Source organism: Furipterus horrens, unplaced genomic scaffold, assembly GCF_987537825.1.
Source record: "Furipterus horrens unplaced genomic scaffold, mFurHor1.1.pri manual_scaffold_4, whole genome shotgun sequence".
In the NCBI taxonomy this organism is placed as follows: Eukaryota; Metazoa; Chordata; class Mammalia; order Chiroptera; family Furipteridae; genus Furipterus; species Furipterus horrens.
In genome coordinates this window covers 186,029,603-186,173,781 of record NW_028327174.1, presented here as the reverse complement: position 1 = coordinate 186,173,781, position 144,179 = coordinate 186,029,603, and the positions used below count along the sequence as shown (strand labels likewise).

Genomic DNA, 144,179 nt, shown 5'->3' with positions numbered 1-144,179 from the left:
TTATAGGTATGGGGAACATTTGAGGGGGAGGTCAGAGGGGAGGGGGAGGCGGGAAAGGGAGGGAGATGGTACAGGAATTAAGAAGCGTAGTAGGAGGGAGTGGAGTAGATAGGAAGATGTTGAGAAGAACTATATGCACAAACAATGGGCATGGACTAAGAGGGGGGCAACTGGAGGGAGGGGTCACTGGGTGGAGGGTAACAAAGGAAAAAGAAATTGGGACAACTGTAATAGCATAAACAATAAAGCATATTTTAAAAAAATAGTAATTCCTCAAAACCAGAGTGTAATGGGGCATCAGAGAGCTCAGGGAGCTGAGAATTCAAAATAACATGATACTTAGGCATCCTAGGACAAGGATGACTAGGCCTATGCCATGAACCTAGGCAAATACCAGCATTGACTTCCGGCCAAGATGGAGGCATAGGTTGACATGCTGTCTCCCTCCAAAACTAAGATAGAATACAACTACCTCAAAACTGGAGACAGCCAGAAGTTACAGAAAATCAAGCTGCATGGAGGACCAACAAACAAAGATATAAAGAAGAAATACACATCTAGACAGGTAACAGGGGTGGAGCTGCGGTGAAGAGGAAGCAGTGTGGTACCGGTGGCAGTGGCCCTAGCTGTAGCCAGCTGGTAAAAGCATAGTAACACATTAAAGAAGCAGGGAGGGAGCACTCCTAGCACCAGACCAGATCATGCGGCTCACAGTTCCACAGCCAGGGAAAATAAAGCCTCATTGCTTCTAACTGTGCAGACCAGTGGGGTTTGGGGCAGAGGAAGAAACTGCCAGTCTCTCAGCAGAATCCGCTTCTTTAGAGGCCCCTATCATTCTAGAACATCCGCAGACCCACCCACTCTGGGAACAACAGCCAGGGCAACAGCTAGAGAGGTGCCGGTACCATATGGGAAGTGGGAAAAGTGCCTGGAAAGGGGGTGAGTGCTGAGCAAGCGGTATTGTTCCCTCTCAGACCCTTCTCCCACACAAGCTCCACAATTGGTGAAATGGGTCACCCTGTACTGATGAATACCTAAGGTTCTGCCCCTTACAACACGAGCATTGGTGACGGCTCTACCTAAGACACAGAGACAAACAAACACAGGAGCCTGTCAAGATGAGGAGGCAGAGAAGTATGGCCTAAAAGAGGGAATGGATCAAGGTTCAAGTGGGAGAACTAAGTGACAGGAGATATCCAACCTAACAGACAAGGAGATAGCCAATCTAACATATGCAGAGTTCAAAACACTGGTGATAAAGATGCTCACAGACTTGACAGATATGCTTAAGTATGGCAAATGCATAAGGTAAGAAGTGAAGGCTAAGCTAAGTGAAATGAAGGAAAACCCACACAAAACCAACGGTGAAGGGAAGGAAATGGGTTCAAATCAATGATTTGAAACATGAGGAAGAAATAAACAGTCAACCAGTAGAGAATAAGGAAATAGGAACTGGGAGAGAGAAAAAAAAAACAATGAGTATAGGCTTAGGAACTTGTGGGACAACATTAAACATGCCAACACCCAAATCACAGGGGTGCCAGAAGGAGAAAAGGAAGAGCAAGAAATAGAAAACTTATGTGAAAACATAATGAAAGGAACTGTCCCAAATTTGTCAAAGGAAATAGACATTCAAGTCCAGGAAGCACAGAGAGTCCCAAATAAGCTAGACCCAAAGAGGACCACACCAAGACACATGGTAATTAAAATGCCAAAAGTTCAGGATAAAGAGAGAATCTTAAAAGCATCAAGAGAAGACAAAGGAATTCCCATAGGACTGTCAGCTGATTTCTCAAAAGAAACTTTGCAGGCAAGAAGGGACTGGCAAGAAGTATTCAAAGTGATGAGAAGCAAGGACCTACAACCTAGATTACTCTATCCAGCAAAGCTATCATTTAGAATGGAAGGGCAGATAAAGTGCTTCCCAGACGAGGTAAAGCTAAAAGAGTTCATAATCACCAAGCCCTTATTATATGAAATGTTAAAAGGACTTATTTAAGAAAAAGAAGATCAAAACTATGAACATTAAAATGACAACTATCAACAACAGAACCTAAAAAAAAAAAAAAAAGAAAAGAAAAAAAAGAAAACAAACTAAGCAAACAACCAGAATAGAAACAGAATCATAGGTATGGGGATCATTTGGAGGGTTATCAGCTGGGAGGGAGAAGGAGGAGAAATGGTGCAGGGATTAAGAGGAATAATTGGTAGGTACAAAATAGACAGGGGGATGTTAAAAATAATATTGGAAAGGGTGAAACCAAAGAACTTATATGCACAGCCCATGGACATGAACTTAGAGGGGTCAGATTGCTCAAGGGAATGGGGGTACTGAGTGGAGGGGAACAAAAGGAAAACAAATTAGGACAACTGTAACAGCATAATCAATAAAATATACTTTAAAAAAATCAGCATTGAGATCTGGTACTGCTGACTGACTCTGACATGCTCTCTATGGTCTAGCTAAACTGAAAGGGCCTGAAACAGGGTAACACACATAATATGTAGGGGAACTACCTTATATCCTAAAGTGTCCCTGTTATCTTTGTGTACAGCATCTTAGCCTACAAGTTCCCCTGAAGGGACTCAGTTGGACCATGTCAATGTAAGAAATGTCCAAACCTGTATGAATTTTTTTATAAGTTTACTTAAACCAAACTGATGATAATTGCTGGGAAGCAAAATCTCAAGGAACTGAGAAAATGCTCTGGAAAATGGCAGTTTGGCACTTTATTTTATACATTACAATCAAAAGAGAAGATGTAAGTAGGGTGCATGAAATCCATTGGTGATAGATTAGGGTGGCAAAGGGACAGGGAGAACCTCTGGGATTGGATAAAAAGTAAAATGAATGACATATGACTCCTTTCCAAAGGAGGGTACAGGATAGTTAGCAGTCGACCATTACCACGATAACAATAACAAGGGGATTTGTGGTCTCCACTCTGGTGAGGTGCCTGTGCTTTGAGGGGTCTGAAAAAGGGAAATTACTTAGTTACTGCAAAGACATGTTATCAGGTATGTTATCCTAGATGCAAAAAGACAACAGACAGGCTCAGTTAAGGTAAAAATTGACCTTTCTTGGGAAAACACACTGCCCTAGGACATGACTACCAGCCAGGAGCTGCTCTTAGTTAGGAAGTTTTCATTTCAGATAATTTAATGTGATTACTTTCGGTTTCTGAGTTTGTAAGACCACCATGCAGGCCTCCCCTGAGCTTGTCAGGTTTAGTATGTGGCCCTTTTTCATCAACAACCATGTACTTATCCTTTTATTATCTGTAAGTACATATGGCAGAAAAGTCATTACTTAGGAAGACATTTTCTAAATAGGTTGTGTGTGCACATGTGTGCATGTGAAAGAAATAAGAGATAGATTCAATTAAAACTTTTTGCCTGTTTATTATAGATACTAAAGAACAATGACAAAGTCCGCCCTGAATCCCACAAGCACAACTATGGAAAAGAACCATAAAATTGTTGTAAGTGTGGGTGAGGAAAAAATCTTTCTTCTTCCCTCAAGCTTCTCCCAGCTGTGCTAATAATCAAATAGACATGAGACAGAGAGCAAGGACAATGACCAAATTTAATGACATGCATATGTATGAGAACCCCATACTCATAAGAAAGTCAGAGACCCACATACATGAGAGGTTGGAAGACAGAATGGGAAAATGAGGTGTACTGTACATGACATTCTGAGCAAAGGATCACCTTGGGGCTTCAGAGGGGAGGAAGGTCATTGTAAGGCTATAAGAAGAACAGATGTTTAATAATTACAAGTCTGCCCTGCCCTATAGATAGGTTGATAATCTCTTAGTATGGGCAAGGCCCTTGATTCAAATTCTTCTAGGTAGTTAAGCATGTGTGTAAGTGGCGTGGGGGGGGGGGGAGAAGTTTCTCTTAAACATGCAGGGTCTTAGTTGCCTTTAGCTCAAAAAGGATCCCCAACTGGAGGGCAACCAAGTCCACATCTCAGGTCTCGTGTTGCCTGTCATCGCTCAGCCAAAAAGCAGACAGGAATTGGATTATAATTGCACTTTTGTTAATATCAGAGGCTACTAGTCTGAGAAGGTGGCAGGTTAAAACCATGACACCCATCTTCCCTTGAGCTTTCAGAAGCAAGTTTATAGAGGAGAAATGTAGATATTTGGGAGAGGGAAATTTCTAGGGGGAGCACAGACATGCTGGACCTGAGAAGGAAGTCCAGCAGCTTCTTCCCAAATTCTCTCTCTTTGTTCTGGTGTTCTCTCTACATTCACATTAGCATTCCTCTCTTCCCTGGGAGCCTGTGGATTATGACCAGGAGGTTATGTGTTCTCTGATTAGTGAGCAGAAGTATAAGCCATTAAACTCCAGTGTCCTTGATTAGGGGAGATAAGGTCTTACCATTCACCAGCTGGCTGCAAATTGCTCTAACTGTTTGACCTTGTTTAATTTTCTTGTCTCAGTTTTCCCATTCCACTTGCCCCCTAGGAATTTCCTAGCTTCTTACTATCCTGTCTCAGTACCACAGAGGCACATATTGGCGTGACTCGTTCTGAACCCCTACAAAGGTTAACAAAGATTGAACAGGCATTGTGATTTGAGACTCAGGGTTCATTGATTTTCAGTCTTTATCCTTGCCCATGACTAGCTGTGGCTTGGGCTCCTTCTGTGCTCCTGTTCCTTCCTTCACCTGCAAAATGTGGTTAATTATAAGGAATAGCCTCACTCCCAAAGTGGTTGTGGTTGTTGACTATTGTAATCAACAAGTCTTTAATACTGAGAATCATGAACACCAACCATCTACACTCTTCACTAATAACTGTATGGGTGGAAAAGCAAATATCGGAATTTTTTGACAAAAGGAAACCACATAAGAGTCACTCTCTCTTAACAAGTGCCAGTTCCCCAAAAATAAATGTTTCTAGTGTAGTGCAGATGTTTAGATACCTCTCCAGAAATGCAATCTGAATACAATCTTAAATCTCAGGACCCCGAAAGGAAATGAAAATTAACTTCATCATCTTCATTCTAGATATTTAGTCTTTACCATTCTTGTAATGTCTCCTTTGGCTTGGGTGAATCCTACCAGACTCTTTGCCTCCAAACTTCTCCATGTCTGTAGAAAACAGGCCATAGAAACAGGAACTGTTTTTCCCGAGCAGAAAGAGACACACTATCTTCTTAAAATTCATGGGCATTCATGTGAATATCCCATATCATGTGATACCAGAACAGCTAACTACTCACTGGCCTCCAGATAATGTTTATGTAACAACAATGTGTAATATCTGAAGGGTTACAGGGTATCCAACACAGAGGAAAAACACCCTTCTGGGCTGGCACCCCACTGGTGTTTGTGCATACCTGCTCTCATCTGCTTCTGCAATAGCCTCAAGAGTATTTTACATTTGAAGAAAAGTAAGTTAATATTGGAGCTTAAGAACCTTCTTCTTGTGACCTCATAGCTCTAAAGTGATGGGACTAGGATACACACTCAGACCTGTATGACTCCAGGCCCATGTTTCTTCCTGAGCTAATACAGGAAAAGTATTTAGAACAATCCCTGATTCACCGTAAGTCCCATGTTGGATCATCTTTAAGTCATTAGTATTAACTGCAGTGTTTCTCAAGAGCGCCCCTCTTTCTTCTGACGATTCCCATGTGCCTGTAACAAATATGGAGACACTACCAGAAGATGGCTTTGTTCCCAGATCTCATTCATACCAAGAACTTAAGACCATGTATTTGTCCAATTTATGAGGAAAGACACACTGTTTCCCCTTTAAAAGCCAGTGTTCAGAAGTTGTTTGAGAGTACATCTTACTTCCATATTTTGCCCTCCCTCTGACCTGTCTGTCTGATGTGAAATTGCTGACATTTTCTTGAAGTCCCAAGAGGGCACTGAACTGACCACCACAGGTTTATTTCTTTCTTTAAACTTATGAAGACATGATTCTGTCTTGTGACAGACGTGGTTTATACATCTGAATCATTCAGCACAGATACACACATTTATGAATAAGGACGACTTGTTCTCTCTTTGCTTGGGGAAGATATGAAAAGCCATGTGATTGCCACATAGGATAGACTCAAGAACATTTTCACCACTGCTGGGAAAAATTCCCAGGGCTGAGGAGAGATTGACAACTCTGTGATTATATTAAGAGTTCATCAGGGGAACTTACATAGGAGGCGTGTTCTGGGCAGCGGTGAGACGCCATAGGTATCCTCCACACAGCATGACAGATGCTGAGTGGTTACATAGGACAGGGCAGGATGGACAGGGGTTCTGGGGCATGACGTGCCCCAAGTACGGAGACAAACTAGTGCACTGTGGGGCATAGGGGAGGGATAGATCAGATAGTCTCTGAAGGCATGTAAGGAAAGCAATCTCTGTTCGGCCCTTGATCTAGCAGGCAGTGGTCGCTTCATGGAATAGTATTTCCTCCACAACCACAAGAAAAGAAATGATAATTATGTGACATGACAGAGGCGTTAGCTAACACCACAGTGACAATCATACTGCAGTATACAAATATATTAAATCAACATGTGTACACCTTAAACATACACAATGTTCTACACCAATTATATCTTAGTGTAAAAAAAGAATCAAGTATGTACTGTATTGATCTACAAGCTGCTCTGCATAAAACTTAATTCAATTTCTAATTAACACTTTAACACTGCGAATTTTTTACACAATAGGAAGGAGGCATAAAGTTCCTTCTCTAAAGGAAAATAGGAAATACAGACTTAGCTTTTACATAAATGCTCTTCTGTTCCTCTCAGCAGCCATACTGGTCGCCACTTTGGAGCTCCCCCCGAACTACGCTTGTTTTGCTGCTAAGTTTAGATGGCCACTGAAATTCAACTGTGTCAAACTACTTTTATTTATTTTTAAAATATGTTACTTATTTATTTTTAGAGAGAGGGAGAAGAAGGGCAAAAGAGAGGGAGAGAAACATCGACATGTAAGAGAAAACACTCGTTGGTTGCCTCTCACACGCCCCCAACTGGGGACCTGGCCTGCGACCCAGGCATGTGCCCTGACTGGGAATGGAACCAGCGACGTTTCAGTTTGCAAGCTGGTGCTCAATCTACTGAGCCACAGCAGTCAGCGCAAACTACTTTTAATGTTTTCTTTTTGTGTTGAATTTAGCTCAGATTCTAGTGTACAAGGATGAGAAAAAGCTGCTCGGGATATTAGAGGAGACATTAGGAAACCCTATGGAAACGTGAAAGGAAAGTGAGAAGGTAAATGCAGAGAGAGAAACTCTCCAGAGCTCCTTCTTCCTTGTGAAATCCTGAGTATGTTTACACAAAGTGTGGTGTTTATAAGCAGGGTGACTATACCCTCTGGTTTGCCTGGGGCAGCCTCAGTTTGTTTCTGTTGCCCTACAAAGATGATTAATTTGCTTCTTTCATTCTCAAAAGTTTCAGATTTGGACAATAAATTATTTGGTTACTTTATTTGTAATCTAATCTCCAAAGTTCCAAAGTTCTAGATACATATCAATGTAGTATTTTTTACCTATAAAAGATTATATTTCAGCAAGTCAAAAATGTTATTTATGTATAATCTTCCTCTCAAAAAGATATACACACCCCACGTTCACTACAGCATTATTTACAATAGCCAACACATGAAAACACCCTAAGTGAATGAATGGATAAAGAAAATGTAGTATACATACATAATATAGTATTACTCAGCCATATAAAAGAAGGAAATCTTGCCATTTACAACATGGGTGGACCTGGAGGGCATTATGCAAAGTGAAATAAAAAAGACAAATATGTGTGATTTCACTCATATGTGGAATCTAAAAATCAAAACAAATGAAACAAAAAAGTTATAGATACAGAGAACAGATTGGTGGTTGCCAGAGGCAGGGGTTGCATGGGGGTGGGGGTGGGGTGAAGGGGTGAAATAGTTGAAGGTGATCAAGGTACAAACTTCCAATTGTAAAATAAATAAGTCAAGGGGTGTAATGTACAGCATGGTAACTATAGTTAATAATACTGTATTGTATCCTGGAAAGTTGGTAGAAGAGTAGATATTAAAAGTTCTCATCACAAAAAAATATGTAACCATGTATGGTAATGGATATTAACTAGACTTACTGAGGTGATTATTCACAATATATACAAATATCGAATCCCTATGTTATACAACTAAAATTAATATCATGTTATATGTCGATTATATCTTAATTTAAAAAGTATACATCTATAGGTGATTCGGAACGGCGCCTTCCGGCTCTACAGCCTTTTAAAAATTCCGACTTCCGGCCAAGATGGAGGCTTAGACGGACACGCTAGGTCTCCCTCTACAACTAGAGAGGAATACAACTACTTCAAAACAAAGGATAACTAGAAATTCCAGAAAATAAAACTACACGGAAGTCCAACATATGAAGTTATAAACCAGCGGTGCCATTTGGGCAGGTAAGAGTTAAAGAGGGCAGTGCTGTTTGCGGTCGCACCCGGAGCGGCGGGCGGCGAGGAATCCCGGCTGCACAAGCCCCTGGCGGTGCGCGACTCCGGCGCTGGGGAGAGCGGCCGCCGCATCGCCTTGAACAGTGAGGCCCAGGGGGGCGGGAGGACGGATCCCGGTCGCCTAGCTGAATAACTGTGTGAATCCATCTTGGACCCCCGCCCCCAAAGAAAGCACCACAGGGCTGCGAAATAGGTCGCGGACAGGCAGGCGCCGGTCGCTGAATTGTGACGCCAAACGGCGCCCGCCGGTCGCTGGGTCATTACGAGTACACAGGCACTGCCCCCGACAGCCGGCCCAAGAAAACAAAACGCATCTGTCAAAATGAGGCAGGCAACTATAGAAATACCGGTGACACAACTCACCAGACAGCAGATAGAGAACCTGACAGATGAACAGATAAGAAACCTGTCAGAGGCTCAGTTCTGGGCCATTGTTATCAGGTGGCTTACAGAATTCACAAAAGAGCAGGAAAAAGATAAGAAAGAAGGGAAAAAATTTCATAACGAAAGGAACAAAACCGCATACGAGATAGAAGGTGAGAAAAAATCCAGAGTTCATTTCAACAAACTGGAATATGGAGAAGGAACAAGCAGTCAACCAATGCAGCGAGAGGAAATGGGAAGCAACAATGAGAGGATCAGAAACCTCTGGGACAGCTATAAAAGGCCCAACATAAGAATCATTGGTTTGCCAGAGAATGAGGAAGATGAACTAGAACTTGAAAAATTGAGTGAAAATATAATAAAGGAGAACTTCCCAGACTTGGGGAAGGGAATAGACTTGCAGGTCCAGGAAGCAAGGAGAGTTCCCAAGAGACTGGACCCAGGGAGAACCACTCCAAGACACATTATAATCAAAATGTCAAAAATTAAAGATAAAGAGAGAATCTTAAAAGCAGCAAGAGAGAAGAAAAGAATTATGTACAAAGGGGGTCCCAATTAGACTATCAGCTGACTTCTCAAGGGAGACCCTACAGGCAAGAAGGGACTGGCAAGAAATATTCAAAGTAATGAAAATCCAAAACCTACAACCACGAATACTCTATCCAGCGAAATTGTCATTCAGAATAGAAGGACAGAGAAAGTGTTTCCAGGACAAAATAAAACTGAAAGAGTTCATTAGATCCAAACCACTGTTATATGAGATGTTAAAGGGACTGGTTTAAAAAAACAGAAGCTAGGGAGATGAAACAAAGGCAAACTAAATAGGCAACAAGAGTGGAAAAGGAACTGTGGGTACGGGAAGCATATTGGGGGGAGGTCAACAGGGAGGGGGAATGGGGAAAGGGAGGGAGATGATATAGGAATTGGGGATCAAGGTAGGAGGGAATGGAATAGACGGAGAGAGGTTGGGAGGAACTGTATGCACAACTAATGGACATAATCTAAAAGGGGGGGACAACTGGAGGGAGGGGGGCCACCGGGTGGAGGGGAGCAGAGGGAAGGGAAATTGGCACAAATGTAATATTTTAATCAATAAAACACATTAAATCTGAAAAAAAAAAAAAAAGTATACATCTATAAACCATAAGACCTAGCCATTCACTCTTACATAAACATTCATAGCAGCTTTATTTGGAATAGCCCAAAACTGGAAATAACTTAAATGTCCATCAACAGGTGAGAACAAATTATGATATACTTTTAATTGGGATATAACATTATATATGTTTAAGGTGTATAATGTGTTGATTTGATACAATTATATGCTGCAACTATGATTACCAACATAGAGGTGTTTCAGCTAACACCTTTATCACATTGTTACAAAATAGCAATTGGGGTCCTGCTGCCTGCTGCCACCCTTGATGCAAAAATCCAGAGGCAAAGGTGTGGTGATAAAGGAAAAGTCTTTATTAAAAAGCTTCCCAATTTTGGAATAACAGCTTTGCTCAAGAATTAGTCACTTAGGCCTACCAATTAAGGCTATACTCTAACACCTGGGTTCTCCTAGCATTCCCCCCCCCCCCGTTAAGTTTTTAGTTATCTTATTTCTGTAGGGTTAATTTACAAAAAATATAAAAGTTATACAATTTTAGAAGAATGGCAGGCTTCTGCCTCAGAGCCCGTCCCCTCTAGAACACCCAAAGAATAAACATGCCAGCCTCTGCCAGGCCAGCCCAATCCTAGGCTGTGCCCGGAGTTCCTTCCCACCCAAAACACTGTTGGGAAATGCAGGCAGCTGTAGAGCAATCATCCAGGAATCTTTGAGGAAGAAGATCCTGAGAGCCAGAGCCAGAGCCTGAGAGAGAGCCAGCTCAGGAGCCAGAAAAGTTCGTGAGCCAAAGAGCCAGCCCTCTTTTTATTTCCTTTGGCTCTGGAGGCGTTCAGCTTCTCAGCCAATCCCGTCCTAGACTGCCTTCCATTGTCTTTGCAGACGTCTATGGTCCCTCCTACTTCTCCCCAGTGATCTTAATCAGATCACTCTGTGTCAGCATCACAAAATTATCATTTCTTTTCTATGGTGAGACTATCTAGCAATTTTGAATATATAATACGGTACTGTTTACTATAATCCTTATGTTATGCATTAGATCCCTAGAATTTATTTATCTAGTAGTTGTATCAGTAATAGAGAAAAAAGCTACTATAGCAAATGCTAAGTGAATGTACTCATAGTTCAAGAACATCCTCATTCTCTTCCTTTTGCAGGTCCTCTCCTTGTCTGCCAGTATTAGCAGAGCATGTTATTAGGCTGAATAGACCCAGGGAAAATGAAGATGACAATTCCTTCATATTCAGTCTCATGAGGCTACACAAAGAACAGTTTACCTTGTTAAGAGTGCCTTGAAAGCAATCTTCAGTACACTAACTTAAAAAAAGTACAGAGAACATAACAGAATGAAAATAAATTTGTGAGAAAATTTTATGGTTTTGGTTATTAGTGTATTTTACCTTATTTATTCCAAAAGAAATTTGAGGATGCACAAAAATAAAATTATACATTAAAGAAGAAAGACCTCCTAATTAAATTAGAACACTTATGCTAAATATACTTGCTCGATTAAAATGCCTCTCCGAAATGTTAGACTGCTAAGTTCTAAAGGAAAATATAAGTTAGTAGCCATTACTGGGGGATGGGGTACCCCCTACATGTTTCCATGCAGAACTTCAGCTAGAATAATATTCTTGGCTTTTCTCTTCACCCTTTACTTACCTATGGGGGAGGGGGTGACTTAATTGTTACTACCTCTGGGAGAAGAAATGGGACAGCATCTTCTAGGCTGTCTACAAAAAAGATTAATGCTGGCCTGTTCTCTGCCATGTGGTAAGAAGCTGTATCTCTCAGGAAAGCCTGAGGTTGCCCAATTTGCCTATAACATGATAGGGAAGTTTAATTTTAAGATGACATATGAGGAAGTCCCGTTTAAATATACATCAAAGCCATGTCCTCCGATACAGCTGTTATAGTGTGTAATTAGCTAACATTTTTACCTCAGCTTAGTTCTGTGTCTATTTCTCAATTGAGTCTGCCAGACTTTATATGCCAGGCTTCCAGAAAACAAATAAATTGACTATATCTCAAGAGCACACAAGTTGGTAGGGAGACAAACAAGTTAACTAGTAATTACTAGAAGTATGATAAGTGTTGTGATTAAGGTAAATACAGGGTATTGTGGATGTACACAAGAATAGCAGCTTCTTAGCCTCAGGTAGAGAGGGATCAGAGAAAGAGACCCAGAAGTAATATGAGTTGCATCTTTAAAGAAAAGTAGAAGTTTTCTAGGTGGAGAAGAAAAGTAAGAAAATGTTCTAGGCAAGGATGATTAACAGAGTAGCAAAGTAGGATACTACTTAGAGAAAAATAACAAAATATTTGAAGATTTACTCATTGTTTAGCTATAAATCATAAGAGGTTCATGTCTTAATACACTGAATTATCTTTGCATTCCTAGAATACAATGTATTTGGTCATAGTACATTTAACTATTATAATCCTATTATATTCAGTTTGCTAATGTTATTTAGGATTTTTGCACTTATATTTCGTTATAAGATTGGCCTTCAGGTATTTTTTTTTCTTTCTTTTCTTCTATTATTCCTCACTATATTTGGTTTTATAGTTATGTAGTTGTAGAATAAGTTATAAAGTTTTCCATCTTTTTCAATGTTCTGTAAGTTATATTATCCCTAAAAGTTATGATAGAACCCCTGTTTAAAAACATCTCGATGGGGTGTCTTTCTCAGAGGCAGAGCTTTGGTGGCATTACCCATTTCTTCTGCTGCTATCGAGCAGTTCAAGTTTTCTGCCCTTCTTGTAATAATTTCCACAATTTCTATTTCTTAGATAACACCTTATTCTGTCAAAATTTTCACTTCCTTGACAAGTCAAACTTTGACTATTCTTATAATTTTTAAACATCTTGGATATTTAAATTCTTCTATTAATTTTTCTTGCATTTTCAGCTGCTTTCTCTTTCATCAGCTTTTTTCAATATTTTAAACGGTTGTGCTATTACAGTTGTCCCCGCCACCCCATTGTTCTCCCCTGTCCCCCCCACTTCCCCTTCTCCCAGCAGTCATCCCCACCCTGTTGTCTATGGCCATGTGTCATTTACACTAGTTCCTTGATCTTTCATCAGTTTTGAAAGAGGATTTTTTGTTCTGTTAGTATTTTCAGTGGACCAGCTGTTGACTTTATTTATCTTACTTGACCTTTCAAAAGCATTTTGAATACAGGAAAGAATAAACAAAGGGGACTACATCAAATTTAAAAACTTCTGCCTGGCTAAAGAAAACATCATCAAAATGATAAGGGAATCAACCACATGGGAAAAAATATTTACCAATGATACCTTGGAAAAGGGGTTGCTCTCCAAAATACATAAAGAACTCATGTGACTCAACACCAGGAAGACAAACAATCCAATTAAAAAATGGGCAAAGGACCTGAACAGATACTTCTCTAGGGAAGACATACAGAGGGCCCACAGGCATATGAAAGGATGCTCAACATCATTAGACATCATGGAGATGCAAATTAAAACCACAATGAGATACCACCTCACACCTGTCAGAATGGCCATCATTAACAAATCAACAAACAAGTGTTGGCCAGGATGTGGAGAAACGGGAACCTAGTGCACTGTTGGTGGGAATGCAGACTGGTGCAGCCGCTGTGGAAAACAGTAGGAATTTCCTCAAAAAACTAAAAATGAAACTGCCTTCTGATCCAGTGATTCCACAGCCAGGATTATACCTGAAGAATCCTGGAACACCAATTCAAAAGAACCTATGCACTCCTATGTTCATAGCAGCACTGTTTACAATAGCCAAGTGCCCATCAGTAAATGAGTAGATAAAAAAGAACTGTGGTACATTTACACAATGGAATATTATGCAACAGAAAGAAAGAAAGAACTCTCACCCTTCACAACAGCATACATGGAACTGGAGAGTATTATGCTTAGTGAAATAAGCCAGGCAGTGAAAGACAAATACCGTATGATCTCACCTATAAGAGAAACCTAATGAACAAAACAAACAAACGAACGAAATAGAAGCAGAGACGTGGAAACAAGGAACAGACTGACAGCTGCCAGAAGGGAGGGGGAATGGGGGTAAGTGGGAAAAGAAGGAGAAGGGTCTAGTCAAGGAACAGGTATAAATGACCCACGTGCTTAGACAACAAGGTGGGGATTGACTGCGGGAGCAGGAGGGGCGACACGGGAGAGCAACAGGGGAAAATTGAGAAAACTGTAACAGAACAACAAAATAAATAAAAATAAAAATGCGGTGGTAGACATTTAAAAAATGCATTTTGAAATCAGACATACAGTTTCTATTTCATCACTTGGCTCTAAGTGACACAAAATTCTTTAAAAAGAGACTATGGGAAGTGACAGCAATTCACAAGAAAGGAGAGCCCTCTGGAGGCTGAAATTTCAAAGTTTAGCATTTATTAGATTATACTCTGTAATAATAAAAAAAAATACAGAAAAATCCCATTTGTAATAATAGTATATAAAGCACAATAAATTTAATAAGAAACATCAATTGCATATGGTATATGCACACATATTGTAATAGGTAGACCCTGGCTGGTTTGGCTCAGTGGATTGAGCATCGGCCTGCGAGCTAAGTGTCGCTGGTTCGATCTTCCACTCAGGGCACATCAGAGAAGGAAAACTCTGACTCCAAAAAACCTCCGCTGCCTTGCGGCATACCTCTTCAGGGGAAAGGCTAAGGGAGTAAACCCTGACAGAAAATCCGGAGCCGGAGTCCCTAAGGCGGTTTGACGTTGTAGTCAACACCGGCAACTCCTGCGGCGCACCTGAAGCCAAGCTGTATTGACTCCGTCTTTCCCTTGGACCCTTCAGCTGCGAAGAGAGGGGGGGGTCTGCTGCATGGGCAACAGCTGGCCCTCCATATCACCCTGCCCAGGCTTTGTAGCTTCACTGGAGAGGACACTCCAGCGTCATCGCAAGATGTCGACTCAACACGGGAGGAGACAGATACCGGTTATAAGCTCATCCGATTGGCGAAGGAAACAAGCGCCAGGGGTCTCCTCTGACGGTGGGAGAGGTCATCGCACCTCACTGGACAGCTACTGCCCGCCTCAAGCTGGGCAGCCCCCAGCCAATTAGGTGCCGTCTCGCCATGGCTCGCCTGCCCCACTGGGTGCGTGGGGATCAGAGAGGCGTCTCTCGAAAAGTGGGCCACAAAACACTCGCACCAGGCAATTCCAAGCAAACAACAAGAAAGAAGCCTCCAGCTCTTCGCCTCGCTAGCTGGAACATCAGGACCATGTGTCCCGGACTTACTGCAGACCTTCCGTGGATCAATGATGCCAGGAAAACCGCCGTCATCGACAGGGAACTGGCACGACTAAACATCGACATTGCGGCTCTACAGGAGACCCGGTTGGCCGACAACGGAACTATCAGAGAAACCAACTACACCTTCTATTGGCAAGGGAAGTCTCCGGACCAACCAAGACAGCACGGTGTTGGGTTCGCTGTGAAGAACACGCTTGTTAACTCCATAGAGCCACCCACAGGAGGCACAGAGAGATTACTTACCCTCCGATTGTCAACAACTTTCGGCCCAGTCAGCATTCTTAGCACGTACGCCCCAACCCTCTGCGCCACCACCGAAGAGAAAGAACAGTTCTACCATGCACTGGACGAAGCGTTATCCAAGATCCCCAGAAGTAACGCTCTTTATCTCCTTGGAGACTTCAACGCAAGAGTAGGAGCCGACCACATGGCCTGGCCCACCTGCCTCGGAAACTTTGGGAGAGGAAAGATCAATGAGAATGGTCAGCGACTGCTTGAGCTTTCGTGTCACCACGGCCTGTGCGTGACAAACACATTCTTCAAGTGCAAAGAGATCCACCAGGTGTCATGAAGGCACCCCCGCTCCCGCCACTGGCACCAGCTTGACCTCGTCATCACCAGAAGAACAGATATTGGCAGCACCCTCCTCACCCGCAGCTACCACAGTGCAGACTGCAACACGGACCATGCCCTCGTGGTAAGCAAGGTGCGCATAACGTCGAAGAGGTTGCACCACGCCAAGATGAAGGGTCGCCCACGCATCAACACCAGTTGTGCCAGCAACCCAGTTAAGACCCAGCAATTCATCAACAGGATGGAAGATGCACTCGGCGAGGGAATGGCGGCAGATGACATTATCGAATCCAATTGGCCACGTCTCCGCGATGCCATATACAACTCCGCCATTATTGCTTACGGGAAGAAAGAGCGGGAGAATGCTGACTGGTACGAGGCTCACTGGGAAGAAATGGAACCCATGATCGAGGCTAAGAGGAAGGCCCTACTGGCTTACCAGGTCACGCCCACTCCCAGTACACTTCAAGCTCTACGGGCTGCCAGGAACAAAGTCCAGAAGACCGCCCGCCACTGTGCCAACACCTATTGGCTAAACCTGTGCAGAAGCATCCAGGAAGCCGCCGATATAGGCAACGCACGAGGAATGTATGAGGGTATCAAGAAGGCAACAGGCCCAATCCCCTCCAAGATTGCCCCCCTTAAGTCCAAGACAGGTGAGGTCATCACTGACCAGGAACAGCAAATGAGGCGGTGGACCGAGCACTACCTCGAGCTGTACACAACGAGGAACACCATAACAGACACTGCTCTTAACGCCATCCCAGACCTACCAGTCATGGAGGAGCTAGACACCCCACCTACTGCGGCAGAGCTCGGCAAAGCCATCGACCGCCTCGCTTGCGGGAAAGCACCAGGAAGCGACGGAATCCCTCCAGAAATCCTAAAAAGTGGGAAACCAGTCCTGCTACAGCCACTCCACCATCTACTCTGTCTCTGCTGGAAGGAGGGTTACATCCCCCAGGATATGAGAGACGCCAACATTATCACCATGCACAAGAACAAAGGAGACCGCAGCGACTGCAACAACTACCGGGGCATCTCTCTCCTCAGCGTCATTGGCAAAGTATTCGCCCGGGTCGCTCTTGCCCGCCTGCAGACCCTTGCTTCCCGCGTCTACCCAGAGTCCCAGTGTGGCTTCAGAGCTGGCCGATCAACAGTGGACATGATCTTCTCCCTACGCCAGCTGCAGGAGAAGTGTCACGAGCAGCATAAACCAATCTACCTCGCCTTTATCGACCTCACGAAGGCGTTTGATCTGGTCAGTCGAAGCGGACTCTTCAGCTTGCTACGGAAGATTGGCTGTCCACCACATCTGCTTGCTGTGGTCATGTCCTTTCACGACAACATGCACAGCACGGTGTCCTACAACGGCGCAACCTCTGAGGCCTTCCCAGTCAGCAGCGGAGTAAAGCAGGGCTGTGTCCTCGCGCCTATGCTGTTCGGAATCTTCTTCTCCATGCCCTCCAATACGCCTTTAAGGATTGCAGCGAGGGTGTCTTCATTCACACCAGATCCGATGGCAAGCTCTACAACCTGGCCCGTCTACGAGCCAAGACCAAAGTCAAAGAGGTGCTCATCCGTGAGATGCTCTTCGCCGACGACGCAGCCTTGACATCACACTCCGAAGAGGGACTCCAGCAGTTAGTCACTTGCCTTTCCCACGCATGCAAGGAGTTCGGACTAGCCATCAGCCTGACGAAGACGAACGTTATGGCTCAAGGCACGGGGACTCCCCCATGCATCACCATCGACGGATACACCCTGGAGGTTGTCAACGATTTCACTTACCTCGGGTCCACCATCTCGAGCTCTCTGTCAGTCGACTTGGAGGTCAATTGGAGAATCACCAGGGCAGCCACAGTTATGGCCAAACTGAACCGGCGAGCGTGGAACAATTCCAGCCTCACTGAGAAAACCAGACTGCGCATCTACCAAGCCTGCGTACTCAGCACTCTCCTCTATGGCAGTGAGACGTGGACCACCTACGCAAGGCACGAAAGGAAACTCAACAGCTTCCACATGAGGTGCCTGCGACGCGTCCTGCATGTCGCCTGGCAGGATAAGGTCCCCAACACCGAGGTGCTGAAGCGAGCTAACATGAGCAGTTCGCATGCAGTTCTTAGTGAGAGACGCCTCAGGTGGCTCGGCCATGTCAAAAGAATGGATGCAGGCCGTATCCCCAAAGACCTCCTCTACGGCGAGCTAGCAGAAGGCCAGAGGATGACAGGGCGCCCAAAACTGCGGTTCAAAGACATCTGCAAAAAGGACATGACACAATGCTCCATCAATCTCAACACATGGGAAGTTCAAGCAGACGACCGCCTAGCCTGGAGGCTCGCGGTCAGACAAGGTACGTCACATGCAGAGGCTGCGCGCAACGAGGAGGCGGTCCAGAAAAGATCGAGGCGGAAGCAGCATCAACAGCAGCAACAACAGCCATCTGCCTTCACCTGTAACAAGTGCGGCAGGGATTGTCACTCCCGAGTCGGACTGCACAGCCATTCTCGGTGGTGCAGATACTCTCAAGAAGCTACGCCATCGTCTCTCGAGACGGATGGCTGCCGACGACGACGACGATTGTAATAGGTAGTACTTACATTCTACTGCATACCAGATACTGTTTTAAGCACTTTAATATATAACCCACTTAACCTTCACAATAACTCTAGGAGGCACTATTATTATCATCCCCCATGTCATAAGAGGGGAAAATGAAGTGCACAAAGGTGAAGGAACTGGTGACACGGGTAGTAAGTGGCAGAGCAGAGTTTAAAGCACTATGCTTTATTAAAGTGGGCATGTGTATTCACACGAAGACACAGAAAATCTAAAATCATGAAAACTACTGGGAGAAACTTGAGTAAACAAAAAAACCACATCAGGTTCACTGATTTTGAAGATCTTATTTTAAAATATGGCAAATCTCTAAATAATAACTTTTATTCCATCTTAGTTGGAATCCCAGTAAAAAAAAGTGGGACCTTGTGAAAAGATAATATTTCTAACGTTTATTTCTAAGAATAAACCTTAGAGGGTAGCCAGAAATTGTTGTTTTTTTAAGAGGAGTAGTGAGTGAATCTGCTACCCAGAAATTAAAACTTTAATAATTAAAATAATGTAAGTAATAAATAAAGATAGCTCAGGAATAAACTATTAATAGAACAAATTATAAATCTAGAAAGTTTATATATTTATATCTACATAAGAATTTAGCATAACTGGCACACTAAACTATATAAGAAAAATATTAAATTACAAACCTATTTCACATCTTACATATATCCATACAAACATGCATACAATATACACTCATAACCCCAGAGACTCTAAATGTGAAGGATGAAGTGATAAAAATCGGTAGAAGAAAATATATTTAAATATCTGCACAATCTTTAGGATTGAGGTGGCCTTTCCAAACATGACCCTAAAAGTTGGAACACTAAAGAAGAGAATGATAAATTTGGCAACATAATAATTTTTCAAAAAATTTGAAAATTTTTTCTCTCAATTTTCTTCCTTCCTACAGACTTTATTTTTATTTTATTTTTACAGAAACTGACCTTTATTTATTGTCCTAAAGTCTATTGAACTCTTGATACAAAGTCAGGTTTCAATACAGGAAATCCCAGTCCATCAGAAGTTCCCGTGCACACCACACCATCACAGGCCCACTCTGCCTGCAACTCAGAGGAGTAGCCCAGAATGCATGTGAGTAAGACCTCGGGACAGCCTACAGTATGTCGTATTTGTCTGAGCTACAAAACTTGTACCTGTAAAACAAAGGGCAGCATCGAGGCCTGAAATGTATCTCTTTTTGAACAACTGTGCAAGAAAACATATCACTTTTTAGGGGGTATACTTATTTAATATTAGATCCCTAGTAACAAAATACCATTGTGAGTCATAAAAGTGCTTATTATAATTTGTTTAAAATGCATTAATTATAACTTTTAAAATGTATTAAGTGATTTCCCTTTTTCTTTTTCTTTTAAGTAGTTTAAGATGTTTCTTTTCTTGTATTTCACTAGAACTTTTCCTAAGGGATTACAAAGAATTTTGCAACATCTGGAGGCAAATATAATCATGTCTAATCTTCAGTAGGCAGGTAAATTAGTTACTTTTCCAAATGTATTCGGAATGGAAACTTAGAAAGAGTAAGATTTTTTTCACTCTACATTTTCTTTTAAAACCTCACCCAAGGATATATTTATTGATTTTGAGAGAAAGAGAGAGAGAGAAACATCAATGTGAGAGAAAAACAGATGGGTTATCTCCCATATATGCCCTGACCAGGGATCAAACTGGCAACCTTTTGGTGTACTGGACAACATTTCAACCAACTGAGCCACCAGGCCAGGGCTCATTTCACATTTTAAGTGTCTGGATGGACTGATTTATTTCCCCCCAAAATATTTCTACTATTATAATGATTCAGTATTATTTTTCCAAATAAAAATAATAAAAACAAAACCAAAAAAGAAAACATATCCCTTTTTAAAAAGTATCAGTATGGCTAAACTACAATCTAGTGTCTGGAATTACAAAGAAGAAAATGAAATCAAAGATTTGTTTTGGCTAGTAAATGAATTGTTAGGAACAGTATTAAAATATAGGTCCTACCATGGTATCACATACACGGAGCCCAGTACAATACCTATTATTAACAGTATATACAGTTTAGGACCCTGGCTGGTTTGGCTCAGTGGATTGAGCGTCGGCCTGCGAGCTAAGTGTCGCTGCTTCGATCTTCCAGTCAGGGCACATCAGAGAAGGAAAACTCTGACTCCAAAAAACCTCCGCTGCCTTCCGGCATACCTCTTCAGGGGAAAGGCTAAGGGAGTAAACCCCGACAGAAAATCCGGAGCCGGAGTCCCTAAGGCGGTTTGACGTTGTAGTCAACACCGGCAACTCCTGCGGCGCACCTGAAGCCAAGCTGTATTGACTCCGTCTTTCCCTTGGACCCTTCAGCTGCGAAGAGAGGGGGGGTCTGCTGCATGGGCAACAGCAGACCCTCCATATCACCCTGCCCAGGCTCTGTAGCTTCAGCTTCACTGGAGAGGACACTCCAGCGTCATCGCAAGATGTCGATTCAACACGGGAGGAGACAGATACCGTGTCACTCCCGAGTCGGACTGCACAACCATTCTCGGCGGTGCAGATAGACTCTTAAGAAGCTACACCATCGTCTCTCGAGACGAACGGCTGCCGACTGCGACAGTTTAGGGAGGAACTGCATCATATCTTCAGCGAGAGACATCCATCATCCAGCATCAGAAGTGCAAACCAAGCAAACAACCAATCCCAGATGGAGTACTGTTCATGCCATGAATGCTGTAATCAACACCGAAAGATCCCACTCTCTTTTTAGCTATTTGACAGTGACAGCACTAATCATTAGGCTTCCCTGAAGACTCTCAGTTCAAAGTCTGAAACACTTTTCATATCCAAAAGAGCTGATGTGTCTACCCTACTCTATAGAGTTTAAGAAGAACCTTATAAACATCACACTGATAAAGGCTGTCACTATTTACAGAACCTAGAGGATCCGATGGCATCCATCAGCTTAACATCCTGCCCAGAACTAGCTGTCATCGTGAACCCAAGAGACTCTCATGGACCAGACAGAATTCCTTAATGATAAATGCAGATGGAGAAGAAATGAGAGGGCGTGGAAGGCAGGAGGGAAAGTCTGAGAGATGAGTTTGTAAGGACAGTGCTGCCTTCCCTGGTGCGGGAGGAGAAAGCACTCCTGCTGGCCAGCTGGCCCCACAAAGGCTGGTTCTGCCACCATAGATAGGTCTAAGCATCTGCAGTCATGACGTTTTTTCAAGAGAGATGCCACCAAGGAGCAAAAAGTTTTTCAGAGCTCTGGTCCCACCAACAAGAACCTTTCAAAACAAAGCAGCCTCAATGAGGTTCCAGAGTTGTTTCACTGAAAAACAGAAACAAAATCAACACCAACACAATATAGGGAATCAACAGAGGGGCAGGGGCTGGGCACCCACAACATGGGGCCATGGCAGTAAACAAACCACCAAATACTTAGAAAGGCTTGTACACTTGCAATACGAAAGGTTCTCTTTGCAGCACCTTTGATCAGCTGGCTAAAGAAAGGTTGGTGTTGAGCCCCTCTATCAAAGTTTTGTGTGTCTTTTGTTTTGTGTGAAAGCACACATTCGAGAGGAAGACAGTCTGCTGGGCTGGGCCTGCCTACTGACTTGAAGTAACATAAAAACTTGTTTGTTAAAGGTGTGTGGCTCTGATACCCTTAAGTGGATAATACAGACTTCAACCTAATGTTGCCGGAGATATTTTATCAGATGGGAGGGTTTGTTTTCCTTCTGCCTAAATAAGCAATCAAAATTATGTGAGAGGATGAGTCACATCCTACAGTGCTCTTATTCTTGGTGGCCAATAAACCTCTTATGACTCTCAACCCAAAAGAGAATGTTCATAACAGTCATTCACTCATTCATTGAACACCAAGGTATACAGCTAGGATATGGGGGAACAAAACTCTGAAGTCATAGGAAATATAGTAGAAAGAATTCTCAACTGGAGACATAGCTCTTGGTTTAGAGCTTGGGTTATCCTGGAACACTTCTGCCCTTTGGTAGGTCACGTGACCTCTCTGGCCTCAGTTTCTTCATCTGTTAGTAAAGTACGATAATACCTTGGAGAACTGTTATGAAGATTAGAACCACATAAGCACATTTACTGAGCTCTTACTCTTTGCTAGGTGCTTAAAATCTATGAAAGTGTTTGCAAAATCCTATACAAAAATAGCCTGGCTGGCGTGGCTGAGTGGATTGAGCACCAGCCTGTGAACTGAAAGGTCACCAGTTTGATTCCCCGTCAGGGCACATGCCTAGGTTGGGGTCCAGGTCCCCAGCTAGAGGTGTGCGAGGCAGGTGATTGATGTTTCTCTCCCTTTCTCCCTTCCTTCCCCTTTCTCTAAAAATAAATAAATAAAATCTGAAAAAAAATGTTACTAATAATAAAAGTTTGAAAGGCAAGAAAAGCTCCTCCACCTGAAGACAACAAAAGACAACAATGGAAGGATCAGAGATTAGGGAATTCATCTGGGATGTCTGAATTGGGCTTGAGAGGTGGGTAGGTATTTGGACCTCTAGAGATGTGTGAGAAGGATAACATAGAAGGTATGATATGAGTGGGAGCAAATAGAAGAAGAAAAACAAAAAGAGTAAGCAGAGAACAACAGTACTTTTAACAAAAGTGTGTGATGCCAAACTAAGGAGTTAGGAATTAATCCCTTAGAAAATGTAGAGTTGTATAAAATGTATAGATGTTGGCATAAGACTGACTTAGCTCTAAATCCTGACTCCTCACTTCTTAGCCATGTAGTTTTGAACAAGTCACTTAACCTCTCTTAGCCTCCTTTCTCATCTATATGATGGAGATACTCATACTAATTCACATGTAAGCCAAGTTTTTGTAACTACTTTAAGCTGGATTTGGCATAGGTATTATGTACAGGCATTGGTTGACTGGTATAGGACTTTGATGATCACAGTGGACGTAACCTAAATTCTACAGCACTATGCGGATTAGATTAGAGGCTGGTAGAATAGTTAGAAGAGCATTTCAGTACTTTAGGAGTCCTATGGGTCACAGAAAAGTTATAAAGCAGAAGCATCAAAATAAGAGTTTTAGAGAATATTTTAGGATAGACTATAATTAAGCATTTTTTTTAACACAGAGAGAAAACAATTACATGGGAGAGAATAAAGATGTACATGAGAAAAAGTAACCTAAGAATGAAAGTCTGGAGGTGAGTAGGGGTGAGATAAAGAATCTAAGAGGAATAATACACTGCTTGATTGCTTATTCACTTTTATTCTGTGATACAGAATGCCGTTTTGTAGGTAGCATAGACAATTTGGAGAATAAGACAGGGCATAAATATTCAAAGATAACAGTTTGGGAAAGAAAGAGGAAGAGTTATCCACAGAAAGGAGTAAGAAAATGCCAAGACGCTACACAGGCATTTTGAGATGAAAAAAGGAAAGTGAGGAACACAATTTCCCATTTAAGAAGCATGTGAAGTCATCTGCAGAGAATGAAATAGGTTTTATATCTATGACTAGAAGAGCACAGAATGTGAAAACAGCTTAGTCTTTAGTTACTTTAGATCAGGATTTCTGAACTTAGGCCTCATCAACGTTTTGGGCTGGAGGCCTTTCCTCTTCATTTTAGGATGTTTAGCAGCATCCTGGCCTCTAGTTATTAGATGCCAGTAGCCTTCTTTTCCCAGTTGTGACAACCAAAAATGTCTTCAGACATGTGCAAATGTCCCCAGTGCGGCAAAATCACCTCCAGTTGACAACTACTGGTCTAAATGTTGTTGGAATATGAGTAGAGGCCTAAAGATATCAATATTGTTTTGGTTGAGACTATTTCTCAGGTCTAAAATATTGGTGGCACAAACTGATTGTGTCTTTGTCTCTGTAGATAGATAGATAGATAGATATAAACATATAGACATAGATAAGAAATTAAGGGAAAAGTGATTGACAAGTGGCATTGAAGGCCTAGCTGAAGTTACATAGCATATATCTGTAGTGAAAGTAAAAAGCCTGGTTTTATGGTTTTATTATTTTCTTCCAAAATTATGGAGATTCCAGGTACAGAACAGGTGAGAGAAAGCTGGAAGCTAGAAGCCGAAAGAGGAGAATATTTAAAAGAGAAGGTGGCCACTAGTGTTAAATGTTATTGCTTCTATTTTTTTTTCTATTCTTCTGGTTAGAGGCCATACAAGTTATCTAACTTTCTATTAAACTTGTACATATTGAGCACATAGTAGGTGTCCAAAGATTATTTGTTAAATTAATTTATATTCTGAGATATGAGATTGGGTCTAAGTTTAAAATATAAAGTGGCAAGAGTTTATGTTCACAAAATCTTCTGATTATGGGAAAAGCCTACCCTTAGCTCTTCATAAAATAACTTTTCCTGCATATACAATTATTATTAATGTAAGATCCTTCTTTCCAAATTTAGCTGAATGTCCTGTCTCCTCTATTAAAAAAAATACAAAGGATAAATGCAATCTAGGATGCCTCAAACAACATTAAAGACTTTTCTGAAGATAAAAAGTGAATAGTTTTTCCCATCTTTTGTAAGTGATGTTGTCTACCCTGAATGTTTGTAACATTTGTTATAACTTATAGCTTGAATCTGCAAGTTAAGACCCTAGGAAGTTATATGTTTGCATGTTGGCTCATTTTCCTTTAGAGACATAGTGGTGTTGTTACGGTTTTTGTGTTCTAGCAGCTAGCTTTCCTATAAGTGTGGTTAACCTGAGGAAACACCTAAATGAGTTATCTAATCAATTATTTTCCTGTATCTCTAAAACTCATTTGTTAAAATAATAAAGCTTTACAGTCATGCTCTGGTTAATGACAGGGACACATTGTGAGAAATGCATCATTAGGTAAATTTGTCTTGAACATCATCGATGGTACAGCCTACTACACACCATACGGGACAGCCTGTTGCTCTCAGGCTACAAGCCTGTATAGCATGTTACTATACAAAGCAGCACGGGGTTAAACGAAGCACAAGAGAAAATGATGCAATTGAGACATGGTATGTATGAGGCTGCTGCCAGCCTGTTTTACAGCAAACATTTTTTTATAAGTAGGAAGAATACACTCTTAAAAAATGATAAAATGTATAGTAAATACATAAGCCAGTAACATAGACATATATTATCAGGTATTATGTACCATACATAATTGTATAGCACTGGCAGCGCAGCAGGTTTGTTTACACCAGTATCACCACAAACATGTGAGTCATGTGCTGTACTATGATGCTATGCTGGCTACATCACTAGGAGATAGGAATTTTTCTGCTCTATTATAGTCTTATGGGACTATCATCCTATTTGTGGTCTATCATTGACCAAAATGTTACGTGATGCATGGCTGTTTTTTCTTTTTTCTTTTTTGGCAGCTTTATAACTTTGTTTGACAATCAGCAGTTGGTTCTCATCCACATTAACTGCTTGCAGATATGTGAAAGTGGTGACAGGTATGTAGGTATCCCACGTATAGAGCTTGTTTGGTGAATCTTCATCCCCATCACATTTTCTGGACAGCCACACCCACGTATGGTGTGGGACACTCCTTATTCCTTTGGCCTGGACAGTTTTATTGAGCCTGGTGTCAACATGCACATCTAGAGTTCCCATCTCCTTCACGGCAAGTTTCTTTGAGTGCCAGAGGGGCACATTTCTTGAGACCTACTCCATGGATGCGCTTGTGAATGCTGATGAGGTATTCTCTGGTCACGACCTCATCGATGGCAGAATAGCCCTTCTTCTAAGGCATCCTTTGTGAGAGCCATTTTTCTGGGCCCAAGTTGGAAAGAAAGAGTGTGAGGTATTATGGGAGACAGAGAGCAGAGTTGCAAGCCTGTATTTCTTTTTTATACTCCATAACTCATGACATTAATTTCCTCAGGGAATAACTAGTCATTTATGCAAACATCTTATTTTCCTGCCACACGGACAGAGTAGAATCAGCTCTCCCCAACTAGCATAGTTCCTTGCACATAATATATGCTTAAAAATAACTAATGGATAAGTCAGTGAGTGAACAACTACACCTCACTAGATGGACGTCAGAAGATCTATGTTCTAGATCTACCTGTGTAAATTTAGGCAAATTGCTTAACCTCAATGGACTCTAAAATAAAAGGAATGTTATGGTGTTACCCAGGTAAATATTAAAGAGTAGAGTCAACCCTTTCATTTTTCCCCAAGGAAATAACCACTCAAGTATAACTGTTTATTCTAGCCTTTGGCTTCTTCAGGGATACAGAGTCAAGTCTAAGCATGGATAGTTTTCATCCTGGCCAGAAGCTTAACTCAAGTGAATTTTTCAATGTGTGTGAAAGATCCAATAAATACATAAGGTATGAAATGGCCCATAATCAGAAAAATGTTGAGGGACTGAACACATGGAACAGAAAAAAAGTCATAGTGTTTATAAAAACAAATGTTGCAAAAATAAGCTACAATCACATTTGGCTTCTTTATTTGAAAAGTGGTAAATGAATATGAAATGTTAGGTTTGTCCTCTATACTTGTGAATATTTCCTTACATGGCAATGCTACCACAGCTCTTTTCTAGTTTAATTATATTAAATATGTTTTGCTGAAATGTTTGCTCTCAATCTATTGATGTAAAATAGTCCCTTACTGATCAAAAGATAGTATGCGAGACTACACCCATAAATTAGCAGCCATTGGACAACAAGTTACTTATGCAACACATTTGTGCAATATTACTTCATTCCACATATCCAGATTTTCTGCACGATCTAGTTCAACCTAATCTGCAATTCTACCTCAAGCCAATTATCTGCCACATTCATGCCATGCTCACTTTAGCTGATGTGTATGTAATATTTCATACACTTTAGTGCTTCTGCATGTAATAGAAAATGAAAAAAATGTGGTAACATTATTCCAAAATAACTTAGTGCCATATTTTAAGAAGTAAATTAAATTAAAGATTTATTTCAGAGCTTACTCTAGATAAGGCATTGTGCTAGTTACAAAGTATGTAAAGATAATTAAGACATGGCACATAGTCCACTATCTCAAGAAGATTGCAGTCTGGTGGGGGAGGCAGACATGAACAATTATAATGCAGAGCATGAAAAGTGCCCAAAGTGGAATGCTGACAAAAACTGTAAGAGTGCCAAAATAGTACCAGCTAATTTTAAGAGTATTAGTGGGAGGAGAAAACATCTGAACTGAATCTTAATTAATAAAGTTTCAACCTGTGATCAGAACACAAAATGAAATAGCAGGAACATAAACTTGAAAGTGGGAGGCTCTGGGAGACGTTCAGAGAATGGCCAATTGTTCAGCATTTCAAAGCAAATAGGGTTGAGTGAGTTGCTTCATGCTAAAGATTTCAGATTTTATCCTGTATGTGACAGAAAGATGGAAGAGTTTGAGCAGAAGAGTGATATTCTCAGTTGGTTTATTTTTAAAAAAGATTTTATTTATCTATTTTTAGAGAGGGAAAGGGAGAAAGAGAGGGAGAGACATATCAATGTGAGAGAGAACATCAATTGGTTGACTCTCGCATAAGCCCTGACCAAGGACTGAACCCACAACCCAGGTATCTGCCTTGATCAGAAATCAAACCAGCGACCTTTCATGTTGCAGCATGGCACACAACCAACTGAGCCACACCAGTCAGGGCTCAGTTGTTTTAGAAATATCATCCTGGAAGTAGTGTGTGGAATTGTCTGAAGAGATTGAAAATTAGAGTAACTTCAGACAAGGATCAGTGAGCTTCTTGAAGCCAAACATCTGTTTTCCTTATTTTTGCATCTTTAGTACCTTGGATTGTGCGTGGTACAAGTATGTTCTCAAAAACCATTGAACAGTACTATGGCCTCAACAGCGTAGTATGTGAATACAACAATGAAGCTTAATATCATTACAAGAGATTTCCACAATTGTGTGTAGTTGAGCTGGATAGCAGAGGAGTTTTCCCCTGCTCTTCCTTTATGGCGACTCAGCTTAGTTAATATTGATGTGTGTCTAAACTTGTGTTATTTGCACCTAGATTCAAAATAATAATGGTGAAAATAATGGTGAACTAAAAATACAGGAAAAAAGTAATTGTTCTAATATTCTCACCATATGCATAACTTTAGAAATGATGCAGAAACATTAGCTACTGAGAAAAAAATACAGGTGATTTAGATAGGGTAAAATTTACTACAGATATATAAAAAAAGCTACTTTAAGAAATTTCTAAAAATAAGCAGGAAAAACAATTGCCAAACATATGGCATACTAAAAGCACATACTCCTTTTAAACAGTGTATGGGCTAGCTAAAAGCATGGACGCTGAACCAGACTGCCCAGGTTTGCAATTATACTTCATACTTTCTAGCTGTTTAACCTTGAGCAAGATAGTTATGTTCTCAATGTCCCAGTTTTCTTATCTGTAAACTGGGGTTTGTAATACAGTATCTAGTTTATAAGTAGTTGCAAAATACTAAGAATAGTGCTTGACACAGTAAGTGCTCAATAAAAGTTAGCTATTTTAAAATTATTATTCTTTTAAAAAATTTTAAAGGATTTTATTTATTTTTACAGATTTTTATTTACTTACTTTTAGAGAGAAGGAAAGGGAGGGAGAACGAGGGAGAGAAACATCAGTCGGTTGCCTCTCGCACTCCCCCAACCAGGGACCTGGCCTGCAACCCAGGCATGTGCTCTGATCGGGAATCAAACCTTTTGGTTTGCAGGCTGGCACCCAATCCACTGAGCAACCCAGCCAGGGCTAAAATTATTATTATTATTTTTATTTTTAAATACGTTTTATTGATTATGCTTTAACAGTAGTCCCAATTCCTTTTCCCTCTGCTCCCCTCCACCCGGTGGCCCCCCTCCCTCCAGTTGTCCCCCCCTTTTAGTCCATGTCCATTGGTTGTGCATATAGTTCTTCTCAACCTCTTCCTGTCTACTCCACTCCCTCCTACTATGCTTCTTAATTCCTGTACCATATCCCTCCCTTTCCCCCTTCCCCCTCCTTGCTGACCTCACCCCAATATGTTTCCCATACCTATAGTTCTTTTTCCACTCTCATTGCCTATTTAGTTTGCCTTTGTTTTAATTCCCTAGCTTCTGTTGTTGGTTCTTGTGATACAGTTTCCATTTTAATGTTCATAGTTTTTATCTTCCTTATTCTAAACCAGTCCCTTTAACATCTCATATAATAATGGTTTGGATCTAATGAACTCCTTCAGTTTTACTTTGTCCTGGAAGCATTTTCTCTGTCCTTCTATTCTGAATGACAGTTTCGCTGGATAAAGTACTTGTGGCTGTAGGTTTTTGCTTTTCACCACTTTGAATATTTCTTGTCAGTCCCTTCTTGCCTATAGGGTCTCCTTTGAAAAATCAGCTGATAGTCTAATTGGGACCCCTTTGTACATGATTCTTTTCTTCTCTCTTGCTGCTTTTAAGATTCTCTCTTTATCTTTAATTTTTGACAATTTGATTATAATGTGTCTTGGAGTGGTTCTCCCTGGGTCGTTTTTCTGGAACTCTCTGTGCTTCCTGGACCTGTAAGTCTGTTTCCTTCCCCAAGTTTGGGAAGTTCTGCTTCATTATTTTTTCACATAATTTTTCAATTTCTAGTTTTTCTTCTTTGCCCTCTGGCACTCCTATTATTCAAATGTTCAATTGCTTATAGCTGTCCCAGAGGTTTCTGATCCTCTCCTCACTTTCCTTACTTTTTGTTTCCTCTTTCTGCACTGGTTGACTGTTTGTTCCTTCCCTATGTTCCAATTTGTTGATTTGATCTCTAGATTTTATTTCCTCACCACTTGTCTTGTATGTGTTTTTGTTTGTTTCGGTATGAGTAGCTTTCATTCTTTCCCTGTCTTGTTCCAAACCTTTTGTTAATTCTGTAAGCCACCTTATGACTATAGCTCTGAACTGAGCTTCAGAAAGGTTTCCTATTTGTTCATCAGTCAGGTCCTGCATCTGCTGCCTGGTGAGCTGCGTCACTGGGATTTCAGTCGTTGTCTGCTTCATTCCGACAGACTTATGTTTAGCTTTGCTTCCTGGGCGGGCTACAGGGGGCAGAGCCCCAGGCACTCGTCACTACCCGGTGACCGGCGGCAATCGGTGACCTTTTTTGCTGTGCTGTGGTGCTTTGTGAGGGGGTGGGGGTCCAAGATGGATTCCCACCACCACTCTCCGCTGAGAGACCGGGATCCTTCCCCCCACCCTCTGGGCCTCACCGTCCAAGGCAATTGGGGGGCTGCCTTCCCCAGCATTGGGGTTGTGAGCTGCCAGGAGTTGACTGCAGCCAGGATTGCTCCCCTGGCGTTTCTTGCTGTCCTGCTGCTATGTCCACGGCTACCACAGACAGGACCACCATTTTTCGCCCCTCCTATCCATCTGGACGAGCACCGCTGGTTTATAACTTCATACACTGGGCTTCCATGTAGTTTTACTTTCTGGAATTTCTGGTTATCTTTTGTTTTGAGGTAGTTGTATTCCTTTTTAGTTGTAGAGGGAGACCGAGCATGTCAGTCTAAGTCTCCATCTTGGCCGGAAGTCTAAAATTATTATTATTAATGTATCAGAGACTACTATATATTTCCCAAAGTCTGTTCTCTCTCTCTTATTTTAATAAAAGAATCTGTAAGTTGTAAGTATGCACATGAGTCTCCTGAATAAACACAGCATCTTTTAGACTTTATTACAGCTCAGAGTGACCATGTGACTAGGTTCTGGCCAGTCATATGTAAGCAGAAGTGTTATGTAGAAGCTTATGGGAACCTCTGTTAATAGACAAGTAAAAAGGAAGGGAGGGAGGAAGGGAGATGAGAGAGAGAGAGAGAGAGAGAGAGAGACTCTAAACTCTTCCTCCTCAAAAAACAAAACCAAAAAAGTAAAAAAAAATAGGACAAGTGAATAGTTGTCAGATTCTCAAAATTAAATAGTTTGAAGTAGCTAAGGGTTGGTGAGGATACAAAGCAACAGAAACTCTCAAACATTGCTGGTGGGAGAGAAAATTGGTACAATCACTTTGGAAAAACAGTTTGGTATTATTGAATAAATGTGAAGTTATGCATATTCAATAATCCAGAACTCATTCCTAAATTTATATTTTAGAGAAACACATATGTGTACTAGGATACATGTAAAAGGATACCAGTAGCAGCATTATTTGTAATTGCCAAAACTGTATTAATCCAAAGGTCCATCAACAGCATAACAGATAAATACATTGAAGTATATTTATAGGATGGTATACTAGTCAGTAAGAAATAGAATTAACATCCATTGAATAGCAGCAAGAACAAAACTAACACAAATAGTAAGATTCAAAAATAGGCAAAGCTATATCCTTTAGAAAGGCATACTTGGGTGAACCTTTAAAACAAGGCAAAGGAATGATTACCATAAAGTTAGGATTATAGTAATCTCTAGGGCTAGGGGTAGAATTCCTCTAGGGAGAGTTGTGATTAGAAAGGGAATAAGAGAGCTTCTGAAATTCTAGCAGTGCTTTGTTTCTTTATTTGAGTGGAGGCTGCATGGATGCTCCTTTAAAATATATTTTTAAAACTGTACCCTGTCTATGTACTTTTCTATATATTTCACAATTTTAATTACAATTATATAAAGAAACACTGTGCCCTTGGCTTCTCATCCTTTTCACTCCTTTCTCTATTCTTCTGCCTGAAACATAGATACTGCCACCTGACACCATGAGAACATGGGTCACAACACAGAAATATCAGAGTAATGAGCTCGAAGGTAAGTCCCTGAGGACTTTGTGGGGGAACAGCTGCCATATCAGTTCTGAACCTTTTACTTCTGTACTTCATTTACATGAAAAAGAAATAAATTTTATATTATTTTAGAATTCTGTTATATGTATAGCCAAACCTGATATGAACTAATATAACTATGTACGAGATCTTTCAAAAGGGAACCTACTCAAAAGAAAAATTGCCTGATTGCACACACACACAAACATACATACACACATATATATACATACAAAAACACACACAATTACACAATTAATTCATGGAAAAAGAATCCAAAGACCTCATAAACAACTAAAAAGTGTGTAATATAAGCAGTAATCAGAGAAATTTGAATTAAAACAAGATAGTATTTTTCATGCAACAGATAGCAAACATTTTTAAAGCAATATATTTGTTTCTGTTGAGTATTCAGGATAATGGTCCCTCTTAGGCATTATTAACAAAATTGCTATAAATTTTCAGAAGGTAAGTTGGCAGTATCTTTTAAATTTGAAATGCTCTTACCATTTGAGACAGCAAAGCAACACAAATCTATACCACAAAAATAAAAGTAACAATACTCAAGACTATATGTCCAAGAATTCTTATTATGGCATAATTTGTCAGGGTAAAAAACTGGAAGCAATCTGTTAAATCCATCATTAACAGAAATGTTTGGATAAATTAAGGCATATCCTTACTATGAAGTATTATGCAGCTGTTAAAAATGAGTTCAATCTATGTATCTTGCTCTAGAAGTTTATTATGTATTGTTTAGTGAGGAAAATAAATTATACATTTTTATATAATTGGCCAGTCAACCTATTCTGTGTACAAATGTGTATTAGCAAGCAAGAAGGTATGAAAAAATTCAAGACTAACACTGGTTACTTGGGAGTCCGGGTAGTAGTGGAGATTACTTTTTTCTGTATTCATCTTTGGATGGTTTTACTTGTTACAATGAATATAACAATATTTTGCTTTTGTTTTATGTAATTTAAAATTGGTTTTAATAAAAGGTATACACCACCAATGCAAAATAATTAATGTACCTCAAAGCAAGATGAACATCTTCATAATTGACTACTGTCAAACATTAAATCCATATCACTGAAGCAGACTGCATAAACCTGTACAAAACAAAGTAGGTAACTTAAGAGAATAATGTGGTTTATCTACTGATGTTTCCTAATTAATGTTTTATTAATAATTAACTTGAAAGAGAACCCTGTGTTAGTAAAATAAATAAATGCATGTTACTTCTTGCAATCTTCCAGGAAAGAATTTAATACCAAGCTATGTTATTATGGAAAGGAAGACAGGAGTTAAGAAATACAGAGAAAAGGACAATTCCTTTTTCCTTATCAGATGGGTATAAAGATTTCCAAATGAGTGTGTGTTTGGAGGCGGGGTAGAGAATGGCTATAAATCAAGGTATACAAATCCTACGTCCCAGTTCTAACTCCTCTTCCTGCTTCTTTTCAAATGTTCTTCCGCCATCAGGGCATGGCCAACACCTAGCCAGACACCTGAGTCATGTTTGCCTCCTCCCTTTTGCTTTGCTCTTTCCCCGGAACTGTCTGGTTGCTAGATCCTCTCAATTTTATCTCCGGAATGCCCCTGCCCTTGCCCTCCTCCTGAACCGGCTGTATTTGGCCAGGGTTATTAACATTGGCGCCGCCACTACCAAACAAGCTTAGGCTCCTTTGTCAGGTCTTCCCAACCTTTCCCATCTGTCTCCTTGTGGCTTCCCATCACCTTCTCCACGGTTACCTCCTTCGCTCTGTGATCAAGATTTAGCTCACCCGTGAGGACCTCGTCGCTGAGCAGGCCCTGTCCTCTGACCCACACAAGCCTGGGAACCCCAGAATGTGGGCAACTGCATCCAGGAGAGCCAAGAGCCCGGAGCCTGAGGGGCGGGGCCTGCCCAGGCCTGGCTAGCCAATGGAAACGCTGCGATCAGGGTCAGAGGTCACCCGTCCTGTGAGCGGGAATTTCCGCCATTGAAGACAGTGGTACGAGGCGCTGTTACCTCCGGTGAAAGATCTGAGAGGCTGGAGAGAGGACGGAGGGGACGTATTCTTGAGCTGAGGAGAATAAAATTTCAGGATAGGCTAGAGTAGGGCAGCCCCGAGCTCTCTAGTAAACAGATTTGTGTAGCTCTGTGGGGACAAGACCCCAGAACCAGCGTCCACCTCACCTAATTAAACTAGAATACAGGATGTGAAGGAGGCAGAAAGGCCGTTAGAGGACTCCTATCCACTAACTAGAAGTTGTGTAGTTAAACAAGATGAGAAATTATAGGGGCCTCGCTTCCTCCTCCATTTTACATGGTTAAAGTGTCATTTTTATGTGAGGGAGTGACGAAGGGGAGAAGTCAGATGCTTTAGGCTGGTGGGAGGAGGTGGGAAGCCAGCCCGGAGATTCACACTTGCCAGTGTGTGTGGTCTTCAGTGATCTTGGGAATTTAATGCCATTGTGTGTGTATATATATATATCTTAAATATATGCACCTTTTATCAATATTTATGAATTATACCTCAGTAAAGCCGGGAGGAAAAAATCTCAGGAAACCTTTACTTTTCTACCTTCTACGTAAGCGCCTGACCTAATTATCTGTATTTATTCCCATTTTGGCCCCGTAGATACAGGCCAGCAGGTAGTAGAGGAGAAATAAAATCTTTAAAAACAGGTAAGGAAAAATATTTCAGGAATTGCTGCAATTCAGAAGTTGGCTATTTTAAACACATTTTCTCTAACGATGGTGTTGCTTGTTCCCCCCTTGTCTTGGATTTTAGAAATAAGACCTATTTATCTCTCTTCCTATCTATCCACCACTATAAGATGGATTCAAATATATGGAATGCGGTGAAATTAAGTTGCAGATTAAAGAAATGCTATGAGTTTATATAACATGGTTTGGTACCTGGTCGAAGACGTGCCGAGGTTGCAGGCTCCATGATCCATCCCAGGCCGGTGCTTGTGGAAGGCAGCTGATGGGTGTTTCTCTCTCACATCTATGTTTCGCTCCCTCTTGCTCCCTTCCCCTCTCTCAATAAAATAAAATTTAAAAAATAAATAAAATAAAATAGTTATCCCGAGAAAACCACTCTACCAGTCTTATGAACTCTAGCCTCTCTGGCAACAAAATTATTACATTAAATATATTTCAATCCCTCAACTAGAAGTTGCATGCATTCAACAATATGAAACTTATATGGATAATTTTATATCAACATGTTATTTACATATTAGATATGTCTTTAGTAAGTGTTATGTTCATAGTTTTTTGGGGTTTTTTTTTAATCATTCAGGGCATTTTTAAAATAAATGAACCAAAGTTTTGTGATTAAGAATGATTTTTCTGCTCCTGGCTTTGCTATTTTATCAATATTTAATTTAATTTTTACTTTCCCAGAAAATAAAACTTGTACTGCTTTCAGAGGAAGAAGATATGTTTTCAATATTCAAGTATTGTGCGATAGACTATTTATATGAGGTAGGATGTTACTGGATCACCATCTACTTACTAAGAATTGTGATATAAAAAGTGTTATCTGCAGTCACTATATGATTATAATTTTACAGTTGTCCTTGGATTTATTCTTAATCTAAATGCTTTAAGATTCATTTAAAATTACTTCCTACTTCTAATACAGCTTAAAAATGCCAGTCTGGGAGGGAAATAATTACAATTTAATATGAGGTTAAGGCTCTTAGGAAAAAATGGAAACTCTTGGCAAGTTTCGGCTGCTTTCATGAATAATATTGAGTAATCTTTATTGAAAGGAGTATGGAGGAAAGCATCTTAGTTATCTTTATGATAAACTAACAGTGACAGCATGTATTGACCACTTACTATGGGCCAGGTACTTTGTTTGTTTGATGGATTATGTCATCTGATCATCCTAACTACTCCTTGAGGTAGATAACTGCTATTACAAAAGCTTTACAAGTTTTACAGTTTAGAAAACTAATGTCTAGAGAAGTTAAGTAACTTGTACAAAGCTAAGAGTCAAGCCAGGCACATTGTTAAGAACTAATTGGAGTACTTGTTCTACAATAGTTCACTGTTCTTCTGATCTTAATTGACATATTAAATTTTAGCTTTCTTTATAACCTTGACCCCATCTACCAGGAAAATAAATTATTCCAATGTAACTAAAAGTGTGTTACATTTTACAGAAAATAAATACATAAAGGCATCTTCAGTTTTTATTATTCCCTCATAAATGAGAAAGGCAAATGTGTCATTATATATATGGTAGAGGATCAGAAGTCATTGTTACACAAATATATTTATGCATATATTGGCCACTTGCAAAATTAGCCTATACTCAAACATCCTCAAACTTTTATCTTTGCCATACACAGTACAAGTATGATATTAATCAATGGCAAACCTTGCAAAAAGTACAGGATTTTGTAAAATTCATGAAAACAGTGTTGAAGAACTACTCAAATAACAGGTAAAGCTATTATCAAATGACAATCTGGAAAAATTAGATCAGTTAATAAAGAAGAGGAAGAAAGTGATTTGAATATCAAGTCAGAGATATCTTGGGAAAATTTGATTAAATTGTTAAATATTTTCTAAAAATAACTTCTTTATAGTCAAGATAAAGTAATGACTGATATGCATATTAACATATAATACAGTTTGTGGGGAATTTATGAGAAAAAGCTATTATAATTATAAGCTAATTATAAACAAAATTTTGTTAGGTATAAAATTTAATTTTTTATAACTTATTTTTTTAAATAAAGTACCAATCAAGCTATTCTTTCTTCTTACTGTGAACCTTTTGTTCTCATTTTATATAAATTACTTTGTTATCTTTTTTTTGTACCATTTATTCTTAGATAATGAGGACCTCTTATTTAATATGTTATAACACCTTCAGTACACATAAAACTCTTGGGAAATGATGCAAGAAACTATCGTTTGTCCAAGTTCCTAAAATAATGAACTCTGTGGGAAGTTGAGAGTCACTGAGGGATGACTTCATAAAGGAGCTAGCACTTAAGACAAGCCTTGGAAAATGAATAGGATTTTGATTGTTAGAGAAGAGTAGTGGGGCATTTTTCAGAGGCTCACTGTAGGCCAAGGTGTCAATAAGGAAGTGACAACTAAATGTTAAGGGAATTTGTGAGGAGACAAGTATTTAAAGAGAACTATTAGTATTAGAGAGTAATGGGAGATAAGGCTAGAAAGTAAAGGCAGAATGGAATTAGAAATTTGATTAACTGATTTAACATTCTTTAAAAGAAATAGTTTTATTTATTAGATTTTTAAAAATTAGAATCCTGTTTGATATTGTCACAAGTGAAATAATGCAAAGACATAGAAGGTGAAGGTTAAGACAGTATATTATACTAAGTGAAAAAAAAGCAATTGCTAAATGGTATATAAATGATGTGATCCCATTTTTTGTCACACACACACACACACACACATTTTGGCCTAACTTAGAAAAATAAAGTCTGTAATAATACACTAAACTATTACTGATACTATTCTGGACCTTGATTTTCTCAATATGTGGTTCTGTGTTATTTGATGTCTTATAATGAGCATCTATTAACTTTAAATAAAATAATATAAATTTAAAAGAATAGAGAATTTTAACATTCCAAATATTGATAGATAAATATGTTAAATCTGTTAAATATATTAAAAGATTTTATACTCTTACTTCCTTACATAGAGTGTACTTAGAAAGAAGTCTTGTAGAGATGCTTTTTTGCTCCGAATCCCTTCATGTTTATATCAAGATGGAAATTACCATACACAGCTTATTGATAATAAATATAGGAGGCCATGGACGAGAGGTATGTTTTACTTTTTATTTCTCAAAAATCTATTTTACGAATTATTTTAGAGTTTAGCACAGTAAATTAAGGAAATGTAGTGCTTTTCTCATTGCATTTATTTATTGATGTAACAAAATAAGGAATTGAAAAGCTTATACTAGATATGAATAGAACAAATAAAAGATTTGCAGATGATGAAGTCTTAAAGTATTCTCACATTGTAAACATTTATTATAAAAGAACCTTGCTCAGCTGTTGGAGGGCTACTTTAAATTGCAATGATACACTGAATATAAGACTATCATTAAATGTATATGTACAAAATATCATCTTTTGCTTTAATCATGTCATTGACTTAGGAAAGAGGTAGGCTCCGTGGACAAGTCAAGTCAACAACATTTATTTAGCATGTATTATTTATGTATCAGGCACTGTTATTTATAGGTGCTAAGGACAGTTACTAATAAGACATAGAAACAGTCCCTTCTCTCAGTGGGTGTTCAGACTGGCAAGAGGGATGCAGTAGTAAAGCCACTAAATACATAAGCTGATATTGATAAATGTATAGAGAAGACATAATAGTGTAATATGATAGGAAATTTTAGAAGTGAGGAGTGCTATTTCTGAAGATGATTAGGGAAGGACTTCTATGAAGAGTTGTACATTTGAGTTGAGACCTGAATGATGAGAAGGCAACAAGCATAAAAAGATATGGGGAGAAGCCTTTCAGGTAAATGCAAAGTTCCTGACTTAGGAATAAACTTGGTGTGTGTAAAGGCCAGAAAATTAGGCCATTGTGTCTGGTTCATGAAAAGGTGGAGCTCTGAGAAGTAGGCAGTTTCTGAAACATATAAGGCTTTGAAGGAGGTAAGTCATTGGACAATTGTAGGTCAGGGAGTGACATAATCTGATTTGTACTTTTAAAAAATTATTCTGGTTGTCTAGAGGATGGAAAGGATAGGAGCTGGGGGGCAAGAGTAGAAGATAGGAAAGTCAACCTGGGAGCTATTGTAGTGGTTCAGAATCTAGACTATTGAGTGAATCTACATTCTATAGAAAAGATGATGGGGCTTAGACTAGCCTTATAATCATGGAAATGTGAGAGGTGGTTGACACTGGCATTATTTTAGAGGTGTGGCCAATAGTGAGAGGGTTAAAAAAATAGAAGAATGAAAAATTTCTTCTAGTTTTAGACCTGAGTAACTGGGTGAATGGCAGTGCTATTTCTTAAGATAGGAAAAGGCTCATGGGGAAGTCAATTTTTGGCTGGAATCAGTAGCTCTGCTTTGGCCAAGTTAAAACGCCTATAGGCGTCTAAATGGAGACATCAAGAAGGCAATTCATTATTTTCATCTTGAGCACAGCTGGAGCTTCAAATTGGAGTCATTGATATGTAAATTGCATATAAACTTGTGGAACTGGATGAAGTTACTGAGAGCATGAATATAGACAGAACAGAGAGCCTAGGACAGGCAGAGCCTTGGAACACTCCAATGGTTAAAGGCTGATAAAGAAGGAGGAACCACATAAGAAGACAAGTGAGAAAGGAAACCCAAATGAGTGTGGTGTTGTAGAATTCTAAAGAAGAAAGTTCAAGAAGGGAGAACTAACCCTGGCTGGTCCAGCTCAGTGGATTGGGTGCCAGCCTGCGAAGCAATGGGTCACTGGTTTGATTCCCAGTCAGGGCACAAGCCTGGGTTGCAGGCCAGGTCCCCAGTAGGGGGTGTGTGAGAGGCAACCACACAGTGATGTTTATCTCCCTCCCTTCCCCTCTCTCTAAAAATAAATAAATAAAATTTTTAAAAAGAAGGAGGGAGTAGTCAAAACCATTGTTCCCTATTAAAAGGTCAAGTAAGATGAGGATAGGAGTTCACCATTAGCTTGACTAAATGTAGGGCATTGATGACCTTGGTAAGAGAGATTTCACTAGAGTATTTGCTAAGAAAGTTTAATTAGAGTATATTGAAAAGAGAATGAGAAGTGGAATGTGAAATGGTGAATATAGACAAGACTTTGAGGAATTTTGCTCTGAAGGACAATAGAAAAATGAGGCACTAAAGGGAGAAAGGAGGTAAAGAGAGGTTTTGTTTTCTTTTTGATGTGTGATTTTTTAAGAATTTGTGTGATGAGGAAAGAAACTATAAAATGTTTGCCAGTGGGAATGATCTCGGTAAAGAGAGAAAGTGATGATGCAGGAAAGAAAAAGGATAACAATAGAAAAAGGATAGTATCAGGAGCACGAGTTGGGGAGTTGGTATTAGACAGGAGCTAGGATAGTTCTTCCATTATGAAAGCGAGGAAGACAGGGTTTGAAAGTACTTAAGCCAATGAGATGTTAGAATTGGTGGTGAAAAATCAGGTGGTTTTTTATTTATATCAATGTTCTATGTGGAGGCAAGGCCATAAACTGACAGTGGGTAGGGGGATGAGTATTGAAAATATGAGGGGGGATAGTGTTAAATAGTTGTCTTCAAATATGAAAAGACCAGTTTTATTAGGAAGGTGTTCTATTGTCTGTCAATGTTGGATGCCCTTTTGAAATTTCTTTTTTTTAAAAATTATTTTTATTTATCAAATCCTTTTATAGCATTTTAAGTATATTTTATTGATTATGTTGTTATAGTAGTTCTAATTTTCTTCCCCCTTTGCTCCCCTCTGTCCCGTCCCCCACCCCATCCCTCCAGCAATCCCACCCCCCTTAGTTCATGTCTATGGGTCATGCATATAAGTTCTTTGGCTTCACCCTTTCCTTTACTATTCTTAACACCCTCCTGTCTATTTTGTATCAACCAATTATGCTTCTTAATCCCTGCACCATTTCCCCATTTCTCCTTCTTCCCCCTCCCAGCTGACAACCCTCCAAGTGATCCCCATACCTATGATTCTGTTCCGATTCTGGTTTGCTTAGTTGAATTTTGTTTTTATTTTTTAGATTCAGTTGTTGATAGTTGTGAGTTTGTTGTCATTTTAGTGTTAATAGTTTTGATCTTCTTTATCTTAAGTAAGTCCCTTTGACATTTCATATAAAAATGGCTTGGTAATAATGAGCTCTTTTAGCTTTACCTTGTCTGGGAAGCACTTCATCTGCCCTTCCATTCTAAATGATAGCTTTGCTGGATAGAGTAATCTTAGTTGTAGGTCCTTGCTTTTCATCACATTGAATACTTCTTGCCAGTCCCTTCTTGGCTGCAAAGTTTCTTTTGAGAAATCAACTGATAGTTTTATAGGCACCCCTTTGTAGGCAACTCTCCATTTCTCTCTTGCTGCTTTTAGGATTCTCTCTTTATCTTTCACCTTTGGCATTTTAATCATGATGCGTCCTGGTGTGGTCCCTTCTAGGTCCAGCTCGCCTGGGACGCTCTTTGCTTCTTGGACTTATATGTCTTTTTCCTTCGCAAAATTTGGGAAGTTTTCCTCCATTATTTTTTCACATAAGTTTTCAATTTCTTGCTCTTCCTCTTCTCCTTCTGGCACCCCCATGATTCAGATATTGGCACGTTTAAAGTAGTCCCAGAGGCTCCCAAGCCTCTCCTCATTTTTTTCAATTCTTGTTTCCTCATTCTGTACTGGTTGACTGTTTTTTTATTCCTTATGTTCCAAATCATTGATTTGAACCCCAGTTTCCTTCCCTTCACCATTGGTTTTGTGTGGATTTTCCTTTGTTTCACTTAGCATAGCCTTCACTTCTTTCCTTATGCATTTTCCATACTCAAACATATCTGTCAAGCCTGTGAGCATCTTTATCGCCAGTGTTTTGAACTCTTCATCTGTTATGTTGTCTGTCTCCTCATCTGTTAGGTTGGCTCTCTCCTCATCACTTAGTTCTCCCACTGGAACCTTGATTAATTCCCCCTTTTGGGCCATACTTCTCTGTCTCCTCATCTTGACAGGCTCCTGTGTTTGTTTACCTCTGTGTCTTAGGTAGAGCTGTCGCTCTTGTTATGATGTAAGGGACAGAGCCTTAGGTATTCATCAGTACAGGGAGACCCATTTCACCATGTTGTGGTGCTGTATGTGGGGGAGGGGTCTGAGAGGAAACAATGGCACTTGCTCAGCACTCGCCCCTTTTCCAGGTACTTCTCCCACTTCCGTATAGGACTGGTGCCTCTCTAGCTGTTGCCCTGGCTGTCATTCCCAGAGTGGATGTGTCTGCAGATGTTCTAGGACAGTGGGGTCCCTTTAAACAAGCAGACTCTGCTGAGAGACTGTCAGTTTCTTCCTCCACCCCAACCCCCACTGGTCTGTACAGTCAGAAGCAATGAGGCTTGATTTTCCCCGGTGCTGGGACTGTGAGCTGCATTGTCTGGTGAGGAGCTGGGAATGCTCTCCAGGTGTCCCTCCTAACTTTTTAAAACGTGTGACTGCTTTTTGCCGGCCTGCTGCTGTCCCTGCTGCTGCTGCCGTCACCACACCGTGTCCTCTCCGCCCCAGCTCCGCCCCTCCTACCTGTCTGGATGAGTATTTTTTCTTTATATCTTTGTTTGTTGGACTTCCATGCAGTTTGATTTCCTGAAACTTATGGTTTTTTTTAGTTTTGAGGTAGTTGTATTCTTTCTTAGTTCTGGAGGGAGACACAGCATGTCTATCTATGCCTCCATCTTGGCCAGAAGTCTGCCCTTTTGAAATTTATGGTCATAATCTGAAATGAGCTCATTCAGCATGGCTGGATGACTTTTTTTTTTCCAATAATTTTCAGCTGTTCTCATGTTCTTACACAAGTAGAGTCAGAGTTTTCCTAAATCAGTACAAGGGAAACAGAGGCAACAGAAGAGTCTTTGTAAGAAAGTGGTTATGGGATGGCCATGGAACCTAAACTGTCTGAGAACGAAAGTGAGGGCATGAGGAAGGATGAATATTGTAAAACTGGATTGGCCAATGGATTGAAGGTCTCAGCCAGGTTGTATTCCTATTCGGTTTCATGAAACTGCTTCTCTAAACGTGCAGAAGGAAAAAAATGAGTTTATAATTGCTTCCTATTTAGCTTCCTTTTCATCTTTTTAAAAACAATGATAACAATAACACCCAAAATTTATTAGGCTCTTGCAATATGTCAGGTAGTGTTCTAAGCAATTTACATGTCTTTTCACATTTAATCTTTATAACAACATTATGAAAGGGCCTTTATTATTCCTAATTTGTAGATAAAGAAACTGAGGTACAAAAAGGTTAAGAGATTTACCCAAGATCATCCTAGGTAATAAGTAGCGGTACACATATTAAAATCCAAGCAGGATGATTCTACATAAAAGATGTACACTAAACTTCCATATTTTCTCAGTGAGGCATGTACTCAGATTTTGTTAAAGGTAAGTTCAAGGTAACAAAACTAGTAAGACTGGTGGTAAAATACAATCATTTGACTCTACTCAGTTGCTTCTTCTGACACTAGTATATGACATGGTTCCTCTCCTTAAGGAACCAAGGGTCTAATTTGGGAGATAAGTATAGATACATAAAATTTTAATATATGACTGTATATGATTAAGTACCAGAGGGAGTGATACTGACAATATTACAGCCCTTCAAGGGGAATATGTTAGAGCGAGTTGGAATGGTTAGTAAAGGCCTTGTGAGGAATAATGTGAGCTGTTGAAGAACACTATCTGGGGCCTTAGTGCTGTGTAAGCAAAAGAGAGGCTGTAAAAATGAGGATAGTACATCAGATGATTGTACCAGTTGTATTGTTCTAACTGTAACTGAGGGCCTTTAAAGGGGGAATTGTAATAATGAGAATAATTATTTCAATATTTGAAATATAGTATACCTTTGGGAAAAACTACATTATGAAAAATGAAGGTAGCATCATAATGTAAAAATTGAATGTTTGGCTTCCTTGTAATAAGCGTAGTAGCTAATATTTACCACTCTCCTTTGTAGTCTCAGCTGTTTCAGTTTGGGGAATGACAGATAGCTCAATCTTGGATCAATGGAAAGCAAGTCTCATTTTGGAGGACTTCCTTGAGAGGTAAGTGCCTTTCACCTCAAATTTCCCTTTTACTTCTAGAAGATAAACAGTAAGTTTCTCCAGACAGCTAAAGAGAGAAGATCCTTTCCTTTATATCCTCAGAGATTGTATTTTATCTGAAGAAAAAGCCTTAATCTGACCACAAAGGAGTGGTTAATATAAGTGATTTACATCCTGTTTTTATCTTTCCCTCGTTTATCATATATTAACTGTTCCCTATGTATTGTGTTGCCCTGGCTGGTTTAGCTCAGTGGATTGAGCGTCGGCCTGCGAGCTAAGTGTCGCTGGTTCGATCTTCCAGTCAGGGTACTTCAGAGAAGGAAAACTCTGACTCCAAAAAACCTCCGCTGCCTTGCGGCATACCTCTTCAGGGGAAAGGCTAAGGGAGTAAACCCCGACAGAAAATCCGGAGCCGGAGTCCCTAAGGCGGTTTGACGTTGTAGTCAACACCGGCAACTCCTGCGGCGCACCTGAACCCAAGCTGTATTGACTCCGTCTTTCCCTTGGACCCTTCAGCTGCGAAGAGAGGGGGGGTCTGCTGCATGGGCAACAGCAGACCCTCCATATTACCCTGCCCAGGCTCTGTAGCTTCAGCGTCATCACAAGATGTCGATTCAACACGGGAGGAGACAGATACCATGTCACTCCCGAGTCGGACTGCACAGCCATTCTCGGCGGTGCAGATAGACTCTTAAGAAGCTACACCATCGTCTCTCGAGACGGACGGCTGCCGACGGATGTATTGTGTTACAAAAGACATATAAAAATAAAGCAAATATGTTATTATGCTTTTATTCAATAAGTAAACTTTTTTTTAAAGACTATTTATTCATTTTTAGAGAGAGGGGAGGGGAGGGAGAGAGGGAGAGAAACATCAATGTGTGGTTGCTTCTTGCACACCCCCAGCTGGGGACTCGGCCTGCAACCCAGGCATGTGCCCTGACAAGGAACCAAACCAGTGACCCTCCAGTTCACAGGCTGTTGCTCAATCCACTGAGCCACACCAGCCAGGGCAATAAGTAAACTTTTTGTAGAGAGTGTCTATAGAGAGTCCTTTTTTTAAAATCAGTCTTTTCCACTATAGTATAACTGCATATTTAAGGCTATTTTCTAACATACTTTGTCAAAATGTTATTTATTATTAGTTTATTCATTCCTCAAATATTTACTAGATACTATCCTGAGTGCTGGATACAGGATACAAAAATGAATAAGACAGATTCTACTCAAAAGAACACAAGAAAATATGAAATACAAATTTATAAATAAATAATTACAATACAGTGTGAGAAGTACAATGACAGATATAGGAACAGAGTATAATAGATGAAGAACATCTAACCTGTTCAACGTTGTTAATGTAGATGCAAATGAGAGATTTCAGTGCAAATGTAAAGAATTTACTCTGTTGCTTCAATACATGCAAAGAGTGCTGATCAGACCCAAGAAGGATAGTTATTATTCATATTTTCAAGTTTAGTAATTTAAGTTTTCCTTAGTTGCACTTAAAAGAAAGAACCAATTTAAATGTATCTAGACTCTACACTCAGAGAAGCCTAATACACCATTTCTATCTAAGAATTTAAAAGTTAGGATAAGAAGATAATATATAAAGATAGAAAAATTAATAAGGTAATAATTAAATGGTAACCCATGGCAATCATAAGATCACAAGGCATAACACCAATAGAAAGTATCTACTACATGACTGAACTCCTGAGCAGTGAGTAAGCAGACAGGTATAATGAAAAGACCTTTGCATTATGAATTTACAAATGTGGATTTCAAGTCTTGATTTGAAAAGTCAAGTACTGCTTGACAAGTCATTTTACATAACTCACTTTCTCTGTCAGTATAATGATGATGGATCAGTGCTTCTCCAACTTTAATGTATATATGAATCACTTGAAGATCTTACTAAAAATGACGATTCTGATTCAGTCATCCATATTGGAGATTCTGCACTTCTAATATGCTCCAAGGTGTGCTGATGATGCTGGTCTAACCTACTTTGGTTAACAAGATACAAGATGATCTCTAAGATCTCTTTTCACTCTATGAGTTAAATTGGTGGGGCTGTGCATTTATAAGCAGGAGAGATCAGCTTCACAAAGAAGTAGGAATTGAGCTTGAGCTGGACATTGAAGGAGAAAACTACTTGAAAGAAAATATTTCAGGCAAAGGAAACAGCATGTCTGAAGGCCTAGAGGCAGGAATATGCAATAAATATTGAACAAAAGCTGTGATCGGGCTACCTTGGCTTAAACCAAAGATTCATGTACAAGAGAAATGAGAGGCCATATAGGAATGAACACCCTATCATATCTGACCTTCCATTCATTTTGCAGTATCAATATATGTAAAATCCAAGGCAAAGCAGGTTTAATCTATGGCACCACCTAAAATAAGATTTACATTTTTCAGCCTCTCTGTAGCCAAACATTGCCATGTGATAAGTTCTTCCCAATGGGATAGAAGCAAAAAAGGCTTATGCAATTTTTGGGAAATGTCCTTAAAAGGAAGCAGCATGTTTTTTTCTCCTTCCTGTTGCTGGACTACAGACATAGTGACTGACTGGTTCCAGCAACCACCTTGGACAATACTGACAAGAACTAAATCTAGACATGGCAGAGCAGAACAAAAGGACCCTCAGTCCCTGACAAATTGTGAAACGGCCTTACTAGCCATGAACTTTGAACTTACAGACTTCTTGTGTGTGTTTAAGCCACTATTTCAGTTTTGTCTCAGGCAGTAAAATTTAATTTTTTAAAGACTTTATTTTTTATAGTAGATTTTGGTTCACAGCAAAATTGAGCAGAAGGTACAGCGACTTCCCATATTAAAATTCAATTTTCAATTATTCAGGAGCCACTGAAGTTTTGATACCTAATGGAACTTCAGAACAAACATCCTGATCGTTAGCATTACCTAGAGTTCCTAAATCTTGCTTTTCCTTTCTGTCTCATCTCTCTTTGTGTCTTGTTTCTGTTTTTGTTACTTCTTTTTTTAAAGATTTTATGTATTTATTTTTAGAGAGAGGGTAACTGAGGGAGAAAGAGATGGCGAGAAACACCAATGTGAGAGAGAAACGTTGGTCAGTTGCCTCTGGCATGTGTCTCCAACCAGGGATCTGGGCCGCAACACAGGCATGTGCCCAAACCAGGAGTCAAATTGGCAATCTTTTGGTTTGCTGAACGATGCCCAACCCACTGAGCCACACCAGTCAGGGCTTTGTTACTTCTTTTTTAATATTTATTGCCTGATCAATCATTTTTGTTTTATAGATTTCAGTGTCAGGCACTCTTTTTAAAAAATGGTTTTATTTATTTATTTTTAGAGAGAGGAGAAGGGGTAGGGAAAGAGAGGGAGAGAAACATGATTGTACGTGCCCCAACTGGGGACCAAACCAGCAACTCAAGCTTGTGCCCTGACCGGGGATCAAACTGGCAACCTTTTGATTTGCAGGATGACACCCAGCCCACTGAGTCATATTGGTCAGGGCTCTTACTTCTTAATATTGATTCTAAGGCCTCAATTCTTTTACTATTATTAATTTGTTGGCATCCTATGTTTTAACAATATGGGCATTTTCTGCCATGTGTTCCTAAAAAAACCTTGTGGTCTACAAAATTGCTCACTAAAAATAGCAGGGCATATATGAAAATTAGATTCTGTAGTCAAAGCCATGCGACTTGCAAAAGAGCACTAACAAAAATAATAACTATCCTAAGTTTTTAAAAAATCACCAGCACAGGTAAAAAAGACATTGAATTCCTAACAAATAAATACATATTAGAGTAAATATAGGACTTTGGGGGAAAAAGGAAGATAACTTGATGGGCAGGGTGAAGGAAGGGTTGAGGCTATTGAATTATGGAGACAAGGGCAAAATGCAAAAAGATCAGGGAAACAATGCAGTAAGCTTCCTAGCTTCTAGGACAGAACAAGTGGCCAAATAGAGCAAGAGGAAGGACATAGAGCAATATTAATATTCTCTATTCCTCTGAGACTTGCTGCATTCAGATGAATACAGTTGAACATAGGACATTGCACATATATTTATTTCCTGTATGCCTCATAACAACTTTGTGAACTCATAGCAGTAATTTTATAATGTTATAGAAAAACAATTACAGGAATGATGACTGAAATTAACTGTGAATTTGAAGAAATTGTACCAAGCTCAAACCCAGGCTCCCAAACTGAAGTTGAGGAAGCCAGCTTACACGCTCATAAGGACTACAGTGAAGTCTTCACTCCTATGAGCTGTTTAGAAAAATGGCCAGCATCTCAAGCAGAGAACCAAGGTAAAACATCTATTCCATTGTTATAAAACTGTTTTTACTAATATACAGATTTACTAATATAAAGCGAGTTTTTTATTGGATTTAATTTTTATTTTATTAAAGATATCCACCTACAAAGTTATAATTCTAAGCTTTGCCATATTGGAGAAATATTTTCTCTTTCATGTTAATCCCCTTATTGTAAGTTAGGTTTTTGGGAGTCTGTGTTGGACATCAAAATAACCTCAGAGATTTGATCATAGTTGCTCACAGCATCTGTGTACAGATCTGAGGACATAGCAATCTGGTGTAACATTAACTTAGTAGAGTATAAGTGATGCTTATGTTTCATGTTCAAAAATGTCCTAAAGATTTTCAAGTTTTTCTCAATTATGTGAAATCATAATTCAAAGTAGAGATGGAATAATTTCAGTATTAGGTCAATAAATTTGCCCAGTTTTTACAAATTTATCATAAGTAATAAGTAAATATTTTATCCAAAATATATGCTAAATCTTTAATACTACTAGAGGGTGCTGAATTTTTATAAGCTTATAAAAAATTGCTGAGAGCTACCTTTCTGGTAAATTGCCTAGTCCCTTTTTAAATAGAAAAAAAACCAAAAAACTTAAGGCTCTGTTATATAATTGCTAAAATGAAAAAAACTTAAGACTCTGTATATAATTGCTATTATCTTTTAAAATATGCTTTAGTGAACATGAAAAATAAATTGGTTCTTTTAATGCTGTTTTATGTAGATAACATATATTGTGTATAAATTTTTAGTGTTGACAAATATGTGTGTGATGATATATAGAGAGTTAAATCCCTATTATAGTTTCACAAGAGAAATAGAACGATTGCATTAAAGACTGAATATCAGAACATGATATAGTAGGAAGAGCCTGAATTTGAAATTAGAAGATTTTCATTGTCCAACTCCACCCTTAAAGAGTGGTACAAGTTTGGAACAGTTTTAAAATTTTTCATGGTTTTCAATTTTTCTTTATGATTTCTTTCTTTTTATTTATTCTTCTAATTTCTTATAAAAAGTTTGTGGTGATCAAATAATATATATATACACATGTAAAGAGATGGTTTGTAAAAAAATAAAAACAGGCTACCCAAACATAGCTATTATTAATAATGTAGCAAACTAGAAGCTACTGTTGGCAAATTTAATAATATCTATTGTCTGTTTCCCCCAGAATCAGAATCTTCTTTACAATTCACTGAATGAAAATATGCTTGAATTTCCCAAAGCAACAGACTCATAGATAAAGAGGACAAACTGAGAGTTGCCAGCTGGGAGGGAGATTAGGGGACTGGGTGGAAAAGGTGAAGGGATTAAGTACAAATGGGCAGTTACAAAAAAGTCACAGGAGTGTCAAGTACAGCATATCCCTATATCCCCATAGAGTCAGTAATATTGACTATGTATGGTGCCCTGTGGGTACTAGACTTATGGTGGAGGAGGATCACTTTGTACGTTATATAAATGTCTAACCACTATGCTATACACATGAAACTAATATAATATTGAATGTCAACTGTAATTGAAAAATAAACAAATACTTTTTAAATGTATATGAATTATTCATATCCTATATGTTCTTCAGATGCTGTTTCCTTCTTTTTAAGGCTGAACAATATTCTTTAGTCATATCTGTCAACAGACACTTAGGTTGTTCCCATACCTTGGCCATTACTAATAATGCTGCAAGAGAACATGGGAGTACAGGTATCTCCTTGAAACAGTGTTTTCATTGGCCATCTGCTTCTTCCTTCACAACATTTATATCTTTTTGTCTCACTGTGCTGACTGGGACCTCCAGTACATTGTTCAATAGAAGCAGTGATAGTTGTCATCCTTGTCTTGTTTCTTACAGTAAAGGAAATACTTTTATGTTTTGCCATTAAAAATTATGTAAATATCATTTCATTGTTCGCATCATTTTCAATGTTTACATCATTATCAATGGTGAAATGTTAGAGAATTTACTTTATTGGGTTGAGGAAGCTTCCTTTTGTTCTGAGTTTGCGAAGAGCTTTTGACCATGAATGAGGATTGAATTTTACTAATGTTTTTCTATAACTATTAAGATATCTACATCATAAATATACAGAATGTTTCTTTACTAAAAACTTATAGTCCTATAATCTAAACATAAATTGTTTTACTATTGTGATCCTGCTGTATATGTATCACATTATTTTTAAATGTTAACATTATCTTGGGAACATTTCACCATATACCTGTTTTTTCAAAAGCATGGTTTTTAATGACTGAATTTTTTTTAGTGGCATTTTTTTCTTTAAAAAAATTATTTTTTAATTTTCAGAGAGAGGGGAAAGGAGGAAGAAAGAGGGAGAGAAACATCAATGTGTGGGAGAAACGTCAATTGGTTGCCTCTTGGACCTGGCCCACAACGCAGGCATGTCCCCTACAGGGAATCAAACTGGCAACCTTTCAGTTCACAGGCTGGTGCTCAATCTACTGAGCCATACCAGCCAGGGCAAAAAAATTTTTATTGTATTTTTTTTCCATTAATGACTGAAGTTTTAATCTTATTTTTGATTCATACTTTTGAGAACACTAATATTGTCTTTAATTTCAAATGTGTCCATAAATGTATGTTTCATTTCTAATTATTTCCGTAAGGTGAATCCCTGGAAATGGAATTATTTAATATAAGTATCTTTTTTTAGCTATATGTTCACTCACATGGTACAAGAATACCCGGTTCACACCAACCTTGTAATCACTGGGTATATTACTATTGATGTTGTAGTAATATATTTATATAATATGATCAGAGAAAAATACAATATTTTTACTTGTACTTTAAAAAGGACAGGTGCTTAGTGGCCATTTGCATATTTTTATTTTGTGAAATGATTCTCTCTTTTTGTCTGTTTTTTATTCTTATATTTTATCTTTATATATCAGAGATATCAATAATCCCAAATAGATTTATTTTGAACTTAACCAGTTCTGTCAATATTTTCTTTTCCTTTATGGTTTCTTTCACCACTTTTATACTTAGAAAATTCTTCCTTGAATTAGGTAAATATTTGTTCATGTTTTCTTCGAGGTTTTCATTAAGATTTTGGTTTAAGTTTAAAAATAAGAATAAGAGGGGCAGCTCCAAGGACCCTAGAGGCAGGCCATGACATAGGTAGCACATCTCAGCCATGGGGTCCCAACATTCCACCTCTGCTTGCTCTTTTTCCTAAAAGCTAAAGAAGACGACAGAGAGGTTACAATGGATGAATGGTAGCAGAAAGAAGCCATCGCCTGGTTCCCATTTTGGAGTTCATTGGGCAAGACAGCATCACCTGTCTCACATGCGAGGGGACAGGCTACATTCCAACAGAACAAGTAAATGAGTTGGTGGCTTTGTTCCCTCACAGTGATCAAAGATTGCACCCTCAGAGAACTAAACAGTATGTCCTCTTGTCTGGCCTGCTCTGTCTCCTGGCATTTGGTTTGGTGGCTTTCTTCCTGTTTCCACATTCAGTCCTTGTGGATGATGACTGCATCAGAGTGATGAAAGTCACATTTAGTAATCAGGACTCCCTTGTAATCCTCACCATCAAGGCCACCCTGAAAATCAGGAACTCCAACTTCTGCTCTGTGTCAGTGACCAGCCTGTCCAGCCAAATTCAGTACATGAACACAGTGGTTGGGTCATATGTGACAACTAACATCTCCCTCATTCCACCTCGGAGCAAGCTACTAATCAATTTTACCATGCAGGCCGAGATGAGAGGACCATTTTCCTATGTGTACTTCTGCACATTACCTGATATCCGGGTGTACAACATAGCGATCTTCATGAGGACTTCACTGAGGATTTCATACATTGGCCAGATGACCGAGAGCTCCTTGGAGACAAATCACTTAAGTGGATTGTGGAACAAATTCCTCAGCTGTTTAGGAACTGCATTTGGTTCTTCCGTGGCAGCACCTCTCAGAAGAGACACAGCATCTGCTTCCAGGGTCTGAGTTCCATACCTGCCCCAGGTGGCGGAAGTAGAGGAGAAACTGTTTCTCTTAATCCCCAGCACACAGGCTCCTGCCACTTGGGTGGATAAGTCGTTTCTGGGGCACCATTGATGTTTCTCCGAACCAGCAGAACCATTGCCCAGTAGCCAGTCTATGCAAAGAGTAGGAACTCAAGGCTTGAAGGATTTAATTCAGATCTCTTCAGCTGTTCTTCGAGCATTATAATTTGGAAGCATACCATGGTATTAGGTCATAAAACCAGAGTAACATGGAGATAAGACTTTTAGTGCCGCTGCACAGCTATTATCAGGACCTCATCTGCACTAACAGGGCAGCTTGGAGGGGACATTTGAATATATAAAAAGAGAGCACAGACCATTCAATATGAAATTTTTCATCTCCCAAACACCTGGTAACTTTTTTTTAAAAGCAGAACATATTTTTCTCCTTGAAGAAAATTACAATTCTTTTTTACTGAGTCTATGTGGGGCTTGATTTACCCCTCATCCATTGACTGTAACATGGATTGGGGATTTGGTAGAAAAATAAACCCCGCTTTTGATTCTAAAAATAAGAATAAGAAATCTTTTTCCAAACGTTTTTGCGATTGTCTCAATATCATTATAGAATAGTTTTGTTTTGTTTTCTTTCCCCACTGATTAGAAACGCCACTTATATACCAAATCCTTTAGGTTTTTTTTCTGGATTTTCTATTATATTCGTTGATTTGCCCATCATTGTGTCAGTATCATACAGTTTTAGTGTCTAATATAATTATAGCATGTACCAATAGTCTCCTTTTTATTTTTTCATACTCATATCTATAGTCTTCCAGATTTACTTTATAACCAATTTTCTATGTTCCAAAACAGATCTCTTGAGAAATTTAATGTTATTGGGACGTCTTAGAATTTTTACTCTAGCTAGTTTTTTCTTTAAGCCAGGAAAGGGTTTATCTTGCATTTTCTTTATGTTTTTTAAAAAAATTATTTTCATTAAAGTTTTATGGTTTCTCCATATACTTTCTGCATATTTTTGTTACATTTATTCCTCAATATTTGTATATTTGTAGCCATTATGAATAAGTTTTTCCATTATTTTTTTAAACTAAGTTTTATATGTATTTCAAAACCATTGACTTTATAATTCTTTTTGTTTTTATTTAGTTATCTTGGGCTTTTTAGGTAGAGAAAAGTATCTTCTGCAAAGAATAAATCTAACTTCTTTCCTATTTTTCTGCTTTTCATAGTTAAGTAGCAAAAAAAAATTCTTTGAAACTGTTTAACATTCCTCTGTAATAGAGGAAAATAGTCTCCTCACATATGTGTTGGTACATATAATAGAAATAATAAAGTAAGAGCTGTCAAGAATGCTATAAGCCATAAGAATATAAGGAAGTTGAGTTCCTTTGCTGTGCAAAAACTTTTTCATTTGATGTAGTTCCATTTGTTTATTTTTCCTTTTGTTTCTTTTTCCTGGGACGACATATCTAATAAAAAATTCCTATCAGCAGTGTCCAAAATTTTGCTGCCTATGTTTTCTTCTTATGGTTTTGGGTCTAACATTTAAGTTTTTGATCCATTATTCTTGTGTGTGGTGTAAGAAGGTGGTCTGATCTCATTTTTCTGCACATACCTGTCCAATTTTCCTAACACCATTTATTGAATATACTATCTTTAGCTCATTACATGTATTTGCTTCCTCTGTTGAATATTAATTGACTATAAAGGTGTGGGTTTATTTCTGGGCTCCATTCTGATCTGTTGATCTACATGTCTGTTTTTATGCCAGTATCATGCTGTTTTGATTATTACAGCCTTATAGTATAGTTATATTAGGTAGCGTGATTTCTCCAACTTTGTTCTTCTTTCTCAGGATCACTGTTGCTGTGTGGGACTTTTGTGGTTCCATATAAATTTTTGAAATATTTGTTCTAGTTCTGTGAAATATGTCATTGGAATCTTGATAGGAATTGAGTTGCTTTGGGTAGTATGGACATTTTTATGATGTTAATTCTTTCTATCCATGAATGCAGTATATGCTTCCACTTATTTGTGTCTTCTTCAATTTCTTTCTTAAATGTCATATAATTTTCCAAGTACAGGTCTTTTACGTCCTTAGTTAGGTTCATTTCTAGGTATTTTATTCTTTTTGAAGCAATTGTGAATGGGATTGTTTTCTTAATTTCTCTTCCTCTTAATTCATTATTGGCATATAAAAATGCAGCTGATTTCTATATATTAATTTTGTATCCTGGTACTTTGCTGAATTCACATATGAATTCTAGTACTTTCTTGGCAGCCCATAGAATGGGAGAACATGTTCACCAATACAGCAGATAAGGGGTTAATATCCAAAATTTATATAGTATTTACAAAACTCAACAAATTAAACAACCCAGTTAAAAAATGGGCAAAGGTCCTGAATAGACACTTCTCCAAGGAGGACATGAGATGGCCAACAGACATATGAAAAGATGCTAAACATCACTAATTATCAGAGAAAAGCAAATTAAAGCCACAATGAAATACCATCTCACATGTGTCAGAATGGCCATCATCTATAAATCAACAAACAACAAGTGCTGGTGAGGATGCGGAGGAAGGGGAACCCTTTTGCACTGCTGGTAGAAATGCAGATTGGTGCAGCTACTGGGGAAAGCAGTATGGAGATACCTCAAAAATTTAAAAATGGATCTTCCTTTTGACCCAGCAATCCCACTTCTGGGAATATATCTGAAGGAACCAAAAACAAATTTGGAAGAACATAAGCACCCCTATGTTCACTGCAACATTATTTAAAAATAAAGATATGGAAGCAGCCCAACTGTGGGACATTTACACAATGGAATGCTACTTGCCATAAAAAAGATGAAACTTTTACCCTTTGCAACAGTATGGATGGACCCGGAGAACATTATGCCAAGTTAAGTAAGCCAGTCAGAGAAAGACAAATACCATATGATTTCACTCGTGTAGAATCTAATTAACAAACTTTTCTAACAAGGAAAATGGGGACTCATAGATGGAGAGCAGGATGGCAGCTAGTGGGGCAGTGGAGAGGTTAGGGGATGGAAGGATTGAACATAAACGAAAAAGGACTCATAGACGTGGAAAACTGTGGTGATTACTAGGGGGCGGGAGGTATAAGGGCACTAAATAGTAATGGAAAATCATGCAATAAAAATTAAATTAAAAAAAAAGAATATAAGGAAGTAATACCCTTGGTTAAAAACAAAAAAAAAATTCCTTTGTATAGCTATAAAGAACATTAATTGTGGTGTTACACTGCCATCTAATGGCCTAATTTAAAAAGGGTGGATGGAAAATAAGAATGTCCATACAGACTCCCAATAATAATACCGGGATAAGCCTGTAGGAAAGGAAACAGACTAGAGGGACTGTGTTTAAAAATGAAATAAATGTGGAAATGGGGGTATAAACAAATGCTGTTTTGGATTTTTACTATTAATATAGCTTCATTAATATTTACAGAATGGATGTATGAATGAACCATCTTTAAATTTTCTCAGATATGCTTTGTTTAGATATGGAACTGATGGCTATTTTTCTTGGTGTGTAATGGGGAGCTCTGGGCTGCAAGATTGTCAGGAACTTAGGAGACTATATAAGAAGATCTCTATTGACACTTCAAGTTAGCAGCAGGCAAAGGGACGGTCCTCGGCAGCTGCATATTACATATTTATTAAGTGTATGCATACCGATGATGTAGTTGGTCATGGGAAACATTACTTCATGCTATCCTTCTCTCATACCATTCTAATATTATCAATACTTAACTGAAGTACCACTGCCTAGAACAAGAGACCATTGCTCCCCTTCAAGGTGCCTCTTGCTTTGGGGAGCTTGGCTTTCTGAGTAGTTGAAGAATAGATCCAGGTTTTGTTTCTTCCCTTGGTTCAGAAACTGTTAAAGCTCTGACACAATTAGCCAAGATTCTAAAGTAACCCAAACATGGTAGGATGGAAATAGAGAGGAGAAATTTATTCCAGGAATTAACTGTTAGCAGTAGTTTTTCCTAATATGTAAGATATTATCACATTTCTCAAGTAGATACTTTGCTCTATAATTTTATTGCATCTAATTTTATAGCAACATGTTTAAATAAATTTAGAATGCTAGAATCAAAGTTGATCTCATTTGTAGGTTTTGCGGACTATCTCCATTCCCTATGTCAGTCTCCGGGGAAGAATTGGAGACCTTGAGAGGCAAAATGTTGCAGAGAAGAAAAGACTACAGTCATCAAAAGTCAAATGCTATTATTTCTTTACAATTTTGTTTAGGCTACTCTTGGCTATTTTGAAGCATGAGGCCACAAGAGATTTTCCTCTATTGATTAAATTAATTTTTGTTTAAAAATTATGAGTCATTATAACTCTTTCCAGATATTTAGTTACTGCTCAATGTACTAAGTGATATTAAAATTTATTGAGCTTTTACCTATTTATCATTACTATGCTACATGCTTTACGTGCACAATACAATGAAGAACTAAAGAATTTAAAATGTGTTTGGAAACCCCAGCTTTATCAAATGGCTCACTAGAGAAACTATCTAGATCCTTTCGTATAACTTTTAGATTTTTTTCTTATTCTTTTATATGTTTTACTTCTTTTCAGATTTCTTTCTTGATAGTGAAGAAATACTTTTTGCAAATAATTTGATGACCTGTAAAAGTCATCTACCAACCTTGCATACTCTGTTGAGTAGGCTAAAATTCTTTTTGCTAGAAGATCCCCTTTTAGACTTTAAGGAACAGATCTTCACAGAAGCTAATCTTTTCAGGTACTTAATTGCTGAATGTTGTAAATATTTTAAAAGGAGAAAATAGTCTTTGTATGCTCACAAGTCTAGTTATTAACAATAATAATATCATTACTCTAGCTCAACTCTAATTTTAATTATTATGTACTTTATTGGCTGCATTTAGCATGTCTGTTGCTATTAGTAAACACTAATTTAATATTTTATTTTTTGTTAAGGGAACATTTCTCTTTTCAAGGAGATTTGAAAGATCTTATGAAAGAAGACTTTTGCATGGATAAAGAGAACTTTTTTCAGGAGAAGCTAGAAGATATAGTAGGTGTAAATGAAGCTATAGTACTTACTTTCAGTAATTTTTATAAAAATAGTAAAGCATACTTTTAAAAAATTTAGTAATATACCGTGACTTGATAATGGGTTGAACGCATGTCAGCTCACAAGTCAAATATACTGCTAAGATAGTGGTTCTAAACCTTGGCAATACATTGGAATTACTTGGGTAATTTAAATATAATACTGAAGCGTGGGCTCTACCCAGATACATTCTGATTCAATTGGTCTGGTGTGCAGCCCAGTAATAGGAGATTTAAAAACCTCTCGCAATGATTTTAAGTATTAAACCTGGTTTAGAGCATTAAGAGTTCATGTTCTAATTTAAAAATTGGAGACTGGGGCTAAAAATGTTGATCTGTGACTTATACACAAAATAGATAGTACCTGAACTATTAGAAAAATGATCTCATTGAAGGAATAAGAATAAGGATGGTCTGAGCATGTGTTTTAGGTGCTGGCAGTGATTAATTAGGAAGATAACATCTTTGCACATTAAAGATCAATCTTTTCAAAGACAGCACCTCTATTTTAGCATACAGATCCAATAGCACACAAAAGTGTTTTATGCTGTTAATATTGTTTATAAAGAATTCTAGCAGTTGAGAGTGTGAATAACTTTTCACAGTTAATAAGCTCATAAAACTAGAACCATGTGGATTAGATGCATTTACAGAGTTACTTTAAACATTTTTTGAAAGCAGCATATGTTTTATATTTGGATGTTTGACTTAAAACATTCAAAGGAGATATAGATATATATTAGATATAGATTACAGATAAAGATATACAGTTATAGGTATAGAAGTCTTAAGGCATTTAAACTGTTTCCTTACAATTAAAAATCTTAACACATGTGGTAAAAATATTAATTCACCTACTAACCCCCTTTCTCCATTTCTCCTCTTGCTCCCCCATTCAGTCTGAGAGTCAAGGAATTCAGTTCTGTAGGAATAAAAGGGAAACATTCCACGGAGTGCAGTAAAAATTCATTCCATTCCATCTCCCCCTTGTCACTTCTCCTCATTCACCATTTCTCATCCGCTGCAGTGATCGTTTTTAACTTGTATTTTTAAAAAATTATTAGCCTAAAAGGAGATATTTCTGCATCTAGGCATATTGTACATCACTAATATAATCAGTGACCATAAAGAACATTACTCAGAACACTGCTTATTATGTAGTATAATAAATGTTTGGCTGCTATACTTCTATTTTTTAAATGTATGCATAGCATTAACATTTCTGAGGGTGGGTTAGTTTAAAATTTGGTACACCAATTAAACAAGTATACCTGCTTATGAATTCAGAAATATTTACTTGGAAAACCTAACTGAAAACTTTGAATTTTTATATTATCTCAGCTGTTAACTTTGCCTGTGTGTGAACTAAGGGCTCCAAACTTCAAAAAAGTTGACATTCCATCACTTTCAGAACTGAAGGAGTCATTAAACTTAATGCCAGAAATAATAAATTATGAAGATGAAAATGAAAAGCTTTTCAAAAGAGGTGAGAATTAATTTTAAAATTTATTACTTATAAAAACTACTTAATAATGTTTGTTATCAAAATTCTTGTTTGTTAAACTTTTTTCCGACCCTCCAGATTTTAAAGAGTGCTCTGCAGGTAATATGGTGGAATCTCAGAATTATTATTATTATTATTGTATTTTTTGATTGGCACTTTTTAAAAAAATATTTTTTATTGATTATGTTGTTACAGTAGTGCCAATTGTTTTCCCCTTTGCTCCCCTCTGCCCAGTACCCCCGTTCCCTCCAGCAATCCCACCCCCCTTAGTTCATGTTCATGGGTCATGCATATAAGTTCTTTGGCTTCACCTTTTCCTATATTATTCTTAACTTCCCCCTGTCTATTTTGTACCAACCGATTATGCTTCTTAGTCCCTGCACTATTTCCCCATTCCTCCCCCTCCATTCTTCCAGCAGATAACCCCCCAAATGATTCTCATACCTATGATTCTGTTCCTATTCTGAATTGCTTAGTTGGATTTTGTTTTTATTTTTTAGATTCAGTTGTTGATAGTTGTGAGTTTGTTGTCATTTTAGTGTTCATAGTTTTGATCTTCTTTTTCTTAAGTAAGTCCATTTGACATTACATATAATAATGGCTTGGTGATGATGAACTCCTTTAGCTTCACCTTGTCTTGGAAGCACTTCATCTGTCCTTCCATTCCAAATGATAGCTTTCTGGATAGAGTAATCTCAGTTGTAGGTTGCTTTTCATCACATTAAATACTGTTTGCCAGTCCCTTCCTGCCTGCAAAGTGTCCTCTGAGAAATCAGGTGATAGTTCTATAGGCACCCCACTGTAGGCAACTCTCTGCCTTTTTCTTGCTGCCCCCAGGGCTCTGTCTTCATCTTTCATCTTTGGCATCTCAATCATGATGCATCCTGTTGTGGTCCTCCTCTGGGTCCAGCTTGCCTGGGACCCTCCGTGCTTCCTAGACCTGTATGTTCATCTCCTTCTCAAAATTTGGGAAGTTTTTCTCATTTTTTTCAATTCTTGCTTCCTCATTCTACACTGGTTGACTGTTTTTTTTCTTCTTTATGTTCCAAGTCATTGATTTGAACCCTGGTTTTCTTCCCTTCACCATTGATTTTGTGTGGATTTTCCTTCGTTTTACTTAGCATAGCCTTCACTTCTCTTATGTGTTTGCTGTAATCAAGCATATCTGTCAAGCCTGTGAGCATCTTTATCACCAGTGTTTTGAATTCTTCATCTGTTAGGTTGTCTATTTCCTCATCTGTTAGGTTGTCTATCTCCTTATCTGTTACATTGGCTATCTCCTTGTTGCTTAGTTCTCCCACTAGAACCTTGATCCCTTTCTTCCCCTTTTTGGGCCATACTTCTCTGTCTCCTCATTCTGACAGGCTCCTGTGTTTGTTTGCCTCTGCATCCCAGGTAGAGCTGTCACTCCTGTTACATTGTAAGGGATGAAGCCTTAGGGATTCGTCAGTACAGGGTGACCTGTTTCACCACATTGTGGTGCTGTATGTGGGGGAGGGGTCTGAGAGGGAACAATGCTGCCAACCCAGCACTCGTCCCTACTCTAGGCACCTCTCCCACCTCTCCATCTTGGCTGGAACTCAGAATTATTGATGAGATTCTTTTCTCCTTTCTCTTTATACACTTGCAAGCTTAAAATATCTCTGAAATTAATCTGTCTCAAATGAATTACACAAATAAAGCTAAGAAACTTATGACTATAATAATTCTTTAGTTGTTTTTTTATAGAGAATGACAAAACACTAACAATTTACATGCTAACTTAAGTATGGAGAAGCTCAGAATAAAGTTATGATTCATGGAATCAGATGACTGGCAAAGTCATAACCTAAAATTTATGTGGTTTCATCCCAGGTAGACTTAGTAACATTGTTTAATTCTTTTTTTTTTTTTTTTTGCAGTTTTTAAAAATTTATTATTTTTCAATTACAGTTATCCCATTTTGAATTCCTTTTAATGACAGTTTGAGCCCAAGTATTTAACTCCCCTCTTATAAATTGCAGTTGAAATGATGAAAGATATATAATATTAGGGAGGAGTGAAGGGGGATTTGTGATATCCATTAAGAACAGGGATGCAAGCAAGGGGATGAAAAGCCAACCTGAGTAAGTGAATCAAATTTGTACCAAAACTTGAAAATACGTAATAGTACTTTGGCTGACAGTAGACTTTCTTCCTTTTCTTTCCAGATGTTACTATCAAATATGGAATTGACATTGAAGATATAAAATGCACCTCCACAGAAATTTTGGCCATTCAAAGCCAATGCGAATTAGAAAGCAATGAACCAGGTAGAAGTTTTGAATAAATCATTGAGTTTATTAGAGGTTACTTACATATGATGTAAAAGTACAATGCATTCACATACAAAGTTTACTACGAGATAGTTTTCATGTTTAAAATTTGATTATTATAATCTAATGTATCATATTTTTCTCTTATCTGTTCCTTTACATTTGTTACTAACTCATTAGCCTTCTAGCATCAAAACTGAATAATATACAGAGAGAGTTATAAAGATTGAGGAAGAAAAGTGGAAAAATAGCATTAATATTAAAATAGAAGTCTTATAGTCCAGTAAATAAAATTTTATATTTTATCTCAGAATAAGCAATCTTGCTCATCCTTGTTATGTTTTTGTAACTTTAACCTTTTAATCTCCCAAAGCAATCCTATCATTATTGCTAATGTTATAACTTTATCAAATTTGGAATCTTAGAATCATCTTTTGTTCCAGTATAATACCAAATCATGTTGCTGCTTAACTATGTTGATGATACTATTATTTAGTTATATTTATAATTGGATCACATGAATCATCTATTTGGAAGATTACATCTTTATTTATGAAAGTTGGTAGAAACATACTGACTAGTGATGAATAAATGAAGATCAGTTTGTCAAGTCTACCCTATAAATATATAACTCTCCTAGGCCACCTAGACTCCAGACTTATTCGGTAGATGATTACTTGCCATTAATACTATTTACTTAACACCACTGATATTTAGTATGGAGATTAAACTAGTACTATCCTCTAAATACTGACAATACAAGTTGTCAGAATTAAAGCATGATTACAATAAAGCTCTTAGAGTTTATCTCATATAGTAAACTCAGTAAAGTTTAGTTGTCAATGGATTTTTTGAAAACTACCACTATCATAGTTGAGACACCATGTGATACATGTATAATTCCTTATATAGATGGAAAAGTAAAACAGTTATTTTATATTTCAAGTAACCCAAGTTTTTATTGAAAATTTTTGTTGTAATATAATAGTTATTAACAAAAAGTTTTAAATCATACATAATTTAATTCAATGTTTATGTAATATTATGATTTTTTAAATTTTATGTATTCTAGAAAAGTTAGAAGAAGAGTTCGAAATGCCATTATCTCCTCTACACCTAACAAACGAACATTCTTCTGTGAATTCATTATGTACAGAACATCAGACATTTCCATTTTCTCCTGTTTGTAAAATGTAAGTAAGGATTACATCTAGAACTCAAATCGCAATTCAGATCAAGCAGTTTTTAATTAAATCTCTATGTAAAGGCAATTTCCAGGACACCCCTGTGGAAAAAAAAAATCTAATAGATAAAACAGTGTCTATAATAAGCAACTGGAGGGAATATATGAATATACATGAACATACTTGTTTTTAGAAGGACACAAAAGAATCAGGTAATGGTAGTTGTGTCTAGAAGGGAACCAGGTAACCTGAAAATATGGGAGCTAGTAGTGATAGAGCCAGTCTCTTTTATACTTTTAGTATTTTGAATGTGAATATATTACCATTAAAAATAAATGACTTGAGGAATTTAAAAGATTCTAGCACTGGAACAATCTGCTTAGGATTTTGCCACTGGACATTTGTCAATGGCACTGCCTTTACTTGGCACTCACCGCCATGAAAGAGTGCAGTGGTGTACTAATTTGCTGGGGATTCCATAACAAGTACTGTGCCTTAAATACCCAGTTTATAGAAAATAAATTAAATTTTTTTTTCTTCAGTTGGGGCTAGAAGTCTAAGATCAAGATACTGGCAGAGCTGTATTTATTCTGAGACTTCTCTCCTTGACTGTCTTCTCATGGTCTTTTCTCCATGCATGTCTGTGTCCTAATCCCTTCTTCTTACAAGGACACCAATCCTTTTGGATTTGGGCCCACCCTAATCCCTCCATTTTAATTTACTTCCTTCTTTAAAGGTCTTATTTCTGAATAGTCACATTCTGCAATACTAAGAATTAGGGCTTCAATACATGAATCCTGGACCACAATACAACCCCTAATAAGAAGTTAAAACAACATAATCAATAAAATATACTTTAAAAAAAAAAAAAAAAAAAAAAAAGAAGTTAAGAACCCTGAAACCTTACTTGCCCTGTACCTCAGTTTCCTTATCTATAATATTGGAATTATAACATTTCACACCTCACAGGGTTGTTATGAGATCTTCTAAAAGATTTGTCATAGCTTTCTTCCTGGAATAGCCAAGGATCACAGAGCAGTCCAGACAGTGATTGACCAGTAGATTTGGCTATCAACTTACTCCCCTGAGAGTATCAAGGATCACATCCTATCTTTAACAATAGTCCACTGACCTTATTTACCTCTGTCAATGTGATATTGGTGTTGGGGGACTAGACATGTAGCACCAAGTATTGATCCATAAATCTGTTCAATACCCCATTGTTACTGCACAGAATGGTCTATAATCTCAGAATTGTGACAGTAGAACTGTACCATTGTGCTCTAGTTTGAGCCAAAGTTGTACATCTTAATAACCCAGCATCTTCGCACCTCTGATCGAGTTTAAGATAACTAGTTGCTGTCTTCTACCATGCAGCATATGCGTAACTTAATATTTTCCAAGTTAGATTATTTGCTGTTCTGGAATAAAGTGAGCCATTCCTCTGCATCTTATGCCACTTACAAAACTAGGAACATGACTAGTATAGTCCCTTCTTCCTTACTGTAATCCTGGAATTTGATGTGTCCTAAAATAGCACATTTTCAGGAAAAGCACCAAAAAATCACAAGTCTCTAACAAATTTTTCTAAAAATGGGCAGGCACAGTAGCAGCTATGTGCAGGGCTTTGAGTTCTTAGCTATGATCCACTGATGTATCAGAAGAGAATGCTGTTCAGTTACTGGGAGCATCTCTTCACGAGCTGCTCAGGCTCCTGTTAATGGCTTCAGGAAGGTGTCACAGCATAAGATGGAGGAGCCTGGCATTGAGGGTCCTAATTGTCTTCATCTTCTGGCAAAGAATTAAGTCATTTGAGGAGTATATCTGTGATATAGAGAACTCTGCCATGAATTAGAACTGCCTGCATCAGACATGAGCTCCAAAAAACAGCATGGGACAAGTATAGAAACTACATATAATTTGTCTGAACACTTTGAGTCCCTTTGCTAAGGTGCAAGATGTTTATTTGCAGGACCTATACTGTTATTTTTAGTGCTCTGTTACTTTATTTATGTACTCCACACACCCTAATCCATCTGTTAAGGCACATTGGCAAACTGAAACAGAAACTAGCAGAAATTAGTGTAATTTTAAATTTCAATCTGATACAAAAAATATTTACTTAAACAATAATAAACTTTTTTAATCACACAAATTATCTATTTATTGTTATAAATCAATTATCTAATGAGAATTTATGAAACTTAAGTCTTATCTATGCATTAGGAATTGCCAAATTTAGAAAAAGACTTAAATTATCCAAGCTTCTAAGGCTCTTTGAAACAATTTGAAAAAATTGTCTCATCCCTACTACACCCACTAACAAGCAGTAAGTCACTTCCATTTGGTTTTTGAATTATACAAAGTTAAAAATCCCTATTTTAAAAATGGATTTACACCTCAACTGTGAAACTGCAAACAAAGAGAAAAGTATTAAAATAAAAATACAACAGAGGGGAAAAGTAACACATAATATAGTTGTAGTTTTAACTTGCTTTTATGGCCCCAATTACTTTTGTTTCAGAACACATTCTGACTGGAAATATACCCAGTTAAAACAGGTTTTCAGTGCCTGCCACATATAAAACTCTATGATAGGACTTCCGGCCAAGATGGAGGCTTAGACGGACAAGCTAGGTCTCCCTCTACAACTATAGAGGAATACAACTACTTCAAAACAAAGGATAACTAGAAATTCCAGAAAATAAAACTACACGGAAGTCCAACATATGAAGTTATAAACCAGCGGTGCCATTTGGGCAGGTAAGAGTTAAAGTGGGCAGTGCTGTTTGCGGTGGCACCCGGAGCGGCGGGCGGCGAGGAATCCGGGCTGCGCAAGCCCCTGGCGGTGCGCGACCCCGGCGAGGAGTCCCAGCTACGCAAGCCCCTGGCGGTGCGCGACTCCGGAGCTGGGGAGAGCGGCCGCCGCATCGCCTTGAACAGTGAGGCCCAGGGGGGCGGGAGGACGGATCCCGGTCTCCTAGCTGAATAACTGTGTGAATCCATCTTGGACCTCCGCCCCCAAAGAAAGCACCACAGAGCTGCGAAATAGGTCGCGGACAGGCAGGCGCCCGCCGGTCGCTGATTTGTGACGCGTACACAGGCACTGCCCCCGACAGCCAGCCCAAGAAGACAAAACGCATCTGTCAAAATGAGGCAGGCAACTTTAGAAATACCGGTAACACAACTCACCAGGCAGCAGATAGAGAACCTGACAGATGAACAGATAAGAAACCTGTCAGAGGCTCAGTTCTGGGCCATTGTTATCAGGTGGCTTACAGAATTCACAAAAGAGCAGGAAAAAGATATGAAAGAAGCGAAAAACTTTCATAACGAAAGGAACAAAACAGCATATGAGAAAGAAGGAAAGGAAATAAAATCCAGAGTTCATTTCAACAAACTGGAATATGGAGAAGGAACAAGCAGTCAACCAATGCAGCGAGAGGAAATGGGAAGCAACAATGAAAGGATCAGAAACCTCTGGGACAGCTATAAAAGACCCAACATAAGAATCATTGGTTTGCCAGAGAATGAGGAAGATGAACTAGAACTTGAAAAATTGAGTGAAAATATAATAAAGGAGAACTTCCCAGACTTGGGGAAGGGAATAGACCTGCAGGTCCAGGAAGCAAGGAGATTTCCCAAGAGACTGGACCCAGGGAGAACCACTCCAAGACACATTATAATCAAAATGTCAAAAATTAAAGATAAAGAGAGAATCTTAAAAGCAGCAAGAGAGAAGAAAAGAATCATGTACAAAGGGGTCCCAATTAGACTATCAGCTGACTTCTCAAGGGAAACCCTACAGGCAAGAAGAGACTGGCAAGAAATATTCAAAGTAATGAAAATCCAAAACCTACAACCACGAATACTCTATCCAGTGAAATTGTCATTCAGAATAGAAGGACAGAGAAAGTGTTTCCAGGACAAAATAAAACTGAAAGAGTTCATTAGATCCAAACCACTGTTATATGAGATGTTAAAGGGACTGGTTTAAAAAAAAAAACAGAAGCTAGGGAGATGAAACAAAGGCAAACTAAATAGGCAACGAGAGGGGAAGAGGAACTGTGGGTACGGGAAGCATATTGGGGGGAGGTCAACAGGGAGGGGGAATGGGGAAAGGGAGGGAGATGATATAGGAATTGGGGATCAAGGTAGGAGGGAATGGAATAGACGGAGAGAGGTTGGGAGGAACTGTATGCACAACTAATGGACATAATCTAAAAGGGGGGGACAACTGGAGGGAGGGGGGCCACCGGGTGGAGGGGAGCAGAGGGAAGGGAAATTGGCACAAATGTAATAATTTAATCAATAAAACACATTAAATCTGAAAAAAAAAAAAAAAAAAAAACTCTATGATAAATTTCCTGGGTCTGAAAAGTCTGTATGACATAGAATTTATTTCCATACTAACTGATTACTTACTTGGGAACATATTTTTATATATGACCAAAGAAGTATCAAATTCAGAAAGGGTCTTCAGAAACCTCCATTAAGAATGAGAAAATTTGTCTATATTACAGTCTCCTGTTGGACATGGCTCACCTAAGTATCTCCCCTTCCTTTTACTTTAAAATAATTGCCTACAATCTGAGGTGTCTATTTGCCAGAGACCTCAGTAAGATTAAAGAATTGTCTAGATGCTCAAATTTTGCCACTGCATGCCAGATTTTTGGATTATGTGGGTAAATTGGATGGTTTAGACATAAAACTTAGCTTTCCACTGCCCAGGACTGTCAATTTAACTAGCAGTACTTATAATTAGCATGCTCGTATATGTTTCATATGAACAGAGAAACAGACACAATCAATGCTCACTTAGAAGGGAGTGGAAAGTTTGGGGACCTAGATTTAAGGGGTTGTGAATTAATGCTCACTTCCCTGGCAAGGCTACTATCTTCATAATTATTGATAGGCTGTAATTTATATTTATTGTTTGCATAATTCTCCCTTCTCCCTTCAGTACCCCAAAAGTGCACAGATACTCATCACTCACTCACACACCCATCAAGATTGAAGGACCTGAACTAAACGTTAGGGCCTGTCACTTCCTGAGAAGGGAGAGCAGACAGAACTTTTTCATAGTTTGATTCTCAGCCAGCAGAGGCTCCAAATTTTTGGTTTAGAATGTGCTTGAGGAGAGTAGTTATGTAAAAGTTTGTGTTGAAACTACTGTGTTGTGTGGTAAGCAGAGTAATTTTACCTAAATTGTATTTTTATTTTGAGTTATAGGGGAGGTGCTAGCACATTTATGGAATAAAGTGCTAAAACCCTCCCAAGGCAGCTTCTTTTGGCTCCAGGTTCACTGACGGAGATGGAAGTAGGAGTAAGTTACAAATAAGCAGGAGCAATTAAGGAGCTGACAAATTGTCAAACCCTCCCAGTGGTGAAAGAAATTAGTATTTGAAATTTGGTCTATGGAACTCTCTACCTCAGTTTATCCACTTATAAAATACTTAATTTTTTAATGTGTTTTATTGATTATAATGTTACATTTGTCCCAATTTCCCTTCCCTCTTCTCCCCTCCACCCGGTGGCCCCCCTCCCTCCAGTTGTCCCCCCCCCCTTTTAGACCATGTCCATTAGTTGTGCATATAGTTCTTCTCAACCTCTCTCTGTCTATTCCATTCCCTCCTACCATGATCCTTAATTCCTATATCATCTCCCTCCCTCTCCCCCTTCACCCTCCCTGCTGACCAACCCCCAATATGCTCCCCATACCTGTAGTTCTTTTTCCACTCTCGTTGCCTGTTTAGTTTGCCTTTGTTTCAATTCCCTAGCTTCTGTTGTTGTTTCTTGTGATGCAGTTTTCATTTTAGATTTCATAGTTTTGATCCTCCTTCTTCTAAACCAGTCCTTTTAACATCTCATATAACAGTGGTTTGGATCTAATGAACTCTTTCAGTTTTATTTTGTCCTGGAAACACTTTCTCTGCCCTTCTATTCTGAATGACAATTTCGCTGGATAGAGTATTTGTGGTTGTAGGTTTTGGATTTTCATTACTTTGAATATTTCTTGCCAGTCCCTTCTTGCCTGCAGGGTCTCCCTTGAGAAGTCAGCTGATAGTCTAATTGGGACCCCTTTGTACATGATTCTTTTCTTCTCTCTTGCTGCTTTTAAGATTCTCTCTTTATCTTTAACTTTTGACATTTTGATTATAATGTGTCTTGGAGTGGTTCTCCCTGGGTCCAGTTTTTTTGGAATTCTCTATGCTTCCTGGAACTGTAAGTCTATTTCCTTCCCCAAGTTTGGGAAGTTCTGCTTTATTATATTTTCACTTAATTTTTCAATTTCTGGTTCATCTTCTTCACCCTCTGGCAAATCAATGATTCTTATGTTGGGCCTTTTATAGCTGTCCCAGAGGTTTCTGATCCTCTCATCATTTTCCTTGCTTCCCGTTTTTTCTCTCTGCACTGGTTGACTGTTTGTTCCTTCTTTGTGTTCTGGTTTGTTGATTTGAACTCTGGATTTTATTTCCTCACCATCTGTCTCGTATGTGGTTTTGTTCCTTTCAGTATGAGTGTTTTTCGATTCTTTCTCATCTTTTTCCAGATCTTTTGTTAATTCTGTAAGCCACCTGATAACAATGGCCCTGAACTGAGCCTCTGACAGGTTTCTTATTTGTTCATCTGTCAGATTCTTCATCTGTTGCCTGGTGAGCTGCGCCACCAGGATTTCTATAGTTGTCTGCCTCATTTTGACAGATGCGTTTTGTTTTCTTGGGCCGGCTATAGGGGGCAGTGCCTGTGTACTCGTCACAACCCAGCGACCGGCGCCGATCTGCAACCTTTCTCGCCGGCACTTTGTCGTCACTGCCCAGCGACCAGTGGCGATCGCAACCTATTTCGCAGCCCTATGGCGCTTTGTGTGGGGGCGGGGGTCCAAGATGGATTCACACAGTTATTCCACTAGGAGACCGGGATCCATCCTCCCACCCCCTGGGCCTCACTGTTCGAGGCGATGTGGTGGCTGCTTCTCCCAGCGTTGGGGTCGCGAGCTGCCGGGGTTAGACTGCAGCCGGGATTGTTCTCCCTGCCGCTGGGATTGTTCTCCCTGCTGCTGTCCCAGGTGCGACCGCAAACAGCACCGCCCACTTTCGCTCTTCCTACCTACCCAAAGAGCGCCGCTGGTTTATAACTTCATATGTTGGGCTTCCATGTAGTTTTATTTTCTGGAATTTCTAGTTATCTTTTGTTTTGAAGTAGTTGTATTCCTCTGTAGTTGTAGAGGGAGGCCGAGCATGTCCGTCTAAGCCTCCATCTTGGCCGGAAGTCCCAAAATAGTTAATTTTTCAACTTTGCTTTTTAGTGTGAAAAATCCTTTTTGTAAAAGAAATTTTATTATGCAAAAAACTCTATTATTAATGTATTAAACTAACTTTTTTTAGTAAATTGCTTACTTCTGAAAAATAAGCTAAAGAATACTGTACAGTGTGGCAATCAGAAAGCCACAGAAGCTTTTTGAACTCATTTTTGTTTTTTTATTTTAGAGGGGAAGGAGAAGGAGAGGGAGAGAAACATCAAAGTGAGAGAGAAACATCGATTGGCTGCCTTCCATACACGCCCCAAGGGGCTGAACCTGGAACCCAGGCACGTGCCCTGACCGGGAATCAAACCCATGACCCTTTGGTTCACAGGACGATGCCCAACCAACTGAGTCACACCAAACAGAGCTTGAACTCATCTTTGCTTCCAGGTAAAGATTAATTGATTTTGAATGCTAAATAAAATGTATACACAAAATGTACAATCAGCAATAATGTAATTGTTAGTTTCAATATGTTTATTATTACCATCATTATAAAAAAAGGAAACACAGCTCCAAATTAGAATTTTAAAATTTATAATCCTAATTTTGGGTTGATGCTTATAATGCAGATAATAATGTCACATAGTCATACTAGTTCAGTTCCTCTATACGTTATGATTTGTCCCTATTTAGGCTAGAAGTATTAAAGTAGAAACCTCTGTGCCAAAATATCTAAGATGATAGTTATCATAAAATCTGATCAAATATATCTTCTTGTTCAGGTTCATTATAATGAATTAGAATTTCTAAGTTATTAAATATTATATTAATTCTTCAAAATATTATCAAATGTACTAATTTAGTAAATACTGAAATAGCCAAATAATAGTTCCACCTCCTACTAAATATTAGAATAATTTTAACTTTATAATATTTTCACAGATTAAAATAAATATTTTATGTGACTACTATTGCTATAACATTTTGGATTTTTACAAATATTGGCTTCTTGAAGATGAAATACCAAATATAACTTTCACTTTTTTTCCTAATTTGTGAAAATTTATTTTATAAGAAATTTTGAGTGGTTCTGTTTATTGTATTTTTAATCTCTTTTGCCCTGTGAACTGTACAGCTTATTTGTTTTTTTTATTTTTTATTTTTTGTGTGTTGTTATTGCTTTTTAAGTGCCAAGAACTGAAGAGCCCAACAATCAATATTCAGTTACAGATTTGAAAAATATATTTTCTTTTTTTAATAGTATTTTATTGATTATGCTATCAGGGTTGTCCTCACTTTCCCACTTTGCCCCCCTCCACCCTGCTCTCCCTGCCCTCAGGCAATCCCCACACAGTCGTCCATGTCCTTGGGTCATGCGTAAGTGTCCCTAGGCTTTTCATCACTTTGAATATTTCTTGCCAGTCCCTTCTTGCCTGCAAAGTTTCTTTTGAAAAATCAGCTGATAGTCTTATGGGGGCTCCCTTGTAGGTAACTAAGTGATTTTCTCTTGCTGCTTTTAAGATTCTCCCTTTGTCTTTAACCTTTTGGCATTTTAATTATAATGTATCTTGGGGTGGGCCTCTTTTGGGTTTATCTTGTTTGGGAATCTCTTCACTTCCTAGACTTGTATGTTTATTTCCTTCACTAAGTTAGGGAAGTTTTCTGACATTGTTTCTTTCAAATACGGTTCCAATTTCTTGCTCTCCCTCTCCTCCTTCTGGAACCTCTATGGTGTGAATATTGGTATACTTGAAGTTGTCCCAGAGGCTCCTTAACCTATCCTCATTTCTATGGATTCTTTTTTCTTCTTGCTGTTCTGATTCAGTGGTTTTTGCTTTCTTATGTTCCAAATTGCGGATTTGATTCTCGGCTTCATCCACTCTACTGTTGACTCTCTATAAATTGTTCCTTATTTTCATTAGTATATCTTCCATTTCTAACTGGTTCTTTTTTTATGATTTCCATGCACTTTTTTATGCTTTTGGAGTTCTCACTAAGTTCACTGAGCATCCTTAAAACCAGTTTTTTGAACTCTACATCTAGTAGCATGCTGGTCTCCATTTTGTTTAATTCTTTTTCTGGAGTTTTGTTCTGTTTTTTTTTTTGTTTTTTTTTCATTTGGGCCATGCTTCTTTGCTCATTTTGGCAGCCTCCCTGTGTTTTTATTTTTATTTTTCTATGTATTAGTTAGAGTTGCTATGTTTCCTGGGCTTGGTAGAGTGACCTAATGTAGTAGGTGTCCTGTAGGGTCCAGTGGCACAGCCTCCCTTATTCCCCAAGCTGGGCACTTCAGGTGCACCCACTGTGTGGGCTGTACACCTTCCTGTGGTAATTGAGCCTTGATTGCTATCGGCACATGCAAGGTCAGCCACCATTTGTGTTCTGTCCAGGGTTACACAGCAAAGGCTACAAATCAATTTGCAGATGGCTGCTACTTGTGCTGTCCTTGGAGGTGTCCAGGAGAGGCCAGGCTATGAACAAAAACTGCTGTTAGTGCCGGGCCTGGGGCAGCCTAGCAAAAAGAGGTACAGGGCTCACTGAAGCCAGATGCTGCTTGTTTAAGAGAATTTAGGAAAATCAGAAGCATAGGCCTAGGCAAACCATTTGTAAGGAAAAGCCACTGGAAACAGCGTGGGTGGACTCAAAAGCTGGGTGCATCAGGACCTCAGGGAATCACCACGGTGAGGCAAACAATGTGAACCAGGTTGATGGAGTCTCAGATATGGCATTTGCCTGCTGGCTCTGAGGCTCTGTGGTGGGGAGGGCTCAGAAAAGGAACAGTGGCCTCTGCCAGCATTTCTGTCTGAGGGAAAGCTCCCTTCCAGCTTTTACCCAGATGCTAGACAATTTAGTTTCTCCCCATGTGTCTCTGATGCCTTTCAATCTGCTGCTCCTGTGTTGGAGCTCAGAGGGAGTGAGTCTGAGTAAATCTGTGTGTAGGCCCTTCAAGAGGAATTGCCAGGGTTTCTACCGGTTTCAGTCTTCCACAGCCTCAAACCCAGCTGGTTTATATAACCAGAAGTTAGGGCGACTTCTCTTCCTGTCACTGGAAGTTTAGGCTGGGAGGCCTGGTGTGGGGCTAGGTCCCTTCATTCCTTAGATATCCCTCATGGGATATCTGCCACACATGGGTATGGGACCAGCCCTCCTTCCCTCCTTCCAGTCATGACTAATTTCTTCTTTAATTCCCTAGTTGTAGGACTTCCATTCAGCTTGATTTCTGATGGTTCTGAATGATGGTTGTTCTCTAGTTTAGTTGTAATATTGATTTGGTTGTGCGAGGAGGTGAGCCATACTTACATATGCCACCATCTTGACCAGAAATTCAGATTATTTTCAATTAAGAAGAAAGCCTTGTGGTTACTCCTGTAAGCCCAGAGTGGTGGAAACAAGCAGGACTACATATGGGAGTGACAGGAACTTTGGAACATCGAACTACATATTTCTGTCATGATCATCTTCTGATTATACTAAAATGGATGTATTTTTTTCCTACAAAAGTACTTAATCAGAATGTAAGTACATAATAGTAAATATCCCCCGCATGAACATTTTCATGATGAGACGATGTTAGATACTGGCTTTCCACTAAGTGATTGGGGAAATTGCACTAAATTCTACTGTTCAATATTAGCTTAGGTCTGGCTCTGCCAGAATTTATAACTTTGAGCTTCACTAAACTACATTTTCTTCCTCAGAGAAGTGAGGAAATTTGACTACCTAATCCTAAAATCCCTTACTGTCTTAATTCTGCAGTCTCAGTTTTAAAATTTCTAGCCATTTTCAATTAGTGACTTTGTTTCCTTTATAAATGATTAATTGCCTTCTCATTTTATGTTTACATCAGCCCAGACACAAACAAGCATTGTTATTTTTCTGCTTGATAGCTGAACTTTGCTCGATAATATCTAGTAATCTCTCTTCAACAATAGAAAATCTTTCTTTGCTTCCAAAATTTACTCATTTGGTGTTTTTTTGCTTATACAATTTAAGATGGCAAAAATGTCTTGAGTATCAATATTTTGAGTTATTTTGGTCGCTATATATGCCATTATAGTAAATGGAACGTACTTAGCCTGACTGTATCTTTTTGAAGTACATTGTTTTAAAATGTTTGTGCAATAGTTACTAAATTCAAATTATTAAGGAGTTGGAAAAGTTTACTTTTAGTTTATTATAGAGTAACTAAAGATATTTAAAAGTGAATTTTAGAAATTATTGTGAATGTCAAGAGATAAGAATAGTGAACAAAACTAACAAATGAGCAAAACAGAACCAGAGGCATGTAAACAAGGAACAGACTGACAGTGACCACTGGGGAGGGAGGAGGGGGGAAAGTGGGGAAAGAAGGAGAAAGGTCTAGTCAAGGAACTAATATAAATGACCCATGGACCTGGACAACAGGGTGGGGACTGATTATTGGAGAGCAGGGAGGTGGGCGAGGCAGGGGAAGAGCAACAGGGAAAAAACAGGACAACTGTAACAGAACAACAATAAGAAAAATGATTTTTAAAAAAAGAATTATCAGCAAAGGATGTTTCAAAGACAGAAGACAGAGGGCTTTGGATATAGTAGGAAGAAGAAAAAGGAGACTGTATCAAGCAAGTGCATACCAGTCTATCCAAGGCCTAGATGGTTACCCCTGGTAGAAGAATTTTAAAAGAGGTTAGGTCAGGACCTGGTCAGGTGGCTCAATTGGTTGGAGTGTTACCCTGTACACCAAAAGGCTGCGGGTTCAATTCCCGTTCAGGGCACATACTTGGGTTGTGGGTCCGTCCCCAGTTGGGGCACATATGGGAGGCAACCAATCAATGTTTCTCTCTCACATCTCTCTCTCTCTCTCTCTCTCTCTCTCTCTCTCTTTCTCTCACTCTCTCTCTCTCTTCTCTCCCCCTTCCCCTTCCTCTCTCTCTAAATTCAGTAAAAACATATCCTTGGGTGAGGATTAAAAAAATAAAAAGAGAAATTCTGTCAGATTGCTAAACATGAAAGGGAAAGGAAGATTTTATGGGGTCTTCAAATATACAGAGTAATGTATTAAATCTATGAAATAATGTACAGTCTTTTATGATATATAACTTTTAAATTAAAATGAAACACACAGTTTACCTTGATTTCCAATAACATTATGATGGTTCTTTAATCGGATATTTAAAAGTAAACTGTGTGTATCAGGAGCTCGTGACCAATTTGTCATGGTAGGAGTAGTTAAAGAGAAAGTAGTAGAGAAGAATAATCAGAAAAATGAAATAATAAACAGTTTCTATTTACTTGCAAAACATACCAAGATATCTCTAGAAAATAGCTCAGAAGTTACAAATTGGTAGCATTCAGGATCTGTTCAACCCACATATTACTGACCGATACGGTGTTTTAATTAGTCACCAACATAAAAAATCTGGAGGGTGGCACATCAATGATCTATATTTTATCATTGTCTTTAGGATTCCAAAAACCAGACTCAGATTTTTATGTGGCAACAATTGGCTTGGGCCAATAGCAGCTCACCACTTCAGACCACTTACCCTCCAGGGCACCTTACTTCTCAGCACTCACACATCGAGGCCAGCTGTTAGTTGGCATTATCATTACATCCAACATTATTCTCCCACCATGTTTCAGAAGGAAAACACAAAATTTATCTTCCCAAAGATTATGATTTTAGCACCAGCCATATACTTTACTAATTTATATTATTTAGCATTTTTCAAATAAACTTGATGAAGTATAATCTATAATAAAATGCACCCATTCTAACTGTACAGTCTGATGCATTTTGTGAAAAGTATATACCAGTGAAACTACCACCACAAATAAGATATGTAATACTTCTAACACCAGAAAGTTCTCTTTTGTCTCTTTGCATTCTACAGTGATTCTCCCTCCGTCTTACCCTCTCCCCCACCAGCTTCCATTCCTGACGCCAGCCAGTTAACTGTTGATCTTTCTGTCACTCTATATTAGTTTTTCTTGTTATAGAATTTCATATATGAAACAATACAGTATGAACTCTTTTGTGTCTGGCTTCTTCCACTCAGCATGACATTTTGAGATTCACTCACAATGTTGTGTATATAACTAGTTCATTTCTTTTTATTACTGAGAAATTTTTCATTATATGGATGTACAATACCATGGTTTATTCATTAACTCTTCTGAATTCCACCCCCCCTCAGTTTTTACTATTATGAATAAAACTGCTATGAACATTCTTGTACAGATCTTTTTGTGGGCATATGCTATTTCTCGTGAGTGACTATTTAAGAGTAGAATTGCTAGGTCTTATGGTAGGTGTATTTCAAACTTTACAAGAAATGATTAACTTGTTTTCAAAGGTGGTTTCATCATTGTACATTCACAACAACAACATGTGAGAGTTCCAGTTACTCTATATCCTTGCTAACCCCCTGGTACCAACAGTCTTGAAGTCTAATGGTTATGTTGTGGTATCCTACTGTGGTTTTAACTGGTATTTCCCTGATGACTAGTGATGATGAGATCTTTTTACACACTCACTGGCCATTTGTATATCTTTTATGTATATGCTCTATCTATATCTATATATATATATCTATATATATATGTATAAAAAATCTTTATTGAAATGTACCTTACAATTCACCCATTTAAAGCACACCATTCAATGATTTTTAGTACATTTACAGAGCTGTGTTATCATCACCACAAACAACTTTAGAATATCTATACCAACATCAAAAAGAAATCTTATACCCATTAGCAGTCACTCCTCATTTTTCTCAGGTATAGAATCACTAATCTATTCTCTGCATCTATAGATTTGCCTATTTTGACATTTAATGTAACTGGAATCAGATAATATGTGGTCTTTTGTGACTGGCTTCTTTCATTTAGCATGTTTTCAAGATTCATCCATGTTGCAGCATGTGCATATCTTATATGAAGTACTGTTAAAATACTTTTATAAAATTGTTAATTGGTTTTATTTTAAAATTAATTTATAAGAGTTTTTCATACATTCTGGACACAGTCCTTTTCAAGTATATGTATTGCAAGTATTTTATTTCAGTCTGTGGCTTACTTGGTATGTAAGTTTTTGACTCTTGGAGTAACTGTTACCTAACTCCAAGGCTGTAACTTATTATAAGTCTACCGGCAATAAGATGTTCTGGAATTCTTCTCTGCTTAGTAAGATAGCTTCAGTAATAAAAAGAAAGGGAGAGAGAGAGAAAAAAGAGAGAGGAACTGAATTTTTATCCTTTAAAATTTTTATTTTATTTTATTTTATTCAGACCAAAAATTGATTTTCGAAGCAGTAAACAAAGTACTCCTAAGGATCAAATTATATTAATAATTTGTTATCCTAATACCCTAATAGAACACTCATTTAGGCATGGAAGTCATTTGGATATTTTTGTTTTCTGTTTTCAGAATGCCTAGACCATAAAAGTTGTTCCTCATCTATTGTACTTATTAACGAGGATTCTACAAGTGATCATACATCATTTCCACAAAAAAGTCCGTCTCCGGCAAAAGGAGTACCAAACTTGTGTTCCTCTGATGAATATATCTCTGTTAAGAGTCCAACAAAAGAAGAAAAACAAAAGGATGATCAAGAACTAGTTAATAGAATAATCCAAGATAAAGAAAATAAAGACTGCTTGGAACTTGATTGCACAATACTATCCACTGAACCATCATCTTTAAAAATTGAAAAATCTTCTTTTAAACATGGTAAAAAACGGGAGAATGACTTGGACCTTTTGAATGACTTTATCATGATGCGAAGTAAACATAAAACTAGCACGTCAAAGACTGAAGTCACAGATAGTGAAGAAAAAGATGGTGGGTAACTTAGTAGTATTTTGGCATACATATGATAGCTTCAAGGAGTAAATGTATAATTTAGTAAAGACAATAAAGAAACAAAGCTCTTCCACAAAGAATATATTATATTTCAAAGTCAAAGAAAATGTCATTGACTCATGGTGCTTATTGTGCATGAAGAAAGATATGGTTATAGATACGGATGTAGATATGTATTTAAAGATTTTTTAATTGCATTTTAAAATTGTAAGAAAAGCCACTATTTGTAATACTTGCTCTCTATAACTTGACCAGATTCATACTATTTCAAACTATTTTTTTATTATTCTGTCATTCTTGTTTTTCTTTTAGCTTACAGTTGTCTCAGTATTTTAATTTATATTTTAATGTATACTTAAGAACACTTTGCCCAGTTGATTACCTATTAGTCTTTTTAACTTTACCAAAGACTCTCTGTTTGAGTTAAAACTGTTTTACATTCTGCTTATAACCATATCAAAGGTAGTGTAATGTCTTATCATTTCACTTCCATTTAAAAATTGGTATTCTATAGTATATTTGACATAGATTACCCAGATGAAATAACTACAAAATGATGTATAAAAGTTAGATCATACTTAGGTCTTATTGTTCTATATTCTATTAATGTACACAAGATATTGCCCCTGAATCAATTATAAAATAAGACAAGAAGTAAAATATATAACAACATATCACCTCTATTACTAATAAAGGCTAAGTCAGAAAAAGGAGCTTAGTTTGAGAGTCAAATGGCTTGCTAACTAAACACCAGAATTGGGCAGTTACCTACCCAGTCCCAAACTATACTGGACTGGGATAGGATGGGGTGGAAGAACTGCTTGGGAAAGATTCATGACATAGAGAAATAAGGATATGACACAGAGAAATGAAGTAAAGTAGAACAGTACATGTTATTTTAGGTATCGGGAACTGTGCTTGGTGTTTAATCCCTATAACAATATTCAAATAGGTATAGTCATCCATATTTTACATATGAGGAAGCTGAAACTGGTGTCAAGACTGAGATTGAAACACTGGTGTGATGTCCAAGTTATTTTCATTATTACCATTCAACTTTCTACCCAACACAGTGTCAGGTCCATTGGCCCAAATAGTTCAATTTAATCCTGATGTGTTTCAAAGAAGTTTAACAATGTTGATCATAATAGAAAAAAGAATTTAAGTAGAGCAACATTAAGTTTCTTCTGAACAATGCAAATTAATATTTTTACTAGAATTTCGAGATAAAGAAGAATATTCTTTGATTCTCCAAGAAGAAAATCCTATTGTTTGTGCTAATAAAACTCCAGAGAAAATAAATCAGGAAAAGGGAGCAGATAATATCATTGAGATTCAAGCATCAGGTATGCTATATACTTTTAAGATACATTCAAATTAAGTAAATGTGAAAGCCCTTCCCTGGGTATCTAGGATATACCTCATTTTCCATGTACTAACTTTCTTTACTTGTTTCAGATATTTCTTTAGTCCACTTTTACTTTCAAGTTATTTCCAAACCTGTAGGGTCCTATTCATTGCATCTGCCTTCCCCTTTGCCCTATTCCAGTCCACTAAGTGTTATTTCTTCTTTTAAACTGCTGCTTCCCTACATTAAAACAAAGAGGAGCAAACAACTCAGGCTCCTGTGCCCAGTCCAGAAAATGATCTGCTAGTGGTTGCTTTTTCTATTCCCTTGTCTGCTATTAGGGTATTGTAAATAAGCTATTGTTAATCCTATGGTAATTAAACTTTTTGTTCTGCTATAAAGAAGAATATTCTTTGACTTTTAAAGAATAGCCTGATTAAGAACTTCATACTCATTATTAAAGTCAATAAGAAAATATGTGGACTACTATGCAGGAGAAGGAAAGCAAGAACTCCCTCTTTTGCAACAGCATGGATGGAAATGGAGAGTATTATCTAAGTGAAATAAGCGAGGCAGAGAACGACAAACCGCGTATGATCTCACCCATAACAGGAACCTTATGAACAAAACAAACAAAGTAGCAAAATAGAACCAGAGGCACAGAAACAAGGAGCAGATGCACAGTGACCAAAGGGGAGGCAAGAGGGTGGAAATGGGTGGAATTAAGGGGAAAGGTATAGTCAAGGAACATGTACAAATGGCCCACGGACATGAACAGGGTGTGGATTGACAGTGGGAGCGGTGAGTGGGGCAAGGGAGAGCAATGGAGGAAAAATTGGGACAACTGTAATAGAACAATAAAAAAAATCACCTCATTAAAAAAAAAAAGAAAATATGATACTAGTTTTTGAATGTTTTTCATTCCTTTGGTTCAGTCTTACTTATGACCTTTGGATGATTATGGAAGTCTTTAAAAACTGATATTCCAGTGAAAATCAGAAACAATTTGTCATTGTTATAAATTTGTTTGGCTTATGGTTGTAAGCTAATAGTTGATGGAAAAGAAAAAACATTGTGCAGTTCTCTTTATATGGCTCTTCATAGTTGCCATGTTGAGTTACTAAATAAATCCTTTCAAATAAATAGGATAGTCATACAATTATACTAATTCTGTTGAGGAAAGTGTTTTGTTTTTACTAGTTTACTCAGCATAAATATCTTAAAACATCTTTTATACAATCTTATGTAAAATATCATGATTTTTAACTGAGTAAAGAATTTAAATAGAGTTCAGGTTTCCATGAAGGTTAACATATTAAATTGGTTTGTCAAAAAGAACACACAGTCTTTATAAAAACACTGCCTTTAATGCTTTTATTTTTACAGAGAGCCAGTGCCAAGCATACTGTCTCCTAGAAGCAGCAGCTACTCCTATCTTAAAAAACCTTGGATGCCTCCGTACTCTCCCCGTTGCTAATTGGAAATTTGCCACTGTTATTTTTGACCAAACAAGATTCCTCTTAAAGGAACAAGAAAAAGTAGTAAGTGATGCTATTTATCAAGGTGAGTGCAAATAACTTACATTATTGAAAAGTATAAATTTATGAATTATGTATCAAGTTTTTCAGTAAAAAAACAGAATATGCAGAAATTACTCATAGATGAAGGCATAACTGTAATTCAGCATATGGCACCCACACACCAAAATTGGAGAATCAGCTAAGTGAGGAGCAAAGGGTAAGAAATATCATCTGGCGTTGCTTCTTAGTGAAGCTCCCTTGACATATACAGGGTGGGGCAAAAGCAGGTTCACAGTTGTTTGTATAGAAAATAACACAGTAATTAATAAGTAATAATACAAAAATAAACTGTGTTTGAGATGAGCCCTACCATTGCTCTAGCATACTGCCTTGAGAGAGTTGCCAAGCCATGACACAGGTACCTGAGGTGGAGCCCAGTGGTCAATCTGAGTTAAGGAAACAGAATGGAAAGGCTAGGGAGACCAAAGCAGCCAGAGTTAAAAGGATAGATAGAGTATTAGAGCAGAGAACATCACACAGAAAGTCCTGGAGATCTACAGAGAGTCTCCCTCAAGTATTCAGCAGAATACGTATCACACAGTATATGTAGGTTGGAGAACTACCTGATGTTGCAGAAACAAAACCATCTGAAAGTATTGATGGAATTGTACTCTGCATTCACACAGGGCAAAGAATATGCTACCAGCTAGTCTAGAAAAACTTGTAATCTGTGGAGTATTAAATACAGCATTTAGGAAAGTTTTGCCTCAGTAGTGGGGAATAATTATCTCTAGAGTTGGTACTGCTCTGGATCTACCTAACAAATTATAAAAGCCAGACCCGAAGGATCAAACTGTTTCGAAGGAACTTAATTGCATCCTAGAACAAAGCTGAAGAGGATTCATATAAATACAAAAATATGTAGCATCCAGCAAGGTAAAATTCACAATGTCTGGCATTCAATCAAAGATTATCAGGCATAGTTAAGAGACAGGAAAGCACAACCTATAATGAGATTAATCAATCAAAACAAACTCAGAACTGACAAAGATGTTAACATCACCAGAGAAAGACACTGAAACTTATTATAACTGTTTCCCAAATCAAACTTCTAGAGACTACACTACAATGTATGAGATGAAAAATTCTCTGGATGGAGTTAATGGCAGATTAAATATTGCAGAAGAAAATATTAGTTAACTTTAAGGTATAGCAATAGAAATAACACAAAACACAGGTAGATAAAAAAAGTTTTTAAAGGAACAAACGAACGAGTGTCAGTGGGCTGCAAAACAATTTGAAATAGCCTAACATTCTATCAAATAAGAGGCAAAATGGGGAGAAACAGAAGAAAAAATATTTGGAGAAATAATGACTAAAAACTTTCCAAATTTCACTACAAAACCACAGACCCAAGAAACTGAATGAATTCTAAGCATGAGAAGCATGATGAAGCTGCGCCAAAGCATATCATAATCAAATTACTCAAAACCAGTAATAAATAGGAAATTGTAGAAGCAGCCAAAGGGAAAAGAGATATGTTGCGTAAGAGAAACGAAGATAAGGATAACATCAGATTTCTTGTCAGAAATAATGCAAGTGAAAAATGTGGAGTAACATCTTTAAAATACTGAAGAAGAAAAAGATCATCAACCTAGTTTTCTATCTAGGCAAAAATATATTACAGAAACAAAGGTGAAAGAAAGATGTTTTCAGACATACAAAAGCTGAAACAATTCATCAGGTGCAGACTTACACTGTAAGAAATACTGTCCTATGGGTAGAAGAAAAGTATGAAACCTGGTTTCTCTGTTTTGTTTTCATCCCATCCAGGTGATGATTGACTTATTTCCACAAGTCACCCCCAGGGCTGGATATACTATCCACAATCAGTTCTTCTTTTGCCTTTTGATTTTCAATAGTTAACTACTACTTATTTGCCTTGTCTTTATTGGTTGGATCAGCAATTTTCAAATGTTTTAGCAGAACTCTGCTCAGTTAAATATTTCATGGGATGCCACTATATAAAAACAGAGACAAGTGGAGTCTCTTTGGTTAAATTGGGGCAGTGGGTCTAGAATCCTGTCTTCTTGCTCTCACTTCCCCACACAGTGAAATTTAAGCTATCATCGTCAGAAGGCTCTGGGGCTATGTGGACACATTAACTAGACAATTGGCCTGTCCTTGTGAATACATCTCTTGTTTAAGTCATGTCTTTAGACAAATATTCTCAGGGGTCCACCTCCATTTGAAGGGATTGCTTTATGTTATAATCCTCTACTTTTAGTTTAACCAGTTGGCAAGTTATAAATTTAATTTTCTTCTTGTTTCATAACTGGAAGTCACTGACCTTTTTCCCCACCAAGAGTAGAAATAATTAAATATTCTTTGAAAGCAAAAAGAGTATGAGCTCTAAGGTTAGCTGTCTGGGTTTGAATGCCAACTCCACCATTTATTCACAAATTAACGTTGGACAGTTCCTTAACCTCATTAAGACTATTTCCTCATCCATAAAATAAGGATCATGTAAACTTGCCTGAAAGACTTATTGTTACAGATGTAATAAAATAACCACCCTATACATAGCCTGGCACCTAGTAAACAGTCAATAATAAATATTAGCTATTATTGTTAAACATTCTAATACATATTCTAAAGTTGTAATATAGATCCTATGTTTTTAAATATGTTTTTGATCACTTAGGTACAAATGATGAAAAAGAAATGACATTCAAGCATGCAGGTCTCTTACACCTTCTGGTCACAATTCGCGATGTCCTTTTAACATGTAGCTTGGACACAGCATTGGGTCGGTGGGGAAAATTTTCAATTTTCCTTTTCTTTCTGTTGAAATATTTTATCTGAAATAACTTTTAATTTTCTGAAAAAGATGTACCTTGTAAGAAACTATAGACTATATATTTATATAGACTATATATTTTACTCTGTTTATAATCCATAAAAGGAATTAACTGTAACAACTATCATCAGCTAAAAAAATAGGTTCAGGATTCCCTCATCTAGGCCTGAATCACAGAGTACTGATGGCCTTAAGCAGATTTGATTGTATAATCATTATCATGCAGTAATTTTTAGTGTAAGATGACATTTTGCCATATACATTTTAGGTCTTTATTGAATGCCTGTGGCCTTAATCTTTCCTAGATGAAATATGACTAAATTAATAGTAGTAAGATCTTTTGCATTTTTTTAGTTGTGTATATAAATGAGGATACAAACTACTTGAATGATAAAAATAAAATTAATTTGAATGTATTGGCAATTTTATGATTCTGGAAATCTTTTCTAAAACTATCAGAATCATTAAAATACCTGTCTTACTACATTAGTGCTTTGCCCTTATGACAGAATTACTGAAACTTGTTTAGTAATAGTATGCTTATAGGGTTATGTTTTACAACTTAATTTTTAGAACCTATTTTAAATATAAAGTGAAAATAATTTTTCTCTCATCTCTGACCCAGACGTTTCCTCTTATCTGTGACCCAGACAGATATTATTTCTCTAATCCAAGGTTTTAGAGATAACTATTGAGCAGCAGTGAGTTATAATTATACTCCCTCTGCAGCAGTGGGAGTTGTAACACTTGGGTAAGTATTATGTTATCTGGCCAAGTATTATGACTAAGTTACAGCTGCTCTTAGAAAGCCCAGCGTGGTGCTTTTCCTCTCTTTTCCAATTAAACCACCTAGGTGTTCGTGCTGGCTCGGACTGTCTTATCTCCATCAGGCTATAGCCCTAAGGTACCGTGCCTGGACTGAGTATACAGGTATAGTGTCTATGTATTTAGTCACTTGTCCTCATGAGACTTTGGGCTTCCATGAAAGATTGTCAGTCCTACTAACAGCCTGGCTGATGTTAAAGCATAATAGTCGGGCAGAATATCAGATTCTAGCATATCCGAGCTCCTGTGCTATAAAGAGATGTACAATTGTGACTCACTTCTGCACAATATTTATTGAAAAGGACTGAAAGAAATTTTAATTTTTTTGTCTCTGTTATGACTCTTATTTTGTCTCTGTTATGACTCTTATTTTCTTTCAGATTTTTATCATGGAGTTTCTCAAAGAACAAAAGTCATGCCCCCACCCCCACCTTTTTGTTTTTAACAGGATATTTGTCAAATGCAAAAGATGTGTACAAAAGCATTTTAGGTTCCTATCTGAATGATGTTTGGAGGCAGCTAGAGATTGTACAGTTTATTAGGGAAAAAAAGCCTGAAACCAACTACAAAATACAAGAATTGCAATGTCAGATACAAAATTGGATGCAAAGTGAACAGCAAGTTAAGGCAAGTACTGGAATAAAGCACATAACAGTAATTAGCTTAACTGAGAGCCAAATGTGAGGTGAATTTTTGCACTTAATTTTGAAATTATAATATAGTCTATGCTATTTGGTCCCTTGACAGTTTTTTTCTTAACTAAGTTAACAGAACAATATCAGTCCCAGAGAAAAGATGATTTACATCATTATTCCTATGTCTTGAATTTTTATTATACAGTTTTCCATGGATTACTTCTCCAGATCTCAAAAATTCTGTATGGTACTTGTAAGTTAATGAACATATGCCCTGTAATAGAACTACAATAATTTATTTTTAGATATTGAACTGAAATCTCACCTTATGTGATTCTACCAAAAAAAAGAAAGAGAGAAAGAAAGATAGAAAAGCACTTATTTTATCCCTTGGATTATATTGGAAATTTTTGTCCACCCTACCTCAAGTATATGAAGGTTGCATTAATAAATATTTAAGAGAAAATGCTTTTTAAAATCTTTTCAAGCAAAAAACATTTCAGATGTTTTATATATAATCTGGTTACAAATTTGACCTTTTTCTCTTTCTCTCTGGCCTTCCAATATTTTTATCCCCAACTTTATGGTTATTTGGTAACTCTCTTGAGTCATTAAAATAATTTAAAACAATCAGTAAGAAATTTAAATTTGAAATTGATTTGTTGTCCTCTCTCCACCCCTCCCCAAAATATCTGTAATGGTAAGTAGGAAAGTATAGCAGCAAGTCATTGGTTTTCTCCAACAAATTCACACAATACAGGCAGAGACAACTTGGTTCTGGATAGAAGCATCTGTGGCAATACTTGAAGAATGCTAAGGATGTCCTACTACTGCAAAGTTTTTTCCTCATTAATATTTGATCATACCAGAATTTATTCCTTTGTATTTAAGCATGGTATCTTTTACAACACAAATACTTACTTTGTAATCTTATTGCCATTAGTTTCATATAGCCAATTAAGTTTGTCACTGTAGCAAAACTATGAAAAAGAATAATTATTTAAATATACATGTATAAGAAATTCTTATTTTTGGTCAGGTGCTGATTATAATAAGAATGGACTCAGATGGTGAAAAACATTTACTCATTGAAATCCTTAACAAAATGGAAGGTAGGCAGTTTTTAATTATGCATCATTTGATAACATGCTTGAACATAAAAATGTATTGATCAAACCAAACTTTAAAATTAAGATATAATTAACATACCATAAATTTATCCTTTAAAAGTTAATAACTCAGTGATATCTAATTAGTTTTTAAATCAATCTGGACTATAAATCTGCAATATAATATACTGTAATGTACTGTACACATTGATACCTTTTACTGATACCTGCTAGTTACTAAATAATACTGACTACTTACCACAGCTCTATGAATAGGTCTTATTAGCTCAATTTTACAAATAAAGAAACTACAGTTCACAAAGGTGATGTAGCATGCAAATCTCCAGGTACCAAGTGAGGGAATCAGAATTTGAACCTAGGTCTCTGTTGTTCCACTGTAATTCTTCAGTTTGTTCTCCTACCCCCCACTGCCCTCTTTGTCAACCCTTTCCACCTGTGCTGTGAACCTATTGCTTATATGTAACTGCTTGTTCACCTCCGTGTCTTAAGTGAAACCCAGTTTCCCCCAGATGATACTGCTTCCCCTCCATCCTTCTCATACGGAAGCTAGTTCTGTGATTTTATGTGTTTGCAAGATCCTAGCAATGCACTCAGCAAGTAATCTGCTTTGGAATCATAGCTAATACAAATCATTATTGAAAAGAAAATTAGCTTTTAAATAACATAACATTATCAATTATTAGAGAGAAATCATACTCCCTCCCTTCTTATTGCTACCAAAACTACTGTCATATTTAAGTAAACATAAAATGATTAAGTATTACTTTGTTATTACTACATCAGACCATTGTGAACTTTACAGGTGACAGAGTACACTAATAGAGTGTGAGTTGATTTTAACTAGAATTAGCTATTCTTAAATCAATCATGCCTATAAAAAATAAACTGTATGTGTGGCTACAGAATTTTTTTGGTGTTTATTATATTTTGTTAAAAAAATTAGTAACATATGAAATTTAAATTGAAATGCAGTCTCTTGATGCTTAACTGTGTACTTAAATTTTTACTAGAGAAAAAAGGTAAAATCTACCATCATTTTTAGCAAAATAAAATTAATTGTACAGAATTGGTGAGCAAGTTTAATTTAGTCATTTTTAAATTAAGTTTTTGATCCATTTTATTATTTTACATAATAAATTCAAAATTTCCTTGCTCATACACACAGCATATACACACACCAGAAGTATTTCTTACAGTTTAAACTTTCTACTCCCTAGATTTAGAAAAATAACCACCCAAATTGTATTTTAAGCAGTTTCCTTGATCTTTAATTCGTTTTTGTGCTAGTGAAATACATGACACATCCAAAAATTACATATGAACAAAACACTGAAAAGCTCTGGCCCATGTGGCTCAGTTGGAGTGTCATCCGGTAAACTGAAAGATGGTGGGTTTGATTCCCCATCAGGACACATGCCTAGGTTGCAGGTTTTGTCCCCAGTTGGGGCGCATAGGAGAGGCAACCGATGTTTCTCTCTCTCATGGATTTTTTTCTCTCCCTCTCTCTGGCCTCCCTTTCTCTGTATCTAAAAAAGTCAGTAAGCATATCCTTGGGTGAGGATTAAAAAAGTAATAATGAAAAAACCTTTCTTTCATTACTCTTTTTCTAACAGGTTTAACATTGACTGTCTTACATTCGAACAAAGGAAAAGATTTTCTGGAATCTGAAGGTGTTTCAGATGGGTAAAAATGTATTTCTTCATCTATAGGGAGCAAATATACAAATTCCACAAGAAAAAGCACAATTTCTCCTAGAATTTAACTATTATAAAAGGTTTAATAAAATCTGAAATTAACCCATGTTTCTACTCTCTTCCTGAAAAAATGCTTTACATAAAGCACTTTAATTCATTTCATTGCCTTGTGTTATATATAATTGTTGTCCAGAATTTTAGTTCAGTCTTGCTTTAATATACCCAAATTATCATTATTATTGTTATTGTCAGTCCATAACGTGCCTGTTTAAATGTACCAGATTTTACCAGCTTTTTTGCTCAGCATTGTTTCTTGTATTTCCTTCATTTGTTTGGGTTCTCCTTCCTGAAGTACAGAAGTATAAATTCTTTTAGTGAGGGCCAGTTAATAATAAATTTAGTGTTGTCTAGAAATGTTTTTCTTTTGCCTTATTTTATGTAGAAATTGTTCATTCCTAACATTAAATCTAAATAATAAAAAGAGAAGATATAAATCAAATAGAAGCCCATAAAAGCTAGACATAGATACCTTTTAGCTTCTATCTATCTAGATTGCTCTGGGTAGAAAGCAGCAGCAGAAAATTTTAATTACAGTAAGTGCTATTATATGAAATTCAAAGATGGGAAAGAAAACTTAAGTATTTTATCTTTTTGTTGTTGTTAAATCACTTATGAAACCCACTGAGAAAAGAACTATTTCATAGTTGTTAGGTAATATTCTATTCTATAGATTTTTCAAATATTAAAACCTCACATTTGTAGGAAATTGAAATTTATTTTTCTTGGTGATTTATCTGCTATGGATAAAACTCAGGTAATAATCAAATTAAGGACCCTTGCTTTTAAGGATGTGAAATAGTCTAGAGTTTTTTATATTTGGGTTTTTAAAAAAGTATGTCCATCCAAAAAAAAAAAAAAAAAGATGAAAAGAGAATAGCACAATTGGAGTGCAAATCAACAGAAAATACCCCAGTGCTTTTCCGAGATAAGTAGTCATAGATCAGAGAAGAATAAAATAAGCCAAAAACAGTTATCTTTTAGCACTCCAAGTAAATAATGGTGCAAGTCTAATTCCATTCTCCTGGCTTTCTTTTGTCTTCAGTACAAGTTCCTGTGTAGTAGTACATACTCAATATATTGGAGCAGATTTCCCCTGGAGTAATTTCTCATTTGTGGTGGAATACAATTACATAGAAAACTCGTGTTGGACTAAACACTGTGAAAAATTGAATATTCCATTCGTGGCCTTTAGAGTGATTCTTCCAGACACAGTTTTAAAGAGTAAGAATACAAACTAAAAAAAATTTTTGTTCTGTTAGGATGTAAAATTTCTGTTTTCTGTTTCTGATCTACAGAAAGACAAGAAGCTGTGACATTAGAAAACTTGAGTGTAAGCTCTAATTTTGCCACTGTCTACGTGACCTTGAACAAGTCCTTTAACTATCTCTTACATCATATTTCTCATTAGTAAAGTAAATTTTACTGGTTGTATTTATCTTTAAACCCTTTAACTTCTAAATTTTACTTGCAATAACAAAATTTTATGACAATTACATCTATTATCAATCTGGTACTTTTACTCAATAGTATTTTATTAAATTTTAGAGAAAAATTATATAGTAGTATGTTGAATGATTCAGAAAAGTTTTAATAAGCAACAAAAGTTTATACATAAGTACTTAGAAAAAAGTCTAAAACCACTTTGTGTACCCTTTGGTTTCTTTGTGTTTCTCGTCTCACATGACTAAGGTTGTGAATTCTCAGATCCTAAATTTAAAAGCCCAAAGATGTTTACTCCCAGTGCATCTCTCTGTCAATAGTTATCATAAGTTACTTTCTATCCACTCCAGTATGAGTGGGCAGTTTGAATTCTGAGTCATTTCAACTCAGTTCTAAAATACACTATAATCATTATTTTGAATCTTTGGTATTTAGAATTAACTGTTAAATTAGTTAAGTAATTGAAACATGGGCCTGAGAAAAAAGATAAGCATTCTCATTTATATGTAGAGGCTTCTTTCATTCTTTTATTCAACCAATTCCTTATTTGCGGCATTTACAATGCTTCAATTCTCCACGATTATACTGTAAGGTAAAGTAGTTTTATACCTTCTATACCTTTATATACTTGTTCTAAGAAATCAGGATTCCAAGTTGTAAACTTAATTGCTAGGTCAAAGGTATACACACATTTATATATTGCCAAATGTCCTTCCAGAAATGCTATTCCAATTTATATGTATGCAGAAAGTGTGAGAGGATCTTTTTTCCATATCTTTATAATAAGTAGATATTATTAATCTTTTAAATTTTTGACATATAGTCAGAAAATATTTTATAGTCATTTTCATTTGCATATCTATAATTTTTCATGTATTTTCATATGTAAATTGATTTTGTATAGTCATTCTTTTATAAATTGCTTGTTTATGTCCTTTGTCCATTTAGCTATTGAGGCATTTATTCTTTTCCTATTGATTTGTATGATTCCCTATTGTATATTGTGCACAACTTAAAATTTTAATCAGTTTATATTTATACAGAAAATGTCCAATATATACTTAAGTGAATAAAGCAAATTTTAGCATTCAGGTAGATTATAGTCCTATTATTTCTTTTCCTTTTTCTTTAAGGGAATTTACATGTGTGAGTGTAGATAAGCAATGATATAGAAAAAACATCTGGAAGTACATGTACTAAACTCTGTTTTTAGTATATAGTGCTTTTTAGTAAATCTGTTAACTTTGTTTGATTTCTAGGTAGTAGGATAACATATGGTTTTTATTTTATTCTTCAGACCTTTATTCTGATTTCTGATTGTTTACAATGAATATGTATTATTTTATATTACTCCTTGAACATTCACCTCTTATTCTCATGTTTAATGAAAAATAGAAAGAGCTGGGAGATGAGAAAAAAAGAGAATTATTTATAAATTTTCTCTTATTTAGGAAACAACATGCTGGATAGTTTTGGTGGTTTTCTTTTGGATATTCAGATTCCATATACGTTTTTTGCATCTGAAGGACTTCTTAATACTCCAGAAATACTTCAGTTGCTCGAATCCAAGTGAGTTATTGATTTCATAACTTTAGCAAAGGTTTTGTATATCTTAATGGCTAAATATTATGCTAAATATATGGCACTATTTCTCTTGGATGCAAGCCTGGTATTATATCATACAGGAATAGTTTTCCAGAAAGTTTTTGTCAGTGTACATTTTCCTCCTTTAGTACACCATCATAATTATTAAGTACTACTTTTTGTTCATATAAATCAATTTTGTGGAGAAAATATTTCATTGTTTAAATTTGTTTTAATTGCATTTCTTTTGTTCCTAGCAAATAAGAACATTTTATGTGGGTTTTTTCTGTGATTTATGGTTATATCTTTGAGTCATTGATAGTATAGAGAATGACTATTCTAAATAAAGAGAGAATGACTGTTCTTAGAGAACTTTAAATACTGCCTGCAAAACAGGACTATAAAAGTCTAAATAAATTTTCAAGTTTTTAGACCTTTAGTTCTAAGGTCATACCTACACTGAGCATTTAAAATCATATAAAACTTTATCAAAGCACACAGTTGTCATAGGGATATTAGACACCGGGATCTATCTCAAAGAAGAATGATAATGCTGTGACCTTAGTTAAAATGTAGATTTATTTTCCATGCTTTTGACTTTATATCTTAATGCTGTGGGTCAGACACAGAAACTTCTAAACATAAAATCCAAGCCAGTTTTAAGGAGAAAGGAAAGAAAAGTCTGATAAATGCAGAATGTTTAGTCTCATAGCATAATATTTTAGTTTCATTAATTATTATTTAAAGAGAAGAATAAATTGGTCAATACATTTGTAGTAGTATTATGTGCAGCAACTCTTAGCAAATTACCTAAGGCAACAAATAGCCAACTAATTTGTCATATATACTGAATAAATCATAATTTCATCCCTCAAATTTATAAAGTATAATACATTGATGTATAAAAGAAAAAGCACAGTAGTTCAAATAATTTAATATGTAGGAGAACAAAACAGCTTTTCTTAAAGTGTTCTTAGCTGTTTCATTATGTCACTCAACATATTGTATCTTACAGCTATAATATCACCCTGGTGGAGCGATGCTGTGGTGAGGCGTTGAAGTCCTTTGGAAGTACGGAGCGTTACGTGGTAGTGACAGTTGATGAACATACTGCCATAATTTTGCAGGTAAAACTACACAGTAAAAATATATAAGTCAAATAAATTAAAATATATGTCTAGCCATGTAATTTATTATTAACTTTACTATAGAGTCGTCGTCGTCGACGACGACGACGACGACGACGACGACTATAGAGTGCTTAACCATAATGTATTAGCAATTTCTTCCAAAGCTTTGCACATGAGTCACAAGTACCAGAAACATCACTGTGGAAAACATCACTTGTCTGTTACCAAGCTTCTTTGGTGACTTACGGTTTTTAGCATACTTTAAGACAAAGCAAATATAGAATCTTTAATATTGTATATTGAACAACTGTTAAACATATTTATAGAATAATTAGAGTGTTGAAAACTTTAAAAACTAAATCCTACCCACTGTTTCTTAAAAGGGTGTAGTATATTAATCCATGATTGGTAATAATGGGATTTCCTGTAAGCTAAGCAGGGATTGCCTATAAATAAGCTGGGTTTTAAAAAAGAATTAATGACAAATATTATGAGCAAGTGTTAACAATATAAGAATTATATGATGGAAACAATGCTCTGTTAGAGGGATTCTTAAGAGATATTGTGTCTTGCATATTTAAGGTTCTTAAGAAAAACAATTATTTGAGGAGAAATATCATTTGTGAAACTGTTTAAATCCATAGTTACATAAATTACTGTTAGAGTAAGACACTTTCTGAATTATGTACTCTATCAAAAATTGTGTTAAAGGAAAAAGAGAACTCTAGATCAATAGCTAGAGATTCCTAGAAGTCCATTAACTGCTGCTTTCTCATCTTCCTTAAGTAAGCATTTGGAGCAAATTAACTATTTTAAACATATTTTCTATTGCCTTTAGGAGTAGCCAGATCTACAAAGGACTTCACCCAAATATGGGCACTCTGTATGTAGGCTGCTTTCTTCCTATCTAGGACTTTAGGAGATCTGTGAGCCTTTCTTGCTGAACCTATCACCAGCTATTTTACATCTATTGTAGATTTTCCCCTACTACTTCCAGTGTGATTTTCATTGTTTTCATAAAATAAAAGCCCGTACCCATGCTTCTTCTCAAGTTATAATTTATATATCATAGATTCTTGATATATGGTAGCAATAATTTCATAACTATTAATCTAATGAATCATTTTATTTATCTTCTGGTAGGACCTAGAAGAATTGAATTCTGAAAAGGCATCAGACAACATCATTATGAGACTGATGGCATTATCATTCCAGTACAGCTGTTGTTGGATAATTTTATATGCCAAAAAAACATTAAACTCAGAGTAAGTAACCATTTATTCATCTAAAGCTACATTCATATTTTTTAAGTTATTCAGTCCTCTTCTGTGAATAGAAGTAGCTATGCAGATTTTCCACTTGCTCATCTAATTTGCTTTAAGTCAGGGATTCTCATGATGGAGGTATGCCCCGAAGAAAACAAATTGCGATCTTGGAGATATGATTCCACTGGACATTCTGTGCAAATCATCCTCCCCTCCTCTACCTCACTAAGAATTGCTGCTTTAAGTGTTTTGTTTCTTATTACTTTTTAATTCTGTACTTGTCTGTTAAAAGATAAGCATTTTTAAAATTTATTTTAGAGAGAGAGGGAAGGAGAGAGAGAGAAAAGAATTGATCTGTTGTTCCACTTATCCATGCCTTCATGGGTTGCTTCTTATATGTGTCCTAATCAGACATCAAACCTGCACCCTTGGCATATAGGGACAATGGTCTAACCAACTGAGCTACCTGGCCAGGGCCTAGATAAGTCATTCTTAAATTACTTCTCTAAAATTATATTAAATACACCAGCTAACTAACATCTTGCTATACTTTCTTTCATTAATGTGCATTACTGAAGAATTACAAAAAAAAAAAAGAAAAAAGAAATGCATGCCAAGCAACTGAGCAGTAAGGGGATGAGTTAAACTTCTCTCCTTCCTCCCTCAACCCCAGCATCCCCTAGATTTAACAGTATTATTTAAAAATGGAGTAGGAAATTTTTTTATCAAAAAAGTGCTAAGCAAGCAAAGAAACATGAGTCTGTCATACTAGTATTTTCTTAGCCAGGTTATTCTAATGACATTATGAAATGTGGAAAACAAAATGAATTTCTGATAAGTATAATCAGATGTCAAATGAGTGGGAGTATAGTAATATAATTCTTTTTAGGTACTATCTTACAGAAAAGACACTTCATCACCTAGCACTGATTTATGCAGCTTTAGTTTCGTTTGGCCTAAAATCAGAAGAACTGGATGTAAAGGTATTCTTTTCCTATATGTTTGTTCATAAATAAAAACTATACTCAAACATATAAGCCCAATGAGAAGAAACATTAAATGGGTAAACTAAAACTGCTTAAAAGCCAAATCAAGAAAAATTTTCAAATTAATGAATATTCTTTCCACCTAAGCTTCTTTTCTAAAAGCCTTTAGTTTAATAAATTTAACATCATATTTTTTAAACTTCTTATTTTTAGTTGAGAACTATTACGTTAACCTAGAAAAGGCTTAATATTAAACATTATGGACTTCTGGCCAAGATGAAGGCATAGGTAGACACATTTCGCCTCCTTCTGCAACCATAGGAAGGATTACATCTACCTGAAAACAAAGACAACCAGAACTACTAGAAAATCAAACTGTATGAAGTCCAACAAAGACATAAGGAAATAATACTTGTCCAGATGGATAGGAGGGGCAGAGATGGAGAGCTGGGGCAGAGAGCACGAAGTATCACAGCTGGCAGAACGAGCAGCCACACATTATAAAAGCCAGGAGGGACAGCTGGGGAGTGATCCTAGTCCCAGGCCAGACCACACAGCTTATGGTTCCAGTGCCGGAAAAATAAAGCCTCATTGCTTCTGGCTCTGAAAACCAGTGGGGGTTGAGGCATCGGAAGAAACTGCATCTGTCAGGAGAGTCCATTTAGAGGGCCCCCAAAGTCCTAGAACATACACAAATTCACCTACTCCGGGAACCATCACCAGGGTAACAGGTAGAGGGGCACCAGTCACATATGGGAAGTGGGTGAAGTGACTGGGAAAGGGGTGAGTGCCAAGCAAGCAGCATACAGCGCCACATACAGCACCACAAGGTGGTGAAATGGGTAACCCAGAACTGATGAATACCTAGGTGCTACAGCTCTACCTAATACACAGAGACAAATACAGGAGGCTGTCAAGTTGAGGAGACAGAGAAGTATGGCTCAAAAGAGGGAGCAGATCAAGGCTCTAGAGGGAGACCTAAGTGAGGAGGAGATAGCCAACTTAACAGAAGCAGAGTTCAAAACAATGGTGATAAAGATGCTCACAGAAATTATTGGGTTTGGCAAATGCATAAGGGAAGAAGTGAAGGCTATACTAAATGACATGAAGAAAATCCACATGAAACCAATGGTGAAGGGAAGGGACCTGGGTTCAAATCAATGATTTGGAACATAAGAAAGAAATAACCAACCAGTACAGAATAAGGAAACAAGAATTGAAAAAAACAAGGAGAGGGTTATGAACCTCTGGGACAACTTTAAATGTACCAACATCTGAATCATGGGGGTGCCAGAAGGAGAAGAGGAAGAGAAAGAAATTGAAAACTTATCTGAAAAAATAATGAAGGAAAACTTCCCTAATTTGGCGAAGGAAATAGACACACAGTCCAGGTAGCACAGAATCCCAAATAAGCTAGGCCCAAAGAGAACCACACCAAGACACATCATAATTAAAATGCCAAAGGCTAAAGATAAAGAGAAAATCTTAAAAGCAGCGAGAAAAGGAGACAGTTACCTATAAAGGGTTCCTATAAGACTATCAGCTGATTTCTCAAAAGAAACTTTCCAGGCAAGAGGGGACTAGCAAGAAGTATTCAAAGTAATGAAAGCAAGGACCTTCAACCAAGATTACTCTATCCAGCAGAGCTATCATTTAGAATGGAAGGGCAGATAAAGTGCTTCCCAGACAAGGTAAAGCTAAAGGAGTTCATCATCGCCAAGCCCTTATTATATGAAATGTTAAAGGGGCACATTTTTAAAAGAGAAGAATATCAAAACTATGAATAGTAAAATGACAACAAACTCACAACTATCAACAAATGAATCTAAAAAAAAAAACAAAACAAAACAAAATTAAGCAAACAACTAGAACAGGAACAGAACCATAGGTATAGAGACCATATGGAGTGTTATCAGCTAGAAGGGGAATGGGGAGAATAGGGGGAAAGGTGGAGGAATCGAGAAGCATAACTGGTGGGTACAAAATAGACAGGGGGACGTTAGGAATAGTAGAGTAAATGGAGAAGCTAAAGAACCTATATGCATGACCCCTGGACATGAACTAAGGCAGGGGGTGGGATTGCTGGAGGAAAGGGAGGTACTGGGCAGAGGGCAGCAAAGGGAAAAAATTGGGCCAACTGTAATAGCATATCAATAAAATATACTAAAGAAATAAACATTACAAGTGATATCCAGATTGCTTTTTATTCTAATATAGATGAAATATAACAACAAATAAAATTAAAAGATTTTATTAATAAGTGTCAATGATAGTGAAGAAAAACAATTTAGTTCCAAAAGTTGGAAACTACAAGGATATCAAACTTAAAAAAGGAAAGAAAATTGCTTATTTTTACAAATAAAATATTCTAGATTTCACATAGACAAATTAATAATCTATAATAGTGCTCAAGGGTTGGAATCTGCTGTTTTTCATTCTCTTCTAATTATGAACACATTTTGAAAGATATATGTTGCTTCCTAATATTTTCAACAGTCTAACATTAAAAAAAATTTTTTTTTAGCTTATAATGGCCCCAGGAGTAGAAGAGAGTGCATTGATAATTCGACAAATTGCTGACCACAATTTAATGACCTCAGAGAGAGATCCTCATGAATGGTTGGATAAATCCTGGCTTGAAGTTTCACCATCTAAGGTTTATTTCCTAAATAAGTAAATTAGATATTTACAAAGCAAATATAAATACTTGTATTTGGATTTTCTTTCCGGTATCATATTTTTGTCCTCTAATGCTTGCATGAACATATATGACAATAACTATAATGTACGACTTTCACTTAGATCATTTTCCAGAACCATTTGTAATTTTTAGTTTCACAGAACTTTTTAATGAGATTTTTATAAGTTATTATAGGGTGATTTAATGACTTCAATTACTTAAATTTAAAAACATAACTTTTCTTTTTATTATTCCTAAATTTAAACATTTAAAAATAGTAAATTAACTGAGAACAACAAAATTTTATCATTTCATGATTTGTCAGTAAATTATATAATTGAAACTCAGAGTAAAGCTGTGAAATACTTATAAGATTATATAGTTAATTTTTAGAAATTTCTTTGTTTGAGCATAAATATTTCCACAATCTCATACCAACTCAGCATTTCTGTTACCTTTATTTTTAACATATATTCAAATCATGAAGCCATAAAAAAAGAATGACAAGGCTCTTTGTGTTCTAACATGGAATAATCTCCAAGGTAGATTATTAAGTGAAAAATGAAAGTTACAAGACAGAGAACATGCAGTATACTACTATTTGTGTAAAACAAGGGAAATTAATATTTGTGTATAGTGTTGGTTTATAAGTGAATAAAATACCTCTGGAAGGATAGCAAGAAGATGATGTTGGCTATCTCCAGAGAAGAGAACTGGAGTAATGCGGTGGGAATGAGACTTTTCTCGTTTCATACCCTTACAATGTTGAACCATGTGAATATTTTGCCTATTCAAAAACTAAAATTATAAAACAAATAAAATAAAATATTCATATACACTAAATCACAGACCTTTTACATGCTTAAACAGAACACAATACTATCAGTAAGTGTGGGGAAATTAACTATGATGTGTGTGTGTATTCAGTTTCCTTCCTAGAAAGGTATGTTCAATATGCTCATATGTCTGTCATTTGATAAAAATCAAAGAGGGTGCAAAAATCCAGTGCAATCCAAGGGGAAAAAAAGGGAACATGGCAATAGCAAAGATGGCTGTTAGATTTGTAGACTTTTATGAGACCTCTCTGAAAACATGCATTTTTAGACGGTCGAGGTTAGTTCTGGTTGATAAAAGTTATTCCTCTATACTCTTTACAACAAGGCTTTCCAGAAATTATAACATTTCTTAAATATCATAAACATGATTCATCTTAATCAAACAGTGATAATATATGGTCTACAAAGGGAGAGTTAAAGAAATCTTGAGGTCCTAAACTAAGTCTGCTAAAAGACTTCTCTTTAGGAAATGCAGCATCAGTTAAAACAATTTTCATGGGAAGAAGGTGAACTGTAACAAATCTTTCTGGATGAGTGATAAGACTGACCAAACTTTCAGATCCTTCCCAGTTCTGAGAGTGTGCGAATCTTTACTGCCAAAGAAGTTTCTTTCCCTCCTGGCTGGTCATACTATCTTCCCAGGCATCTCATATTGAGTATAGGAGCAATGCCAAAGTTTTAATCTGATAGAATGAGTAGAATAAAATGGGTCACTTTCAAAAGACCACTGGCTTATTATTCCTTAAACTCTTTTCTAGGAAGAAACGTACTTACTTGATTTTCCATGTATTAATCCATTGGTGGCTCAGCTCATGTTAAATAAAGGACCTTCTCTTCACTGGATGTTATTAGCAACTCACGATCAACTTCAGGAACTACTACCCGAAGTTCCAGAAAAAGTGTTAAAGGTTAGTTATTTGAGATGTTTATCTTTACATAGGTTTATTTCCATTCCATTTGCATATTTACTTTTACCGTGTTTTCAAAATGAAAATATCCAAGTATAATTGTTTTGGACTTCACATAGCGAAGAAATAATTTACATGAACTAAATTCTATATAGAATTTTCATTGGCTGCCAATCATATACATTTTAAGGTTACCTTATATAGATAATTCAGTAGTCAGTTTATCACACTTTAAATAATTTTGAAATGTTATTATGCCTTCAAATATTCAATTATACACTCTAGTCATATGAGTTTACATTATCTCTTCCAAACAATCTTGACACCCTTCATTACAGTAGTAAAGAGAACTTCAGCCTTATTGGTAAAATTTTTTATTTTTATCAAGAAAATGGTATTCATGTATAACTTGTGTAACTAAAATTCTATTATAACTGATTAGAAAATAGATGCAAATTACAATGATTTTTTTTCTTTTAATGGAACCTAATTATGTTGTTATTATTACACGGGTAAATATAATACCTATGAAAGAACTACTTATTTATATTTAGCCTCCCTTCCATATAGATAAGCATTATTGACATTTACTTGACTGATGTTCATATTGTATTGGTATTATAGTAATTAATTTTTAATACTTTTAGCATTTTTGTGACATCACTTCCTTATTCAAGATTAGTTCTTCTTCTATAACAAAATCACCTCAAATTTCATCACCTCCGGAAAATAGGAATCAGACTAGAACTTTCCCTTCTCAGAATTCAGCTTCTGACTCTTCAGACTCTGTCATTCAAGAACATAATGAGTATTGCCAGTATTCAGAGACAGTGCAGGAAGACGCAAGCACCACTTCAAATTATAACTCTTCCCTTGCGGAACTAAGGGGAAGAGAAATGCCGTGCGTTTTACCACCTGCGACTTCTTACACACAGACCAGCTATTGGAAAGACTCCAGTTGTAACCCTAACATAGTGCAGAATAATCCCTTTTGGATTAATATGGAATCAAGGAACACAGCTGATAACTCCTTTCTAAACCAGAATGATTCAAAGACAGATATCTTTTCTTTGGGTCTAACACAAATGAATAGTGAAACCAGAATATTACCAACCAACACTCAGAAGAAAGTTGCCCCTAACTTTATAAATTATCAGCAGAAGGAAATACATGAAGCAAAAAGACCTATAAATAAAGAAGGATCTGCCCCTCTCTTTTCTTTAGAATACTGCCAATCTCCTTCTCCTTGGAACTCCAAGAAAAAAGTATGGGAACAACAGAATCACTCATTCAACTTAAAATACGATACACAGCAGACTACATGTGACAAATGGTACTCTCAGAAAGATAATTTAGACACTATTCAGCAAAAATATCTTTCAGATGAGTTAGAAGGTTTCACATGTGGAAGTTCAAATGCTGGGACTAAAGAGACTTTCTGGAAAGAATTACCATCTGTCCCCAGTTTGGATTTATTTTGTGCCTCTGATTCTAACGTAAATCAAAAAGAATTCAACAGTCTTTATTTCTACCAAAGAGGTGGAACATGTTTAGGACAGAAAAGGCAAGCTGAGTCTTCATCTAACTCAGAAGACAAGAAATCATTAACAGGTAACATTATTCAATAGCTGATAAATTATTTTCAAATTAATTTAAAATGATATAACTGTCACCAAATTAATTATTTTTGTTTTAATTAGTAAACTCAAAGAATCTTCAATAACTTTTTGTTCAGAGAGAAAATCAAAATTCTAATTATAGACGTCTAAGAAAATAAATGCAAAGAAAATATGTGTTTCTTGTAGCTTTAGATGAACGAAGCATTCAACTTCAGAAGTGAAAAACACAGAACAAATCTAAATAAAGCAGAAGACTAAAATTAACAAAGATTAAACAGAGAAATCAATGAACTAGAAAATTAACTTATTTGTCAGTCAAGGATATTTAATGAACAAAAATTTATTAAGAGCTTATTATATGCCAGGTGCCATTCTAGGCCCTTCATGTAGATTATTTAATTCTGAAAATCCTATGAAATAGATTCTTACTCTTTATTGTGCAGCTGATGTTTCTGAACATTTAATTACATCAATTTTTTTAAAGGGCAATTTTATTTTCTCATTTCTGGTAATTATATTTTTCCTTTCTGTGTCATTACTTATTACATTGGCCTGAACATCTAGAACAAAATGTTACGTTTTAATGGAGAGAAGAAGAAAAAGAGAGAGAGAAGCTTATGATTCAAAGCTCCTCTTTTGCATAGGCTCTTTTGTGAGGCTTCAGAGGGTCCCAGAAAATCTTGTATTCTTTGTTTTATTAAAAGAGGACCTCCCAAGTTGTATAAGCCCCAGGATCTACAAAACTTGGGTTGGGTCTCCTTTGATAGTTATAATTTGTTTTGTTCCTGATTTTCATGAAAAGTATTCTGTCCCTAGTTCTGTAAGAACTGTTTTAAGGAATAGATGCTGAATTTTATCCAAACTTTTTGGCACCTATTGGAGAAAATCAACCAAGTTTTCTCCATTGACCATTCATGTCAAGGATTATATACACAAGTTTAATAATAAACCATTTTTGCCATTTCTGTAATAAACCTAATTGGCCTTTGAGGAGTCATTTTTAAGATTTGTTGTTGAACTTGGTTGCTAATATTTATGATTTTCATACCTACATTCATAATGAAATTATTGTGCTATCTGTACTCTCGTATTTTGATATGAAGTTTATTCCAGCTTCATAAATGATCTGGATGAAAATTCCATCTTTTTTCTACCCTGAAACAAATTAAGCATGCAAATTACTATATATTCTTGAACAGAGGGCCCCCAGGATAGGATAATCATCTCATTTTCCCAATGAGATTTCAGAAAATATTTTAAAATATATTTTAATATTTAAGCTTTAGGAATATAGATGGAATAGTCAAATATCTACCCACATTTTAATTAATTTAGTTACAAATATATATTTTTAAATTGTATATAAGTAATGTTGGTTAAAAATATTGAAAGTATATTTTAAACACATATTGAAATTTTTTTCCGCTTTCCAATTATTTTCATAAAATAATTTCATTCAAACAGTTCACATAAATCTTTCATATTAGTGTCTTCATTATCACTATGGCAACTTTTCACATTTTTACTGGTTTTCCATAGCACATTATTATCACCAAATTATGTTGTTTAAGATATAACACATTTTGAATTCATATTGATGCAGCTCTAGAAAATTTATCCAAAGCCATTGGCATAACCTCAATATAATTTCCATTTGTCCAATCTCTGATAAAATTATCTACTACATTATTTTTTAAATTTGCTTGTAATGGCATCTAACTCTTGCAATTATGAGATTATTGCAAGGAACAATTACTAAAATGGTGTTAAATTTTTAGCCTCCTTTTTTTACTGATCTAATCAATTGACCTTTCTAAGTATTCAAATCTAGGATAGTTCAGGCTAATGTATAACATATATAATACAGTCTTGTAAGGTAAGTCCATACATCATCATCATCTGTCATATAACAGAGCTCAGGATAAATTCTACAACATTACAGGTACGGGTTAAGAAACAGGCTTAATGGGATAAAACTTAAAAGCAAGTCTTAAATCAAGGGAGATTTAATTATTTTTGCAGACATGAGCATACAGATAAGTGTTTATAACACTAATTACTACTTGGCCATCAGGTATATAGGTAAATTTATGCTAAAAAATGTAATTTTAATAGTCATTATTTTATGCCAGTTTGAAAATTTTAAAACTTTGTAGATAGATGATGAAGAGGTAGGATCCATTTGAATAGCTGGAAAAAATAGCTACACTATATTATTATGAGCAATAAAAATGGTTTTCCTTTCTCTCCTTTTAACAGAGTTCATGTGCTCACAACTACCACAATTCAAAAAACGACGCCTAGTGTATGAAAAAGTCCCTGGTAGAGTTGATGGACAAACTCGTCTGCGGTTTTTTTGAAAAAGAAAGAATAGTGCTACCTGTCACATTCCATTGTTTTTGTTAATAACCCAGTAACAAAATGATTTGGATTTGGTCACACATGAAAGAAAATGCAGTTGTTCTTAGTGGCCCTCAGTTTTCAATATTAAATTGTCATCATATATATTCTGCCCTATAGTTTGCATCTTTTTAAATTAAATAGTCTAATTAGCACGCTAATTTTCTTAAGACCCTAATATCTCCAGATTCACCTAAACATTGCAAGTCTTTTTTAAAAGAAATAGAAAACTTTACTGTATATAAAATGCTTATTTAGTTGTCTTCTGCAGGGTCTGCTGACTCCAGCTTTGCCCTAGAAAGACTTTTAAATGAGCCTCCATCTTAGTTTGGTCCTTTGAGTCAAGAAGTGAAGATCACACCCTGACCAGTGTGGCGTAGTTGGTTGGGTGATGTACCACACAGTGAAAGGTCACTGGTTCGATTCTGGGGCACATAGACAACCGATTGATGTTTCTCTCTCACATTGATGTTTCTTCCCTCTTTCTCCTTCCCTTCCCCTCTTTCTAAAAATAAATAAATAAAATCTTTTTTTTTTTTTAAGTGAAGATCACCAGTCAATCCTCCACCACTAAGAAACTTAAAACCTAAGGCAAAATTGAAGTTAGAGAACTTCCAATTTAAAGTATCTTCATAAACAAAATTTTAAATTACTAAGAGAAAAAAATTTGCAACCCACATAATAGAAAACGGGTCTACACTCCTAATCTACAAAGAATTCCTGCAAATTGATAGGAAGAAGACAACCTAATAGAAAAATGGGCGAAGTACATGAATAGATATTTCCTGGAAGAAACGAAAATAGCCAATAAACACATGACACAATATTAGGCAAATGCAAATTAAAACAGTAGGTTATTGGGTTTTTGTTTTGTTTTGTTTTGTTTTGCCTATCAGGTCTGCAAAGTTTTGAAAACTTAAAATGTCTAAAATTCATATATTACCTTACTTGACCCCTCTCCAGCATTTGATACTCTTAATCACATCCACCTTTTTGAAACAGGCTCAGTTTGACTTTATACCACCTGCACTGCTTGTCTCTTTCTATTCTCCTCTTTCTACTACACTTTTATGTAGAGGATGTTTGTTTTTGCTTGAGTGTGTAGGGACTGGAGACTTTAAAGAGAAACTATCCCCGGAAATCTTATTGGAGTTTCTGTTCTACTTTCTTAAAGTTCTGGCAGTTAAGGTAAGGCTGAGACTTCCCAGAATGCATATCTTCTTTATCCCATTTTTAATCAGCCCTGCAGGGAGTTGGGGGGTCTTCAAAGGCCGTAGACTGGGCCCAGTCCTGAGGCTGAGCTACAGCACCTGCCTACCGGCCTCCCTGCCTCCTCACCAAATGGAGTGGAAGGTCTGAGGCCTCCTGCTGCATTGCTCAGTGCTGCTTGCTAGCAGAGGAAGTGAGCTCAGCTCCAGCAGAACACTCCCACGGAGCAACTGTCACGTGAGAGGTTGAGCTGGTTCATAGAAGCCAGAGGGGTCTGGATTGGCCCTTGGTAGGGGGCAAAACGTGTCCGTTCAGCCTCCAAGATCCTCTTCCAAACACCCCATCACATGGAACTGTTTGGAATAGCCCCAACTTCCCAGATTGGCTCTTGCAATAAAAACTTCTTTTTCTGAGAGCATTTCATCTCTTTACAAAGCTTATCACATTCTAAGGAGAGTTACTTGCATTAGATTCATTGCTGGTGATAGTGATGCTGACCTTTGAGATCTTGTGAGAGGCCTTACTCCAAGTTCCTAGGTCCGCTCCAACTTTGTAGGCCTCCCCAGAACATCGCCTGTCTCGTCCAATTGTGGATGGACGTAAGATACTCCTTCCCTTTCCACTGAGACAGTGTACAGCTGGGGGTCACCACCATGGTGTTCCACCCCTTGCCTCTCATTGTAGGAGCCTGGATATTCTCCCCAAATATTGAACCCCACCCTAAAACAAGGGATCAACAAATGGTGTAGCCTGAGTTGAAGGGGGTAGGGAGTGCCAACTGTAGCAGTCCAAACTAAGGGCTGAAAAAAATACGTTTTTCTGTCTTTTGCTTTTTTATTATTTTTACCATACAACAGTTGCTAATACTTGTTAAATTCTTCATTAGATTACTTAAATTTAATTTGATATAGTCAAGTATACACATCTTTGATTCAGCAGATTTAAAGTAAGTTTTCATAACTAGTAAGGCAAGTTTCACCCTCGTTTTAGAACCAGACAGGCACACACACACAGGGTTTTAGATACTATTCTTGGACACTTGATTTTTCCATATGAACTTTTAGATGTTTTAACCAGTTTTCCTCAAAAGAAATAAGAATGCCACTAAATTTACATGAAATTTAGATTTAGTAAGATTTAATTTTAATGAAATTGTTAATATGCTATAATTTATGTAGACCCTGTTCTGTAAACCGTTTATGACGTGCAAGTTTTGTTGAATTTATTCTCAAGTATTTTTTTTATCATTTTGTCATTAAAGTGGAAATGGGATATAGTTTCCATTTCCATCCCATTTCCATTTTTAACCATTCATGGAATGAATAACATTGACAGATTTCCTTACACCGAAATAGCTTTGAGATTGTATCTTTCTTGATATACTACTAAATTTGATTTGCTTATATTTAGGACATTTACATCTGTATTCATGAGATGTCTATAGTTTTCTTGTACTATCTTACCAAGATTTTGCCGAAGTAAAAAGGGAAGAGAAGTTGTTGGTTTTTTAATGTGTGTGTTTTTTTACATACAAACAGCTGTATGTAATGAACATATACAACTTGATGAGTTGGGAGAAAAGTGAAACCACCATCACAACCTATGCCCTGAACCTATCCATCACCTCCAAAAGTTTTCTCCTGCCCTCTTATTTATTTTTGTGATAAGAATAGTTAACATTAAGTCTTCCTTCATAGCAAATTTTTAAGTATATACATACAGTATTGTTCATTACAGGCACTATGCTGTACAGCAGATCTCTAGGAGTTATTCAACTTATAAACCAAAATTTGTTTGCTAATGGAGATTTTTTTTAAATGCTATTGCTGTTAAGATAGAGAATGGAACATGTTTAAAAGCTGATAGAAAAGATCCAATGAAGAAGTTCAGGTAAAGGAGAGAAAGGATAATTGATAGTGTGACATTTCAGAGCAAGTGGACAGAGCCAGAGAAAAATACAAGGGTTTGAAAGGGATGCCTGAATTATGATTGGGGGAAAGGAATTCAGATTGTTTAGGTTTGGAGGTTTAGTGGCTGGAAGTGAAGGGAGCTCCCATCTAATGGTTTCTATTACTCAATTGTAAAAATACTTAGGGTCAAAAATATTTTCATTTATTTATTTATGGCTTTATACATAGTTATTTCAAGAGCAAATGTTGTAACTGAGATATTTCTGTTATACATATACCTATTTTTACAAAATTCTACCAGTACTTACAAACAACAATTTTACCTCCCACTTCCAGCACTCAATCTTACAAGCAAACAGAAATTCATGAAATCTTAAAACAAAATCAGACACAAAATGCTGCAGTCATAGAAAATGATGAATTAAGCAGAAATTTTATTTCCAAGCTCTTCAAAGTATCCTTTTAAAAGTGTCTCAAATTAACTCAAAGGCACATCATCAAAGTAAAATGACATTAAGAATTCATTTAGGTTGTAAGACTTTCACATTACTTTGTTTTTAATCACTTGCAACATTCTGTAAGTCACATTTAAAAATTTTTTTAAAGATATGAAATAGTGTAGTATTTTTTTTAAGTACAAGATCATATCTGTTTTATACACAGAATGGGGAGCTCTAATACACGACACATTAATATTCCCTAACAAGTTTGCTAAGAAACAGCTTCCATATTTAGTGTTAAAAATAAAACAATCTTCTCACTTATAAAAATCAAGACATCATTTGATTAATAAAGCCTATTCTTCCCACAATTTTACACTGGCTTACCTTCATTTAGAAATTGTAAATTCATGAGAAAAGGGCAAATTTTGTTATGGCATAAAAATCTTAGGATCAACAAATTACAAAGATTGAATTTTTTAATAAACAAAAATGATTTCCTTTCCAAAATGTAAACATCCAGTAAGTAAAACATACATAGTATTCCAGGTATAGAAACGCTAGTAATTCCCTTGTGGAAGAGGTTCATTTTTGTATATTTGGTGGTAAGGTTTTTGTTTTGTCTTAAGTATAAAACACTTCACCAAACAAACTGGGCCATTATTATTTTAAAATCTACTCCTTCACCCAGTTTCCTTATTTGAGTTGAAACTCATCAATTTCTATAGAATTTTGGCTATACAACCAGGCCACCAGAAAGGTCTGAAATACCTAAAAGTCATTTGGTTAGAGAAAAATTCTTTCTTGAGACTTGGAGGCAGTCATTCATCACTCTGTGCCTGAAGGCATTCCTTGGCCAACTTCTTTCCTACTGGAAAAAGAATTTGGTTAATTTTCACTTTAGTAAGGTTTATATATAAAATTAGTAAGCATTTCATAGGGCACTTTAGGATTCTCAAAGCAGAGAGTAACAAGTTTGAAAAAGAAACATTCAAACCACACCACTGAAGGGGTGGCACCCATAAAAGTGCTCTGTAAAAAGAGAAATGTTACGCTAGCATAAAACCATTACAGTAATATCTCAAATGTGGCATTTTTCATTAAAAGGTGCAACAGTGCCTGATAGTATAATTTGAAGTATGTTAGCCCTGAAAGACTCCAATAATCTACTCCCTGAACTCTTCCAAAAAAGAAAGTAAAATGTGAATGAGACCCTATACAATGCCTTAGAACCCATAAAATTTCTAATATGCCACCAATGAGATGTTTTCATTTCAATAATTGGCTTTTAAAGCTCTTTTAACTCAACACTTTTCCCCAGTAGCTACATTAAAGCTTCCTCCGTTAAAAGAGATATTCTGAAAGCCTTTTAGAAAGAAATCACAGCTGGTAAGAGGAACAAGTGTCCTCCTCTGGGGAGTGCTTAGTCCCAAGAGTAGCAAGTCAGTTGACAGCACCAAGCAGCAAATGACAACTCTGGGACGGTGTGAGGACAGAGAATACAATTAAGGTCAAGAAATTACCACCAGCCAACTCAAGTTAAAGAGCTCAAGTATATAAGGATATTAACATCTTACGAGTTATCGCCGAAGAGGATTGAGACTCTTCTTAATTAGCTGTAATCCACAGGCAGGGTAAATACCAACTAAATCACCCTTCAGGGATAGTTGTGCATTTCGCTGGTTTTCATTTTAATTCCCCCAAGAACAGTAAGTATTCAAAACAGTTGCCCAAATCCTTTGGGAAACCCTGTTGATAGTGCCATGGCCTCAGGCCGGCATGGTGTGCGTTACTCACCAGTGTTCAGAGTAAGGCGCAGGATCTGGGCTCCCGGAAGGGGTTGCTTCCAGCTGGAACACCGACCAGCAGGGCATCCTTGCAGGCATTCTGCATGCAGTACTGTTGAAGCTCCGCAGCCGCCTGGGAGACCTGAAACCAAAGGGCTACAGCTTGACATGCTGCTCACAGCCAGATCCACCCAGCAGTTATCTGATATTCTGAAAAACGATCACACAGCCTGATTACACTTTAGGTGACCTCCAAAAGTCCTAGTCTTGCTGAAAGTTCTAATAATGAACTTCAAAGAGGAAAGGTTACAATTTCTATGAACTCTGATTTAGGATATTTTTGGTTAATTCCTTATTCAACAAAAGAAAGAAAAAGCAGTGTCTTTGATCCATTTAGAATCCTAGTTCTGAGACTAAAGTGGTAAAGAAATAGCTGATTCTAGTGTTACCTTTACAAATTTTTACTTCCGACGTATGCATTTATATATCCACGTTTGCTGTGTGAGCAAACTGCTTTAATGTATACAAGGCCGGAATCTTATCCAGCATGCTCAAAGCAAGCGACAGAGTTCTTCCACCTTGCTTTGAGGCAGGAGAGCTTATTGGGTAACAGAACAGCTCTGGAACCAGATTGTTTGGTCTCAAATTCAGCTGTGTCACTACCGCTATGAACTTGGGTAAGAGTCTTCTCAGTACCTGTTTTCTCATCTGTGAAATGTATTTAGTAATAGTACCGATTTATTGGGTTGATGTGACAACTGCGTTAAAGCACGCCAAGCACTTAGAATAGTGCTGACACATAATTAGCAAGACATTTGTGGCAGAATGCAGAAAAGCCACAATATTTTGCAACTCCTCCCACTAAGAGCTGGATGGAGTCTGTCTACCCACTGCATGAATCTGGGCTTGTCTTGTGACTTGCTTTAATCAGGAGAATGTAGTAGAAATAATGGGCAAGTTCCAAGCCTAGGCCATAAGAGTCTCTGCAGTTAACTCTCTTGTTGTGATTGGAACCCTAAAATCACCACCTAATGAGACTGAGCTCGACAACTGGAGACTTTGTGGAAGAGAAGCAGTCAGACATCCCCCAGCCACCCGAAACCAAAGGACTCCATTTGATTGCTGATGCGAGGAAGGGCCCAGCGAAGATCAGCAGGACTAAACAGTTGGACCCAACCCAAACTGCTGACCTAAGAATTGTGAGTTAATAAATATTGTTTAAATCACGAACTTTTGGAGAAGTTTATTAGTCAGAACTGATTCAATATTATTCTGCCTTCCCTCTTCTCCGCCATGTGATGCATACCTATACTTGGAGGCTCTCCTCACTTCCCTTTTTATTTTTTGCATTGAAAAGGTGTTTTGTGTAAAAACTCACCAATATTGTATAAACATGATTTCCAATTGCTGTTCAAATATTACTACCACTTTGTGTTAATTTTCCAAGTTTCCAAATAACTGGAAATCAATTCCTTATGTTACAGCTACTATCTAGTTTCTAGAATGCTTTTAGGGATTTTGGTTTCATTAATGTAATAACCATTTATGTTATATAATATAAACATACAATATAATATTGTCAGAGTAATGTTTAAGCTTACTTTCTCCTCAACAGAAGGTCTGTCATTTTTACACTAATTATAATTGGAATTAATGGTTATATAGAACAGTTATTAATTCAAAAGAAATCTGGAACCAATTACGCTCATGCTTACTATCTCTATATCAGAGGGAACAGGTGACCCCCACACATGAGTGGAAGGAGACTGTCTCCCAGGACCCCTTGAGAAATGGGACTAACTGAACCTAGCCTAAACAACATAGTCAAAAAGTTATGGTGGGGGGACATGCAGAGAAAATAAAAGTGGTCAGCATTTCTCTAGCACTTCGGACTGGGAGAACTCAAGCCCAAAGAAACACTTGGAAGCTGTAGCCTGGTCTTGGAGGCGGCATAACACCCACCCAAATTATATGACTTCCCTTGGTTTGAGCCCATGTTCACGCAGCAACTTCTGAGAGGCTGCTCCAAAGCAAAGAAGGGGCTCTTGGAAGGATAGAGAGCGTCTCAATCTCTGGGAAGGGATGCTCAAACACTGGTGTCCTGGTTTATTTACCAGTTAGCGAGTCAGTGAAAGAGAAGACATCTCTGGGTGTGCTGACAACATCCATCGCTGAGCCCTGAAACAAGGAGACCAGACCTTGGCTTGTGTGACTCCCTAGAGTGCTGTCTGTGAGAAGCAATGCCAAGCTCCGCAGATCATGCTACCATGAGGACACCCCTCAACTAAGTTTATTATCTGTGTGACCTTGAAGAGTTCACTCAAATTCTCTAGGTCTCAGTTTTATCACCCACAATAACTTGGAAAAAAATTTTCATTTATTTTTAGAGAGAGGGGAAGGGAGGGAGAAAGAGAGGGAGAGAAACATCAATACGTGGGTGCCTCTCACTTGCCTCCAACTGTGGACCTGGCCCACAACCCAGGCATGTGCCCTGACTGGGAATCGGACTGGTGATCCTTTGGTTTGCAGGCCGGCGCTCAATCCACTGGGTCACACCAGCCAAGACCCACAACTACTTTTTAAATGTAGGTAAGAATATGTTCCCTAGCTTCTTCATAAGGGAGGCAAGCATCTGGCTCAGTTTTCCTTCCCACCTCAGGTCTCAACATCAGCTTGAACACTTGCTACAACCTCGTTTCAGTTCCCCCGACATCCTCTCCTCAAACAACCTTCTCCTCAATGCCAATAGTTACAGCCAAGACCTGTTAACTGCTCCTCAGCTGAAATGTTACACTCCAACATCCTGCTTTCTGATCCCAATCTCCTTACCAATCCAGGACGCTGCTTCCTAGTCTCACTACAGCTGCTCTTTGATCTCACGGAGAACCCTTCCTCCCCTCTCCTCCAGCCCATCGCCAGGACGCCTGCTCCGTTCCTAGGTTCAGCCTGGTTCTGGGGGAAACCCTCCAGCTCCGCGCCCCCCACCTCCGCTCCGTCTTTCTGGCATACCGCCCCTGCTCATCCGCTAAGTGGGTCAACTACCATTCCCCGCGGGCGCTCAGGCTCCTGGCGGCCAAATGCTGCGGGAGGGAAACACATCACAAGCGGGGCCATCGGTCTCCACTCTCACAGGAGCTGGGCCTTCGGAGTCACAGGGCGTCTATGTACTCGCCTGCTCGAGGATCCTCCCCCATTCCTGACAGCACTTCCTCCCCCACCCGCTCTCTGGTGATTCCATTAGCTCCCTTTCCTCTGCCCTAGAAGAAAGTCCATCATACAAGTCCTTCGGTCCATATCTAGAAACCCCGTTTCCTTTTCCTCCAAATCTCCTTCTCCATTTGTTCCATCCCCTCAATCTCAAACATGGCTTTTTGTTTCCTAAATTTAAATTAAAAATAAAAAAAAGTTGTTTCCTCTTGAAAACCGGATTTAAAGTCCGCCTACCTTATTACAATCTAGATTCTGCTTCCAGTACTATCAAAACCTCTTCTGCATTCCACAGCTCTTTCTTTTCCTTGTTTTATAATCTTTACATGACTTATTGTCTGAAATAATTTTATTTATTGGTTAATGGGTTCACTATTTACCTTCCCCACTAGAATCACCGTATTCTCGGTACCTTGGCTAGTGCCGGATTCAGAGGAAATGCACTCGTGAGGTACATGGACTAGCACAGCAGTGTTCATAGGTATATACATGCATTCTACAAATAACGCAATCTACAGGAGCTGCTGAACAACTGCACAACAGATGGTTTTTTATTGTTGCCATTATTACAGATGTTTCCCATTACTCCCCTTAACCCCCTCCGCGCGCGCCCCCCCCCCCTCACCACAACCATATTGCAACAGATGCTTTTTAACCAACTGACTAAACAAACAGTGGACATGTTGACTTAAGTCCCAAATCTTGCTTCAGTACCCTTGCTTTCTCTTGGATCTCTTTCTTCAGCCACCTCTTCTGGCCTGGTCCCTAGGTTCCATGCTCTGGTCTCTTCCCTAATACACCTTTTTCACTCCTCTACACGCGTATTCTAATTACTTCTTCAGCCTTGATTTCTGAGCTTCAGCCCATGTTGCTAAATACCTTCTGGACATCTCAAAATCCACGTATCGGAAACTGAACTCATTACTCCTCTACCCCTTATGCCCCCACTGTGTTGTAGCAAATGGCCGCACCGTCCATTCAGTCACCAAGTCGGAAACCTGCGCATCATCCCTCTCATCCCTCCCAATCCATCATCGGGACGGTCCATTCATTCGGTCGCCTCCGCATCTCGGGTCTCCATCCTGCGCACCAGCCGAGACCAGGCCACCAGTGCGCTGCCTGCATCACTGGTCAGCTCCTGCCCGTCCTGCTCCGCTCCGCCCCCGAGTCACTGTCCCCACCACCGAAATGAAAACATCCCGGGGGCACTTGGTCCCAGACAAATCCTGCAGGGACAGCCAGCCCGTCTCCCCGGGAACACTGGGAACACCGGGCCGGCCTCCTTCCCTTCGGGCCCACGTCCCCGCCACTACCGGGCGCCTGTATCCAGCTCGGACCTGCGTGGGCTCCCATCCCTCCAGGCCACAGAGCAGCGAGCCCGGGCTGGGCGCCCGTTGTCCCCGCCGCCCCGCCCCACGCGGCCTCTCCAAGGGTCTGGCCGCCCTGCTCGCGCTCGGCCAGCTCAGCAGCCATCCGCCGGGGGCCCTCAGACGCGCTCTGCACCCCGAGGAAGCGCTCCCGCCGGCCCCACCTTGATCCTCTCCACCGCGGCCTCCAGCTTCAGCTGCTCCACCAGGCGCTGCAGGGCGTTCGCGCTGGCCCCGGAAGACATGGTGGCGGCGCTGCGATCCGAAGGCAGTGAGCGGGGCTGGCGCAGCAGCGGAGGGACCCCCAGCGCAGGCGCCGCCCAGGGGGCGGTGAAGCAGCTGTGCCCGCCCCCTCTACCGCCCCCTCCGCCCCACCCTGCGCGCCCGTGGCCCCACCCCGCTCACCCTTGGCCCCGCCTCGCCCAACGGCCACTCCCCGCGGGGACGGACACCGCAGGTACGCGACAGTTTGGAGTCCCCAACTGACACAAGAATCCCAACGCTTTCTGCATGCCGAACACGGGCAAGGCCTGCATCTACCCCTGCGGGCGGAGCCGCGACGTGGGGACCGCACCGCGGCGCACGTCTCCCCTCGGAAGCTTAATCTGAGTACGTTTTGGAGTGTCCTTGCAAACACAAACGAAATGTATTATCATTTGTAATTCTTCACTTTTATTTTATTTTATTTATTTTTAGAGAGAGGGGAAGTGAGAGAGAACATCGATGGATCGTTACTTCTCGCACCCACCCCAACCTGCGACTCAACCGGCGACCCAACTGGTGATCTAACCGGCTGCCTGTTGATTTACAAGACGACGCCCAACCAAGCCACGCAGGTCAGGGCTTCACTTCTTCGACATGTATTTTTGTCACCTTTTTACTAACAGTAGGTTACTTTTTCCAGAAATAGGGGATGTAACTCTTCCCTGTAAAAATAATGAAATGGGTAGGTGTTTCTGCCAATGTTATATCAAAATGGCAGTAACATATACCTTCAGTTTTCTAAAATGACTAAAAAGAAACAGGAAAACACATTAACAACTATATTTATTGTGACACAATATAATGTACCGTGAAAATTTATTTCATTTCCCTATACCCATTGCATTATATTTTGAACGTAGCATCAACCAGGAGCTAAAGAGTCACCAGCAGGTTTGGGGATTCAGCTTCTCCAGATTTTCACCAGCACTGAGACTTTTGGAGATGGTGGAACTGAGGGCTACTTGATGTCCTTTTGAGCAATGATTCCAAGCATACCTGTTCATCTCAATAAAAGTGTCCCTTCCATAAGTGTAGGCCTTAAACTAGTGAGTAGCTGATTATCCTATGCTCTGAAAGTTTCTTCCTTGACCTGTCATCTCAGCTGCTTCACCTTGTACGCCCAAAGGCAACAAGAGGCAGGCAGCTGCTTTTAAAGTCCACAATCCCAACCACAAGGAGCATCTCTTTTTTTCATTCTAGCACAGTACCTTGAACAAGGTAAGGAATTCAGACATTTACTAAAACAATAAAGAAACACAGGTTTTAAAATCATCAGTAAACACTCTATTGCCATGGATTTTAACAAATGAGAAAGAATCCTGTTCCCTATGAGGGCAAGGAAACTCATTTTGTGAGCACTTGATATATGCCAGCACTTCCCTCATCTTGTTTAATTCTTACAATCTATGAAGCAGTTAGTATCCTTACTGTTAAAAATGAAAAATGAGGTTCAGAAGTTAACCTGCCCGAAGTGGAGCTACTGGTCAGTGGCAGAGCCAGAAACCAAACCTTGGTCTGTTGGCTGCAAAGCTGGAGCCCTTCCATTGCATCCTGCTCACTCCTCCTGAGGTTATATGCAAGGACACTGTCGAATGAGAAATTTCTCCATCCCCTACTGAAACCGGGAGGAAGACTCTGTAAGAAACCTTACATAACTGACCCAAGCAAGACCGGGGGATCTGTCCATACACAATTGTGAAGGATACTCAGAATCTTTTGAGTACTAAGAAGCTGATTAAAGGTTACAGCTAACTATGTAGGCTTTTAAATTAAATATCCATAACATTTCTCAATTTCAGGCAATCTAGTCTACATTAGACCGTAAACCTATAAGGAACTTGCAGACTTACAAATTTTTAAATTCTAATTATCTAAAAAGATCCTCTCATTTCATAGATGAGGAAACCAGAAGGTTAAGTAATTGGTTTAGCAAATTTTATTTAGTTATTAGCTTCCAGATTTGGCCTTAGCCTGTATTGAAATGTGAAGAGTATTATTTTGCCAATAAGATTAATTGTATTTCATCCATGTACAACTAGTTTGTATGAATAACATTTATCTGCCTCAAATGCACAATTATAACTCATCAGCGACCATGTTTTCTTTAATGTTTTAAAGTAGCTAGATCTATTTATACTAATGTCTAATAAAGGTCATTTCTCTTTAATTCCCACAGAACTTTCCGTTTGGGGTCAGCAGACCGGTTCATAACACTATCTGAATGTTAGCTTAGCCGTGGCTTCCACTTATCCAAAATTAGCTCCAAAGTTTGGGTGTTAAAGTGTACTGCCCTTTCAGTCAAGACAAAACAAAACAAAACAAAAAAGTCTCAAAGGAGGTGAACTATGATTTTTCTAAACATAAATGCAATGGTACTAAAATATTTGTTAACTTTCCAATTACAAATTTTTTTTCATGTAACATTTAAAAATCATATACACCAATTGTAGTGTTTAAGATTCAGGCACAGTACCTACCAAATAGATGTGTAGTGAAACAGCAACCTATGACTTGTAGAACTTGGAGAATTCATAAAGAAATAAGGCCAATGAGGAAAGGGTTAGTAGTGCAATCTGTTAAGACATTAGACATGAATATAACCCTGAGTAATTTTAGCACAGATCTCAATTATATGAAGTGATAATAAATAACTCTGTGCTATAAAATCCTGAATACCAAGTGCAAAAAGGAAATGGTGATGGCCCTAAAATTAAGCTCAAGAAAAATTTTCTAACTGCTAGGGCTGCAGGATACTCTACCTGGGATTCTTTTCCAGGTGTTTCTAGAATACAGAAGCTTTTGGGTTTTTGGTGGGGGATTGGCAAAGAGCAAGGAGACAGTAAAGATAACCAGAGTGTTTGAATGACGCTTGGGATAACTTATGGCCCCTCCTTCACTCTTGGACTTTGAAACACATTTTGTTGAGGGGAGAGGGGAGAAGAACCATAGTCCTTCCACTAAGGAGAGTCCATTCATCGTGACCCATGCGTCGATCATGATTCTAAAAGACCGACCAAATTTTCACCAAGTGAGCAGACTGCTGGGACAATTCCAGAAATGAGATTTCTAGAAAGTAAGGCAGAAATACAGCAATCTATCAGATAAGCAAAATATGCAAAATCCATTGTTTTTAACACCTGAACTTTGAGAATGCTAACATATCCAGTCCTCTTATTTTTCCTTGTTACTAGGTAAAATATACCTACAATACCAGAAATTTCTGTTTGGTCCTTATAACATATGGCATATACATCTGTTCTTAGGTAAATACTATCATGCATTAAACAGAAGATAATGAAGTCTGAGAGGCGGGCTGCTGACTCTGCAGATAACCACAGCACCTTTGAAAGGCATTTAAGAGTCGAGCATTTGAGGTTTGAAACAGCTTCCTATAGTTTAGTTCTGTAATTTCTCAACCCTCCTAAAAGAGAATAGATGCATAAAACACTTTTATCTAAAAGTTATAAAAATAAAAATATTGTATCAGTTCAGATTTCAGATCTATAAAACAGACCTAATGATAATCTGGTCAAACTCCTCCCTCAAGTTTCTAATGAGGCAACTTATAAAAAACTCATAGATTAAATTTCTCACTTCAGGTCTTCAGCTATATTAGCAAGGACAGAGCTCTTCCCTCTTGCTGCTCTGTGCATGTCACATATTTGGGCTGAGCTCCTGAAAGGACTAGTTTATTAGAGCTGGAAACAGACTGGGCACATCTACTACCTATACTAATCTTTTAAAATTATACAGTGCAAAAGCAATATGTTAATCTTTGATTTAAAATGCCATACCAACAAACTTGATATAGTGCAACCATTTTATTAATACGAGGCAATGAGATAAATCATTTAACAGGAGTCTAAAAAAAACAAAAACAAAACAGAACAGGAGTTCAGATTCACTACCATGAGTTGTATTGATACTTTGGTGCAGTGTCCTACTTGCTTCAAATTATATGTGAATTACTTTGACTTCCACACATATGAAACATTTATATTTTATTGTTTAAAAGAACAGTACATAGCCAGTCACCTCTCTTTTCTGGTTTAAATGCATTCATGTACAATGGATTTTTTTCACCACTCAAGGACTTCAGAATCTATGAATAGCTTTTCAGTACACTATTTCTGCTTCATCATTTTTAAAAAACTGAAGTGGTACAAAAGACCTTTCTGCAAGGTTTCTTCTGGAAAAATGGTAGAAAACAGTTATAGTCCTAAAATGACTGTGATCAAGATCATCCTACAAGGACGTGGATGTGGATTCACTCTCCTGGAGAGTTTCTGACCTTAGTGAGAATATTATGACTGTGGAGGATGAGTGAAAAGACGTGATGACTGGGGAGGAATGGTGGAATGGCTGTCTAGCAGAAGGCTCTCTTAGAGAGATATTTCAAACATTTCAAGCCTAGAATGACTAATGAAGATGATGTGATACTGAAATCATTTTGTTGAGGTCTGTGTCTAGAAAGACACTCAAAATAATATAATTAAATGCTGTTATAGTTTTTTATGTTTTGTGAAAATATCAGAGGCCATGAAAGCAGAAAAATGTAGCATTATAACAAAAAATAAGGAAACACGATTGAAGACTAAGCACTTAACACATAAAAATTTTCAATGGTATCAAATAAATTTTCATGTCAAATCTTTTAACTAAACACATAAAATTTTAAATGGCCACTAATAAATCTTCATGTCAAATCTTAACAAAATCCACAAATAGATTATAAAAATGGAAGAATCATAAATGTTTTATGTATAAAGTTTTAAGGTAAAGTTTAAATTTTTTTATTTTTCTGTTTAATCAAATACTTAAGAAATTTTAGTGCCTGCAGAAGAGCAGCTGATAAACCTCTAAAATAATTCAAATATGAAAATAACATCACGATAAGGTTTGGCATAGCAGCATTCAGCGACGGTTAGTCGTCCACAAACGTCAGCCGTCCGGGCCCTTCGTTCTTCATCCACCTTCTGTATCTCTTCCATCTAGGATCATTTGCCAGCTTTTTCTTTAGTTCTTCTTCTTGTTCCTCTTTGTAGGCCTATACGTAAAAATAACACTAACTGACTTTACAATCCAAAGGGAAACTTTTGTTATTAGTTTTATGGCATATTTACACTTTTCAAGTATAAGTTAAGGTAAAAGTGACCAATGAATGCATTGGTTTGTCTTCTCAAGACTGCACTAAAAACAGTAAGCAATTAAGCACCTTAGCATTCAGTATTAAATACAAACAAACAACTTGGACAGGGACTCGTAATATTTGTTGCATATTTCTATAACCTGGGAATACGTGCTTACCCTCACTGAAATCATATAGAAGCTGAGTTTTAAGGGTTTAAATACCTCCTCTCTACAATGAATGCCCAATATTAAAGATTCGCTTAATTTCTTAAAAATAGTACCCTATAAATTTAACTGGTGGCTTTCAGTATTTGTTGATCCTAAACTAAAAGAGGAACAAAATGACCTGATATATACATTTGTCTCCAGACTGAACTTATACTCACTTTTATCTTCAAAGATTGGTTTTTCAAAATATTTTATTGAAGTTACCAAGGAAGGTTAAGTAAACCTCATGGATTAAGAACAAAAGATACGCATTTCTGGAACTTTTAGTGGATGTCAGCTGAAGCTAAATGGACAATTTTTCATAACCGGTTTCATAGTCACAAAAATTTTATATTTCCAAACTTTAGGAAGTAATGACTAAGATAACTTCATATAATAACATAATTCAGCCCAAAATAGTACTCTATGAAAGACAGAGTTTTGTGGATTAGGCTGCTTAATCTATTTTAAAAAGAAAACTTTTCAAATCATTTAGGAGCAAAGGAGTAGGTTACCTTCTATCTTTACGTTATTGATAAGTAGGCTGGATATATTTACTTGCCAAGACAGTCTGGCAATTCATAGTTAAGTTACTTAAATATAATTCATACTGAAACTTGACTTTTAGTAAAATCTATTTAGGATACTACATATAAAAAGGAAGGTCTATGAAACAAACAAACAAAAATTAGCTCAGATTTCTTAGGAAGGCTTCCTTGTTCTTTATTCTTACAGCTAATATATTAACCAATTAATTTTACCCAAAATCTAAAATAATATTATGGTGAGATTACTAGTTCCTTTAGGACTTTAGTTAGGCAGCTGATCACCTCAAAGTAATTGTTGTACATGACAATTGTAGAATATTGCATTTACTAAAATGCCCAAAGTTTAGAGGCATTACAGGAAGTCAATTTAATTTAAAACTAAAAGTAACTTTTCGTACATGTTAGTTATTATGCAGATTCTATGCTCATTTTATTTTAAAATGACGTTATTCAACAAAATTCCCATCTCTTATTCTCTTTCTGTTTTTTGTTTGTTTTTGTTTTTATTTTTTATAATTTATTTACTTGTTTGTTTTTATTTTTAGAGAGAGGGGAAAGGAGGGAGAGAAACATCACTGTGTAGTTGCCTCTCACTCGCGTCCCCTGTGCAACCTAGTTATGTGCCCTGACTGGGAATCGAACCAGCGACACTTGGCTTGCAGGCCGACGTTCAATCCACTGAGCCACAGCAGCCAGGGTGTTTTTGTTTTTTTTAAATCTCCATGGCTAAATTTACATGACTGGAAGGATCTGTGGGAAAGACCAAATTTTAGGGAGTGCAATGAACAGGAAGTTGTTGTGGCTCCCCTGCAAACATACATTATCCTCCTATTGCAATTTAACCCAACAAATTAGACCATTCTTAACATTTTCTGTATCAGTCAATTAAAGTATTTAAAACTCAACTTTTAAAAAGACAAATTACAAGTGAAAAGCCCACTATCCCACTACCAAATATCATTGTACTTGCAAGAAAAGTGAGATCTTGTCATTATTTAGCCCTGGAATTTCAGAAATTTGAGCAGATTTCTGTGATCCCTTAGCACACCCCAAATTTTACCTTAGTGAGGACGATGGCACAAACCACAGCAGACCAGTCACTCACCTCATAATTCTCCTTTATCCAGAGCCCCCGTTTAAGAAAAGTTTCTTTCTGATGATCTTCTAGACTGTCAAACTGAGACTGTGACATCTTCATAAATTTACGTATAAGATACAGTTTTTCTTCGTCGCCATATTCTTTGCCTTTGATATTAAAATTATAGATCCACCGGCAGTACCAGGCCATATATGAGCCCAGGTGGAAAGGAGCTAAGATCATTTGGAACAGGAGAAGATCACGTATCTGGGGTTTCTGATAGCCTCCCTTTATATCTATTTTACTTTTTATGATGCTCTTTATAACGGTCTCCTCTTCATCACGGATTTCCTCTTTGGATTTTCTGTTTCTGCCCCTCTCTTTGCTTTTTCTGAGCAACCCCTGCTGCTTAGCGATCTCGATGGCTTGGATACGGTACTTGGGCACTGTGGCCAGGTAGCTGATTGCCTTGTTGTAGCTATTCCACCAGCTGAAGAACTAGAATATTTAACAAAGAAAAATGTGTCATTTTTTTTTTTTTTTTTTTTACCAAAATTCATCTTGGTGAGCACCACCCCCTCCCAACTCATTCTGATTAAAAACGGGGACCTCAGTCATCTTCCTCTGTAAGTAAAAGATACAAGTGAATAATGCCTCTGTGTACTAGGCTGGATAAGTCAGGTAAGCCCCGAGCTGAGCCAAAAAGCTATTAAATCAGAGAGAAGATACCCAAGGTCAGAGGACAGACCAATGGAATCACACACCAGTGATTTCACATCTTTACTATTTGGCTCTTCCCTAGGTCACTATTAAGACATCTCTCTCACCCTGGCTGCTATGGCTCAGCTGGAGCATCGTCCTATAGACCAAAGGGTCATGGGTTCGTTTCCCTGTCAGGGCACATACCTAAGTTGTGAGTTCCATCCCCAGCTGGGGTGTGTATGGGAGGCAACCAATCGATGTTTCTCTCTCACATCGACGTTTCTCTCCCTCCCTTCCCTTCTCCCTAAAATCAATACGTAATGTCCTCAGGTGAGGATTAAAAAAAGAAGAAATCACAGGATATAGACTCAGGCAACTATATTCATTCCTATCTCTTCCCTAAACCATCTACCATCTACCATAGTTAATGCTCCTCATAATCTGAACTGATTCAAATATGTCTGAACTCTATACTAATTTGGACAGGAAAACATCTCACTTATTTCATAAATATATTCAACCACAAAGAGTTTTACTGTCAGAAAAAGTCCTATTCCTCACATTTCCACACATTTCATTTGCTGTTTTATTGAATGAACAGAGCAGTTAAACCAAAACTATCCTGAAATATTATTTTAGCAATCTATTAGGAATAGAAAAAAATTACACACACACACACATATTATCAGCAGATTACATTATCTAAAACAGAAAGGTACAATTACCCCTCTTTTCCCCCTTTGAAAGAACAAAACTTCTACAAAAGGTGATACACTTAAAATGTATAATCTATACAAGTGTTCAATAGAAATCCTCTTTGTCATATAAATCTAATCTCGTTTCTGGAAGTTAAACTCAAGAAGCAATTTTCAAACTAGCGGATTGCTTCATTCTAGTCACTTGGTATGTTCTTTTCCTCAAAATGGGTACATGACAGGTGTGGTTAGTTTAAGAATAATAGTAGGAAAAACTCATTTCAGGCTGAAGTTAAATTTTTGTGATATTTTAGAACAACATAAAATGTTCAGCTCTTTTCATCTATTTCAGTAGAGTCCACCCCAAGCAGAAGCACCCTTGGTGGGCATGTGGAAACGTGGGGCATCTTGGGGTGGGGGGTTACAGTGACAGCAGGCACTACTAGCACTTGGTGGACAGGTGCCAAGATTTATCAGGTCATGTTCAGAAGTTCAGATTTTTCTCAAGTTTAATGGATGTTAGATTCATGCGAGGATGAAGGGAGGAGACGTGTAAGCCAGTTCAGAGCCTTTATTGGGAGGCCCAGGCAGGCAGGCTGAGTCCGGAGTGAGTGCAGCCCAGAGCAGACATGGAGCGAGGCTGTTTTAAGGGCTTTAGGCCTGAGGAACAGGATTATCAGTGTCCGGGCAGGCAAAGTGCCCTGACCTCAGGCCAAAACAACTGATTCTTGCAAAACAGGGAGAGGGGGTTTCTGAGAACACAGGACCCCAGGCGTGACCAAAGGCCACACAATAGGGAGTGGTAGTTTCGAGAACACAGAACACCTGACATGACCCGAGGCAACAGTTTCCAAGAACAAAGTGACCACTGGCTGTTGCCTGTTTTGCAAGGTCTGACACAGGTGGCAGGTCACAGGGCGGGCTGGGCGGCCAAACGGTGGTCTCTGGCCCTAACAATGGGAAGTTCTTAAAAAGTTCTACAAAAGTAAATGAGGTGATGAGGTTGACACTGAATGTGGAAAATACGCCAAAGGAGGCTAAGAGAGAAAGGTCCTTTGTTGGGGTTTTCTTGGTAGTTATATAATGACAGTCATCAATTTCTTGGATTTCCCACTGATAAAGATTCCAATACTATCATTGGTTGGAAAAAAATGAACATTTTTCTAATGTAAAATTATCTCAACTGGAAGTAAAATTTTAAGAAAAGGTACTTCTAGTTAAGTTTTAATGACTAGTACCAGGCCACGTACACTCGAGCACATACATGTAGAAACACATCCATCAGTACACACCTGAAACACTGAAATAGCACACACGCTGACTAAAATCACAATTCTGACGTCCACTTTAGGGGCTAGGCGCCTGCTGTAGTAGTGGTAGTAATGTCTGTAGTATTCTTCCGGGTGGTCCAGCATGTAGTCGTAATCTTTTCGTGTTTCCTCATCCTGTAAAGCAACAAGATATTCAATTTCACAGACATGTCCTAAAATGGCCTCCGTTTATAATCTCTTAAGGCAAATCTAGAATTTTATAATTATGTAAGGTTAATCTGAGTAAAAACATTGGAACTGTCAAAATAAAAAGATTTCTCATCCCTCTCCAAAGGTACATATTAATTTGTTTCCAGAACTTCATTAGCTGTAATGCATAATAAAAAATATCTCCCTGTATTCTTGAGTATTGTTAGTCCTCCTAGAAAAGTAAAAACACTTTAATAACCATCAATGATGGCTTTTTAGCCAGCATTGTGCTAATAAGGATGTTCTTATAACTTAAAGAGCATGTTAACACCTACTCTCAATAACTTTTGATGGGAAAGAAATGTTCTCATCTACGGTACATATTCACCATCATTTCCCAGCCTTAGGTAGAAAGTTTTCAGTTGAAAGCGATGAGTAAGACAACAAAAAGCAGACAAAGCCAGTCTGTGCCTATGAAACTGAATTAGGCTAATCTCAAAGAAATAGCTAAGCAGTGTAATGGTCAAAGTTCAGCTTTGGGACTTTGGGTGAAATATTTAGCCTCTCTGAGCCTCACTTTTTTTTTTTTTTTAAATAGAGATGATAATAATACCTGCTCTACTAAGTTTACAGGGTTGTTTTGAGTATCAAATAACATGCATTATACATGTTACAAATACATAGTACATTACTATTATACCTTGTCACAGCCCAGTTCATAAATATAGTAACATATAAATATTTCTTTAGCATACAAACATGTTGAAAAAATTATAACACTGAAATCCTGGTCTGTTTACAAATGTTCACAAATAAAACATTTCTTAAACCCTCGAATTTTAATCAATTTCTAACAGGAATAAATGCCAGTCTTTTACTGGGCTATATGAGTTGAAGAGCTACTAAACTAGGTTATGAATTGCTTTTTATTCCATAGGAAACCTATTTTGTCTCATGTACAAAAAAATGTTAAAGACTATAAGCACAACAAATTCTTTACTCTCCGTGAGTACACAGAAACCCATTATGAAAATAAAAATCATTTTTCACCTTGAGGATTTCTTTTTTTTTTAGGATGAATTATTCAACATCCACAAAATTGCAAGATTCTTAGGCAAAGGCATTTCAAAATCAACACCTGGTGCTCTGCTACCGTCAAGAGAGGTTCTGGGGTCTGTTCCAGACCTCCTCCTGAGTCCTCCAAAAGATAGTTGCATAGATTTCAGGTAAGTTTGCCAATGACAAAAATCTTCCCTATACCCATTAAAATCATTAAATATTTTCCATTAAGAATTCTGAATTTGAATGAACATATTTTCAGAGACAAATCTCTTTCATTCCATTCAAATATTTTTAACTTATGACTAGAATTTGAAACTAGATAAACTAGTGACTGATATCTGCTATGTCAATGTCCCATATCCAATGGCACCCCTTCTGCTTTGTTTTCTTATCTTAGCGAAGGTCACAATCCACAGAATGCAGATATCCCTCCTCAAGCATTTCACCCAGATCTTCCCTGAGGGCCAGCATGTTCTCACTGGTCCCTAGGTTTGCGACATCATCAAGTCCTAAACTCCTCTTATAGGATGGTCAACTAATGCTCCAGCAACCAGTAACTCCAAAATCTATACCTTGTGTGTGGCCTCTCTCCTGCAGCCAGAGCCTAGAGAGTCTAATCAGGGCCCACTCCTGACCCCTCAAACTACATAATTCCTGCAAAAGCTTTCAGGGCCAAATCTGACTTCTCTTAGGAAGGTTTTCCCTTGGAGTCACCATAAATTTATGAACCTGTTTTGGTCATGATTAGAGACAAGAAGGTTGGCCACCTCCTCGTTATAGCACTCAATCACCCAGAATCTTTACTCAGTTTATAGCTTTCCATCCAGGATGAAGAAGATGATTTTAGACTGAGGCATGGGTATAATGTACTTTAGAAGGTGTTCAAGGTTGGCACAAATTGGAGAGCTAGGAACTCTCATGGTCTAAGTCAAAACCCTACTCATTAGTAACCCACAAAGTTTAGAATCAATCTAGTAGGAACACAAGGATACCAGGAATATTAGCAAAAAGAGAAAAGACAGAGACTGGCACCCAATCAGAGATCTATAGATACATACTTATTTTAATACCATATATTTATTTTTTTCTCCTATGCATCTTGGAACAAAGGTAGTCCGACCTTTTCTTTTAAATCTCCATGGCTAATAAGGTAAGTTAAAATCTCCTTGACAACCAACGAGGCCTCCATAGCTAGCCCTATCTTACCAAGCCACATCTCATCCCTCTCCCCTCTTAGGTCCACAGCAAACATTCCAATAGAAATTTCTAGAATTTAGTGTGCTCTTCCAATACAGCATGCACTTCATACCTGTCTTAGAACAAAGAATTCTTTCTAACTCAAACGCCATCCCTTTCTTCCAACCTCTTGAGCTCCTATTCATCCTTCAGGACACAAATGTTAGTTACTGCTTTGGATAGAGTTCGAGGACCTTCATACACATATTACCTGTTTGTTATAGCACTTATCACATTGTAATCACCAGTGGGTTATTTTTTATTTTTAATTTTCCTTGAATGAGAACTTCTAGAAGATAGGTGGACTCATTCATCTCTGTATACCCAAGACCTAGCACAATGCCTGGCACTCAGAAAATGTCATTTTAAAAATGAGTGAAACTTAGAAAAGGCTCTGCCTCCCTAGAAACATCTCTCCAGCCACTCGGGTCCCCACCTCACCAGGAAGGCGGGGTGTGCGATGCTGTCGCCAAAACGTCAGTTGAGCAGACATGACTGCTTGCTGCCGTAGTTTGGGAAAGTATACCGCTGTGGCTTAAACCTTAAAACAGTGTAATATCTTACCTTTCAATAAGCAGTACTTTTTCTTTCAGCAATTTTGTGGCTCTTAAAGTCCCAGGGTCAGGAAGATGCCAACTTCTTTCCAAAACCAAAACCTTTACACTCGTTTCTTCCTCTCTGTCCTGAGCCTTGACAAGCTGGGCAATAAGCTCCTGGTTTCTAATCTCTACCGGAAAAAATGGCGCTTCTGCTGGTGTCCACTCCACTCCCAATCCTCTCGGGCATAGGCAGGAGGACTGGAACATAGCCACCAGATCTAGATCAAAAGTGAACAAGAGGAAACCCACAAGCAAAGAAAGTACCGAGTCCTTCCTTCTCTGAGGAAAATGGTCAAGCCCCCCTCCCCAGAGGCAAAAACATATTCTTTTCTTGCCCTTGAAAGAAATAATGCGTTGTTCAGTCGTAATAAACAGAAGTTGCAATAATTTGATATTGCAGCCAGTTTCACATTAAAAATTTTCTATTACACAGATAGTAGAATCCATTTTAGGATGGTAAAGGCCAGGAATCAATAATATATGAAAACATAGTACTATTTTGTTTGGTCTTAAAAATAAGTACTAATCCTACTTAAAAAAAAAAAAAAAAAAAAAAAAAAAAAAACCACATACAAATGCTTTAAAAAAAATCTGTTCCCCTAATTTCTTTTTCCAGGCCATTGCACCCTACTAAGGAGGCTAAAAATGACCTGCTATCAGTTTCGTGTCTGTTCTTGTTCCCTGCCCACCAGCCACTAGTGCAACTGTCTTCTCATATGTCTCTCAGTCTACATGTGAGCTCGACAAGTTCCATGATTTGTAGTATCACATATGTACTAGTGACACTCAGACCAGTGACCGCTTCTTTTCAAATATCTCCTGAACATTTCCTAAATGTGACAAAAATTCCTCAAACTCAACATGGTCGAACCAAAATCTGTTCCCCTGTGTTTCAGTTCATAGGATAACAGCTCAACTTGGTTACCTGAGCTTTTAAAAACCTTAGTTATTTTCAACTCAGCAAATAATTAGGCAGAGCATTAAGCTTTGTGTTGAACTCAAAAGAGGATAAATAGACAAATAAGCTAAGGTCCTACCCTCAAGAACTCGCCCGCCTGGAAGAATCCAGCAGACCAGGAAAGCACAGGTCGGTGTGCAAAGGAATAAAGGACTGCCTGCCTCTGCCTGAGACCACTGGTAATGGGCTTCACAGAAGAGATGAAATGAGCGCTGAATTTTGAAAAGCAAGCAAGGCACTGTTCCAGGCACAGAGATCAGCAAGTGTTAAGGAACCGAAGACTCAATGAATATAATGGATTCAGTGAGGCTTGAGCACTGGGGAAACTCAGAGAGAAAGCAGTGGTAAACGTGACTGGGAAGACAGGTTCAGATAAGAACTGTAGAGGATCTTATATGCCACGCTGGTGTTAGGCTGTTATTGTCTGTGCCAGTCAAAGATAAAATGTTTTAAAGTTGAGACCAATAGCATTGAGTAGAAGTGTGTATTTTTGAAAGATAATTCTGATAGTACTGTCAAGGATGGAATGAGGGAGAAACAGATCTTAGAGACGAAGAAGTAGAATGAAGAGTGCTTAGTGATTAAAGAAGTACAGAAACCAGTCACGCTGAGCACGGAAGTGGAGTTTTAATTACAGTTGCTGTGTGGACCATGCTGCTCTCAGATAAAGAACACAGACTGGAGACGGCAAATTTGGAGAAGACGCAGGAGAAAACTGGAAAATTCTGAAATGGGGAGAAAAAAGAATCACAGGATATCTTTTCCGTCCCTGGAGCCTCTGGGGATTATCTATTTCTATAGGAGGGATATGCCCTTGTCTTTGAAAAGTCTGTTTTACCTTTGTAGAGACAGAAGTGACGTGTAGAAAACTGGAAGTAATACAAACCATTCTTGCTCTCAGAAAGACAAATTGTGTGCGGTGTCACGCAGCTGGGTACTGCCTTGTCATCTGGGCCAGTTGTACAGGCAGGTCAGCCTTTCTTGTCTGGCTATGAATATGTGGCTTTTTATTTTTTTCCTCTTTTGAATCAATTTTACTGTCTTACTAGTTCCCTTATTAATTAATGAGTTAAATAAAATCTATGATACATGTTCATTTTGTTTTTGTATGTGAGGCAGGATTATATCTTCTTTTAAAATTTATGCTTTAACCAAGATTAACTAGACCAATTTCAGACATGTTTAATTCTGGGTCCTGGTGCTACAGGTGAAAGGCTATTGAAAATAAGAACTTAGAGAACACACAGATTTTAGAGTTGTCAAGGATTTAGTTGAGTTTCATCAGGAAACCTTAAAAATTAAAAAAAAAAAAAGAAAAAGTACTGAAAAAAACAGAACTGTAAGGAAAAGCAGTGTTTCAGGTGTAGGCAGAGGAAAAGAAGACCCTGAAGCCTGAAAAGAAATGGTTAGAAATATAGGAGAAATGGGAGAGAATCACATCAAGGGAGTCAAGGGAGGACATCTTAAAGAACCACATGGTCAACACTATCAAATGCCATGAAATGCTCCAAAAGAAGAATGAAGAGATCTCAGATCTGACAATTAGTGTCACGGTCACCTAAGAACGGTTCCAGTATGTGTGCTGATGCACCTGTCAGTCTCCGATAGCCTGAATGAAAGGGAAACGAGAGCAGACAGTCAACAGCGGAAAAAGATGGATGCTGTGGCCGAAGCTTTAACAGAAAAAAAATTAAGTGAAAGAAATGCGAAACTAACCAACCAACAGTTTCTTAAATTGCCGAAGAGGAGTGATGAGATTCCAGAAGACAGTGAAAATAAAATCAGTTCAGTCACCAATACGTTCCTGCCTTCCCCAGCCATCCTCAATATTGTTCCTAGAATTTTCTTTCTGAATCAAGCATCAGATTTGCATTACTTCTCTCTGAAACCTCTGGTAACTGTTCAATACATAAAGTTCAGATCATGAACACAGCTAAAAGCGTTCCCAAACTATGTTCCAGTCTCCTGAAACATTCTCCCTACTATGCACCAGACAGGCTCCTTACCCAGAAGTAGTAGACCCCCTGAAGTGTATGAAAAAATGCAGTAAGGGTCTTTGTGCTGTGACTATCTCAAAATGTTCCACTTACCCATGATAAATTTGCACAGGCTAAGTTAAAATGTCAAGTGCTCAGTTTCTGGCTAGAATTATACCACCTCTGATTGGTTGTGGAGAACATCATATGTCAGATAGTCACAGCACTACAATTAAATACATCTGGTGTATAAAGAACCTTGACCATAAATAGGGTATAGCAGCTGAAATGAAGGGATCAGTAAAAAATCAACAGCACTTACGGGAATCACAGCTGAAACAGCAAATGTGGCACATAAGGTACCACACCCTTCTGAATCCATGGGAAAAATCACTATCAAACTTGCCATCTTTCCCACTAAATCCAGACAACACCTCAAAATGTTTACAGGTGTTCCAGGCAGTCATGACCAATCAGAGTTGGCACATGAAACAAAAACTAGCTGCTATCTAGCTTACTTAAATTGGCTGTTTATTAGCATCACAACTATTACAGAAATTTACATCATGCTGGATCAATGCTGGGAAAGAAAAATAGTAATACTAATAAGTGCAGTTAACTTTTTCCCCCTAGAAACAAAGAGTTCCCTGGGAACCAAATAATAAAAGTGATCCTTGGTAAAGAAAACACTCGCTACTGCCATACCTCACCAGACCACACCTCATCCCCGCATGCTCATGACCCCATGTTTTCACTTATCAATTTTTCCCTCTTCCAGAAATGTCCCTTCGCCATCAACCTTGGTGACTGTTCTAGATCCAGATCAAAGAGTATCTTCTACTCCGATCCCCACAGAATAAACAGTTCTCTTCTCTCACTGCTGCAATATACTCTACATATGTTTTTATTATGGAACTTCCAAACGATAATTATCTGTCTCCTTGTTATGTTACCAGCTTTACAGCACGAACTGCGCCCTTTTCACTGTGGTGATCTCCTCCCCCAACGCCCATGTCAGTACTGGTTACAGAAAGGGGTAAGAAAAACAATAAAGGGACATATTGTGCACAAAGGAGTTCAGAATCCCCCTTTTTGCTAAATTCTGCCTAAGTGCTTACGCCCTGCCACATCAATCAGACTGATAAAACGAAACTGAAGGGCCCTTGGGACTTCCCTGCCGAAACAAGGCTAGGCTAGCAGGAGGTGCTCTCTCTGCATCTCTAACTTATCAGGATAACCTTCGTGCCAGTAACATTCCTGAGACCTTTTCTACATTCTTCCCTTGTGGTCTTGCAAAATGCAGTCAAATTCTGCTATTTTCCCATTTTCTACCAATCATAGTTTTTCCACCTATTCCTTCAATATGCTTATTTTTTATGCCATCTTTCTTATTTTATCTATGTTAGTCAGTTTGTATCTATATTCAAAACTGATTGATGTTCTGACTTTAAAACTTTCGGAACCAATTTCTCCTGAAAAAATAGAAGTGCAATTTTTCTCTTATCCAGGAATTTTTCATTCATACCCAGCCAACTTTATCTGTACCACTCTTTAAAACTACCATTACTTTGGGGTAAAATGCCAAAGTAGGTTTTACATACCAATGTCCAAAATGCCAGAAATCCACTTTCGATTTCCAGTCTATCTGAATCTACCTCCAGATAGGAATTTTTACCTAACGAACACCCATTATCTGATGTGCCAGACACTGTGCTAGGTGCCACAGATACACACACAAAAAACAGAATCGAGGCTCAGTGCCGAGGGGAGAAGGGCTACTCAGTATTTACAGTGCAGTGTGATAAGTGCTATATCCACATAAAAAGACCCAGTGTTGACACAGTGAGAGTCCATCAACTTCCAAAGTCCATGATTCCCTAAATCCCCAGTAGTCAAATGCACTAAATACTATTTCATTGTCTTCGCGCATATTATGAAGCAAATATAAAATAGTGTGTGAAATCCTAAGTGGTTTGAAGTCCTGCTGAGATCTGGAATTCTAATTTATCTGAGAAAGCTCCTGGCCAATGCCTTTGCCTCCCATTATTATCCACCCTTCTTTTGTCTTTCTTTCTTTCTTTCTTTCTTTTGGGGGGGGGGGGCAGTCCTCAACCTCTTTACATGCAGATAGAATCTTTGTTGCTAAAATAACAATGACTAAGAGTGCACTTTCCCTTTCCACCAAAGACTGGAAACTTCCTTTCCTCTGCAGGAGCTGCATGCAACCCTGAAGATGAAACACTGGGGACGCCTGGCAGCAAGCAGCCAGGAGCAGAGCAGAGCTGTGGAGCCGGCGAGGTGGCCGGGCTCCGGGGCCACCCAGCATCTGTGCTGTGTCACAACCAAGCTGTTTGCACTGAATAGTTTCCTTCTTCACTGCACCCCAAATTGGGCATTTCTCACTTTTTAGTGTTCTTTTTCTCAATTTTTTGCTTTGGTCTCTTCTCATTTAATTTTTTGCTTTGTCTTTTTCTCATTTTTTTCTTTAGAATTTTTTTTTAGTAAGTATTGATACAGTTAGCATTGATTAGTAGTATTGTTAGCATCATTAGTATAGTATTAGTATAGTTACTATAGTTAGCATTGTTTATTAGCACAGTTAGCATTGTCAGTATTAACTACCATAGTGTAGTTAATATTGTTGGTTAGCATAGTTAGCATTGATAGTATTGTCAGCCAGTGTAGTTAGCAAGTCACCATGTCCAATGACCTTGCGGCCATCACTGCCAATGAAGAGCCCCATATTGGCCTTTACGAGCTACTGGACATCACTGGCCAGGGAACCTCTGCCAATGTGAGGCGGGCCTAACACATTCTGATGGGGACAGCAGTGGCTGTCCAAGTCATTAATAGGTGGGGCTCCTCTATACTTTTTCAAGGAGCCCATTGTATGAAGGGCTTGAATCACCAATAACATTTATATGAGGTGATTGCTGCCTGGGAAATATTGTTCCTCTTTATGGAGCATATGAGCAGAGAGGACTCACTTGATTATCTGGAGGACTGTAGCCACATAACCAAAGAGGAGGGCCAAGCCGTGTTCCGGCCGCTGGTGTTGGAAGTACAATACCAGAGGGGCATCATTGACAGGGACCTGAAGTCAGAGAACATCATCAAAGATGATGAGCTGAAATCAAACTTGCAGACTTTGGCCTCAGTGGTGAATTTACTGGCCAAAAGCTGAACAGGTTCTATGGCAGCCTCTCTTACATTGCCCCGGAGTTCCTCTGTGCCAAGCCTCTGATGGCCCCGGGGTTGAGGTATGGAGCTCTTGGGGGCAGTTCAGTACAGCAAGGTGGCAAGGAGCCTACTGTCTTTGGGGGAGGGCTTCTGAGAACTGAAGCATCAGATACAGAGTGGGCACTTCCATGTACCTATACATTCTGTCTACAGAATGTCAAAAACTTTTTAAAAATTTAATGACTCTCAAACCCAGCAAAAGAAGAACCCTGGAATACATTACGAAGGACCCACAGCTCCACATGGGCCCCGAGGAGAAACTCCAGCCTTACAGGGAGCCACCTCGGGATGACATGGACCCCCAGGTCACAGAGATAATAAAGAACCTGGGATTTGAATGGGACAAGATCCAGGAATAAGTAACAGAAAGTACAACAAAGTGATGGGCATAGACCTTATCCTAAGTACCATGAAAACCAAGGGGAAGGGCCACTCCACCAGGGTAAGAACCTGCCCCTATCCTGACCCCAAGAGCTTAAGTCCTTCCCCACCCTGGGAGGTTCTGCCATCAGGGCAGAGGACCAAAGAGCCTGCTATTCCTTCAGCCAGATTGAAGTCGAGGACTACCACCCTCAACCCAGCCCTCCAGTATGGCCCTGGAGGCCCCCCCCCTTAACCCACAGCAGCAGCAGCAGCGACAGCAGCACTCTAGAGGAAACCAACAACAAAAACTCCTTGCATGCTGGGCAGGCCAATGGTGGGACCCCAGCCTCTCCCTCTGGCCACAATCAGGGCCAGCAGCAGGTACCTAGGAGGTTCTTCAGTTTCCTAGTAAGACGCATGGGCTGTAGGCCACCACGAGTCAAGCCAATATAATTTTTAAAAGTGCGGACGGCCAAGGCAGGGCCACAGTCAAGACCCTGGCTCAAGCCACACTCCCTGTATTTTAAATGCCAACCTTGAAGGTGCTGAACTTCCGGGGGGCCGGCCACATGGTGCAGGATATCAGCCAGAGGATGGATGCAAGCAGATGCAGGTGGCGGAGGCGCCAGAGACTCATGCTGTGTGTGCAAAAACCTCTCAGTGAGAAGACGTGGTCCAGCAGCGGCCAGTGGAGCTGTGCAAACTGCTCAGCTCAGAGGACGGCCTATTTGAGCCCCCTGGGGGTGGAGAGGAGACACCGCCCTCACTGCAGGTCCAACCCTTACTGCAGGTCCACCCCTCCGCCCCCACTTGAAACTTCAGAGACTGGAGTTTTTCCTGGGGCCCTTCTCCCCTGCCCTGATCTTCTTTTCTCCCATGTTTATGGGGGTTCTTGCTAAAGTATTTGGTTCTTCCAAATCTTATAATAAACTTGATGCTCCAGGAAAAAAAAAAAAGCTAAGTGTGATAATATCTCCTTGTCTTAAAAAAATATTTAAATCACGTTACTTATTTTTTAACAATCACCATCTAAAAAAAAAATCTAAGACGCATTTATTTGACCAAGACAACCTCAGAATCAAATCTACTAAATCTTGCACAAATATATTCCCACTTGGTGATGTATTTATTATCAGCATTCAGAGATCCTTGGTCATTAAGAGTTTTGATGGAGCGCCACTGTCAGGTTGTAATGAGTACATAACTTCTTATATCATTTATGTTAAAAATATTAAGAGACTCGAAGAGTCTAACCATTAGGCAGTACACCTGAAACTAATACAGAATATTAAATATAAACCATAACTGAAACATTTTTTAAAAATCATAAAAGAAACTCAGACCAATAATAAGAAATGAAGAAGGTTAGGAGAAAATTATGGGGGGCAGGGAGCGGCATAAGGTTCCTGGCTCCCTGTTCGGGAGATGAAATTTTCCTGTGCATTCTACAAAGCAAATATAAAATCTTTTTCCTCCAGATATATGCCAGCAACAACGAAACAGAGTTGTGAAGGACAGTCTTCCCAACTCCATTCCCTTTTTTGACTGGCTGGGAGAAGGAGACCTCTCACAGGGTTTACTGTTATTCTTTATGGAGAGAGATACAGAGTATAACGAAAACAGCAAACTAACAAAATCTGGTCCCAGGTCTCCAGTTTCTGGTACGTGGAATTCCAGGTGGGCTTCTGCAACTTGTCTTTATTCCAGAGCCACTGGAACTCATCAGCTTCTCCCATTCTTCTATCTGACCTGCTCTTAACAAAGGCCTTGAGGACCTCTTGTCTCTTACAAACTCTCATTCCAGCCCGCAGATGACATAAGCCACACAAACCAGTTTTATCACCATTGCCTCAAGGGGATAACTTGGAAGGCTGAGGCCAATCCAAACTGAATGACTCCAGTTCATTGGATCTTTGCATTACCCAGAAATGACTTTCTCTGGCAACATTCTCACAATTTTCCATTATGACAGAAATAAAATCAGACCACCCTGTTTGCTTTTAATAACTCTTTTGATACACAGCAAGTCAAAGTCCTTTTCCTTGTTCCCAGAGAGGGCATCTGCACCCAAGGTGTTTTTTAAGTTTTCCTGAGCTGTTCCAATTGGAAATGGAATCCACGTCTATTTCTATAAATTTAAAATGGGACTTTTCATAGAGCTCAGCTAAGTCTGATTTTCAAGGGTCCAACTATCCTTATACATCCCTTTTCTCTCACAGACAATCTCCATTCTCTTGCAGCATCACTGAGTGAGACTAGGGAAACAGAGAACACTGTGGCACTCCCTCCCCGCTCAGTGCAACTCCAGTTCCAGTTTCCTCTTTGGAGGCTTTGTAGCTACCGCAAAGCCTGTGGGAATGAAGAGTAAAAGTGTTGCTTTCTCCAGACATACTAGTTTTTAACTGCCCCAAAAGTCCTTGTTTCTTGACTGGACAAAAAATATTAGGTGACAAATCAGTGCTAAACTTTAGGGGTAAGAAACCTTTAGAGACAACTATTACAGATCCGTTAGGTCAGCCTCTAAATCTGTCTCTTCAAGAAAATGGCAAGTATATTTAGAGTTTTGAGGTTCGTCCCAGCAAGAATTTCTCTACTGGCTCTATTTCCTGGCACCTGTTTTACAAACATGCTCACCATCCTCATGCCAAGCCTACCCATCTCCAACCACAGCAGAAGGCACAGTTGCTAGTGTTTCTTCTGCTGCCCTCTCTTCTGGAAGCTCTCCATCTGCCCGGTGCTTTCTTAAGATGCCACCAGGGCTTTGGAGGTCCAGCAGCAGCCTTTCTGGTTGCTGATTTGGACCACTGTCTTTCCTCACTGCAGAAAAAACAGCTCAGGGCTTCAGATGCTGGTTGCCCTGGACAGAAAAGATCTTTTCCATTTTTCTGAAGTCTTTCCTCAATTACTCTTTATCCTAAATAATAGGCTACTCAACCCTCTGGCCTCCGCACTGTCCCAGCCCACCACCCATTCCTCAGTTAATTGCCAATAAAAATTACAACCCCACCAATGCTAGTGAAACTTTAGTGAACTAGGCACGCTCATTTTATGACCCCACACTATCCAAGCTGCTCTGGGGAGCGTGAATGAAGAGCCTTTAACTCCTTGATTCAGTATTTTCAGCTCTGGAAAGCTAATCTGGAAAATAAAAATCCATGATTAAATTATAGTATACCCGCTCAGAGTAGTCATTAAAAGCAGACTATATAGCAACATGAAGAACTGGCAAGGAAGGAACGAAGAAATGAGGGAGAGAGAGAGGGAGGGAGGAGAGGAGGGAGAGAGGAAGGAAAGAAGGAAAGCAGGCCATACAACTACAATTGCTGTTATATTAGCATGATGGAAACGCTTCCATCAAATATGATTTATACTTTTGTGATTTCTTACATGGTTTGATTTCTGCAGTAGTAGAATAAAATAGGATCAGGCTAAATCTCTCCATCCCCACAGGGCTCAATAAAACCTTCTGTCAAATGACTGTACACATGCAAAGTATTTCCTACTAGAAACTCTCCGAGTCTTGAAGTCCAAGTCATTAAGCACCTATTTACAGGCCCTGTGTAGGGGATTTCTCACATTTATTTAACCCTCATAAAAACCTTGTGGGGAGGTATCAAGGCCTTAGTTTTACACATGAAGAAATAGTCACTATCCAAGGTCATACAGGGTGCCCCAGCCAAGAGTTAAACATGGTCTTCTGTCTGGGTGTTCATTGCTCTTATGTTTTTCTAAATCCTAAAACCCAAGCTAAATGTCACAATAAATAGCATCCCCACAAACCAAGAGTCTGTCATGCCAACTGGTGCTATCCTACTATCATTCAATATTGAAGACCTTTCCTGTGTTTCTATCACATAGATCTGGAAATAATATAATAATCACTCTGCTTTCCGAGTGTGAGCTGCACGTTGTTAAAAGGCTTTCACTAAATTGTAAGATAACCTATGTTATGCTTTACATTGCAAGGACTGTCACCCAAAGGAGGGGGCTGGCTGTCTTCCTAAGGCCAGAGGGGTTTCCTATCTCTGTCAATGGGCCGGCCGTGTGCGCTCTTACACAGGGCGCTCGCTGTGGGAAAGCGCGAGCAGCGGACAGCACGTGGCGGGGGCCGCGCGCTTCCCGGGAGGGTCCTCGCAGCCCACCCGTGACCCAAAGCCTCACCTTGAGAGTCTCGTAGGCGGTGGCCACCAGCAGGAAGGCCTCCTCGGCGCTCTGCGGCGTGAGCCTGGGGCTCTCGTTGCCGGGCTCGGGCCGGTAGCGGTCGGGGTGGTAGCGCCGGGCCAGCTGGCGGTAGGCCCGCGCGATCTCCGCCTTGCTGGCGGCGCGGTTCACGCCCAGCACCTCGTAGCAGTCCCGCGTGCCGCAGTACAGCCCCTCCACCAGGGCCCCCGCGGGCCGCACCAGCAGCAGCGCCAGCATCAGCGGCATCAGCATCAGCGGCAGCAGCAACAACCAGCGCCCGGCCGCGTTCCCGGCTTCCTGGCGCTCAGCGAGCCGCGGTGCCATCCCAGCCTCGGCCGCGGTTCCGCCGCCCTAGCCGCACGGCCGCGCTCGGCCACGCTCCGGCTCTTCTGCGGGGTCCAGCTCCCAGTCAGCCGGAGTCCTCCGCGCAGGCGCACGGGGCGCGGCTGCAGCGGCCAGTTTCGTCACCGCCGTTGCTAGGAGAAGGACGCCGCAGCCACCACGCGGCTTCCGCTGTGTCACTGAACTCCTTCCCAATCGCAGGGACCAGAGGACTTATCTTGTCGGACTTAAAGGAGCACTTAAGCAGTGCGTGCAGAGCGCTTTACGGTCCACGATGCCTTACACACGCGATCTTTTCGGCATCACGATTTCACCTGCTGCAATGGGTAGTCCGGCTCTCTTGCTCTCTGGTTATCAGCTTCGGGATGTGTGCACAGGGTTTTAAAGCCTGGTCTCCAGCCCCGGACACCTTCCTCTCACTAACCCCATGCTGCCTTTCCAAAAGGAAGGTGAATTTAGAGATTCTAGGCTCTGTCTGCCTGCTAGGGACTCTTAAATAAGTTTATTCATGGCCAGCTAGTTCCGGCTTTCTCTACTTCCACACTATTAACATTTTAGACGGGATAATTCTTAGCCTTGCAGGGACTGTCCTGCGCACTGCAAGATGTTTAGCAGCATCCCTGTCCTCTACACGCTCCTCCAACCAGGAGTGACAATCAAAAATCTCTCCAGATATGGCCAGGTGTGTTCTGGGTGTAGGGTTGCCGGAAAAAATATAGGTCGCTCAGTTAAATTTGAAGTTCAGGTAAACAACAAATACTTTTTTTAGTATAATTATGTCCCAAGTATTACATGGGACTATACAGCACCGTGAAGATCTTTGCCTCAAAAAATTCCTTCTATCATTTGTTCGGTAAATATTGAGTCTTTGCTATGAGCTAGACCCCGGAGATGTAAAGATAAGAAAGGCAGACAAGGTTCTTGACCTCAGAGAGCATATATTCTAGTGAAGGATGGCAGATAATAAACAAGCAAACTTTAAAATATAATAAATTCTTTTTTAAAAATTACAACTGGCTACATTTTAATAAACAAAGCTTTGTAAAGGTTTACATTTGCAGAGTGAAAAGTGAATATATAGCATTTCAAATTCAAGTTTGGAAGTACTAATAAATACTGACCCACAACAATATACACTAGCTACCTTTTTAACTGTCCATCATTAGCACCAACATAAAGATCCTATAAAATCACCTTTATTCCCGCATCTCAAAACAATTCTGCAAATTCTTTATGAAGTTTAAGTATAGTCACAGACCTTCAATATTAAATTCTTTTAAGAAAATAAAACAAGTAAAGAGATATATATGTGATTATACAGCATATACTGTGCATATATATACACACACATATATGTACACATACAAGAAAGATGTAGAATTAATGGAAACACATAGGAGAATCACCCAACCTGAAATTATTAGAGTCAAGGTCAATCATTAAGGTCAGTTCCAGAAGGAATTAACATCTAAACGGACTTTGAAGGACAAATAGAGGATGCATTGAAGGGGGGGTGTTGGGATAAGGGAGCTTTAAGGTAAGTACCAAGGAGAAAAAAAGAGACTTAGGCAAGAAAAAAAATGAAGCGTTTCAAGAAATGAAAGACAGTTCATGAGTGGAGGTGGAGATGAAGAATGGAGAAGATGAAACTGGAAAAAGCCAGATTGCGAGGGATCATTTTATTCCATGTTGAAGAACTTGCTCTTTATCCTAAAAACAATGGAAAGCCAGTGTGGAATTTTTAAATGGTAAAGTGACACCTTCAGATGTCCATTTCACAACAATTACTCTGAGAAAACGAGTTGGGAGATGTCAGGAAGACCATTATGAGACAATTCTAAGATTCCACGTAAGAGATGCTACAGGCTTGTTTAAGTGGAGCACTAAGGGATGAAGAAAGAATACAGGGAAGTTGAGGCACATTTATGAAGTAAAATGAGCAGTACTTAGTCACCAGCTCTGGAAGATTGAAGGAGAAGAATGAGTCCCTATAATGGCTCTGGTTTCTGGACTGGGCAAGCAGCTGCCATCCCTGAAATAAGGAACATGGAAGGAAGGTAGACTTATGGCATAGGATGGTGCATTTACTTGAGACATGCTGTGTTTGAGATGCCAGCCATGTCAGTTCCATATGTGAAACATTTGAAGATTGTCATTGAATCTTGCTTCCCACAAGGCTCTTCAGTTATGCAGGTTTCCCTGTCTTAGGCCTAAGACTTGGGTTCTGGGAATCCAGGCCTGGTTTTAGAAAGCCCCCACAGTAACTGCTGGTGTCAGGGACTGCCTAACCTCCAATAAACCTGCTGCCCCTGGCGCCAGTGACTGCCTGTGTCCTTCAAAGTTATCCTTATCTGCAGGCAGGAATTCAGCAATTTCTCTGTTCTCAGAATCAACTCCGCTCCCTCACCTGAGCTATGTGCAGAAAGTTCCTTCACCTCCCTTTGCCCCTAGCTGCCCTAGACTCAGGTGACCTGCTGGCTGTACAAGGGGGCAACTTAGCCTATCCTGTACTGCTTACATATTCCAAGTCTCAGAAGTCCTTAAAAACTCCCTCTACCCTGACCCCAACTGCTGGTGTCTGCCCTGACCCCAGTCCACTGTGTGGCATACTCAGTAAATCATCTTGTTCAGCACTTGGCTGCTGGCCTTCTCTACCTCCACCAACCCCCGAAAACCTAACACCCTGTCCACTTCCTTCCATGCAAGCTCCTCATAGAAGCTACTCACTCCCTGTTCTGGACTCTCCTTCCCAAAGGGGGGGTGTTCCCATGCAGACTTGAGAAAAAGGAAACTTTCTACATTATAAATTTAGCCATGTTACGCTTACCCAACTTCACCCTCAAATACCTTAGCATGGATTTCAGAATTCTGTGACAACCTAGGGCAGTGGTTCTCAACCTTCCTAATGCCGCGACCCTTTAATACAGTTCCTCATGTTGTGGTGACCCCCAACCATAAAGTTATTTTTGTTGCTACTTCATAACTGTAATTTTACTACTGTTATGAATCGTAATGTAAATATCTGATATGCAGGATCTATTTTCATTGTTACAAATTGAACATAATTAAAGCATAGTGATTAATCACAAAAACAATATGTAATTATATATGTGTTTTCCGATGGTTTTAGGCGACCCCTGTGAAAGGGTCGTTCGACCCCCAAAGGGGTTGCGACCCACAGGTTGAGAACCGCTGACCTAGGGTTTCATGTGCTCTGCTTTTGCTCCTTCTGGTCCCTCTGCCTAAGATGTTTCATCTCTGGCACCTCTAATCCCCTATCCCCTGCAGGACTCAGCCTCAGTGTCTCCTCTGTTTGGAATTTTCCCAAGTCACAGCCCTGCAGCTGATTCAGAGCTTCATAATCAAGATCAAACTCTTGCAGGGAAGGCTCACTTCAAAGCAGATGAAACCTGAGTCTGCGGGCACCATGATACATTTATTGCCTGGGAGTTGCAAACCCACATTCCTTGCTGTGCTCTGCATACCGTGTTTCCCGCTGCAGGGCTAGATGCTCAACTGCTCAACTCTGTGCATAGCAGGTGCTTGAGGCACTCTGCCAGGCTGGGGAAGGAAGGAGGTATATTCTTCTCCAAGTACATAGATCAATGTGCCGAGTTCCCTGCTCAGTGTCAGTTTCTTTGCCATGATATTGGTGACGGCTCCTGTTATGGGTTGAGTTATGTCTCCCTGAAAAGATATATTCAAGTCCTAACCTCCGGGACCTGGGAATGTGACCTTATTTGGAAATAGGGCCTTTGCAGATGTAATTAATTAAAATGAAGTCACGCTAGAGAAATGTGGGTCCTAATCCAAGGACTCGTGTCTGTATAAGAAAACAGAGATGCACCCACGGGGAAAACAACCCTGGGGAGACAGAGGCAACAGCTGGAGTTAGGCTACCACAAGCCAGAGGACACGAAGGGTTGCCAGCAACTGCCAGAAGTTAGAAGAGAAGCACAGAGCAAATGCAGAGGCCCCGACCCTGCCGATGCCTTGATTTCAGACTTGAACCTCCAGAACTGTGAGAGAGGGCATCTCTGTCATTTGAAGGCACCCGGCTTGTGGCCATCTGTAACGGCAGCTCCAGGAAACCATGCAGCTCCAGTCGGTGTCTTTGTCACCACATTGGTGACAGCTGTTAGGTCTCAGGAGAGGTCATCATGCTTGTGTGACAACCCCACTCTCTCCTCAGAGCAAAAGAGATAGTAAATGGATGTGTAATGAGTACGGGTGCTACTTTGGGGGTAATGAAAAGTTCTGGAACGAGATCATGCTAATGAGCATACAACATTGTGAAGGTATTTAATGCCACTGAGTTGTGCACTTTAAAATGGTAAATTTTATGTTTATCACAATAAAACGTTAAAAAAGTAATAATAAATGTAAATGATGCTACTAGCCCCAGGGCTGAGGAAAAATTAAACAGATCAAGAACTTAAAAGCTCAGAAGAGTTTTTTGCCCCAAGTCTGAGATTAGGGTTTTGTTTTGTTTGTTTTTTTTTTATTGTGGTAAAATACATATAAAATACACCAAAATCATAAAATAATAAGAGGTAATTGAATCCAACCGTGTTTGTAAAAAGTTCATCTTGACCCAGTAGGAATGGATGTACTGCTATCTGCAGCCACAGGGCCCTACCATTCCCCCACACTCCCTGCCCACAGAGAACTTCCTTCTTCCCAGCTTTCCTTCCAAGGGCTGTAATAGAAGAAGCCTAGAGGCTTCTCATTCGTTGGTCTGTTTCATCCTAGAACCCAGGCAAGGAGTAGAAAGAGGGCTATTATCACCTATAGCTCAACAATTTAGGTAAAATGTGTTCAATAAATCGAAACTGTTGACCAGTATAAATCATTTGCATACAATAACATTGTAAGCCAAAACATCCTTATTACCTAAACTCTGGACTTTGCCCCAATTTCTTTTAGTCCAAAATTCAAGATCAGATGACCACAGATGAAATTTTGAGGTGTAGCCTTACCTATTTATACTTTGGATTCCTTCATAAGATATATATAAGAAGAAATAATAAGCATAGTAAACAGTGATTTCCTTACAAATAACCTCCAGCCGAATGACTTCAGTGAGAGAGTTGACTGAGGCTAACAGAGTTTAGTAATTAGTAGCTTGGTCACAACTGTATTTAGAATTCTGGTAGTTGGGATTGATCTCTACAACATTTCTCAGTTTTGATAAACAGTATTGAAAAGTCATATGGAGTACGATTTTCTATTATCAACATGGCCTTGAGACTTTCATAAACTTCACTCTGTTTTATTTGATGTTCACTTGTCACAGACCAAGCACACAGTTATTCCAAAATAGAAGTCTTTATTAATAATAACACTTGCAAATTTGCAAGTACACTCACAATAATTCACACACATTGCAAGAAATTAAAAAGTTTTCCCTTCAAAGTGGAGAAAGAAATGCTTCAAAGAACATATATTTGAGAAATAAAATTACAGTTTAAAAAGCTAACGCAACTTGAGTATGTCAGTGACTTTAAAGCTACAACACCAAAGGCATGATCCATGAAAGAAATAATTGATAAGCTAACTTCAGTAAAATTAAAAAACTTCTACTCTGCAAAAGACAATGTCAAGAGGATGAGAAGACAAGCCACAAACTGGAAGAAAGAAAATCTTTGCAAAAGACACATCTACAGTATCTGATAAAGGGCTATTATCCAAAATATACAAAGAACTCTTAAAACTCAATAATGAGAGAACAAATAACTGGATTAAGAGGTGGGGCAAAGACCCTAAGAGACACCTCACCTAAAAAGACACACCTTGTACGGAGAGCAGATAAGCATATGAAAAGCTGTTTCAGATTATCTGTCATCAGGGAAACACAAATTAAAACAATGAGACATGACTACAAACCTATTAGAATGGTCAAAATCCAGAACACTGACACCACCAAATGGTGGTGGGAAGACAATTTGGCGTTTTATTTTTATTTTTATTTTTTACTGAATTTATTGAGGTGACATTGATTAATGAAATTATATAGGTTTCAGGTGTACAATTCCATAATGCAACATTTGTATATTGTGTTATGTGTTCACCACCCTAGGTCAAGCATTCTTCCATGGCCATTTATCCCCCCAGTTTGGTGTTTTCTTATAAAACTAAACATACTCTTACATTTGATCTAGCCATCACACTCTTCGGTATTTATCCAAAGGAGGTGAAAATGTATGTCCACCAAAACCTGCACATGGATGTTTATAGCAGCTTTAGTCATAATTGCCAAATTTTGCAAGCACCAACTTAACCTTTCATAGGCGTATGGATAAACTGTGGTACATGCAGACAGTGGAGTATTATTTGGCACTAAAAAGGAAGGAGTTATCAAGCTATGAAAAGACATGAAGGGAAAAAGCTGAGAGGGTATCTGGTCAAGATGGCCCTGTAGGCAGACATGGCTCATCTCTTCGCACAACCACATCAAAATTACAACTAAAGTATAGAACAACCATCAACCAGAACCGTCAGAAATCAAGTTGAATGGAAATCTAACAACTATGGAATTAAAGAAACCACGTCCCTTGAGATGGGTAATAGAAGTACAGAAGCGGAATAGGCTTGTCTCTTACCCACATGGGGTGAATAAAATTTTTGAAGGGATATCTCAGGAGCAAGTAGTCCCAGTCCCACACCAGAATCCCCAGCCCAGGGTTCCAGTGCCAGGAAGAAAAGTGCCCACAACTTCTAGCTGCAGACACCAGCAGACAGAGTTAGTGGAAGAAACTTGGAATCCCAAGCAGTTCCTCTTAGAGAACTCACACGCTGACTCACCTACTCAGACCCACTCCCTCTGAGCTCCAGCAGTGGGTAGCAGCTTGAAAGGCACCAGTGGCATACAGGGAGAAACTGAAGTGTCTGACATCAAGAGGAGCAGAGGCCATTGTCCCTTTTCTAAACTGTCACTCCACGGAGCCAGCAAAGCTGGTGCCATATCTGAGACTCCATCAACCTAGCCAACACTGTTTGACCCGCCTTGGGAATCCCCAGAGAATCTGCCCCACCCAGCTTAAAGGCCCACCCATGCTGCTTTTTCATATGAATGGCTGATCTTGGCTCTTGCTTGACAACTTCCTAAATCCTCTCAAAAAAGCAACAGCTGACCTCAGTGAGCTCAAGTGCTGGCAATACCAGCAGCCAGCTTAGATTCATAGCTTGGCTTTGCCTGGGAATCTCCAAGCCCAGCACAAGCAGCAGCCATCTCAGATTGCTTTATGGCTCATGCAGGGTGGCCTGGGCAAAACACAGGTGGGGGCTGACCTTGGCCTGCACCTCCGGGAAACCAACGGGCCAGCGCACCCAGTGGACACCTACAGACCACGTTGGAGCACCACCACCCTGCCCCTGCACAGCTGATCCTCCACAGAGGGCGGAGGTTGGTGGTCAGTGGTCACAGCCAGTCCTTGCAGCTGACTGGCCTGCGTAAATCCCTCCCATTGATCTGCCAACAGCAACCAAGGCTCAGCTACAAGACAATGGTGTACTCAGCCCACATGAAGGGTGCACCTCGAGTACCCAGCTTGGATGATGGGGAGGCTGTGCCACTGGACCCTACAGGACACCTACTACATTAGACCATGTTACTGAGACACAGAGTCAAAGCAGTTCTACCCAATACATAGAAACAAACACAGAGAGGATGCCAAATTGAGGAGGTAAAGAAACATGGCCCAAATGAAAGAGCAAAACAAAACCCCGGAAAAAGACCTAAACAAAACAGAGAGAGCCAAACTATCAGATGCAGAATTCAAAACACTGGTGATCAAGATACTCAGAGAAATGATTGGTTATGACCACAAAATAAAGAAA

The 144,179-nt window shown here is 38.4% G+C and overlaps 3 protein-coding genes, 1 long non-coding RNA gene and 1 pseudogene across 6 annotated transcripts; 3 read left to right on the top strand and 2 right to left on the bottom strand.

The window, feature by feature from the left end:
• The first annotated feature begins 35,625 nt into the window (after nt 1-35,625).
• Nucleotides 35,626-102,409, top strand: SHOC1 (shortage in chiasmata 1). Its single transcript, XM_090275959.1, has 26 exons — nt 35,626-35,670; nt 37,880-38,003; nt 43,863-43,950; nt 48,073-48,257; nt 56,885-57,050; nt 57,248-57,344; nt 58,724-58,868; nt 61,076-61,177; nt 62,253-62,373; nt 69,855-70,060; nt 77,024-77,437; nt 78,676-78,804; nt 80,193-80,369; nt 83,031-83,135; nt 84,460-84,638; nt 85,686-85,758; nt 87,390-87,459; nt 88,573-88,751; nt 90,422-90,539; nt 91,570-91,681; nt 92,828-92,949; nt 93,839-93,932; nt 96,460-96,591; nt 98,210-98,359; nt 99,007-99,970; nt 102,238-102,409. Exons 1-26 carry the CDS (start codon nt 35,626-35,628, stop codon nt 102,336-102,338), a joined length of 4,398 nt encoding a protein of 1,465 aa, XP_090132085.1. The 3' UTR covers nt 102,339-102,409.
• LOC150013553 (transmembrane protein 106C pseudogene) lies at nt 51,432-52,177 on the top strand (annotated as a pseudogene).
• Nucleotides 102,410-106,422: 4,013 nt separating the features above from the next.
• GNG10 (G protein subunit gamma 10) lies at nt 106,423-112,617 on the bottom strand. Of its 2 annotated transcripts, none has more exons than XM_090274564.1 (3): nt 112,463-112,617; nt 107,735-107,866; nt 106,423-106,805 (listed from the first exon to the last, which is right to left on the bottom strand). In XM_090274564.1, exons 1-2 carry the CDS (start codon nt 112,541-112,543, stop codon nt 107,741-107,743), a joined length of 207 nt encoding a protein of 68 aa, XP_090130690.1. In that variant the 5' UTR covers nt 112,544-112,617; the 3' UTR covers nt 106,423-106,805; nt 107,735-107,740. The 2 variants fall into 2 exon arrangements, with proteins under 2 accessions (XP_090130690.1, XP_090130689.1); XM_090274563.1 differs by having other exon boundaries at nt 106,423-106,808; nt 112,463-112,616.
• A 383-nt stretch (nt 112,618-113,000) lies between these two features.
• Nucleotides 113,001-130,618, top strand: LOC150013550 (uncharacterized). The gene is made up of 4 exons (XR_016510573.1): nt 113,001-113,134; nt 123,457-123,608; nt 124,555-124,594; nt 130,426-130,618. It is a non-coding gene; the product is annotated as an uncharacterized LOC150013550 (long non-coding RNA).
• On the bottom strand, nt 116,971-136,412 carry DNAJC25 (DnaJ heat shock protein family (Hsp40) member C25). 2 transcript variants are annotated; one of them, XM_090274561.1, is made up of 4 exons: nt 135,978-136,412; nt 122,215-122,367; nt 119,553-120,023; nt 116,971-117,609 (listed from the first exon to the last, which is right to left on the bottom strand). In XM_090274561.1, the coding sequence occupies exons 1-4, from the start codon at nt 136,320-136,322 to the stop codon at nt 117,487-117,489; spliced, it is 1,092 nt and encodes a 363-aa protein (XP_090130687.1). In that variant the 5' UTR covers nt 136,323-136,412; the 3' UTR covers nt 116,971-117,486. The 2 variants fall into 2 exon arrangements, with proteins under 2 accessions (XP_090130687.1, XP_090130688.1); XM_090274562.1 differs by lacking the exon at nt 116,971-117,609 and adding an exon at nt 117,969-118,017.
• Nucleotides 136,413-144,179: the final 7,767 nt, after the last annotated feature.

Excerpts from the sequence above, each read along its gene's own strand:
- SHOC1 (XM_090275959.1), top strand. The coding sequence starts at position 35,626 with ATGTTTTCAATATTCAAGTATTGTGCGATAGACTATTTATATGAG. Across the intron at positions 84,639-85,685 it reads AAAGTGAACAGCAAGTTAAG|GTGCTGATTATAATAAGAAT; the intron begins GCAAGTACTGGA and ends ATTTTTGGTCAG. Across the intron at positions 90,540-91,569 it reads CTTCAGTTGCTCGAATCCAA|CTATAATATCACCCTGGTGG; the intron begins GTGAGTTATTGA and ends TGTATCTTACAG.
- GNG10 (XM_090274564.1), bottom strand. The coding sequence starts at position 112,543 with ATGTCTTCCGGGGCCAGCGCGAACGCCCTGCAGCGCCTGGTGGAGCAG. Across the intron at positions 107,867-112,462 it reads CCGCGGTGGAGAGGATCAAG|GTCTCCCAGGCGGCTGCGGA; the intron begins GTGGGGCCGGCG and ends CTTTGGTTTCAG.
- DNAJC25 (XM_090274561.1), bottom strand. The coding sequence starts at position 136,322 with ATGGCACCGCGGCTCGCTGAGCGCCAGGAAGCCGGGAACGCGGCCGGG. Across the intron at positions 122,368-135,977 it reads CCGCCTACGAGACTCTCAAG|GATGAGGAAACACGAAAAGA; the intron begins GTGAGGCTTTGG and ends GTTGCTTTACAG. Across the intron at positions 120,024-122,214 it reads GTGCTATTTCAGTGTTTCAG|TTCTTCAGCTGGTGGAATAG; the intron begins GTGTGTACTGAT and ends TAAATATTCTAG.